This window comes from Pinus tabuliformis, chromosome 5_2, assembly GCF_031772625.1.
Source record: "Pinus tabuliformis cultivar Carrire ecotype Pingquan chromosome 5_2, CPIR1, whole genome shotgun sequence".
Classification (NCBI taxonomy): domain Eukaryota; kingdom Viridiplantae; phylum Streptophyta; class Pinopsida; order Pinales; family Pinaceae; genus Pinus; species Pinus tabuliformis.
This window is the reverse complement of record NC_142306.1, coordinates 661,471,361-661,615,539: the sequence shown is the minus strand read 5'-3', so window position 1 is coordinate 661,615,539 and position 144,179 is coordinate 661,471,361. Positions and strand designations below refer to the sequence as shown.

Below are 144,179 nucleotides of genomic sequence, written 5' to 3'. Positions count from 1 at the left end.
AAGCTCATTAAAAAATGAAACATATCCCCTCCAATTTGAGTCTTCTATTAGATATCGTAAAGTCCCAGTCAAGTCTTTCACTTGATCTCATAAATGAACCTTCATTCCATCCACCTGTTAGTAACCAATAGTCTACTTAGGTGAATGATATGAAGCTTAGGGGGCATGTACCTCGAATTGAGTCATTATGTTGGGGGCATGCAAACTTATTTGAAGCATATTTTGTCTCTGTTTCAAGATTTTGTAAAAATGAGACCAATTTCAAGCATAGTTTCCCATGTTTTAAGCTTGTGTAAAAATGAAACTATTCCCATTTCATCCCGTGTGATTGCCATTTCTTATCAGCCTATTTCTGAAATATGAACCTTGGTTTTCTCATTCCATCGTCACCATCTGCTTGACCAATCATATGCTTTCACTTGGTTGTTTTACCCTTTCGTGAGGAACCACTAGGATGAGTGGTCTTATTAGCCAACCTCTTAACCTCTATGTGTTTTAAGTAGTTCCATCATGACCATAACCAATTACTACCCTTTACCACTTGTTCCTCCAGGAGGAGTTCTCTTTCAACTCTTTTCCGACTCCCAAAATATGAAAATATTGTTGAGCACTTATCTTTTCAAGCTCGTTAAAGTAAATGAAAAGATATCTAGTTGGTATAAGTTTAACCCTTTTCCAGACTGAGCTAGGTTAATTATGAAGAAGGAATACCTTAGTTGAACATGGCTAAGAGGTTCTCCTGAGTATTATTTTCTACCTTTCGGACTCAAGGGACTATATACGAAAAGGAACCTTTGGAGTTTTCTTTTTCACCTCTTTTTCAAACTCTCTAAACATGAAAAAGATGTCAAGTTAGACCTTTGTTGGGCTCGCTAAAACCACTCCTTCTTAGGTTTCGTTAAATATACTTAGAGGGATTCATTTGAAGGATGAACTTATAGATCAAGCATATGTTATCCTCCTTAAGCTTGTTAAAAAATAAAGTGGTATTGACCAACAATGGTTGGGGAAATTGGAAAAACAAGGTACTCCACTTGTTAATGGCAGCGAGTCAATATTGAACACTACACTCTTCCACTTCATCTTCGTGGCTATTGGGTTGGGAAATCTTCTTGTATTTTGATTCATCATACCTTTTCAAAGCCTCCATTTTTGTTTTTGGGTCAATGCTTCCAATTCTATTCAGTGTCACAGGTGTGTTCAAGATGTCTATCTCAAATCATGATACCTGTTTCATGTCATTGATGGGGGATACATCAAGGCCCTCCTGTGACGAGTCGCTACTTATCGACATCAACTCATTATCCAAGAAGTTGACTTAGAAACTCACCCTTTCGTACCTTGGTGCTTGCATACATCAATGGAGAGTTTCCTCACTCTCGATGACATTTTTACATCATTGGGCTTCGACCAAAAGATTCTATGTGGTGTTCGAATTCAACTCATTCATTCACACCATATGAATTGTATTGTAGTACCTTGAGGGCCATTAACATCATCTGTGGTTTCTCTCGCGTCTGTTAACGACTTACGTCATTGGCCAGTAATCAAATGGTGTCTACCATGTTCGTCTCCAGCCTATTGATTCACATGGTTAGACTTGTACATTGGATGATTGTGTCAAAAAGATAGAAGACCCAGACCTAGTTCCATCCATCTCAGTTGCAATTTCAGGATTAATACGAGATCACAGTGTATAATGGCTATGATCATACAGACAATCATCTAGCCATTGTTCCACCTTTTATCATCAGTGGGTGTGTCTTTCGATTATTGTACATGTAATTTTAAGCTTATATGTTGAGCATGGGTATGCCTCCCTCAGTAGAGACATCATGATGCAAATTTATTGTAACAGATAAGGATCTCGACGGTTGTTCTTGATCCCGACTTGTCACAAGGTAAAGCACTTCAGTCATCAAATGCCATTTCTGAATTTGCGCTTTAGGAGGAAATCTATTATAGGCCATTTTGTCACATATGGTCAATGGGCCTATTAACTAGATCAGTCAACATCCTTTTACTCCTTTTCATCACCCTTGCACAAATCCCTAAGCATGACTCTCCCTAATCCCTAAATTTCTACCTTTAACTACTTCATTTCATTGCTTTTAAGGCCCAATGCACCCGCCACCATAGGAGACTACATTCACCAGTAGGTTGACCCTATCTGTGCTTACATTGATCACTAGTAAGTTGCCCCTTTTTTGGGGTGCACTGATTCTATAAATTCGGGAAAAATAAAAAGAATGCCAAAGCTTCCTCTTCCATAAGCTTCTAGAGGTTGTTTTAACCATTTACCTTGGATGAAAGTCTCAAATCCTATCCCATCCTACCTTGGAGATTTCACCCCTTATCCCTTGAGCTCATCCTCCCATCAAGAGTGGATCTCAAGCCTAGATTGGTAAATGGATAAGAATTCCTAAACTACAACCCTCTCCTATATATTTGTTCCCATCCACAAACCAGGGGTTGGATTTTGGAGATATATTCTACCCTCATGTTGTTGTTGTGAGAGTCATTATTCCATGCATTAGGGCGACATAGAGGTACAATTTGTGGCAAGGAAGGACAAGTCAACTTGGAGGAGATCTTCTACAAGATAAACTCCTATATTTGGTTGTAAATCCCTCCATTTCTATTAATACAAAGAGTTCATTGTTTTCCTATATGTGATGTTATGATTTCGTCTATTTCAATGCCATGTTGATCTATTGAATAAAGTGATTGGATGATACTACATAGATGTCATATATTGTTGTTTGATTGTGTAGGTTCTAATTATAGCAATCAGAGTTAGGATTGGAGCATACAAGCCAAGGGAGGAATGAAGCTTACAAAAAATTCCAGGTATGCTTCATCCAGTTGTCCATTTAATGTAAGGAAAACATTAGTTTCTTTTCTTTATGTTGTTCTAGATTGTACCATCAAGTCTATTGAAGATACTTATGTCCACAATCATATATTCCGTATAACAGGGGTAAGCAACATTTCCACATTGTCCCAGATGACTTTCTTAATAGTTTAATGGATGTCTTAATTTCCTTGGTGACCATGAATTCCTCTTCTTGCAAGGTCTCAAACTTTTATGATAACTATTCTTTCTCAATCCTGATATGATTAAGGTGTTTTAACATATGCTCTTTTTCCTTCATGGCATCTCGACGCTCATCATACTACAAGATGATTATGGTATTGTGGAGCTTCTAGGATTTTTCCTGTACAGTCTACCTTTTTTGTATTATGTCATTAATTTTTGTGGTTTCCAATGGTGTCGTCCATATTTGTTGTACCTTCTTAGTTAACTTGTGACATTTTTCATCCAATTTTGTAATTTCTCAACAAGTGTTGTGGTCATCTACTCCTTCTCTCGGTGCTCCTACTTATCTGGTGTGGCGGTGAGTTTCATATGTGACTTCATCTCTACATTATTTTCCTTTAGTTTTTTTTTGGTCTTTCCAATATTTATTTGTTTCCCTTCTATCGGTGTATCTACCTCCATGGGTTCCTACAGGAGATTACCATGGACCTCCTTGACTGTTTTCCTAAGTGTTTGTTCTCTATGTTCTGCTTGCTCTCTCTTAGCCATTAGCTGCATTTTTTGTTGTTGTTGTTATCTTTAATGAATCAGACGTAGGGATCAATTGTGTCAATTCCATCATTATTTTCATGATATGGAGTTGTATCTCTTGGAAAATACTATATTTTATCTGATGTAGGATGTCCCATGTTAGCCACGAAAAAATCAATCTATATGACTTAGTTATTCTACTTGCTTCTACACCACTTCAATTGGAAATTGCATCACCCTTGGTGATATACAAAGGATGTGGTGTTGCTTCGATGTTATGGATGGGGATGACTATGGTTTAATGATGTTAGGGGTGCTATTTTTTGTTTCCTTGTCCATCCCCCCATGACTACTCCGAACTTAGTTTGCTGGTCTTCAGTAGTTGTTATAGTTGTTCAAACTATTCTTGTGTCAACACTCCTTGAATGTTGTCCTTTACCTATTCCCCAATTATTTCTACATCGTTGTCAGTCAGTCACAGACCCTATGTGTTTGTTGGTTTAGTGGCCTTCCTCTTTGGTCATGCATGAGAGGTACCTTCTCCCCTTGTTTTCTTCTAATTCCACTTCTCTCCAACCTACACGGTATCCTCCTCTTATGCATCTGTGGTGCCATTTCTTGTGTTGCAAATACCATGGAACAATCATTTATATTAGAGATGTTAAATCCTTTCTTACCCTTGTGGGTGTCATACTGCATCTTAACTTCCTCGACATGTTTTTCTTCTTTGATTTTATCCATGAAATATGATTATACATATTCACCTATTGTAGGAAGTATTGTATTGCTACTAATCACCTATGTGTCGAGCATATTGATTGATCCGGCGATAGGAATCCTCCATGAATGCAACTGAATAAGTGTTTAACACATGTTAATTTTTGTGCTTCTTCCAAAATGTGGGATTTCGAACAAGTTTATAATATTTGATTTTTGTAGTCTATGACTTGGATTTAAAGTGAAACAACCAACAAAACTCCTCAAACACCAACCCTTTCAGCATCACCCATGAGCAAGTGAATTATCACGTGAGGCATTTTATGAGGGCCACAGGATCTTGGACAATTATGTAGTGGTGAAGGAGACATGGAGCATATGTTATCGCTATTATTCTCAATATAAAATAATTTTCAAGTATACCCCTAATTTTCATAGTGAGTCAAACATTAACATAGAATAATATTAGACAACATATAGATAAGATCATTCACAACATAATGCACAAAAATAACCAATGAACTCAATAGATATTTGTATTACTTCTAAAAATGCTTCATTACATTGCAAATGTTGCAACTCACCAACCTAATACATAAAGTTACAATGCAGAACATACATTCTATCTCTAAGTCTATTTTCATTTATGCCTCTCTATCCATGTATGTTGTGACAATTAGGCATTCGTTCATATGGTGTCCCTCCTTTTTGCATATGGTGCACTAAAATGCTTCGCGCTTCTCTTTGCCTTCTTTCATGTCCTGTAACTGTATTATCAACACTACTAGGTATGACTGGACTTATGCCTTTCCTGCGTTGTTTTCACTAACTAAATAGGGGATGCCACTAGCTTTATGGAAGACTCTAAGTGCTTCAGACTGCATGGAAAACTTCTGTTGAGTTAAATGAGTAAGCAATAGTACTTCAATAAACCACTCTTGTTGTTGTGCATTCAGGATCTGGAATGACAACTAGTCCAACAAAACTTTGAATTTCTTATCAAAGTCCCATACTTTCTCAGCAACATGTTGTTTAATTTCCGTATTCTATGTAATACATTGAGACTTTGATTTTGGCTTCTGAAACTCTTTTAACAATGCTTGCCTGATCTCTACAAATCCTCTATGTAGTGACTTACATGCCATTTCTTGTGTTACAAATATGATGGAATAATCAATTATACTAGGGATGTTAAATCTTTTCTTACCCTTATGTGTAATACTTCTTCTTCACTTCCTTGACAAGTTCTTTTTCTTTGATTTTATCCATGAAATACAGTTGTACATATTCGCCTATTGTAGGAAGTCTTGTAATGTTCCTAATCACGTTTGTGTCAATGCATAATGATTGATCTAGCCATAAGGATCCTCCATGAATGCAACTCAATAGGTGTTTAACACATATGTTAATTTTTGTGCTTCTTTCAAAATGTGGGATTTCGAACAATTTTAAAATATCTGATTGTTGTAGTGTATGACATGGATTTAAAGTGAAACAACCAACAAAACCCATCAAAAACCAGCCCTTTCAGCTGTTGGAATTTGATGCATGTGTTGTACTTGATGGAAACCCACTTGTAGTAGAACAAGTATATGGCAACTAGATGATACTACAAGACAGATCAGAGGTGACCAAATGATGGAAGAGAATAATGATCAAAGGTTTGATATAGGGAGATTGTTAGTGTGTGTTGTCCTTGATATTTGATTAATGAACTAATTGATAAAAGTATAAACAAGATGTGACAAAATGCAGGGCAGTTCAGGGATATCAATTCATAAGTGATGTATGATGGAAAATCACATTATAACAGGTCAATTCAAAGGTAACAGGGAAATGGCACAAAAGAACAGGATGTTGAAACAAAGGACTACAGATCAGAATCAATAAGTTGAAGAAAAAGGATTTTTTTAGGTATGTTAAGGCATATATGCGAGTTCATTGTAAAAAAAGAGCATATACACGTGGGTTCACTATACAAAAAGAGCGTATACGTATGCACACACTTTCACAAGAGGAAAAGCATGTATGGGATGAAAAATTAAGCAAATTACGGTGAAAGAATACCAAGGGTTAATACCATGGTATTAGCCCACACTATTGAGAAGAGTAACGGTTATTTGATCCCGTCTAAGAATACCACAGGTTCTAAGTTTTGTTTTGGTCCGAAGTATTGAGAAAGGCTAAAACTATATAAGGAGGAGATCAAAGGGCTAAGGGTACAAGTAATGAATCTCTTATGAAGTAATTATGCATGTTATGGTTTTCTGATCCTTTTCTTGATTTGGACTAAGTATGTAACTAAGTGTTTGATGATGGATGAGATGTATTGATGGATTAGGATCACAATGACTTATCATTATGAGATCTGATAATGGATAGGCTAGATCTGAGTGCTAACAAATGTTTCGTGCTTTAAATGCTATGATATGAGTATATCTGAAGATTGGAATAGCTACGAAGTTATAAGTTTTTATCTGTAGATCTGTACACGGGTTCGCCTTGGTGAAGGTGCGTATACACGCTAGTTCAACACCTCCAAGTAGCGTATGCAAAAGAAAAGCTTGTTGTTCAGTGATGACTGATCTATCTGATCAGTGTTGTTATTTCACTACTATCTGTCAAGGATGTCTTCTTAGATCTGAAAGTAGAACTGAATGTATAAGGAAATTGAATATGATTGATTGATTGATTAAGTGAGAAGGGTGATCTTTGTTATTGTCTATTTAGATCTCTGTAATTGATAATAGATCTTCAGAATGTTACTGGTTGGTACAATTTTTATTCAGAATTTTTATGATTCATTATTTTCAGAGGTATACGCAGGTTGGGTTAAAGGAAATAGCATATACACACAATATGGCTTCATTGAAGTAGCGTATACATTCTGACACATGATTTTTAAGGTTACAGTTGGTTCTGGTTGTTGATGCAATGTTCTAGGTTTAGATCTGTGTTCTGTTTACAGTGATCTGTCTGTTCTAGTTAATTGGTTGTATTTTGATTAAGTATCGATTGATTAGGTTCTGAATGAATGGTTGATTCAGTTGTGTCAGAGGTTCAGTAATTGTTTGATTTAGTTGTGGCTGACTCAGAAATTGATGATTAGGTGATTCAATTATGATAAAGGTTTCAGTGATTGATTGATTCAATTATGATTGAATCAGAGATTAATGATTGGGTTTCAGTTATATCAGAGATTGATGATTGGGTTTCAATGATTGGTCGATGCAGATGTATTTGATGGATGTATTGTAGTGGTGATTGATTTTGAGCTTCAATGTTACTGATGGGTCCAGTGTGAAAATTTGATGAAATGTGGCCTTCATATTGTGTTGTTGTGCACCAAGACCATCCAGTATGAAAATTTATGAAACGTGGTCCTTGGAGGATACTAAGGGTTGGAGCTTTCAGTGAGGAAGTTGAAGCTTCCTGCCAGTAGTGGCTGGTGATTTGATCAGGGGGTTGGAGCTCCCTTCCAGTAGTAGCTGGAGAACGAGTGAAGTTTGGAGCCTTCTATAGGCTGACACCTACGTACTGGTAAACATATCGGCTAGTACAAGAGCTAAGGGGTTGTAGCTCCCTTCCAGTAGGAGCTGGAGAACGAGAGAAGGTTGTAGCCTTCTACAGGTGGGTGCCTACATACTAGTATAAGTCTGCACCAGTACAATATTGTAAACATATTATTCTTTATATTAAAAGAAGATAGATACAACAATAGTAGGTGGTTTTTCTCCCACATTGGGTTTCCCCCTTAAATCTTGGTGTTCATGTGTGTTACTTATGTGTGATGGTTTATTATATTATTACTGCACATGGTTACTGTTTAATGTTTACTAAAGTAATGATGCACTGGTTAAAGAGAAACATATGATGAATTAACTTAATCATAAGTTCACTGGATATACGCTAGTTGCCTTAAGAACAGTTGTGTGCACACCCCTTCAATGAAGTAGCGTATATAAATTTGATTATGAAATGAAAAAGTTATTGATTTGTAATACTGATTCACTCCCCCCCCCCCCCCCCCCTCCCAGTATTATTCCTAACAATTGGTATCAGAGCAGGTCCTTTGGCAGAAGCTTGATTGCTTGAAGGAGATCTGTAGAAACAATGGGAAAGAAGCTAAAGAAGAAAGCACCTCATAAGAATAAGACATCTCAAAGGAACTGTGACAGTGGGAGAGACGATTGGCCATTATGTGGAAGCAACTCTTCAGATTCAAAATCACCTCAGAATGAAGATGAACAAGAAAAATAATTATCAGGTATGAATTTGTTGTCCTCTGGTGATACATTTCTCTATTCATTTGAAGATAATTAATGTGACCATGAAACAACTGAATTTTCTCTTGTGCGAGAAAGAGAAATAAATCAAATAGAGGAAGAATTTAAAATTCTCATAGACACAATTTGAGATCAAAAGGATCTAATTGATAAAAGGGAATGTGCCTACAAAGAAGAAGTTCCCAGGTTAAAAGCTCAGTTGGAGGAAGGAAACAAAGTAAGGAATCAATACAAGGAAAATGAAGATCAATGTCAAAGGTTGCAGGATGAAGTGACATTGTTAAGAAATGAAGTAAATGAAAAGGATACTAAAATCAAGAAACTTATAGAAATATCCAGTTACTATGAAAGTCTTGAAGCTGAGATCATCTCTCTAAAAGAAGATCTTGAAAATTCAAATAAGCAGAATGAAGAACTGCCTAAAGTACATGAAGAACAAGAAAATGAGATTCTCAAATTAAAACAACAAGTGGAAGAAGGAAGAAAAGATGAAGAAATCATGAAGAAGGAGTATCTAGAAAAGGAAGAGCAATATCCGGTTGAGGTAAATATCCTAAAAGGTAAATTAGAAGAAAAGGATAAACTTTTACGATTTCAAGATAGTACTAAGATTTTGGATGATATTCTTAGTAGTCAAAGGTTTCCTGCCATCAAATATGGTCTTGGTTTTCATGAAACTGTTAAAGGAGAATCTAGCTCACAAACTGAAGCAAGGAATTCTAATGAAAAATCTGAAATGCTCAACAAGGAGATAAAAGGTCAACCTCATCAACAACCAAGGAAAGAAAGTCTTCAAATAAAATAATTTACTCCTAACTATGGAAGTGATAATCGGTTCTTCCCTCTGATGAATAATGTTGAATGTTTTATATGTCATAATTTTGGACATGTTGCAGCTAGATGCAGAAGTAGAATGGTTCAAGCTAATAACTATTACACAGAAAGATCATCAGCTTCCAGGTACTTTAAGAGATAGTGTTTTTCTTGTAATATGTTTGGTCACAAAGACATTGATTGTTATAGAAGGAATAAGAAACATATAATATGTTATTCTTGTAACAAGTTTGGGCATATAGCAAAATAATGCAGGAGCAAATTTCGGCCAACATACCAAAAGGAGCAAACATCATCACACTCCAAGGTATGGAATAAGAAGGAATTATAGTCAAAAAGTTGTGGCATAGATCAATATACAGACATAACAGACTTAGGAGGAACTGAAAGTATGAAATTTCAGTATTCTAATTCTCATACGCAGTTATCATGAAGAGAAGTCGCGTTTATATGCGAGTTAGAAGCTGCACAGTCGCGTATATGTTGGTTTTATGTAGAAGCAGTGGGACAAACTTAGGAAAAGGGGTTTGAGATGGTTCAATCAATTATCAATTATCTTTTATGTTCTGATTGATGATGATTACAGTCTGTTGATGATATGTAGAAGTGTTGTTGGCCCTCATAAGTTGTTGATGACTTGATGTATAACTAGTTTATGATGATGCCTTAATGATTCTTACTGATATGATTAGATCTAACAGTGAACAATTGACATAGGTTCAGGGGGAGAATATGTTGTACTTCTAATAATGCATTGTTGGCATTATGTTTAGAAGTATTTGGTACATAATGATGGTAATGATGATTATGTTGATTGAAGTGTTTAAATGATGCATCATGCTATGCTGCAGCCATGGGTTGCTGGTATGGATGCCGTTGATAGATGCTTATGGTGCAGATCATATATGGTGTATGATAGTTGCTGATGACTATCATGGTCTTGTTTAGATCTTTGGTCTTTGTTATAAATGTCATGTATATCATTTGATGTAAAGGTCATATAAAGGCCCATGATGTAATAATATGTCTCTGTCTGTCATAGTCTTTTAATGAGTCCTTTTTGGTCATATGATGTAATTTGTACCCCCACTATGCATGGGAAGGATGATGTAATAATTGCTATATTTAAGTCATGTATAAACAATTGGTATATCCCCACTTGGTTGGGTGGATGAGTTAAATTTGGTATATCCCCACTTGGTTGGGTGGATGAATTAAATTTGGTATATCCCCACTTGGTTGGGAGATTGATGTATGTATGATTCATTGGTGATAAGAAGGTCATACTCACATAGTTGAGTTATAGAGTCATGTTATTCTTTTGGAAAATATTTTTGAAAAATCTGCATATGCTCAGGGGGAGCATGGACGGTATAGTGCATCTCAGCATGTACAAAGGGAGAGTTTCATCAAAGAATTCAGGATGTGCCTAGGGGGAGCATGATTAATGTTCATATTCAACAGTTCATATATGGAAGTCTTCATTTAACATTTTTTAGTCGACCCTTTGCCCTTGATGTCAAAGGGGGGGAATAGCTTGGTGTTTGGAAAGTTGTGTTTGGAGAGTAGCTTGATGTTTAGAAAAACTTGGTGCTTGTCTTGATGTTCTTTACAGGTTGTGGTGACCAAACAACAAAGTAGTTGCCATCAAGTCCAAAGGGGGAGATTGTTGGCATTATGATGCATGTGTTGTACTTGCTGGCAACCCACTTGTAGCAGAACAAGTATATAGCAACTAGATGATACTATAGGATATATTAGAGGTGACATAATGATGTAAGAGAATAATGGTCAAAGGTTGGATATAGGGAGATTGTTAGTGTGTGTTGTCCTTGATATTTGATGAATGAAATAATTGATAAAAGTATAAACAAGATGTGACAAAATGCAGGGAAGTTCAAAGAAATTAGTTTAGAAGTGATGTATGATGGAAATCCACATTATAACAGGTCAATTAAGAGGTAATAGGGCAATGGTACAGAAGAACAGGATGTTGGAACAAAGGACTACAGATCATAATAAAGAAGTTGAAGAATAAGGATGTTTTCAAGTATGTTAAGTTGTATACGCGGGTTCACTATACAAAAAGAGCATATACGTATGAATGCACTTTCACAAGAGGAAAAGCGCAGATGGGATGAAACATTAAGGAAATTAAGGTGAAAGAATACCAAGGGTCAATACCATGGTATTAGCCCACAAGATTGAGCAGAGTAACAGTTATTTGATCCTGTCTAAGAATACCACAGGTTCTAAGTGTTGTTTTGGTCCGAGGTATTGAGAAAGGCTAAAAATATATAAGGAGGATAAGATAAAAGAGCTAAGGGTACAAGTAATGAACATCATATGAAGTAATTATGCATGTTATGGGTTTCTGATCCTTTTCTTGATCTGGACTAAGTATGCACCTGAGTGTTTGATGATGGATGAGATCTAATGATGGATCAAGATCAGAATGACTTACCATTATGAGATCTGATAATGGATAGGCTAGATCTGAGTGCTAACAAATGTTTGTTCTTTAAATGCTATGATATGGGTATATCTGAAGACTAGAATCGCTGCGAAGTTATAAGTTTTTATCTACAGATCTGTATGTTGGTCCGCCTTGGTGAAGGCACGTATACACGTTGGTTCGGCACCTCCAAATAGCATATGCAAAAGAAAATCTTGATGTTCAGTGATGACTTATCTATCTGATCAGTGTTTTTGTTTTACTGTTGTTTGTCAATGATGTCTTCTTAGATCTAAAAGTAGAATTGAATGTACAAGGAAATTGAGTCTGATTGATTGATTGATTAAGTGAGAAGGGTGATCTTTGTTGTTGCTTATTTAGATCTCTGTAATTTGACAGTAGATCTTCAGAATGTTACTGGTTGGTACAGTTTTGATTCAGAATTTTTATGATTCATTATTTTTAGAGGTATACGCAGGTTGGGTTAAAGGAAGTAGTGTATACACGTAGGATGGCTTCATTAAAGTAGCATATACATTATGACACATGATTTTTAAGGTTATAGTTGGTTCTGGTTGTTGATGCAATGTTTTGGCTTTAGATCTATGTAATAGTTACATTGATCTATTTGTTCTAGTTAATTAGTTGTATTTTGATTAAGTATCGGTTGATTGGGTTCTGAATGAATGGTTGATTCAGTTGTGTCAGAGTTTCGGTAATTGTTTGATTTAGTTGTGGGTGACTCAGAAATTGATGATTAGGTGATTCAGTTATGAAAAAGGTTTTAGTGATTGATTGATTCAGTTATGATTGAATCAGAGATTGATGATTGGGTTTCAGTTATATCAGAGACTGATGATTGGGTTTCAGTGATTGATTGATGCAGATGTATTTGATGGATGTATTGCAGTGGTGATTGATTTTGAGCTTCAATGTTACTGATGGGTCCAGTGTGAAAATTTGATGAAACGTGGCCTTCATATTGTGTTGTTGTGTACCAAGAGTATCCAGTATGAAAATGAATGAAACGTGATCCCTAGAGGATACTGAGGGTTGGAGCCTTCAGTGAGGGAGTCAAAGCTTCCTTCCAGTAGTGGCTAGTGATTTGATCAGGGGGTTGGAGCTCCCTTCCGTTAGTAGATGGAGAACGAGTGAAGGTTGGGGCCTTTTGTAGGCCACACCTATGTACTGGTAAACATATCGGCTAGTACAAGAGCTAGGGGGTTGTAGCTCCCTTCCAATAGAAGCTGGAGAACGAGAGAAGGTTGTAGCCTTTTGCAGGTGGTTCCTGCGTACTGGTATAAGTCTGCACCAGTACAAGATTGTAAATAGATTATTCTTTATATTAAAAGAAGACAGAGAAAACAACAGCAGGTGCTTTTTCTCTCGCATTGGGTTTCCACCTTAAATCTTGGTGTTCATGTGTGTTACTTATGTGTGATGGTTTATTTTGTTATTACTGCACATGATTATTGTTTAATGTTTAATAAAGTACTGATGCATTGATTAAAGATCAACGTATGATGAATTAACATAATCAGAAGTTCACTGGATATACGTTGGTTGCCTTAAGAAGAGTTGTGTGCACATGCAAGTTCCCTTCACTGAAGTAGCATATATAAATCTGATTATGAAATGAAAAAGTTATTGATTTGTAATATTGATTCACACCCCCCCAGTAATGTTACTAATCACGTTTGTGTCGATGCATAATGGTTGATCTAGCCATAGGAATCCTCCATGAAAGCAACTCAATAGGTGTTTAACACATATGTTAATTTTTTTGCTTCTTTCAAAATGCGGGATTTTGAACAATTTTAAAATATATGATTGTTGTAGTGTATGACCTGGGTTTAAAGTGGAATAACCAACAAAACACATCAAACACTAGCCCTTTCAACATCACCCACAAGCAAGCGAAGTCTAACCTAAGGCATCTTATGAGGGACTGCAGGAACTTGGACAATTTTGTAGTGGTGAAGGAGACATGAAGCATATGCTATTGCTATTGTTCTCAATATAAAATAGATTTTAAGTATACCCCTAACTTGCATAGTAAGTCAATCATTAATAGAGAAAAATAGATATACAACACATAGATAAGATCCTTTATAGCATACTGCAAAAAAATAACTAATGAACCCAATATATATGTGTATTTCCTCTAAAAACCCTTCATTACATTGCAACTATCGCGTCTCACTAGCCTAATCCATAAAGTTACAACGTAGAACATACATTCTATCTCTAAGTCTATCTTCATTTATGCCTCTCTAGCCATGTATGTTGTGAAAATTGGGCATTCATTCCTATGGTGCCCCTCTTTTCTGCATATGGTGCACTAAAATTCTTCGCACTTCTCTTTTCCTTCTACGAGGTCTTGCAACTGTATTATCAACACTACTAGGTGTGACTAGACTTGTGCCTTTCATGCATTGTTTTCACTAACTTCAGGTGATGCCTATAGCTTTATGGTAGGCTCTAGTGCTTCAAACTACATGGAAAAATTATGTTGAGTTAAAGGAATAAGTATATGTGACAATAGTACTACAATAAACGAATATTGATGTTATGAATTTAGGATCAAGAATGACATCTGGTCCAACAAAACTTTGAAACTCTGATCAAAGTCCCATACTTCTCAACAACATGTTGTTTAATTTCTGAATCTCTGTAATATGTTGAGACTTCGATTTCGGTTTTTGGGACTCTTTTAACAATGCTTGATTGATCTGTACCACTCCTCTACATTGTCCTCATGGTGTAGTGTTTTTATATTTCATATACTAGGTTAACGTACGATCCTTGAAAGTGATCTTCGTCTACACCACCTTTGTCTATTCATCTTGTACTTACTTAACATTCAAAATTGCCACACACACAAAAATATTTTTCTTAGAATCCTCCAATTTAGTGCCATGGAAGACTAACATTCACATGGAAGGCTCAACATCCTTCGTCGTTCTCTACGCAGTTGTGCTATGTGATGCTTTTGACTAATTTCCTGGTACCTTAGGTCCTGTCTAACTACTTCCACTACATTGACTACTTTTATTGTTCTCTTCACTACCTGAATTTAATTGTAATAACTTACTAGGTGATCTTATTTCCCGACTAAGCGATGTGAGTGGGGTCATGGGTTCGATGCAGTGTATGCCCTAAGTAGGGTCACTAGGATACATTGGTTCCTCTTGCTCCAATTTGAGTTGATGATCTCAATCCTTTTCCTTTCTTTCTTCCTTCCAAGATCTCTCATTATTATCTAGGAGCGACACTCCATCAAATAGGTGATTTATGTGGATATTTCCATTGATGTGTTGCCTTATCATTCCTATTTGGCCCTTCTCGTTTCCCTTCCATTTGTCGCAAGTTCCAACACAAAAATTTCTCTCACTTCACTACTGTGTCAAAATTTCACTCCACTATGTAACACTCCAGTAACTTATTCTGTCGCATTCTCTTCCTATGTTGATTTACGTGCTTCAATCCTTTTTGTATCTTCTGCACTTTTACCCCTATGATGTCTCGACATCCTTAGTCCACCTCATTTTCTCTTCAGTATCCCTCATCTTTACTCCCTCAAGCCATCCATTGGTCATCCCCCAGTCTCCCCATCGTGGACAAAGATATTCAACCACTCATGGTATCAGATTCTAGTGACAATTACTCATTTTTCACACAACAATATGTTTATCTAAGTAAACAATGATTTGAAAAATGCCCCTTGTAGTTCTTTGAAAGATTTCTTCTTAACTTCACTATTGATTGAGTATCTTCAATAGAAAATTCAACAATATACCCCAATATGTTGTTCAACCACAAATCAACTGCATGTGAGACTTTAGTGTTTACCAAATTTATTCTTTGGATCAGTTCTGGATTCCAATTATATGGTATCACAGTGTGCCAGTTTCTGATGTTGCATGATAGCCTTGGCAACAACTTGGCTAGAATCACAGGAAACTCAACAAAGAAAATCTAATGCAATTTCGTAAGGAAATACCGTTGCATCCACTTCTCAAGATTGATTCACTAGTTTCTAGTTTATTCTCCTACAAATTCATGTTCTTTTATTTGTATCCATTGTTGTATCTCCTCCATAGTTAGCCTCCACATCCCCTTCACTCATAGATCCTGACCCTGGCAACAGAACCATTGGCACACAAAGGGAAAACTCAAGTTTAAAGTGAAACAACCAACAAAACCCCTCTGACACTGATCCTTTTGGTATCACCTACGACCAGGTGAAGTCTCATCTAAGGCATATTATGAGGGACTACAAGAACCTAGACAACTCTACAGTAGTGAAGGAGAGACAAATCCTATGCTATCACTACCATTCTCAATATAAAATAAATTGAACTATACCCTTAATTTGCAGAGTAATTCAATCATTAGCAACGGACAACAAATAGACAACAGATAGATCAAATCATTCACAACATAATGCACAACAATAACCAATGAACCCAACAAAGATTTGTATTCTTCTTAAAATCCTTCATGACATTGTAATTGCCGTGGCTCACTAGCCTAATACATCAAGTTATAGTGCAAAACATATATTATATCCCTAAGTCCATCTTCGTATATGCATAAAACATGACCCCTTATTACATCATGGCTTTATCTATTTATAGTTTTACACTAGGGTGGAAAGTCGATAAACAACCTACTTTTACCATTGGAAATTCCTATTACCATGTGAAAAAACCCAAAAACTAGCCTAAAGTCTTTCCTAAATTTTGTGCACTATCCCTTAACTAAATTTCCTACGTAGTGCTCCTTTGTGCTGATCCAAAAATAATTTCTCAAACTCCCGCTCCAGCAAACCACCATCAAATGCCCATCGAGAATGAAAATTGGCTAGCCATAACATGGGGCTAGAGCAAGGGGGGTAGAGGAGGAAACTAGGTGGTCTTCCACACCTCAAATGCCACCAACTAGCACCTAGAAGGATGACGAAACCCTCAAGCCCCTACTAGCATATCAGCTTCAAAACTCTTTATTGTTAACAAGAAGGGCGATATTAGGAACTTAGATATAACAAAGAAAATTAGCTAGGTTAAACCATAGTTCATGCACATAAAAATCCTATAATGTTAAACAAGACCAAAGAAACAAGTATAAGAGCTACCCATTTCGACCAGCCAAAGCATACTAAAAAACTTATGTTCTAAAAAAAAATAATATATGCTAATAGCTGCCCAGAACAGCACTTATAAAAAAATCTACGTCACCCACATTCACTTGTAAAAAAATCAGCATCACCTACATTCATCATCTTCCACTTACACGATCACTAAAAAATGTTCCTTCCATTCAAATCACCTACATTCATCATCTTCCACTTACACGATCACTAAAAAATGTTCCTTCCATTCAAATCACTGTACCAATGTTATCATCGAGACATCCCAATGAAATTTGCATACTTCAGACTAAAGTAATCCTCATCCCCATGAAATTTGCATCCCTCATACTCAAGTAATCCTCATTTCACATTTAATATCCATCAAACGCTCGTGAATTGCCATAATGGTCAAGGTACATTAAGGTGCCAGGTGAGAGAGTTAGAGATTAGGCCTTCACCCTTCACAGGATGAAGGCATCACTAACCACCATAGTCGCTAAACCTGAGGGTCAAGCATACCTTTTGATTTTACCCCAAAAAAACATTTTTTAAATAGCCATTTCTATTATCTTATACTATAGTAATAATTATTGTTTGAATAAAATTAATCTTTACAATCCCATTTTATATTATTACTTATATATTAAATAATTTAGTTCAGCCACCTTTTAATTATTTGTTAAAAATAATAGATTTATCTAATTGTATTTCTCTTCCGCTTTTTATTTTAATCTCATAACTTTAATATATTAAAACACTATAACATAACATTTAAAACATTCTATTAAAAAATGGAAACAAATACAAATACAGATATGGGGGCAATGTTTCAAGGAAATATAAAAAACTCACTAACGTATTATTAACTTTTAATTAAACTTAAAAAATTATATTGATTTTGTGAGTATAATCTTGAATCAGATATCATGTTATATTATATTTATTTGAGACATCTCTCCGAGACACTTTATCGGTGGAGAAATTACAAGTTACATGTTCAAATCAGATTTAATAAAATTATCAATCACAATTCATACATAATATATTTTGTATATTCCACAAAATATTCCTTTTATATGTAGGTTTTTTTTAAAGTAAGTTAAAGATTTCTCGTTTCTATATAGATATTTGTGGTTGTATTAAGTTAAAGTTAAACTATCATATATTCATTTTAAATATGGATTTAATATAAGTTAAAAAGTATCTAATTTTTCTACATACAATTGTTTATGAGTTGATATTATTTAAATATTTTGTATAATTATTTAATTTTTTTTTTATTTTTAAATTTTTAAATTTTTTATTTTGACAAATATGAATAAAAATTCAACTTTCATAACGACACTATTACACATCATACTGATTTATTCAACTTTCATGACAACACTATTACACATCATACTAACTTACTGACTAACTGTAAAATAAACTTCTCAACTCAATAAATATAATATTTTTAATATATTTATGGTTTTAAGATTCAACATATAATATTTAAATATTTAACCATTATAATATGGAATGGCCCTCTATTGTATTGATGTGAGTACACTGTTACTTGATATCGTTGTGCGTTGATCCCCGTTACATCTCTTTGTTTGATTTGGATTTTTCAATCTGCCGAACAATGTGCATCCATATCTTCTTTAATCAATCAACATCAAATTTAAATTTTATTATAAATTAAAATTTTTATTAAATAAAATAGTTAAGATATGTTAAATTTTAATTTTATATAAATATATAATAACTTTATTTCAATTTAAATTTACTTATAAATATAATAAAATGTGATATATATTTATATTTATTATATAAATCTATTTAAATTAATTATATGTCTAAATATTATAATGTTTAAACATTTTTTTATCATAATTATATTATTTGAGTTTATTGGTTGAACATAAATATATATGAATGAAAACTGTAATATAAAGGAATGTAGAATGTGCTTCGTCATATTAATTATAGAGAATTTGATATAAATTAAATGAGTTATGAACTTCAATTTTTGTATGTATTTAGGGTTAATTTTATTAATTTTATAAGTGTGTTTTTTTATCAAATTTTATGAGGTTTTAGGGTTCAATTTATGTATGTATTTAGGGTTAATTTTATTAATTTTATAAGTGTGTTTTTTTTATCAAATTTTATGAGGTTTTAGGGTTAATGTATTTAATTCTGTAAATATGTTTTGTGATATATTTTATGTAATTGAATATTATTTAGTTTTCAGAAAATGTTAAAAAGTTGGAAAGTTAAATTGAAATATTATAGTGTAGTTGTTTGAATAGAAATTAATTAGAGTAAATTTAAAAATAAAAATAGTAAATAAACGAAAAATAGTATACAAATTGATGTAGGAGTATTAGAGCGTCCAAGCCACTAAGTCATTGAAGTAACAAAATTTCAAGAAGGGGTTTTGATTTTTGATAAAAATTTATATAAGTAAATTGTATTTTCTAAGTTGAGATATTTTATGAGTTTTAGAACTACATGAGTTATAGTTTTAGAAAGCTATGGATATGTGAGATTTTGTCCATAAGGAAAAAGCAAATTTGCCTTGAAAAACAAGAGAGCTTTAGAGAATAAATCATGAGAGATTTAGGGAATAAATTAGGGAGTTATTTAAGGATCTAGGAATTTCTACTTTTCTTCTAAAGTTGTATTTAGTCAATGTAAGCCCAAGGGCAAAGCTAATGGCCAAATGAATGTAGAATCAGACTAAGAGATGAAGAGAGTTTCTGAGTATTTGTGTATGTATTGATTTTAAATTAATGGAATAGAGTTTCATACTTTCTGTCTATCAACTATCTACATGCATGATTGTTTGAAGAATTACAGTTTGTGTATGAAATATGGAATTAATATGAAATTTCGTCTTTGAATGGGTGTGTAATTAAAATACAATTGAGCAATAGAGTCAGGAAGAATTACCATCTAGAAATTCCAACTAAAATCAAGATAGAATTTGGGTGGAACCTATATAGGTTCCAAATTTTATAGTAGTCTCCATGACTTATAAGAATCTAGTGATGAATTATGGACATTAGTGAGTTCAAGGATTTGGTATCAAAGATTGAAATGGTTTGGCAAATGGTCAAACCACTACAGGAAATCATATTTGAAGCTATGTTTCGAAATATGGGATTTGGTTGAGAGAAGATGATTCCTTGAGGAAGAATAATCAATTGGTGTTTTTGATTCATTCATATAGTAAAGGATGCACTAAAGAGAACCAACACCATTGGATTGAATGGATGGATGAAGAAGTTGAGCTTGCTAGGAGTCTTGACAATCTTATGCACAAGGAAGATATACAACAACAAGTAAGAGGTGAAAGTAAGTTTGAGCAGTCACGGACCAATACTTGGAGAGAATGATGAGGATGCTATGAGGAGATATGAAAAATCCTAAAAGGAGTAGAGAAGCTCAAGAGGTTCTAGAGGAGAGAACCAATAATACCAAAAGGTCGGGATCATAGATAACGTGGTGAGGTATTGCAACAGGTTAAGGAGTAACTTGTTATTATAGAGGCTTGGATGCATTCTACAAGTGGACAAGGTAAAGTTCACAAAGAAAGAAGGAAGATGACTATTGATAGTCATGTCTTAAGATGAGGAGTTTATGCATGATGGACATAAGCAGAGAAGGATAAATTTACATTAAGGGAAGGCAAATTGGAAAATATGAAAAGTGAAATTGTGAGAAAGTTAAAATTTCCCAATGCAAAAAAAATCAACTTTTCCTACAAGCTCAACTTCTCCATCCATCCATTTAATCCAATGGTGTTGGTTCCCTCTCATGCATCCTTTACTTTGTGAATGAAACGAAATCACCAACTGATGATTCTTCCTCAAAGGATCATCTTCTTTCAACCAAATCCCATATCTCCAAACACAATTTCAAATATGATTTTCATGTAGTGATTTGACTAGTTGCCAAATCATTTCAATCTTTGATATTGAATCCTTAGACTCACTAATCTCCATAATATATCACCAAATTCTTCTATGTCATAGAGAAGCTTATAGAATATTGAACCTTTTGTAACATGCTTTATTTTTGATAAGTTAGTTTTTATTTTATAAAAGAGGGTATGAAAAAATAAAGAAAAAAATGGAAATATGAAAAAATAGAAAATAAAAAGAGATGAAATAAAACCCCATCAAAAGAAAATAAAAAAATTGTATAAGTGTCCCTGTTTAAATGCCACTTTATATAAATAAATTGCATTTGTAATAAATAAATGTTTTGTGTGCAGTTTGTTTTTATGCCACAACCTTTTCTTCTAATTTGGATCAAATTGTTTAATCTTGATCAAATCATTTAAATTTATGTTTTAGATTAGTGAATAAGTTCACCAAACTATTTAAACTTGGTCGAATATTAGAAGATAGGATATAATAGGATAAATTAATGGCCTAATATGCTCAAAATTTGACCAAAGTTGTATTAGATTAGGATTAATTAGTGAATTAGGAAAATAAGGGTTGCTAGTCTAAATGCACCAAAGTTAGATTAAATTTTAATTAGCATTTAATTACCTTTTTTAAATGGTGATTAATTTGTTGTAAATAAACATTTATATGTTTTATAGCCAAAGTCATATACGACAAAGGCGATTTTTCCTGAAGCGATAAAGTGCAATTACAAAGCGACGACGATCCGCTTCCCCCTAGATCAATGGCGAGGAAGCCACTTCACACCCCCTCACCATGATATTGGATAACGATAGGGGAGGGGGGTGCGAAAAGTTGTTTTTCCCATGCGAACCCCCTGCTAACGTGTCAACACCTCCGTGCTTCACACCCACCTCACTCCTTAGCACTTACTGTTATTGAGAAAACTAGAGTCTATTCAGAGCTGCTAGTCCCACTAAGACGGGTAGCTATCTTAGAAACAAACAAACTAAAGTCACTTGTGTTTTCCTTTACGAGAGATAGATGAGAAAGAAGCAGAGAGTACCAACTTCAGTCTTTCGCTTGGCTCCTTTCTTGTTTCCTTTCCCCTTTGACAGAATCTCGCCACTCCTTCCTTACTTATTTCGCTTCAAAGAGTTCCTGTAGAGTCAAAGCAACATAATACCATCAAAGCATAGAGATCTATCAATTTCAACATTATAGGATCAGATATATATTGACCATACAAATGCATATATCGACACAGTATTCAGAGATACACAAGAATATGGAGGAAAACTCAAATAGCTTTATTGATAGAAGCAGTAGAAGAGAGGATTACAACCACTTGGTCTGACCTAGCGCCATCCTCCCAGCATGAAAGCCCTCTTCACCTCATACAAAGCAAGATCACCCAACAATGTCTTCAAAGAGAAACCAACAGCACTTCCTTGCTAATTACAAAATTCCAGCCTCTAGCCTCTGGATCTCTGGGATGAGGGATCCATATATAGATGTTTGTAGGGGGGTGAGTCAGCTTCTGGGATTTTGATTAGTGTCATCTCTTTGATAGTTCTTGGTTCCACTTGGAGATTTCATGATCTCTTACTCATGCTTGGGCGAATTCAGAGAGGCAAGTGTCAAATGAGCAGCTTCTAGAAGATTCTCAGGGTCTCCACCTAGCAAACTGCTTGTGCCATTTGTTTGCTCTCGCTCATCGCACCCTATAGAAGGGCTTTCCAATATGCATCGCACTTTTTGCATGTGGTAGGTGAGATGCATCACACCCTTAGCACTGGGCAGTCTGTATGGTCCTGCTTTGACTAGTTATGAGTAGTTTTTCATGGAGAACTTCTGGGAGATGATGTAATCAGCTAACCTTGCTCCTTTAGGGTATGAAACAAAACTTTTAGGGACTTAGAAGCCCTTGGTTTATGGACATATATGATTGGGATTACAGTGCCCAAATATGTCTATAACAGTTTCCCCCTAAAACATGAGGTTTTAAATCTTTTGATGTCGGGTGAAATGCTTTATTATGAGAATCCGAGGTTTTTTGAACTGGAAGGTGACCTGTAATAAGATACAATACAATACATTATCTTCATAATATTTTCATGATCAAGCTGAGGCAGGCATTCCCATGCTCAGCTTTATAAATTCATTTTCATGTACAAAGGACAGACAACCGTCTTTGTGGCAGACTGATGATTCTGGTAGAGCCATCATCCCTTAGCTTGGATGATTATCTATGCAGCAATGATGTACATTTGATTTCTTTATTTTCCTGAATATATCGCAGCCCGGATGGATGAAACTAGATCTGAGGTCTTCAAAACTCATTCAATCTTCGCCCGAAGTACAAGTCGGTCCATGTGAAAAGATGTTCTCGCGTCGAACATGGAAAGACATCGCCTGATTACCAGTCAATGATGTAAGTTGTTAACAGGCGCGAGAGGAATCACCAATAATGATAATGACCCTCAAGGTACTGCAGTACAATTCATGTGGTGTGAATACATGAGTCGATGTCAAACACCACGCAAAATCTTTTGGTCGAAGGCCATTAATGTAAACCTGTCACTGGAAGTGAGAAACTTGCCATTGAGGCATGCAAGCTTCAAAGTACTGAAAGGTTTGTTCCTAGGTCGACTTCTTGGATAATGAGCTGATGTCGACAAGAAGTGACCTATCGTAGGAGGTCATTAATGAATCCCACATCTACGACACAGAACGGAGCAAATGATTTTGTGGAGGTGAAAACGATCTGATGATACAAGGTTCAGGGTGGCAGTCATGAAAGAATGAAGTGTGAAGGTATTGCAGTGGATGAGACACAAGCTGGGTTGGTGAATTCTCTGAGCGACTTTTCTTGAACATATTGGCGACACTAAAATGGATTGGTAGCGTTAACCCCAAAAGTGGATGGTACAGTGGACCAATGGTGATATGACCGGTGAATGGAATAACCCAACCCGACTCAATCATGGTGATGGAGTGAAAGTGTCATGTTCAAGAGCGACCTGCTACCAATAAATTTTCTTCAAGTTTTCTTCCCAATTTTCCCCAGTCATTTCTGACCAGTACCTCTTTATTTTTGTCAAGCTTGAGGAGGATAACATATGCTTTTTCTATAATTTTCCCTTCGGTCAAACCCGTCGCTATGTTTTACTGAGCCTAGCGACAGTGAGACTCGCTTTTGTCTGAATGGACAAGTTTGTCGCTATTGTTTTAACGAGTTTAACGACAAGGATAACTTGGTTATTTTCAATTTTAGAGAGTCTAAAAAGAGACGGAAAGGAAACTCCAATATTCCTTTTTCGTAATATAATCCCTTAAGTCCGAAAAAGTATAAAACATTGCGAAAGGGATGACTTTTCGATAGTTTTAATGAGCTGAACAAGACAAATGCTCGATATTTTTGTGTAATAATTCCTCGGGTCCAAAAATATTAAAATCTAGAGGAGGGATGGCACTTTCAATCACTTTAACGAGCTGGAGAGGCCAATTGCTCGGAAATCTTTTCATATTTTACGAGTCAGATGAAAAGAGCTTAAAGGAGACTCGTTTTTTAGGAACGAGTGATGTTTTCGGATAGCAGCTGGTTCCAGGTAATGTTTGGAACTTTTCAATCACAACAGTGTAAAGAAGGTGGCTAATGGGATCACTCGTCGCAGATGTTCCTCAAAAGGGGTAAATAATCAAATGGAGGCGTATGATCGGCTAAAAAGAGTGGAGGTGATGGTAAGAACATGACCAAGGTTCAAAAGTTGATATTTATGCGATCACAATGGTTATTTACCGAAGGTGGGGTTCATTTTTTAATGAGCTTGAACTCTATGGGAAAACTTGCTCATTGCTAGGTTTATTTTTTAACGAGCTTGAACTTCGCATAAAACTGCTCATGGCCTGGTTCATTTTTTAATGAGCTTGAACCATGCGACAACATATGCTCAGATTCGGTTTCATGTTTACACAAGCTTGAAACAAGAAACTATGCTTGTTATAAGTTCGCATGCCCCCAACATAGTAACGCAAATTGAGATGCATGCCCCCCAAGCTTCATTGTATTCAACGAGGTGGTTGGAATGAAGGTTTACCTTCGAGATCTTGGAAAGACTCGACTTGGATTTTACGAGATCGTAATCAAAGACTTGATTTGGAAATGGATTTGTTTCAATTTTTAATGAGGTTGACACAGTAAAAGAACTATCCTCATAATCCACCGTATTTACAGTATTTGATAGAAAATCAAAAACTGAAGGATGATTAAGGTTGTTGGAATAATCTTCGTGGTGATCCGGAAGATGGGAACGATGGTGGTAATCTTCCCATGGTGCCTCTCCTATCATCATTGACTGAATGATTCCTTCGTCTGTAGAATGTACATACGACAAAGGATCTGAAGAGGTGGAATATTCCTTAGACCTATCTATCCAAACACTCGATGAGCGTTGATTTGGGTTTGCCCCCCAGGCCAAGAAAATTGATTGCTACAATATTTCTAAAATGGCGATGATCCATGCTGACAAAATGTTCGGGAATCTTCTGAATCTTTTAGATATAGAAGATATCATATTGCAGGTTTCCATCGTGGCCACTTCTGCCAGATTACTCTAAGGCGGTAGGGAAAAAGTACCCATCAATGTAGGGTCTTTTAGCAGGCCTACTCCGATATTTTGAAGCGAATGAGAGCTTCCATGGATCATCGGGATGCTTCCCGTAACTTTTGAACTGTTGGGGAGAAAGGTTTGTTGGTCAACGACTGTAATTCCTCCTTGAAAAGGAAATGAAATCTTTCTAACGTACGTTGACACAACAGTAGCCATTGCATAAATCCAAGGCCTTCCCAGTAGGATGTTATAATCAATGTTTCCATCGATAACTTCAACATCAATTTCTATTGTTTTTCCCCTCAGTTCAACTTGTAAGTTACTCAAAATCCCATATGGAGTGTATGTTCGTCCATCGAATGCTTTTAACGTCGTTGATCATGAAAAGGGTGGTGAGCCTAAATTTTTCCAGCAACTCATTGACATAATACATGTAGATGCCCCCTCATCAATAATTTTTCGATGAATAGTTTTGTTGAGGGCTTTCACTTGAATGAGGAAAGCGAGTTGAGCTGGTAACTGAGGTTCATATCCTTTATGATTAAAGGCCACAAGATTGGAATCCACTGGGTCAATCCCACCTATTGCTGATAATAGAGCTTGCTTTTGGGAGGGGCAATTTTGCAGTACTTCAAGTGTCGACATAGCGGACGGCGATTGGGCCAGGTCCTCTACTATATTATAATTCTGTGCTGCTCTGGCACGAGGATTAAATGTCGATTTGTGTACTACTCCCTTTGGTGGCTTTATCGTTAGCTCAGGAATGATGGGTGGCACAACTTCGGTCGAAGTTGTTGTCGAACTACTAGGTTGATCAGTAGCCTTGTTGTTCGATAGTTGTGGATTCCCGTAATCTTTATTCCTTGTCGATATCAAAGCATCATTTTTCTGTTTTGAAATGGACAACATAAGCACTTGGGATGGGGAAGCATTGTCGCTAGCAACCAAATTGGTTCCTGGGTTTGGAAACGGATCAGTCAATACCACTGAAGTTTTTGAATTCTTAAACAATTTCTTAATTTCAGCTTTATGTGGACAATCTCTCGTCCAATGATCCTCATCGCATATATGACATCCTGAAGGAGGTTTCCTTTACCTAGAAGGGTTTGCAGAAGATTTTTCAGGTGACGAATTTTCCTGTTTCTTCTTATTATTTTTCCCTTTCTTCTTGCCCCCTGGTTGCTTTGGATTTTTGCCCTTGTTAGTCGACATGGCATTGACCTCTGAGGCGAGAGGTTCTTCATTTGCATTTTGACTAGAAACCGTATGGGCTTTCTTAGATGTAGCCTTTATCGATTTCGTGCTTGTGGTACCTATCACGCCATCGCCGGCATGAGAGTCTTTGTTTGATTTAGGAGGAAGAGGGACGGAAAATTCTGGTCTGGAAGCATCATGGATTTTGTCATAGAGCGTGCCAAACTGAGTATAGATCAAGTCTAGATATTGTGCACGAGCAATGACTTGCTCTTCAGTGACGATTCCTCCCTTTGCCACATCTTATGTAATAGAAGGTAACAATGACTTAATAAACCATTCAGCTAGTAGTTGATCAGGAACATATGTTTTTACCATTCTACGACGACGTCACCACTCATGAATATGATCAGATATGTGAGTGGCCGTCGTCTGCTTGAAATTGGTAAGAAGCTTTGTTCCTGTTTCGTACCTTATTGGTAACTAAAAATGGGTTAAAAAGGTGGTGGCAAGGGCGCCGAAATTATCAAATGAAGCTCTAGGCAATTCGATGTACCATTTTGTTGTTGGACCAGTTAACGTTCGCTAAAAAAGGCGAAACCTAATCGAATCATAATTTAGAGTGTTGGAGGAACACCATAGATGAAAGGTCATCACATGATTCGACGGATCTTCACCCGGATTTCCATTGAATTTAGGAATATCTTACGGAAGTTTATGAGGAATCGCTGGCCACCAAGGGGCATAAGCAATTGGATCATTTGTTAGCCGATTTAAATTTGGTAACTCTAAAGTCGCCACGAAGGGAAACTGTTGATTCAGGTTCGGCGAAGCATACCCAGGATAAGATGGGATTGCCTGAGCAGTGGGTCTTTGCATACCAGCATAATGCATTTGATGCTAATAACTTTGATAAGGTTGTTGGGCATAACCAATTTGGGATGATTGATGATAACCATTTTGAATATACGGCTGCCCATTACTTGCAAAGTTTTGTTGCTTAGGTCCTTGGTACACTTGCTGGAATTGCGGTTGTTGATGTTGCACTAGCCATGGTTGTGAAACCATTTGTTGTTGCCCAATACTGGATGTTTTACCAAGATGGGGGATAATAGTACTCGTTTGAGCCTGAGTCGCTCCAGTTAAGGAGCCACCAATTGGCGATTGCGGTTGTGTCGTGGAGACAAGAGGCTGTTGTATTACGACCTGAGAAACTTGAGGTTGGCATACAACAGGAAATGCTTGTACTTGTGACACCGTCACAATAGCTGGTGTAGTGGGGATATTCGACACAGGTAGACTTGGTTGCATTGAGTATACAACTCTTGGTTGTTGAGGCAGTATTGGCATCCAACCACTGGATGTGATTCCAATTTGACCCGAATTCGGTTGTGAACTCTCATATGGTTGTTCTCCCGGAGGGAACAATGAAAGGGCATACTGCCCCCCATATGGCGGCAATCCACTGTTAACAAGAAAGATTGGCCTTTGGAGACCAGATTGCCCAAATTGATACTGATGTGAAGGATCAATTTGTTGAGAGTCAACATAAGAAATTCCAGATATTATTCCGGACGAACAAATGGGAATAGACCATACTGTCGAAACAATCCCTGGGTGGACTCCCTCTAGCAATTGAGAGCTAGTTGGGACAGATGGTATGCTAGCGAACATCGTTGGAGTGGTGGCAGGAGGTTCTGCTACCGTTGTATCGGATGACACAGTCCTAGATGTCGATGGTTGTCCAGACATATCGAGTCTATCCAAAAGATTTCCTAGCGATTCTACAGGAACTTGCGATGAAGGGGTATTAACTTCTAAGGTAGAAGGATATAGGTGGATCCCAGTTCCAAAATACGATGGAGTACTGGATGGAAGATCCTCCATAATCTCTTCTATAGCAATCAATCCAGGTGGAAGAGGCAGACCGTCAGGTCTGTAAAATATTTCTGGTGCCGAAGAAGGTATAGATTCTGCAGCGACAGATGCTGGAGGGGTAACACCTTCTGAATCAACTCTAGATGGAGCTGGTTCAGGAATAGAAGTGTTTACTATTACACTAGGATCAGTTCCAATGTCCTCTTGTAACTGCGGAACTTCTTCTGTAGAGGCAGGGATACCAGAAATGGTTGGAGTAACTGGAGTCTCAGAGGATGTTGAAACACAAGTTTCAAACAAACCAGGAGACTTTGACCCAGTTAAACGAGTTTGCTTGGCCCAGAATGGTTTCATTTCCGGAGTCAAAGACGGCTGACTCGTCAGTCTCCGCGAACGACAGGGTTTTGATTGACTTTCTTCCACGATTGCGGATTATTTGATCAACTCAAAATAAGAGGGGAAAATGTTATTCCAAATTAAATGAATTTTAGACGCTTTGACACAACTTGCTTTTTCAATTTTTAAGAGTCGAGAAAAAGCTAAAGATGACTCTAGTCACCTTCGATTTTTAATGAGCTTGAAGTGACAAGTGCTCATATGGACCTTTTCCTTTAAGGAGTCTAAAAAGGAACGAAAGAGACTACTCTGGAAATCTAGATAGAGGGATTACCAAACCAATCGCAAAACTGTAGAATACTTTTTACGGTACGACAGTCAATCTTCCCGAATGTTGTGTTCAGTGCATTGCGATCGATAGGGTGGAAGACACGGCTTCCTAAGGATAAAGGATATAGCCTATTGTGGTCTCCCAATATATACTCGACGGTACGTGGGAGCACAAGTCCGTACTGGCACTTGTCGTCTCAAAGAGGAGGAATCACCCAACCTACGATGAAAGTGACAGTTACCAGGCTTTACAATGCCGGAATACATCTCTAGCCTAGACTTCTAGATGTTGTGCGTTAGGTTCCAAAGCGTTTTTATGTTCATTGAATTTATTTTACAGTTGATCTTTCTTAAGAAGTTTTCCTTTAAGGTTCACCACGTGATGTAGATATACAACACCTAAAATATGCAATCTAAGATGATAAACAGTCGTTTACTCTTCTTTTTACAATGAAAATCCTAGCTACTAAGGAAAGAGAAGCGAAATTCTTTCAACATAGAGCAGAGAGCACACACTGGATGCACTATCCTAAATCAAAATCAACAAGCAGTCTAAATGCAAATGCACATGCATGTATTTGTTTTCCGCTTTCTTAATGTGTTAATGACAAAAAGAATGCTAAATACAAATCTGAATTATTTCTTGTTTCAAAGCGACAGTACTAACGATTTTCTTTTCAAAAAAAAACGAAAGGAAGACAAGACGACACTTTGCAATTTTGAATTGAAAACTGCTTTCGATACTTGAAATACTATTAATGCAGATCAAATATAAGAGTAACAGTGTAATCGACTATCAAAAAGAGAAGGATTCTTTTCTTTGACTGAAAACGACACTTGCGACACTTTCAAATCAAAAGATGACAGTTCGATTAAGTTACTATTTTGTAAAGGAGAACTGTAAATGGCGAAAAATACATAAAAACATTCACAATTCTTTGTACAATGGAGGTTGAATAATGCAAAGGAAGGGGATTTCCACAGTGGTCTACTAATCACAGACATCAAAACTCCTAAATAAAGCTAAAGACAGTGAAGAAAAAACCAAAATCTAGAGGCAGAAACAGTCTTACCTGATCATCGCACCTGTAACACAGGGAAACAGGGATGCATCCCACCTACTGCACACGGGAGGTACGATGCATCTAGTCTGCCAAAAGGATACAGTGCGATGGTCCAAGAACAAGACTTTAACTTGGTTTTTAGTCACATTTTGCAGCTTAGTTCAGGGATTTAGGCCGAGCTAATGATAGTCAGTAAATACAAAGTATAGGGGCTGATCTAATGAGGTTACTTCAGCTACCTCTAGGGCACTTAGGATGTTTGCAAGTCAATTGTTCAGTTCATAAACAAACCCAGAGATTGATTGAAGCAACGTTGATCTACTTTGCACTTGCATAGAAAATGCAGTTTGAAGGCTAGCTAGCTTAACTTCAGGCTCCGTCTGTAGTTTATGAAGCAAATAAATAGAGACAAGCACTCAAACTATTCACTCCCTAGCGGAGTCGCCATTTTGTTATCAGGAAAACTAGTGTCTATTCAGAGCTGCTAGTCCCACTAAGATGGGTAGCTATCTTAGAAACAAACAAACTAAAGTCACTTGTGTTTTCCTTTATGAGAGATAGATGAGAAAGAAGCAGAGAGTACCAACCTCAGTCTTTCGCTTGGCTCCTTGCTTGTTTCCTTTCCCCTTTGACAGAATCTCGCCACTCCTTCCTTACTTATTTCGCTTCAAAGAGTTCTTGTAGAGTCAAAGCAGCATAATACCATCAAAGCATAGATATCTATCATTGTAAACAATATAGGATCAGATATATATTGACCATACAAATGGATATATCGACACAGTATTCAGAGATACACAAGAATATGGAGGAAAACTCACATAGCTTTATTGATAGAAGCAGTAGAAGAGAGGATTACAACCACTTGGTCTGACCCAACGCCATCCTCCAAGCATGAAAGCCCTCTTCACCTCATACAAAGCAAGATCACCCAACAATGTCTTCAAAGAGAAACCAATAGCACTTCCTTGCTAATTACAAAATTCCAGCCTCCAGCCTCTGGATCTCTGGAATGAGGGATCCATATATAGATGTTTGCAGGGAGGTGAGTCAGCTTATGGTATTTTGATTAGTGTCATCTCTTTGATAGTTCTTGGTTCCACTTGGAAATTTCATGATCTCTTACTCATCCTTGGGTGAATGCAGAGAGGCAAGTGTCAAATGAGCAGCTTCTAGAAGATTCTCAGGGTCTCCACCTAGCAAACTGCTTGTGCCATTTGTCTGCTCTCGCTCATCATACCCTATAGAAGGGCTTTCTAGTATGCATCACACTTTTTGCATGTGGCAAGTGAGATGCATCGCACCCTTAGCACTGGGCAGCCTGTATGGTCCTGATTTGACCAGTTCTGAGTAGTTTTTCATGGAGAACTTCCGAGAGATGATGTAATCAGCTGACCTTGCTCCTTTAGGGTATGAAACAACACTTTTAGGGACTTAGAAGCCCTTGGTTTATGGACATATATGATTGGGGTTACAGTGCCCAAATATGTCTATAACACTTATTGCCACCCCCCCCCCCCCCCCGAAATATGCCTATCTAACTTCCCGCTCTTCCTGATACCGCGCCAACAGTAACATCTTCCATGCCTTCCACCTCCAACCGCTCCACGCCACATGTCCCTATTCAATTCCGCTGATTTATTGCTTCTCGTTGATGATCTCCCTCCATTAAATGCCCAATTTTCCGATCAGTAAGGACTTTCCTTGTAACGGTAAATTAATCCTAGCATAAATAATTCCCTCGCCCAATAATGCCTGCTTTCCTAAACTGCTCTTTCACTGTTTCCCTCATTGTTCCTGTTTTTACAGATTTATGCTACTGTCGAAGCTGAGCCTACAAATAGTAGCATCATCTTAAAGTATCCCTGTTCCTTTTCTGTTATCCTACATTACAGTTCTGTTATCGTGACTCCTAAGAAGAAAGACAAGCCATCTTCCAGTTCTTCTATATTACAGGAAACCCCAAAGACCTCTGATGCCTTATACCTAGACCATATCCCATTAGCTGACAAATATTTTAAAATCACAGACACATAATGTGAATTCGACATGTCTGAATTGAAAAATTGGCTTAAACAGACCTATATTGACTCTGAAGATGACATAAACGTTGACTCTGAACATGACATAAACCTATGGGAATCCCTTTTGCCTCTATACATGTTTCCTCAAACCTATTCTTTTCTTGATCTAGTTATGTGGTGCCAAGATAAGTATAACCCTTTGCAGAGAACTATGGTAGCTCAAAATGGAGACATTCTGATATCTATCACCCCATAAATCATTAATAAAATGCTTATGATCCCTGAAAATTATTCCCTTAGCTTTTTCTCCATTGTAGTGTTAATGGACCTATATCAAAAGCTAACCTTCCCTTAAAGAGCTCAAATTTTTGAGATATTTCTCCCTGAAGATGTCGAGATCCCTAAAAAGAATCCTCCTTATCCAGTATCCATGTTCCCTAAGACAGATAAACACATCATTTCCCTAATTCTTTCTTGTTAGGCTACCAAACAGGTCAATGGGTAGATGAAACTATCCTAGGTTTTCTGTCCATTTTCTCTAAAGAAAACAAAGTTGCCTTCATGTATAATTACAGTCAATTCTTGGCTGAAGCTATGCATGTGAAATTGACGAATATCACTACTGAAGGAGTGTTTAAATACTCCTATGTGCTAGTACATATGTTTATTTTTTAGCAGGGAGACATGTTACCTATTGCTTTACAGAAGCAGGATGATCAGCAAGTGAATCAAGCAGTCACATAGTGGAACTCATTGATTAGGAAGAACTCAACTGAGTTCAGATTTTCAGACTTCATTGATTGTTTCATTCACCTAGTTTCACAGTTTCTCAGTAGCCAGAGTGAACCCAAGATCCAGTACTGAAATCAAAAGGATCTTGTATCTCAATGTTCAAGTTAGAACAAGAGACTGGTATCTTTACCAGAACTACACAAAGATCAGAGTATATGGCTGTGAATTAGCTCCATATAAGTTTCCCAAATATGTTCCAATAAGAATTTTCTCTCTGGAATATATTAGGCAGATGATTAATATGGATGAGCTTCATTTTATTTAAGGAAAGAGGAGATGTCAAATCAAGATAAAGGCATAAGTAGGATCATTCATTTGTAATACTAGATCAGTAGGTTTAGAAGAAAATGAAATACTCAAATAGATGGGTTTTCAACCGAGCTTCACCTAGTCTTATGACCAATTCAATATTATCTCAAACTTAAGGATGGAACTCAAAACCACACCTTACAATCATACACCAAGACCAAAGATTGAGAAGTATAGAAATCAAGAACAGTGGGAGGAGAATACACTTCAAGAAGCAGAAGAATAGGTTTTACCTCCTTCTACTCTTCAAACTCCTACTTCTCACACCAAGCAGGACAAGAGGCCCAGAGAAGGATCTTCATCATCAGCAGTTGGAGAAAAGGAATTCATTCACTATCAGAAGAAATCAAGGATTGACTCCAAAGGAACTACTACTACTTAGGGTCAGAAGGAGCCTATCATCATCAATTTGGATGATTCACAGCTTTCCATAGGAACAAAAGAACTTGTAATCACCACTCCATCTTCTTCTTCAGCTTCACATATTTTTTTAGAAATCACTTAATTTACAAGAGCAATTGAAACAGAGGAGCCAAACATATTCACTAATTTCGTTGAAATTAAGCAGAAGAATGAAGCTTTAAAGGAAAATGTTTGTGCATAGTTTTGGAAGCAGACTTCTACTTCACAGCACAGGTTGTTGACAACGAAAAGGGAAGAATGCAAATTGCTTTTCTGTAGGCTCAAGTGCCTTTTCCCAAGGCTTCTTATGATTAGAAGAAGATTGTATTTTCTTTTCATGCTAATTATATGCACCCAATTGATCAAATGGACATGCATAGGCAGTCTGATGAGATCTTTTTTTCTACCATGACCAATACCGTTGTGGCATTGTCAAAACTCAGGACTGCTTTGTCAAATGTGCAGTCACAATTGAATATTGAAAAGATATCATATTTAGCAAAGGATAACATGGTCAAGTCATTAGAAGACTTAGTGATTAAAATTGGATATTACCCTGCCAATGTTAAGTCTGCAGAAGATATTATCAAAAAGAAAAATAAAGATATTGTATCATTGAGGAAGCATCTCAAACTGCCTTCTACAAAGGACCGTCAGACCAAGGAGATAGCAGAAAGTGAGCAGCACAAGGAAGAAATGCTCAAAATGATCATTGAGCAAAATGTATAGATAAAGACCATGGAGGAGAAAATTGAGAAATTGCTTTAGGAAAAGTTGAAATTTACTCAGTCAACTATAGCTCCCATCACAACTATTCCTATTACAGTGTCCAGAACAGTAGGGGAATCTACATCAGCCAAAGCAGAATATACATCAACATCAGGGGGTTTGAATAAACTCTTACAGGAGCTGACTCACCAAAAACAAGAAAATGAAACTCTTCATAATAAATTTAAGAATCTGGAAGCTCAGGAGATAAAAAATGACACTCTATATGTTGAAGAAATGCAAAAGACCCACAAGTTAAACAGAAGAATAGAAGAGTTACAGAGTGATTCATTAATGGCTTGAACCTTGGCCCAAGCCAAGGAGATCATTTGTGAAGATATTAGTCAAGCCATAACTAAAGTATGGCCCTCCATTTAGATCATTTTTTAGCAAGAGGAACTTATAAACAGATGTTAGATAGTTATTGATGAAGTGAAGCAACTTCTTAAAGACAAACCAAGTGAAGCTACAGACATGATCAAATTCATTAATTCAAAAACTAGGGCCGAGTTGGAACAAATTAAGATTTTGGACATAACAGAAACCATTTTGGAGATCAAGAAGGTTTTGCAGAAAATGAACCTTATGACTCAGTGAAAAACTAAGTGCCAAACCTTGAAGATTTATGTCCAAAGATTTCATTTTAAGTTTAATTTACTCAATCATAGAGGATTGCCAGGATTAGCAGCCCCAAATGACAGGTTGATCAGCTTGGAGGAATATTGCCAAAAGATTTATACTATAGCAACTGATAAAGCAAATTTTGCAGGCATAAAGGGTCATATTACATGAAAACAAATGTTAGAAGATTTAGATTTTGACTTGCCTATTAAGCATGAGATTAAACACAATTTTGTAAATAAGCCCACTTTTGAGAAGTATACCGAGGTTGATGAAGTTTACAGAAATTGGTAAATCTTGTTATACCAAGTGAAGACAGATGGGCTCACTTGTGTAAATTTATTGAACTTTCATCAACAACTAAAAGACAACTGGGCATCACTTTTTGGGGACCACATCGTCAATAAATTCCTAAGGCATAGTGCCAACACTTAGCAATTTTGAAATTCCTACAATTTTGTACTATTTTTGTATTTTTGTTTTGAAAATATCTAGAATAATTTTTTGTATAAATAACTCCTCCTTCGAGTTATTGAGGGTTGAACCCTTGGATGAGCTTTGAGAACGGAATTGTAACCGAGTTGGAGATTTGTTTCAAGTTAATGAAAGGAATCTAAATTTGCCTTCTATAGTTTGTCTCCTAGTAAGTTTTTCATATGTGTTTATTTCATTATGTCTTTCTTCATATATTTAAGTATTTATGCAGAGATATGGGTAAGATCATACTGAGTATCAGTTAGTCTTAAATCCCCTGTGAAGTTATAAACAATAACTAGGGACTAGTTTATAAGACTATTTATTATTATAACTCCTCTATATCAATTAATTTTCACACCCATCTGCATTCGTTTAAATATATTTTGTTCTATAGGAAATGTTGTTTTCCTGTATTCTTTTCTTATAACCAATGAAATATTCTGTCTGAATATTTAGCAAGTTATATTTCAACATGATTCTGCTATTCACTCATTTTAAATCAATTAACTATAGCTAGACAAATAGCAGCCCTTTCATCCAACTTAGTAATTGTTAAAGCTTAAGCACCTGTTTTCAAATGATTCATAACATTGGTCATCCAAAAACATTAAAAACAAAATCAAAACATTTTAGATGCTCTGGCATGACTAACTGACCTAGATTCGTCTCAGAGGACAACAAAACCTATATAGGTTCTACCCAAATTCTATCTTGATTTTTATTGGAATTTCCAGATAGTAATTCTTCCCAACTTTGTTGTGCAATTGTATTTAAAAAACACACCCATTCAAAGACTAAATTTCATATTAATTCCAGATTTCATACATAACCAGAATTATTCAAACAATCATGCATGTAGATAATTCATACATAGAAAGTATGAAACTCTATTCCATTAGTTTAAAATCAATACATACAAAAATACGCAGAAACTCTCTTCCTCTCTTGGCCTGATTCTACATTCGTTTGTCCATTAGCTTTTCTCTTAGGCTTACATTGACTAAATACAACTTTAGAAGAAAAATAGATTTCCCTATATCCTTAAATCACTCCCTGATTTATTCCCTAAAGCTCTCATTCTTTTCAAGGCAACTTTGTTTTTTCCTTATGGACAAAGTCTCACCTACCCATAGCTTTTCTAAAACTATGACTCATCTAGATCTAAAACTCATAAAATATCTCAACTTGGAAAATTCACTTTATTTACGTAGAATATTATAAATTCTTCTAAAAAATGAAGACCCCTTCTTGAAGCTTTGTTACATCAATGACTTGGTGGCTTGGATGCTCTAATTCTCTTGCATTAGACTCCCAAGCTAAAAAAACTTCATGATCTCTGGTCATGTGTCATTAATGTTTGAATCCTCCGAGATTCGAAATGTTGACTTGCAATTGTCCATTCTTTATTTCATGTTGTTTTCCTACTGTTGATGTTTCCTTCGATTCTCCGAGCTTCCAAATTTTATGTTGTTCTCATCCACTTTCCTTGTTGGTATAAAGCTTCTCAGTTAGTTGTACTTTGTTGTTAGCTATCCTTTTCCTCTTTTTCTACCCTCTCCTGATCATCCTCTTCATCAACATACACAACCCATGAATTTCATCATCCAACTTTGTCCTTGAATGCTAAAACTTGCTAGCATATCTTACTTGCTATTGCACATCTTCTTTGTGCATAAGAGTTTCAAGACTATTATCAAATTCCAGTTTCTAAACCTGCTTCACTATCTGCTGCTCATGCCTTGCAGCTTCCTTTTTATTATTTTATTTCAAGAAAAATTCCCCTTATTCCAACTTCAATTTTTCATATTGAATATGCACCTTCTAACTTTCTAATTTCTCCTCTAAGAAATTCAATTCTTCAAACAAATCAGTAAAATTATATTGTACTGGATTTATAGTCATCATGTCATAATCAACATTTGTATCCTTTACCAACCATTCCTCTAAGATATTTTCTTCTTCCTCACAACCTATATCTCTTTCCTCTGGCATAAGACCTTCATCATCCCTTATGAGCATTGCATTTGTATGTTTTTCTTCATCATTGTCCTCCTTTTGGCTATCTTCCTGACTCAATTTTGTCAAGTTCACTATAGTAATAGGCTCCTACAAATGCATTTCTTTAAGTATTTGAACATACACCCCTTCTTCTTCTTCACGTGGAACATAATTCAAATTATACTTTTTCTCTATCTCTTTGACAATTGTAGATGATTTTCCATCTTCATCAAAACTTGCAACTATAAACAATTTGTTAGATTTAAAATTGTAATTCTATGTGGCCTCATTTGATGTTTCAAACATAAAATCCTCATACTGATATGAAATTTCATAGTAGTTCACGAGACTTGCAGTAAGTCTCTCATTCTCTTCATCCTGCTGTCCAAGGATGTCTCCTTGCTTTGGTATATAAAATTTGACCCATCAAGGTTCTTTGCCTTTGAAGAGAGAAACTAAAGAATATTTCTAGAATTTTTAAATCAAGTCTTGTGAAATGCATCATCAGAAAAACATTTAAGCTAAACATTACAAAATCAGAACCCTCGTTCTATGGTCAGACCAAGCCACTAAGAGACAAACCTTGAAGAGAAGAGAAAACATAAAAAAAATTGTTACATTGTTACACCAAAATACAAAAATTTGGCTTGTCCTCGAGTCACGCAGTCCTTATTCTAACCCCATGGATCTGGAACCTTCGTCCTTACTGAGCTTGTCTTCTTTCTCTTAGTACAGTAGGCGTAGGAGTAAATAGGGATCTTGGTTGCCTTATAACTTTTCAAACCGACTAGGAGGGGTTAGCCACATCCCCCTCCCCATAGCAGTGCTCTCCAAAAGAGAAACATGACCACCATTGTTTCTCTAGGTCCAGGTCCCATGCCTATCCCTCGCTATTGTCTTTTCTTCATGTTGTACCTGCTCCTTCCTTTCGCAGGTAGTGGAAAATATTTGTTCTTCCTTCCTTCTTCAAGATACTCTGAGGGTTAGTGGGGCAGGGTGGCTCATACTTTTTCAATGATCCATCCCATTTTCTCAAAGTGATTCCAGCTCCTTCTACCCGCCAGAACAAGGATTCTTCCTAATTTCAAGTAACAGTTAGGGGTAAGGTCCCCCTGTCCTACCATTAAGAAATAGGGAAGAATCCCTTCCTACTGCTACAACTTCTAAGGTGGGAACTGTCTTGACATAGTTTCACCATATGGACTCACAAATCTTCCATTAAGGGGTGTCAAACTACACCTACTATTGAGAATATAGCATCACTTGAGAACCATATATGTAAGTGGAGGGATCCCTCCCTAGTCCTGACCACCCATCCCAACTTAACCACTTTCCATGGAAAAATTATTCTTTTATGTATCTAGTGCTTCCAAATCTTCTGATGTAGCCTCTTCTTCCATAACCATGTCACCTCACCATGGCCACTCCTTGAGGCCCCTTCTCTCATCATTTCCTCAATATCTTTCAATTCTCCTTCAGCTCCCTCTATGATATCCCTCATACTCCTTTTCTTTTGGGCCACTCTTACAGTCCTTCTCCTGGTTCCAACTTAAACTACCCTCGTCTCCTCTAACCCTCTATTACTCAAAGAATTACTTTCAACAATTATTTCCTTAATCATCCCTTGGGTGGTATTTTATAGTGTTTCACACTTCCCACTCGTTCGTCATGGTTGCTTGTGACCTTGACTCTGCCATTATCCACCATTATGGTTTTATGATCATAATCACTCTGAGCCTACACAAACCTGATTTACAATCTTCCTTTGGATCAACTCGATACAATGGTTCACATGTGCTACCTCTCTCATCCCAACCAGTCTCAACTTATTTTATCTTTTTACCTTGGTATTAGCCTCATTAGTCTTCACCACCTTGGAATTCCAAGGTTTAATTTGAAAACTGGCATATCTTCTACAACAAAAAATTGATTTAGTAATCTTCACAACTTCTTTCATTCGCTTCAACGAATATTATGACGCATGGAATGAATGTTTTGGTGCAACTCCCATCACACAATCTTGTCATTCATATGATTTTTTGAGCCTTCACATGTTAAAGTATGTCGCCACGGGTGCAACTGGTCCAGAAGCTTGTGACTCCTTCCCTTAATTTTGTTGAATATTTTTCATTTAAATACTTAATTATCTTCTTGGCCTTGAGTGATTCTTTTCGTACTTTTTTCTTGCATAGATCAATGCTCACTTTGTATCCCTTGTCATAATCTTCTACTGTGAAATTATATGAATATATTCCCATATAGAATGAATTTCTTAAATAATGTCCTCCCAAAAAATTTATCTAGCCTCAATTAAAGAAATATTACCTTTCAACTTGGTTTTCAGCTCTCTAATTTCATCTTGACCTGCCTTATACTTATTGGTAAGTTGATTGTTATTTTCATTTGCTATGTTTAGCTGCTTCTCCTCTACATTCAACTACTCCCTTACAACAACCAAATAATATTGGGTTTTCTTTAGTTCAACTTATGAAATTCTAATCTCTGCCATAACCTTTGTCAATTTTTTGAGGGGTCATCTGATTTAGCTGGAACCACAATGGTGAAAACATGGTTTTTAATTGACTGTTGTAGGATCTACACTTTTTCATGTAGAATAGCAATCTCTTTGTTTCTGTCAACTAATTATCCTATCAATAGTTCTTCCTCTTTTTCAACTTGAGCCAACTAAGTTGTTTGAGCATTCTTAGTCCTGTTAGCTCTGCTACATAATCAGGATTTTCTAAAGCTGGGGGCCACTTTGTCCATGGTCATGCTAAAAAAGGGGGCTTATAATGGTTACCCTCACCTTCCCCTCTACCTCTCTCAACCTCCTTTTGTCTTAACTTCCCGTGCTTATGTTGAAAATCATATTAAAAATCTCTTTTCAAATCCCCAGGCATCAATACACAAAACCTTATAAAAACCCGCACCCGCATGACCACCCACCTTCACAAACGCCGCTCTCTGCTACCCCCGACCCAAACGTTTCCCGTCATATCAAGCGAAAACCGTGCGATCAAATCTACACCATCCAATCACCTCTGCCACGATTGGACAGTGATCGCTTTCCCCGCTCCCGCGAACCAACTGTACGTTAACTCGCGATAAAAAGTGGTTTCCATGTTTCCCTATCGCCACACATCATGCGATGAATGGGATCGCTCCCCCTCATATGATTACCGCCCGACCCTCGATAGCGGTGCGAGCAATACCGCTTACCGCTCAAGCCCGCTCTTCCCGCCCGATAAACTCCGTGCATTTTCAGCGCCCGACAACCGTTAGATCTTCCCGCCCGAGATCCAACGGCCTGCGATCATCTTCCGCCTCGCTTCCTAATAGTCCCCACCAAGTCGTATCCGCTGTCGATCCGCCCAATCCAACAGTCGATTATTCCCCTCGATCCACCCAATCCAACGGTTGATTATTCCCCTCGATCCGACCCGACTATCCACGTCCATAACCATTCCATACTCCCGAAAGGACGAAGGTGGCAAGCATCCAGTACTCGGCGCAATAGCTCCTCAACAACCGCATTCAACAGGAAGGATGGCTGAGAAGAAAAAGGACAAGCCTCGAGTAGTTAAATGCATTTATCAGTTGTGGAATTTCATCCATACGACACTCCACCTGCCCGAGAAGGACAGCAGAGCACCTGAGAACATCGGATTTGTTCACTAAAGCAGGCAAATTGCACCAGAAACTCCATCAGGCAGTTAAAGCAGTTGGTGGTCAATTATGACCCCTCCGCACCTAGAATGATAGAATGCCTTTGTAATGAAACTCTTTATATACCCAGAAAATAGATGTAATCAGGGTTGATGGTTGTTTTGATGTAAGGTTCAACTTCTGGAGATTGTAACTGCTTTGATACTTGCAGTGTCTCATCTTCATTTTCAGCTAATTCAAGCTTCTTTTGCTGTTAATTTCTCACTTTCCATTTCTATTATGTTCGTGCTTGATATGCATTTTTCCTGAACTCTTGATGTTTAGCATTAGAGGAGCTGTCATCCTACCCCTGTGTTTAAATCTTGCATGTATCAGTGAATGTGTTAATCATATTTCTTTTCACTTAGTGACAGAGAGCTGTCATCCTATCTGTACACGAGGGAATTAGATTTGTAGACCCTTTTACTGGTTGCAGCCGGCCATCACAGGGTCATGTGCATCTGCTAGTGTGGTCAGTATTCTCCATATTCACCCAATCCTTAAACTATGAGTAATTGGTGGTCTAAAGCCTTATAGTTTGGGGGTGTTCACGCATGTCTGGAGTCAAGCAAAGTAGTAGTGGTTATCTGGCTTGAACAAGCATCATTCCTTCCATTCATCCATTTCCAACATTGAGTTGACTTTGTAATGTTCCCGAGCATCTCCGAGCTACAACCTAGGAGAGTTTCTTGGGGTGACAACAAGTCCCAGGAAATTTCAACTTATTCCTTAATGATAGCACCTCATATTTTTTATTCTACAATAGTGTATTGACGTTGTGTTTCCATACTAATTCTCATTTTATAACTCATTTCCTTAATTTGTTGATAATTCTTCTGTAAATTTTCAAGTGAAGAAGGAGTCTCTTTTATTGTGAATGTTTCCAAATCAATGGAGATAGAACAAGAAGCGGTGTGCCCTAAATTTCTCACTGCATTTGAAAAATAGGCTCATTTGAAGGTCCTTCTGTTAGTTTGATTTATATGTCTTCTTCATCCTCTATTTGAATTTTAATCTTCTTCTGTGACTGGGAATCCTCCATCTCAACGTCTATCTATTTAGGAGCAGTCTTCTTCAAACTCTTCAATTTTACCATAGGGGTTTCAACATCCATTCTTTATTGCACCCTGTCACATGGCCAAGTTTCTTGATTTTCGATTTCTCAATTTCTGGTATGCTTTCATCAATATAACGTGCATAACTAATTTCCACCCTTTTATTAGAAATTATAGCATGAGGGTCATATTGTCACTTTTCCACTTTCTCAAAACCAAACTCCTTCATCATCACTTCCACCTGTGTAAGGGCTTGTCTAATGTTTACAATAAATGGTCCGACAATCCTCTCTAGCTTGAAAATATACCCTTTTCGTGTAGGAACAAAATGTGCCTGGTCAACATTGAGGCTTTACCTTATAAATTCAAGAGGAAATATCCTCATAGGAAAAAAGACTAGCCTTGAAATGAAGGTTGGGAATGCATTTTTGTGAAGCAAATCAAAATTGCCTTGATTCACTACAATGCACTCCCACTCTTCATTTATTGGCCAAAGGGATTGATTCAAATTGTAGAGTGTTTATTTAATTATTTTACACACTTTTGCATTGTTATATATTTACTTTGAGTTTAAATATTTATACTTCATATTTCCTACAACATTCTAAGTTTTGCTATGACTTGTCTTATGTGAAAGTTGTGTATAAGTGGGAAACATAGATATGTAGGATACTTTTCAGACATGATGCAAAGTTATATCCTAAGGTTAGGAATTTTCCAGTCATGTCCCATTTCAAATTTCATTACCAACAGTGTAATTGATTTGGCATGGGAGTGCATATATGTTCCGACTACGATCATTGGCAGATATGATCAATTGTTATTCCAACAGACTCGGATTTTAGTGTATAAAATTTCCTTTATGAAAATGACTATGTTATGTTTCATAAAATGGTTTTATATTTATGTTAGAATGATCATTATCGCATATTCAATTAAGTACAAGTCCTGGTGTACTTTTATTTGAGGCACACAAACCTTGACTTTAAACCTACGAAATTGATCCAATTTTCCATATTCTTGCACAATATAATTTTTAGTGTGAAAAAATATTGTTAATTATGAGTAAAAAATTACTCTCCACATTGAATCATTTGATTTGGCCTTGGAATGAAATTTGGGTATGCATTTTTTTGAAGCAGCCCAAAATTCCCTTGCTTCATTAAAATGCATGCTCGAGCTTCATTTATTGGCCAGTATGATTGATTAAAATTGTAGTGTTTATTTAATGATTTTACACACTTTTTCATTTTTATATCTTTACTTTGAGCTTAAATATTTCTACTTCATACAACATTCTAAGTTTTTCTTCAACTTGCCTTATATGAAAGTTGTGTATAAGTGGGAAACATAGTTATGTAGGATATTTGTTAGACATGATGTAAGGTTATATCCTAAGTTTAGGAATTGTCCAATCATGTGTCATTTCAAATTTCATTACTGAGATTGTAATTGGTTTGGTCTGGGAGTGCATATTTGTTCTGATTGTGATCATTGGAAGATATGATCAATTGTTATTTTGACATACTTGGATTTCAGTGTATAAAATTTCCTTGATGAAAAAGATTATGCTATGTTGCATAAAATGGTTTTATATTTAGGTTGGAATGATTATTGTTGCATAGTCAATTAAGTACAAGTCTTGGTGTGCATTTATTTGAGGCACACAGACCTTGACTTTAACCCTACGAAATCGATCCAATTTGGCATATTCTTGCACAACATAAATTTTCTTGTGCAAAATTATTGTTAATTATGAGTCAAGAAGTACTCTCCAAATTGAATCATTCAATTTTGCCTTGAAATGAAGGTTGGGCGTGCAGTTTTGTGAAGCGTCCCAAATTTTCCTTACTTCACTAAAATGCACACCTAGGATTCATTTATTGGCCAATCTGATTGATTAAAATTGTAGAGTATTTATTTAATTATTTTACACACTTTTGCATTGTTATATCTTTACTTTCAGCTTAAATATTTATACTTCAAATTTCATACAACATTCTAGGTTTCACTTTGATTTGCCTTATGTGAAAGTTGTGTATAAGTGGGAAATATAGTTATGTGGGATATTTGTCAGACATGATGCAAGGTTATATCATAAAGTTAGGAATTGTCCAATAATTACATTACATTACCAAGAGTGTAATTGCTTGGCCTGGGAGTGCATATTAATTTTTTCCAACTGTGATCATTGGCAGATATGATCAATTGTATTTCTAGAAGATTTTGATTTCAATGTATAACATTTCCTTTATTAAAATGAATATGTTATGTTGCATAAAATGGTCTTATATTTAGGTTGGAATGATTATTATCATGCAGTCAATCAAGTACAAGTCCCGATGTGCTTTTATTTGAGGCACACAAACCTTGACTTTAACCCTAAGCAATCGATCTAAATTGGAATATTCTTGCACAACAAAAGTTTCTATGTGAAAAAATAATGTTAATTATGAGTAAAAAACTACTCTCCAAGTTGAATCATTCGATTTTTCCTTGAAATGAACGTTAGGTGTGAATTTTGGAAAACAGACCAAAATTTCCTTGCTTCACTAAAATGCACACCCAAACTTCATTTATTGGCCAGTCTGATTAATTCAAATTGTAGAGTGTTTATTTAATTATTTTACAAACTTTTCAATTATTATATGTTTACTTTAACACTTAAATAATTATTCTTTAGATTTCATACAACATTCCAAGTTTTGCTTCAACTTGCATTATGTGAAAGTTGTGCATAGGTTTTTCTTCAACTTGTTGTTGGGTAGAACAATTGTCCTTTTAATTCAGAGCAATAGTTCCAACTCTTCACATTAATTGTCAATCCAGGTAGGTTTTGTTATTTCAAGGCTATTATGAAAAATATATGAAAGGGAAAATGATGACTATTGTTAATGAATCTCAAACTCAATCATTGTAATCACATTATCATCAATTCAACACTCTAGTTGTCACACTCTCAAACCTTGTTCACACTCTCAAGAAATAAACACATAATGAAGAATAAAACCACTATGTCATACTGCCACTCTTATTCATAAAACAAGAGCACTCCTGGAAACCATTCTCTCAACAAATGTTGAAACACACATTCAAATGAAATGAGCACACAATCAAACTGTAATGGGAATTAAATAACTATCACACTAACAAAGGGATCGGTCTAGGACCTATGCTATTACAAAATACAGAGGTTGGTATTCTACAATCATTAAAACATCAATAAGACTAATAATAATAGTAACAACAATCACACATGAATTAGAACTAAGAGAAAATAAATCAAACAACTATAGTACCTTCCTAACTAGTGATCCCTACTAAGAAGAAGTTCCTTTCCTTCCTAGTAGGGGCTGGTACACTACACAACACACAAGCTAGTTAACAGAAAGGTATGGTGCCATTCCACGCTCTACTAATGTTTGTTAGAATTGTTGCATGTTTTAGATCATTGGAATGACATCTTAGTTGTAACTTAATTGAAACTGTATTATGGTATATATGTGCACTTTGATATGATGTAATATCATTATGGTTTTCTTTCATGTATTGTAATTTAGAAATATGCCAGAAATATTAAATATTGCATGAAATAAATAATAACTTTTCATTCTGAATGTTTTCGTTTTGGTATAACACTTCTTTCAGAAGATCCAGTTGAACCTGAAATCGATCCAGATTATGTTAGGTCTGGTTCAGACACTCAAGACAAAGGAAATGAGGTAGATGGAGAAGACAATGAGGCAAATGATAACAATGATGAAAGTGATGATGATGATGATGATGAGAAATATTCTGGTAGTAGCCAGTGACATTGATCATATAGACTCCATCATGGCTTATTGTTGATAAATCATTGTGATGCCTCTTTTCATGTTTATTATCATATGTATCATTTTCACCTGCAGTATCATATTGAGTTGTATCATTTTGACATGTCTCATTTTGACTTATATCATTTGGTCATGTATTATCTAGGCATGCCTTATGTGTAGCTCATTATGGACCAACAATTTTATTTATTAATAATATAAAAATACAGGTTATAGTTAAAAATAAATAAATCATCTTGTTATTTTATTCCAATGTTGTGGTATGGTCTATAACTATAATAAACCTTAAAGATATATGCTCTAGAAATATCTATGATGTGGATTTGGGCTTGCATTATGTGTGGCTAGTCACCACGAGCAATTTTGTTGATTAATAATATAAACTTATTGGTTATAGCTAAAAAAATTGTTGTTAGTTTGTATGGATGTCCAAATCCCTAAAAATTCTTTATAAGTGGTATGCTATAAAATATTTCAAATGCATTATGACTTACTCTATAATCATAGAAGCTATTTGAGGTATGCCATACTTAACTAATTTAATTGAAATAAAAATTATTAAATTAATAAATGGAAGCTCTAAATGAAGCATCTTGAGTTGTTAAAATGGAAGCAGAATGTGGTTGTAAAATGGAAGTAAAATTCAACATTAAATTGGAAGCCATACTTGGAGCTATTATTGGCTCTAAATAGGAAGCTCAATTGATTACTTAATAGGAAGCTAATTCAGAAGCAAATCCCAACACTAAAAGGAAGAAAACCCTAGACCTTAAAAAGAAGCAAACCTAGGCACTAAAAAAAAGCAAACCATGAGGCTAACAGGGAAGGAATTCTAAAAGCAAAAAAGGAAGCAACAATGGAAGTCAAACTAGTAGCACACCAAAAGAAAAAATTGGAATTACCTAAGAATAAAAAAAAATCGACTTAGGTAGCAAACCAAGAAGTACTAATGGAAGCAATAATAGCAACCCAACTGGGCGTTACTTGAGAAGAAAAAACCTAAGCAATTCAGGTACGAAAAAAGGAAGTAATTATGGAAGCAAAACTTGGTGTTGCCTGAGAGGCAAAAACAAAAGCATTTCAAGTAGCAAACAAGGAAGTAATAATGGAAGCAACATTAGAAGCCAAACTTCACATTCCCAATAAAACAAACAAATAAACCATTTAGCTAGCAAACCAAGAAGCAATAATAGAAGAAATATTAGAAGCAATAAAAGACGCTATAATGGAAGCCATATTAGAAGCTAGAAGATGCCATAATGTTATGCAACCATATCAAAAAATAGAATAAAATATAGATCGACGACTTGAAAATTATCCTCTTCAAGGGGGAAACCTCCTTTACATCACATAAATGAACAATTCATGGATGATAAAAATGAAGAGACCTCCTTGGTATATATAGGAGTCTAAGGGGTCAAAATATAATAAGAGCCTACATAACAATAATAATGTAAGTGCACAAAAATAACAATAGTGGGATTCTATAGGGCACAATAATAACAATATGGGGGCTACATGGGCACAATAATAACAATAAGGGGGCTACACTAACAATAAAAATAAGGAGGCTACACTAGTATTATAGGGACCTAACATGCCCCTTTCCTTCAAAAAAAGTGTTGTCCTCAATGCTTGAGTAGTTCTAGATGTTTCTGTATAAAATTCTCATCCTCCCATGTGGAATCTTCAGCAGATAAGTTCTTCCACTTATTGAGATACTTTGAAATTGAACGATTTTGTAGTTATTGGGTTCTTGTTTCTGTGTCTGCTTCAAGCTCCAATATGATATTTCCTTCCTCGTCAAGTTCTAGGAATATTGTTTGAATTGGGAGCTTATCATTGATAACCTTCTTTAAGCATGAAACATGGAAAACTGGATATACTCAGGAAGATGCAAGAAACTCCAATTTGTATGTCATAGTACCAATATTTTGTAGCACCTTGTAAGTACCATAGTACTTTGGTGATGGTTTATTATCCTTCTTAGCTTGCTTGAGGTACATTTGTTTGTATAGCTTTAGCAGTAAAAATACCTAGTTGTCTATGTCAAAACTTCTTTCATTGCGATGTTGATATGCTTGTTGTTTCATTTGATTCTACACTAGAGTGAAGTTATCCTTTAAGAGTTGGAGAACTTTTTGTTGATGCTTGATGTGATATTCCACTTATTGAACCTCAGAATTTCCTCTTAATGATGATGTGATGGATGGTGGATGATATCCATAAAGTGTGATAAATGGGGTCATTTTTGTTGCGGTATGGAAGGAAGTGTTATACCACCATTCAACCAGAGGTAACCATTTGAACCATTGTGTTTGTTTATCAAATACAAAGCAATGATGATATCCTTCCATAAATTTGTTAACTATCTCATTTTACCCAACAAATTGAAGATGATAAGATTAGCTATGAGGTAATTGAGTACTAAGACAAGAAAATAATTCCGTCCAAAAAATTTCATTGAAAATGGGATCTTTGTCACTTATAATAATTATTGGGTTTACTTGTAGATTTTGAATTGTTTCCATAAATGCAATAGCAACTATATTAGCTTTAAAGGGATGATATAATTCATAAAAGTGTGCATACTTGGTAAGTCTATCAACTGCCACCATGATGACACTCTTTCTTTCGAACTTCGATAAACATAAGATAAAAATTCATTAAGACCTCCTGTAACAACCCTGGTTAAAAATCCACGTAAAAAAATATAAGATCAAGGTCATGGGCCACGTATTCCAAGTTGAATGGTGGGAAAGACATCCTACTGTGGGTGTTCATTGGTTTATTATTGGTAAAGTAATTTGGCAAAGGCAATGACAAAGGCTTTGGAAAGGAAAAATGGAATTTTTGGCACATTTATTTATGAAATAATGGAAATTAGGTGAAAAGGAAGGTGGAAAGTCATAGGTTGCATGTGAGGATGAAATTGAAGGAAAATAATGAAAAATGAATAAAATAGAGGCCTCATTGATAAAAAGGCTTCTGAGGATCAGTTGGCAAGCTTTTGCTCAAGCTTGGCCAATGTAGCTTTTTTTCAATTCAATTTGGAGCTCTCATTCTATTCTCTCTCTTTCATACTCTTGGACACGTAGAGTTTTCTTGGAGTGCTCTTGGAGAGTGTGGCATACTTGGATGATTGTAGCAAGAAGGAAAAGGAAGGGAAAGAAAGCGCAAAAGGACATTAGGATCAACAGCTACAACAGGTTTTGCTTGTAGGTACCGAGTTGCATGTATATTTTCTTCACTAATTTTGGCATGCATGACATATGCATGTGGTTTCTTGGTTATGATCTTTCATTGGCAAGGAGGATTTCCTGGATTGATATTGGATTTTCCTAGCCTTTCCATTTTCTAGATAGCCATGGTGTTTTGGGTTCATTTTCCTTTTGTTTTTTGGTTGGTTCTCATGTTCCTTTAGTTGTGGGTTGAGTTACTACTTCCTGGAGCCTTGGTTGGGAAAACGCTCTAGAGCCCTATAACAACTTGGGTTGAGTTACTAGTCCTGGAGCCTTGGTTGGACAAACGCTTTAGGGCCCTTGGTGGGTTGAGTTACTAGTCATGGAGCATTGGTTGGACAAATGCTCTAGATTTCGATGAAAACTGTGGGTTGAGTTACTAGTCCTAAAAGCCTTGGTTGGAACAAACACTCTAGAGCCCTAGAAGGCTTGGGTAAAGACAATTCTGGTGATGGTTTGTGATGTCCAACCATGAGGTGGAATCGCTATTTGATGGTTTCAGGTGGTTTGGCCTTTCGAATCTCTGGTTCGGTTTTGATGGATTTTTCCATGAGATCCCACATTCATGCTTGGAATATGGTATGAGGGTGATTGGCTAAAGAGAGATTTGGCTCAGCCATGTCTATGGTTGGGTGGTTCATGGAAGTCCCAAATCTAGTTGGCCTTTACATCATGAATATCAGGTTATTTCTCCTTGTTAATTCATGAGTATTATACTGGTTTATATGTGGATTATGTGGTTGTTGTTTCCTTGGTATTTATGTTGTTATTATGTTGGTTATGAACATGTATTATAACAGTGGCTATGTATGGATCTCCTCATGTTTTTACTTGTAAATGAATTAACAATGTATCTATGGCCTAATAGATGAAATTGTAGCTAATGTGTTGAGGCACCAATGCTTCTTAGCAATTCTCAGATAAGTCTGAGACCCTTATGATCAATTCTACTGTTAAGACCTGTAGCTTTCATGTTGGTGACATGTTTGATGAAATACTTGTCATGGCTAGTAGGGGTCCAGTCTAGTCCTTGTTGATGTTTTGCAAATGCATCTTTGTTCCACTATGAAATTTCATTTTTTTAGGTGCCATTGAGTTCTAGGAAGTGACCTAGGCTCTGGGACTGAAAAAGTGGCACAAATCTCAGAGACGTGGGCACAACATTAGGGAAAAAAATCCCTAGAAGCTCCCTTTCCCTTGTTGTGGGGGCTTCTGGAGTCTCCCAGACACACCCTTTTGCATGTCAAGGGAGCATCCATGGGTTTGATGCACTAAAACTTCAATTGGTCTCAAGGGTTGGTTACCTGAGTGGTTGGGATGGCTCTTGGGAGTTATGTTGCTGATGTGGAAGTTCTGTGTGATGTGTTCCAATGGTTCCACTTCCTTAAATGAAACATAGGGAGTCGAATCATATCATAGTAACTTCTCATCACATGTTTACCCCGATTGGCCGATTACTTGGGTAGATGTGGGAGGAGGGTGTTACAAAGTGGTATCATAGTGGGTTGCACTCTCTTTGGGTCATATATGATACCACAGAGTGGTATCAAAGCAGATTTTTTTCTCTTTGGGTGGTGTCTAGTTTCATTTCTTTTTGTGTGATATCTGATACCACAGAGTGGTATCAGAGCATGGTTCACCCCTCGGACTCGATGGATGGTGTGTTATCCATGTATTCATGTCGATTGCATATGTGTTCCTTATGATCGTAGTCCATGTTCTTGTTGCATTTGCATGGTGTTGATCATGGTTGTAGTGATGTCACCATGTGAAGGTTGATGGTGTTGTTGTGGGATGTGTCGTCATGAGTGTATGGTTGTATATGCATTTGTTATGCATGTCAGTGTCTATATGTTGTTATGCATGCATTTTCATGGTGAAGGTTGTTGTGCATAACGTCATTGTATGCAATTAGGTCATCATGATGATATTGGAATGTTATGATGCTAATGTGTTGGATGAAATAAAGCAAGAGATGCAGATCATTAAATTGAAGTTGCAATAATGGACTTTAGGATAAGAGAAGATCATCATACATGTTTGTATGGTGGGCATGCAGGTATGTTGGTTAATGTTTGTTATAAGCATTAGGGTTACTGATATGCTTGTCATTCTATTATTATTATGGTTACATGTATGATAAATGCTAGTTAATTAGTGTAGTCATATGCACATGTGTCGGATAGTCATGAATGATAGTAACCTGTGGTTGTATGCATTGCTATTGTTTTTTTAGGATAGTTAACTTGATGATTACGTTATATGTTGTTGATGAAAATTTTATATGTTAACTTGTTATTTTTATATGTCAGTTAATGATTATGGTTATTGCATTAAGATCTTGATGCTATATGTATCATGCTGAATTGGATTGGCCTATGCAGATGGTTAGTGTTGGCTTAGTGGGTCCTGACCCAGGTTCAGACTTAATTGTGCCAAATAAAACCCTACACTACTTGCCCTTTCGGCATCAACCCGCATAGCGCAGGCTGAAGTCTCACCCAAAGTAGTATGGGGGGATGTTGGAACCAAGTTTCTGCATCCAAAGATCAGTGTGATATCTTTTATTGCCCTAGATCTGCCTTCGCGTAGACCTATAAGCCCCTAAGGCCTGGTATTGCAACTTCAATTAAAAGACCCTTAGACCTTTGCGAAGGTTTATGATAGGGTTTTGCGGACCCTTAACAGATAAAACATCCACTTACGCGCACCATAACACAACCCTAGATCTGAGTTCGCACAGATCTCCTTAATTATTTAATAAACACAACAACAAGTATTATAACGTTCGCGTAAATACTTCACATGCACTATGTACAATTAGCAAGACTTATCCAACAGAATCACGCATCAATACATCGATATTTCATAAATACATTTATTCCATCACAACATATATCGAAACATAAATAACAGAAGTAAACATATAAACACATGAATTTCTCCAATAGTCTTCTTTATTGATATTCAATACGATGTTACAGACTCAAAATTGCCCTACACACTCAGCTGTAGGGGTTTGCGCACTCAGTTGCAGACTCTACTCTAGGCCTCTATGCACTCAGCTGCAGAGCCTTTTCTTCCCCTACGACTCACTTCTCTGTGCTATCTTCTATTGACCCCTTACATCCATCATTTGTTACTTCTCTTAGACTCTCTAAGACACACCTATTTATAGATTTTCTTCATACAATCCCATGGTCCGCGGACCATGGCTAGATCTCAAAACCGAATTGACTTTACATAAACAAAAGGCTAAACCCCTTTTGACTTCTAACTCTCTACATGCTCCGCATCCACAATTTGCGGAGACTTTACATCTTTTTACCAAAATTTACATTAAAACTTGGGCTTTTAACCCCAAAACTGACCCAGAGGATCCCATCCCAATAGGCCCCCAACATAAATGTCGTGACTCACCCTCGAGTCACTCAGCTGGCGTGGTGATATTGCTGCGAAGACCCCTTAGCTCCACCTACACAACTGCTACCTCAGCAGCGCTCTGTGTCGCTGCCTGCTTGACTTCTTCAACGAGCTGCTCTGTATATGGTCCTTCTGCGCTCAGCTTGATCTTTTACTTTGTTTGCTGCAAGCCTGTCAACTTCTCCTGAATGTTAGTTTTTACTTGGTAATCTTCGTCTAACCAAGGTCCCAACCAGGCCTTAAGCACGACCTCCTTCTGTTGGGATGCTTCTACCTGTGCGTGGAGCTGCTTCCCCTCCTGCAACTTGGCGAGGCATTGTGCTGGAGCAATTGAGCGTGTCGTCGCCCAAACCTCATCATACTGCTTCTATAGCTCATGAACTTCTGTGTTCAGCATCTGTAGGGTTGGTTCTTTCTGCAAAGTTATTACTAATTGCATCGCCTATTCAAATAAGGCCAAGAAGTTAGTGACTGCGGCATCCAAAGTGGTCATTCCTTCTTTTATAGCGGCTCCGCGCTGCTCCCTGACCTCAGGTAGAGTCAAAGGCTGTGATTTGAGCTGCAGCTCTATGATTTTCATGTTGAGTTCAAATTGAACTCTCCCAACCTCTACCTTTGCCTCATGAATGCCTACAGCTAATTTTCAGATTTTGGCCTCTAGTTGTGTGTCCTCAGGTATGTGAAACTCTGACACTATTCTACATGCTTCTGCTACTGCAGCCGCCAGCTTGGAATCTTGTGCCTGGATAGTATCTCTCTCCTTCAGGGCCTATGTCTTCTTGGCGAATATTTGTTCATTGTTCACCCGGTGCTTGCTGATTAAACTGTGAGCGCGTTATTCCTGAGCTCTCAATTGCACTGTTACTCCTGTCTGTAGCGCATGAAGAAATTCATTTGGGAGCACTACAATGTTCAGTACGATGTCCTTAAGGGTGCTCAAAATAATGTGGTCATCGACCAATTCTGCTCGTAGGGACCCTTCTGGTAGCGCAACTAATCGAAGGTCCACTATCCTTACCAGTTCTGCAGCCTGACTTGTCCCCGGTGCTAGGCTCGTCTGTGTTGCGCTCGCTTGACCTGCGCCCACCTGTATTCTGCTAGTTTGGATCTGAAATTCACACAGATCCTTTTGGATGCTCCCCAACATCTGCATGTACTGTTGGTCGAATTGTTGTAGCAGCTCAGTTGTAGTATCCCATACTTTGTTGCCAATCTCATCGAGATTGCCCTCCATGAAGGTCATGGGATCCACATGCGTTTTATCCGACTTCTTCTTCTTGCGGGCACCCTCTTGCTGCTACTCTCTATGCTTCCTCAACCGAAATGGGGTGCTCTACCCCTCATCTCATCCATCGCCCTATTCTGATTGTTCTTCCTCCTTTGTCGCAGGCGAAGGGGACTTACCACTTCTCTGTGATTCGCGTTGCTCTTTCTCGGCCTACTCTTTTGCAACGCACTCCTTCTCATTCTGATCCTTTTCTGCAGCTTCCTTTTTCCACTGTGTGACCAACTTTTGCACAGCCTATTTTGTTGCATCCTTCCTCTTCTGCTCAGTCGACCTTCCCGCACCCTTACTAGTTACTGCATCCAAATCTAATGGGGCGCGCTAATCTGTTGGCCAGCGCTTGATCACCTCTTGTATGCCGTGATCTATAACTAGGTATGGTAAATCATGGCATTTCTGTTGCGGGTCTTTTTACACCTGAATGTAGATGCAGTGGAAGTTGGCTTTGAACGTGGCATACGACAACAACTTCTCATACAAGGTTGTGGACAACCTTGGCCGCTGATTGATGTCCATGCAGAAACTCATTTCCATCAAGACCCAAAAAATCTTTGTTTCTGTGACTCACGCGGGGTTCTTCATGGCCCAAAGGGAGGCGAACTGCACAGCCTCCGGCAATCCTTCCTTCACCGAAGGAAACTGGTTGTTCTCCGGTGGCTCCAATGCAACCAACATGATGGAGAGAAGAAAGCACACATAGTGGAAGGTTTTTCTCTCATCCTGGACCTCGCGAAAATTCTCAAGGAATTCACTACATAAGTACCACGACCAGTTAAACTACATGTGCTTTGTACATTGTGCAGCTAACAATACCACAGGCGTCGAAACCTCATCCGCATGACACTTCCTCATAACCTTTTTGACCAGTATTTGGGTAGCAGTTTTCACTGCGGGATCGTTGATAGACGTGATGGAATAGCCGCGCGACTTTTTCACAAGCTCAAAATCCTTTTTCATTTTATCCGCTAAGTTTTTTTCTCCTGCCTTTCCACCAAACTCCTTGGCAGGATTCAAGCCTTCATGTGCCAGGTGCGTGATCCTATGGATGACCATGTCCGTGATGGGTATAGGCACTCCTAGCCATAAGCACCCATTGTGCACAAGAGAGTAATTTTCGCACACAGGTGGTATTAATTGTAGTGTGGTGATAGTGGGGCACCCACAACAGGTTCAATAACCATGAATTTTCCACTCCGCGGATCCATTTCACCGTCTCCAACTCTGTGACACCTAAATTGCGGTAGTAAACACGCTTCATATGATTTCCAGTTGCTAGGTGTGGGAACCTCTCATTGTTTTCTAGGTCCCAATCCTCCATCTTTAGTAGGGAAATCCACGCGAGGTGCGGACCTTCAAAGGGAACCTGCTCTGGCAGCAGGGGCATAGAGATGACGAACTTGTCAGAATCCAGGTCCTTGGTGACCTTTGCCTTCCCTTTGCGTGGAGGGATGTAATTAGGTAACTTGGTAAAGGGCTCCACTCCCTGAGCATCAATGTCCTCGGTGCCCTATCCCTCCTCAGCCTCCAAATCAACAACCCTCTTGGGCTGCTTGTCCTTCTTCTACTTTTGAGTAGCAAAATGTTTTCTGGGTGACTTGCACACCGACAATGGATTCTTCTGCTTATCCTTCTTTGGCTTCTGGGTTTCTTTAACAGGTGTAGGCTTCAGCCTCGGTGACCTTGGCGTCGTAGGCACAGGTGCCAAAGCTTCCACACTCACAACCTCTGGAGCAGCTCCTTCCGATGCGACCTCTCCCCTAGTGCTCATAGTCTCAGCAGGGCTTGGTCCTAACATGGTTTCAAGGATAAACTTCTGGTTCAACTCTGGTAGATTGGCAAACGTAGGGCTCACGACCAAATCCTCAAAGAACGAGCGGCTCATAAGCAACAGACAACTCAGCTAAAAAATTCTAAGTGTGCAAAGTGTTCTCTGTTGGACCGGCACGCGTAATTTATAGGGTTTTTGAATTCAAATCCGACCATTCCCCCCAAAATTCAATCATTAATGTTGTTTTGGTGGAAGATATTCAAATATTTTAGCCTTAAATTCTGTCAGCCCACTCCTCTTAACCGTCTCTTGGCAGTCAAATCGTGAACAATGACTCCAATGGCCACTTTCCTGTTGTGCTGCACAACACCTCCCTTCGTAGCACAGCTCCCTGTGCGCAGCTTCTTATACTGAAACTTCATCATATTCCACGCAACCCATTTGTCGCATAGTCCTCTAATCCTGGAAGTGTAGTTTATAGTCCCGCACTCCCTTGCAACTGCCTGGAGCACTAAGACTGTCCTGTTGTCATATAGTCATTGAGTCGGATCCCCTGTATATGGTTTCAATCAGCTGCCATTCACCCTTCCCAGAAAAGGTTCTCCATTTAGCTTCGTGAGCTAAACTACGCCTCCATCTATAATCTTTTTGATAACATATGGCCCAAGCCACTGCATCTGAAATTTCCTCGGAAACTTAGTGAACTTGCTATCATAGAATAACACCAAATAATTTACCTTGAGCGTGCGCAACTTGATGTGTTCATCGTGTCATGCTTTTTCGTGCACCTTCTGTACTTGCTGATGGAATCCAACTAAGAATCTATCTTCCTCAAGCTCCATTAGTTGCACAAGCCCTCCTTCCAAGGCTTCGCGATCTACCATACCTGTGAAAACTGCTATACGTAGACTAGGCACAATATATTCCAGCGGCATCAGAACTTCTATGCCATAGATCAATTGAAAAGGTGTTTGACTTGTTAGTGTTTTTCAAGCAGTCCTATACGCCCATAACACTGCAGGTGCGCGCACATCCCAATCATTTCGTTGCGTGTTACAAATCTTCATCAGCGCGTCTCTAGGATCTTATTAAAGGCCTCAACTGTTCCATTAGCCTGAGGATGATACGATGTGCTTTTCTGATGATAAACCTGGAATTCTTCAGTCAATGCGCTGATCGTTTCATTTAGGAAGTGCGTACCACAGTCACTCATCAACAATTTTGGGCAGCCAAATCTTGTCAACACATACTCGAACAAGAATTTTGATGTTGTAGCCCCTGTACAATCCTTCACCGAATGTGCCTCCGCCCATCTGGTTAGATACTCCGCCGTAGTGATGATATAGCATGCACCTATCTTCTTTCCAGGGGGCTGAATTGGTCTAATGAAATCAACTGCCCGTTTTTCAAATGAATGCAATGATACTTAAGGATTCAGTGGCAACTCGTCCCTTCACGATGGTCTACCCATTCATTGACATGCATCACATGCCCTACAATATGAGTTTGAATCTTTATGCAGCGTAGCACACCACAGTCTCGCGCACAAAATCTTTTGTGTTGTCTCTTTTCCTGCATAATTTCCTCCCGCAACTCCTCCATGAGCTTCAGTGAGGATGCTATTTCGTTCAAAATTTGGCACATACCGTCGCAATATCTCGTCTGCACCCATCTTATATAAATGTTCTGCAATTATTGAGAAATCTTCCACGCGCACTACTAACTCTTTCTTTTGTTGACTGGTGTATCCTTCCAATACCGTTCATGTGGTCAAAAAGTGTATAATATCAGCAAAGTGGTTATCAGCTATGTGCAACGCGAAGAGTTGTGCATCAGGTAATCCTTCCTCCATATTAGTAGGCGCCTCGCCTATCTCGATCCATGAGAGATGGTCAAGTACTACATTCAACCTATCGGGCTTCACATTCACCTCAAAGTCATACTCCTAGAATAACAACAACCATCAGCAGATCTTCCCCCACAACACAGGCTTATTGACCAGGTATTTTAAGGCAGAATGATTTGTGTACATTTTGAAATGTCTGCCCAGAAAGTAGTGCCTGAACTTTTGAAGTGTGTACACCATAGCCAACCCTTCGCGCTCCGTTATTGAGTAATTCTTTTCAACTTTTGATCATTTTCTGCTTGCGAAGGCTATAGGGTGATCCATTTCTCCCTTCACCAGCCTGGGTTAGTACTGCTCCCAACGCAATGCACAAGGCATCAACATGTACATGAAATTCCTTTTTCCAATCCGGAAGACAAAAATCGGCATGGTGACCATCTTCTCCTTCAATACATCTAAACTGCGCTAACATTCTTCATCCCAACAGAATGTGGCGTTCTTCTTCAGTGGTTTCTCCATGGGTGCAGTAATCTGAGCATAAGCCTTGATGAGTTTCCTGTAATATCCTGTATGCCCAAGCGTTGCGTGCAACTACTTGACACTTCTCGGGGCCTCCAAATTTACTATCACCGCGATCTTGGCAGGGTCCACCATAAGTCCTTGCTTTCACACCACGTGACCCAGCAAAATCCCAAAGGGGACATAGAGTAGACACTTCTTCAAGTTCAGTGCGATCTGGTATCTGCGGCACATATCCAACATCAGGCACAAACTTGCTACATGGCGCTTCACTAAGCCAAACACCGTCGAGTCATCAAAAAACACTTCCAAGAACTTATGGATGAACTCTTTAAACGCTGCTATAACTACACGGGAGAATATCGCGGGCTCATTTTTTAGTCCAAATGAAATGACAGTGTACTGAAAACAACCCCATTCAGTCGCGAAGGTTGGTTTGCTCCTATCCTCTGGTGCAATCATGATCTGATGGTACCTTAAAAATCCATTAGTGAATGAGTATGCCTCATGTCCTCTAATGTTATCGAATACCTCATCAGTAAACGGTGTTGGAAAAGGATCATGGATGTAGGCATCATTAATTTTCCTAAGATCTATGCAAATCCTTATTTCCCCCTTCTATTTCTTTTCTTGAACCATCATCGGGCTCACCCAGTCAGATTCCTCCACATGTTCGATAATGCCTGCCTCTAGCATATTACCCAACTCCAAGTGGTCCATTTCCTTGTACTTTGGATTAAGGCGATACGACCTCTTCTTAATAGGCTTTGCGTCTGGTTTCAAAGTAATTTTCATCACACCCGTCATCTATGATGCCTTTCAGGTCCGAGAACTTGGTAGGAAATAGATCCTGGAAGTTGCAGAGTAACTCAACAACTTTATCCACTATGGCATCATCCCAATAGTCCCTAATCTTCGCAAATTTTGGCTCTTCTTTAGTACCAATGTTCACTTGCTTGGTTTTCAGTAGCACGGAGATGTCTAGGTTTTCTATTTGTGGACCTTCAACTTCCCGATGGCCTTCAACCTCTGGAATATTGATATTCCTTGGATCTTCATCCTCCCCCTTAGTGGTCACATTATAACATTCCAGTGCATGGCGCAGCTGGGTGCTCCAATATGGTTGAACCAAATCCAAAGGATCTTGTGGTATTCTGAAGATCACTGCCTTAACCTCCTGCAGAGCTTCATCAATTCTTTCGAACCCATCTTCAAAACTGAAGGTCATTAAGAATCCTTCCCTTAATATATCCCACTCTATGGTTCCATGGCGGAGCTCTGTTTCCAGGTACCAATTCATAGGGATTATATCCAAAGTATGACAAAATAAGTGCACCCACAAAGGCTGCGGCTCCGTTCCATAAACTTTAGTCCACTTCACTAAATGATCGCACGGATCATTTCTCCCATCGTACTTCTCAGTCAGTCAAATTTTGGGTCACCCAAATCACAACCTCATCATCCTTCTGTAATCTCGCCATTCCACGAAGCTATCCTTGTACATACCCCACCACCATGCGGCGTAGTGCACAGTGCTAAATCCAGTGCTTGGAAGCGATGATCCTTAGGGACCTCTCGTTCAAAGGCATCCAAAAACGTATCTACGTCAATTAAACCATCATAATAGGGTAAATTTCTTACCTCCAATGACACACAGCGCAGCAATTTAGTCATCATGTTGCAGTGCAGTGTAGATACTTCATGTAGCCTATTCTACCAATGCTCCAGTTCTTTATCTGAATCCAAGGTACAGGAAATTTCTCGATCCCATACAATCCGTCCATCAGTTGTTGGATTAATCCAGTCTTAATCTCGCGCAGTTATTTTGTAAATCTCATCCAAGTCATCATCACTTTCTTCATAGTCGAGGAACGGTTCATTATAACGCGGTCCTTCTACAGGGTCCAATGGTACTACAACCCGAAGCGATTTCCTTTCCAATGAAATTGTTCTTTTCTCCAAATTGATGACTCCATTCATATCAATGGCCCAGTCAATTCCAAGAAGCACGGGGTATGGATTGTTGTCATCGACAATTTCTATTTCTTCAAAATCAGCCAGCATGCTCGCGCCTTCTATATCTATGGTGACTCCATGTAGTCGTCCCATAGGGATGATCTTCTGTGGGTTTTCCATTCTCAGCTAGATCGGAGACCACTACAGCGCAGGTCTCCCATGTCTGTTTAGGCAAAATGTTTGTGTCAAACCCCAGATCCAGAATAACCTGGTCCATCTCATAATCTCCTATTTGCACGGTGAGCCTCATCTCGCGCCCTATTCTTTCCTTATGTTTTTTGATTTTTCGTACTATGCGGTGTCCATCAGGAGCATTTTCTTTACCAGCACACTTGTTTATCAACTCCTGTAGACCCTTCACATCCTTGCTATCGCACAAAAGTTTCATGCAAGTTTCCAGGAATGTGGTAAGTATAGAGCGATCAACCTCTGTAGGCACGTTAGTTTATGGTGCTTTGTTCTAACTTCCTGAAGTAGATGCCTCAGCAAAGATTTTCTTAGCTTCCATAAATGTTTCCTTCATGCGCACTAGATCAAAGCCAACTTCCTTTTCTAGGGCCTTGTGAACCCATCCGTCTTCTTTAGGCTATTTTCCCTTATCATCCTCGGTTGTTACTCTGCTTCTTAGCACGATATTCACATTAGGATCTTCCTCGCGGAGCTCAACTCTCATCATTTGTAAGTTCTACGTAGGGTGCTGAGGTTGTGCCCTCTTCTCCTATATCTTAGCTATTAGAACAGGGCATTCTTCAATAGTGTGGTCAAACTAGCTGCAGTATTAACAAGATAGGTGTGTCTAATTCTGACACTCTTGTGCGTAGTGCCCTGGTGTCCCAGAGTTATAGAAAATAACCTGACCGTGACCTCTACCAGGTCCTCCTCATCCTCGCTCCTGATATCCTTCACACACTCCCCAGCGCCTTGATACGAAGGCCTTGTTTTTACTTGCATTCGATAGGTAGGCGTTCTTTCCATCATCAATTCATAGCTACGACAGTGACGCTCATCGTGGCCCACCGATTTGCAAAAATCGTAGAACAACTGTTGTGGTGTCTGAATGAAATTTTGCAACAAATGATAATTATCTGTTATGTGTTTTCCAGCTACCTAACAAATAGTGCACCATATCGCGGGCCCCGCACTCAATCCTGTTGGAGCTTCCTGCCTCAGGTGAATCAGTCCCCCTCCTATAATATAATTTGTGAAGACAGGGAAATGGTCTTTATCATGCCCCTGGCTCTTACATTTGAGGCACCATACTTCCTCGTGCACCTCTGGCCTAGCCTCTTTCTCTTCTTTCAAGCTCTGCAATTCCAAGCAGAGGTTCTACAACTACGAGTGAATCTGTTGGAATCCCAAAGTCGCGTCCTAAATAAGTGCCTTGTGCAATCTCATCACGATTTCCAAGGATTCTACCTGAGTTCCTATCTTCTGTTGTGACAAGGAAATCCGCATGTGAGGCAGAAACGAGGCTATAAACCACTCGTGGTTCTAACCATCTGTGAGTTTCATATTAGCTTCACGAATCACACATTTCAGACTTTGATCTAACTCCCAAGGCCTCTCACCAGCCCTCATTGTGATTTCCTTAAATCCAACAACTGATTACGAGTCATACTTAGGCTTACTAAACTCCTTTTTTAAAGCATCCTTAGTATCTTCTGGCATTGCTAAAGGATGATCAGTACAATACTTAATATACAGCATCAGCGCGCGATCCTGCAGAGTGGTAACTAAGTGCGCCTTCTTTATGCTGTCATCAGTGGTCTGTTGCACGGTCCACACAACATTCGCAACAAACCAAAATTGATTTGTATCTTTGCTCCCTATACCCTTGAAAATTAGCAGCTTTACTGAGTTCGACATGTTGAACGGCGGTGGTGGCGGTGGTGGTGTGGGCAAAGGTGTATGTTGTGGAGGTGAAGGTGGAGGTGGGGTGGGTGGATGATGTATCCACAGGAAAACCTATCTTATCAGCTGGACCGCACTCCGCGGTGAGGCTTGTGCCATTTCCTCGTCATCACTCGAAGGAGGTCCAATCGATGGGTTATATTCAGGGTTTTCTTTCTCTCGATTTCTGAAGATCCGTCCACTTCACGTAGATCCGAACATCAAGGCAACCGCATAACTCGTTTTTCACACAAGAGCATCTTAATCCAGGTATTCAAAGATCTCAGATACTTACCTTGCGGTCACTTGGAGAAGCATTTCTTTGCTTTGTTGTAGCTGACTGAGGTATCAACCGCGAACTCTGTAACAAATCCTCCTATAATTCAATCGATCCAGTGGTCAACAACGCGCATGATCTTGTCTTCAGAGGCTTCTAACCTTCACACTAGCTCCAGAGTCCACACTATTGGACTATCAAGCCTCCACCTTCCTTGGTCGTCTACCAACTTAGCTATCCACTCATATAGTTCGATCGGGAAGGTGTAGAAGAAAACTTCATGTATTTATATGTACAAATATTTTTCCAACCACTACTCCTTTGATAGGCACGGATTCCTATTCTCTTGCACCGCGAATTCGTGAATCTTCCTATCCAACCACTTCTCAATTTCCTTCTTGGTCGGATTCCAGTGATGCGACATCACACATATCTTTATGTAGATCTTGGTCCCAACAATGGAACCATTTGTTGGCTTAGTGGGTCCTGACCCAGGTTTAGAGTTAATTGCACCAAACAAAAGCCTACACTACTAGCCCTTTCGGCATCAACCTGTGTAACGTAACCTGAAGTCTCACCCGAAGTAGTATGGGGTGATGCTAGAACCAAGTTTCTGCATCCAGAGATCAGTGTGATGTCTTTTATTGCCCTAGATTTGCCTTCACATAGACCTATAAGCCCCTAAGGCTTAGTACTGCAATTTCACTTATACAACCCTTAGACCTTCGAGGAGGTCTACGATAGGGTTTTGCAAGCCCTTAACAGATAAAAAATCCACTTATGCGCACCATAACACAACCCTAGATCTAAGTTCACACGGATCTCCTTAATTATTTAATAAACACAACAAAAAGTATTATAATCTTCACATAAATACTTCACATGCATTGTGTACAGTTAGCAAGACTTATCCAACAAAATCGTGCATCAATACATCGATATTTCATAAAGACATTTATTCCATCACAGCATATATCACAAACATAAATAACATAAGTAAACAGATAAACACGTGAATTTCTCCAATATTCTTCTTTATTGATATTCAATACGATGTTACAGACTCAAAACTGCCCTACACACTCAGCTGCAGGGGTTCGCACATTCAGCTACAGACTCCACTCTAGGCCTTTGCGCACTCAGCAGCAGAGCCTTTTCTTCCTCTACGACTCACTTCTCTACGCTATCTTCTATGGACCCCTTAAATCCATCATTCGTTACTTCTCTTAGACTCTCTAAGACACACCTTTTTATAGCATTTCTTCATCCAATCCCACAGTCCGCAGACCATGGTTAGATCTCAAAACCGACTTGACTTTACATAAACAAGAGGCTAAACCCCTTTTGAATTCTAACACTCTACGTGCTCTGCATCCACAATTTGTCAAGACTTTACATCTTTTTACCAAAATTTACATCGAAACTTGGGTTTTCAACCCCAAAACTGACCCAGGGGACCCCATCCCAATAATTAGGGTTATGACTTTAAGGTATGAGTTTGACTATGTCATCTATTTTATGTTTGAGTGTTTGATTGTGTCATCTAGTTGATTTATTTAACATGGAATGTTTGCAAGATGGTTGACAACTTGATGAATTGCATAATATGACTACGTGTATGTAATATTTCTCGAAGGAATGATCTTGTTTTAAGATGGTTTTACTCACACTTATGTGTTGAGATAGTTTATATGTACTTGAGTGTAATTAGGTGATATTTGTAGCATTATGTCTAATGACTATGAGTTGAATATGGATTATGACATGATTATTTGTCTTGGTAAAGGTTGATTTCAAATTAGTAGATATGTTGTCTTGATATTTGGAACATGTGGCTGACATGTGTGTTCAGTTACAAGGCATCGTGATTGACACAACAAAGTAAGATAATTTGTATATTGTTACATTGATTTATGCACTGATAGTTATGTGTTATGGCAGTATGATACCGAGAATCGCATGGCAAAGAGATTTCCATGAAATATTAAAGAAGGCTCGAGTTGAGATTTCACTTGGAGGCACTAGGAACTGTGGCGATGGATTCATGGTGTCTGTTGCTAGTTTTTTTCTTTCAGTATTTGTGATTTGGTTGCGCTTGATTTCATCTTTTTCATGTCTGGTGCAAGGCCTTGCCACTTTGTTTGCGGTGTCTTATTGTTATTGATTTTCATGGTTTTCTTCTTGTTTGTTTCTTGTCTTGCCTTTTATGTTTTGAGTCTTGGGAATTGGTTTGGGAAAGAGAAAATTTAATGGAGTTCGGGGAGAGTTGTTTGGTACCCAACAGGTGATGCAAGGCCTGGATGAAGCTTAGTGCATGTATAAGGACAGTTGAAGGCAAATGTATGATAGCTAGTTGGATTGGTTGGGTCCATTGAGGTAAATGGCAGTGATAGGACAATCATGAGAAAGGTAACAGAAAGGGTAAAGTAAATGGATTTGAGGTTTCAGATGCCTTGGCTATGTTGGGAACTGTTGTTCTCAATATTGTGCATGTTGTGCATGAATAAAGGAAGTTATCTTAACCTTGGACTTATGCTATCTAGTAATTATGTTGTGAAATGTTTATGCTAATGTTTATATATATGCGTGTATGTATGTATGTCATTGTCTGACAAGATCATGATTGTTTTATGTTGATGTTTATATATATATATATATATATATATATATATATATATATATATATATATATATATATATATATATATATATATATATATATCGTTGTCTGACAAGGTCATTAGGAATCATTATTGTGGTGGAGGAATTATTGCTTATGCAAGTGAATGACATGAAGAGGTTCCTGGTTTATGAGGAATCAATTGAGAGAGTAGTCCTAACAAATCTACGAGGTCAGTATCATGTGGTTATGAGTTGATATTATGTGATTATATTATGTCTATGTTATGGACAAGCTATACCGAGGGATAGATCAACGTAATGAAAGTAGTATTGTCTGTGGCATGTTGGGACAAGCATGGATAAGACACTGGAAACAAGGTTGTTTGGTAGAGACAGTGTGGTTTTGGATGTGTGGTACTACTATTGTACATATGTTGTATATGTTGCATCTGTGATGTTGTGTGCATGCGGTGTTTTGTATGTATAGTGAGTGTACGTGTTGTTTATGCAATGTTATGCACAGGGTGGTACAGATAGTGTTGTGTGAATATTTCATATGCAGTGCTAGGTATAGATGGTGTTATGTACATGTTGGATATGCGGTGCTCTGTACATATTATACCATGTACATGATGGATATGTGATGTTGTGTGCATATAGTACTATGCACATGTTGGATATGTGATGTTGTGTACATATGGTGCTATGTACATGTTGTATATGTAGTGATATGTACATATGGTGTTGTGTGCATGTTGTGCATGTGATGTCATGTACATATGGTGTTGTGTGTGTGATTGTACATGTCATGTTGTGTGCATGTGGTGTTGTGTACACGTTGTACATGTAGTGTTGTGTGAAGGTGGTGTTGTTTACATGTTGTGCATGTGGCACCCTATACATGTGGTGTCGTGTACATGTCATGCATGTTGTGCTATGTACATATGGTATTGTGTACACGTTGTACATGTGGCATTGTGTACACATTGTGCAGGTGTTGTCATGTACATGTGATGTTGTGCACACTTTGTGCAGGTGGTGTTGTGTATAAGTGGCACTGTGTACATGTTTTACATATGGTACTCATGTACATGTGGTATTGTGTGAATGTCATACATGCTATGTTGTGAGCATGTGATACTATGTATGCGCATTGTGTAGTCGTGGTATTGTGACATGTGTATTCGTTGTGTTGTACTTTATGTATGTATATGTATTGTGTTATACATCGGGTGTAGGTGTATGTATTGTGTTGTGGTGTACACCAGATGTAGGAGTATGTATTGTGTTGTATTCTACAATGGGTGTAGGTGTATGTTATGTATGTCAGGTGCAGATGCATGTATTGCATGGAATTGTATGTCGTGTGTGGTTATATGTGTGTGATTTACACTATGTGTATGTGTACATGGTTGAAGAGAAGGAATTGGGTGTTTGTCGGGTGTAAAAACTGATCCGGTGTGCATGTGGAATAAGGACAAAGGTAGAAGAAAAGGACCAAGTGAAGGATAAGTATCAATATGTCATTCGATTTTATTATGCATGTGATTTATGATTCGGGTCTATGATGATTACATGTGCTCTATGATTCTAGTTTATGATGGTTACATGTGATTTATGATTTTGATCTTTGATGGTTGTGTTTTGAGCTAACCTGATGTGATATGTTTATAAATGATTATTTGTTCAAAGATGCTAGTTTGACTTGTTGTGACAGGAAGCGAACAAAATTGCAAGTGTACCTTATTAATAGGCCACCAATGAGGTCTGATTTGAAGTTATTCAATTTATTTTGAATCTAATGGAAATTATGTGCCTAGTATAGGAAAGCATGAAATGTCTGGTTGGGTGGTTGAAATTGACTGCAAGAATTAGTAGCAACAACAAAAAGGAATTGGAACAGGCAACAGTATGCCGGTAAAGTATGCAGGAGCAAGGCCATTGTGGGACACTAGTACCCAATAGTGTCCATTGATTTCCATGAGCATGCTATGACCGGTATGATGGTGTGAGAAAGGGATATGCCTTGGTTTCTGGACCTGTTGATGTGAGGAAACCTTGTCGAGGGATGGACTGCCCAGGATGGGGGTGCCAGCGGAACTTAGAAGGTGTGTGACTACATGGAAGGGGGTGACCGGATTGCCCGAGGGATTGTTTAGCAGAGAAGGGAAAGTCGGAGATGGATTTGTTTTGGTCATTAGCATGACCAGATGGAATCAGATGCACATTGGGAGTGTGCCTTGGAACAATGATCCAGTAACTGTTCACTGAGAGGACAAGTGGTGCTGGATTGTAGCGCTGAACATTGGATGCAACTTTGAATTTGACAGGGGATTCTGGACTTCCTAGGAAGGAGGTGAATCTTGGTACTACTTTTGAGGGTGGAAATTAGGGGAATTTTGAGATCTCAAATGGGCCTCCTAAGGAAATTATAAAATAATAGTGGAAATAATAAAATAATATTAGATTACATCATCAAATTTTAGAGGAAAAAAAAAAAAGAAAAAACTATTTTTTCAGCTTGTATTTTCAACTTATCTCTCTATGGGTTTACTCAAATTTTGAACGGGAACACTTGTTGGATGCAAAATTTTATTCCTCATCCAAGGAGTACCCATGTTGCATACTTTCAATGGACTCTGCTATATGAAAAATGAGAAATACATGAAAAACATGAGTGCAATCATATTTTCCATGTATTTCTCACTTTTCGTGTAGTAGGGTCCATCAAAAGTATGCAACATGGGTACTCCTTGGATGAGGAATTAAATTTTGCATCTAATGAGTACTCCTGCATGAAATTTGAGTAAAACCTTAGGGAGATAAGTTGAAAATACAAGTTGAAAAAGTAGTTTTATTACTTATTATTTTTTATTTTATTTTTACCTTTTTATCCAAAAAATGGTGAATCATCCCCCATGGTTGAGATCATCATCTTGAATCCTATTAGTTGTTATTATGTTTATTTTGGTTGTACATTTTTCTTAGGAGACCCATTTTAGACCTCAAAAGTTCTCTAATCGGTGTGAGCCTCTTGTTTCCCTTGTTGATTGATACATGCATCATATCCTTTTATTTGTTGGATGAGAAAATGTGCATATGTGTATATGTGTATATCATTGTAAACACTGTATCGAGCTGGATTTATAAATCTACATAGACAGTATGGTTATTTGCTAGTTGACGAAAATGTGTATAAGTATATATGGTTATTGTAAATGACATAATGAGCTATGTTATAAAGCTCCAGTAAATAGTATGTTGGTCATGTTTCAATGGTGGTCATTGCAAATATTTCAATGAGCTAAGTTATAAAGCTCCATGGGCAGTATGTTCGGTTGTAGTGGTCTTACTGGTTATAGGTGATCGAACACCGAGGACAATGTTCCCCTAAGGGGGAGGGTTCTGTAACAACCCTGGTTAAAAATCCATGTAAAAAAAATATAAGACCAAGGTCATGGGACACATATTCCAAGTTGAATGGTGGGAAAGACATCCTAGTGTGGGTGTTCATTGGTTTCTTATGGCTAAAGGAATTTTGCAAAGACAATGAAAAATGATTTAGAAAGGAAAAATGGAATTTTTAGCAAATTTATTTATGAAAATAATGGAAATTAGGAGAAAAGGAAGGTGAAAGGTCACAGGTTACATGTGAGGAGGAAATTGAGGAAAATAATGAAAAATGAAGAAAATAGAAGCCTCATTGATAAAAGGGATTTTGAGGATCAGTTCAATTTGGAGCTCTCATTCTATTCTCTCTCTCTCTCATACTCTTGGACACTTAGAGTTTTCTTGGAGAGTGTGACATACTTGGATGCTTGGAGCAAGAAGGCAAAGGGAGAGTAGGAAAGTGCAAGGGGGCATCGGGATCAAAAACTACATATCATAGTAACTTCCTTAATTGAAACTTAGGGAGTCAAATCATACCATAGTAACTTCTCGTCACATGTTTACCCTGGTTGGCCGATTACTTAGTTAGATGTGGGAGGAGGGTGATACACTTTCTCCCAATGTTGACTTGGAACGGCTAAAGGTTGTAACAAACCTAGGGTCTTAATTATCTCAACTTTTTTTTGTTGGAAAACCAAATTTTCTGCCACAAACTTTTGAATGTCAGATTTATGGTCATCCTAAAAAAAAAATCTTCTTAACCTTGTGGTAAGTTTTTAAAAATATTGAGTGCCCTCCTAAGGGGGAGGTATACAATTCCAAAATAATCTTGTGTTTGCGTTGGGATTTATTACATAGAAATAAGTGATCTTTATACCATAATGAATCATTTTTCCACATAAATGTATCAGATGTAATGGTATCTTGCTGCAAATTTTCTCAACCATAGTGTCCAAGATAGACATACTATCTTGAGACAAACTTCCTCATGTATTTATGTGTATCATAAACATTATTAATTACATTACATTGAGAGTGTGAGGAATATAATACAGTGAGGCTTTCAGGCCTTTTCCGCCATGTCTGATTTGCGTATATATTTGTTGTTTATTTTGTTAATGTTTTATTAGTTGATTGAATTCCCTTCATGTGGTATCAAAGCCAATGGAGATTCTAGATGTATGTGAAGGATCATGTGGAGAGAATGGATCTAGAATTTGAGTGTCTTGTGAAAAGTATTAAATGGGACATGGCATAAAAGCGGTGTTGGCACGCAAGGCTGAGTTCCAGCGTAGGTTCAACTCTGGTTTTAAATATAAAGACGCGATGTGTATCTTTTGTGAGTGTTGTACATCATGTAGATCAAAATATTGCTCCATCTGTGTATCCATGATACTGAATCTTTTCCATCAAACTTCCTCGTATCGATATTTGGAATGTGGTTGGTCTTAAACCAAATTTAGAGTCTCTAAAATCATAGTTAACATTCATTTTGTTCTCATCATGAGTTTCATGGAATACCTTGTCACCATTAGGAAACATTTCTTGCAGCAAATTTGCCAAACCTTCTATGTTTGCTTTTAAAACATCATGTCTCCTTTTATTTATGATTTTAAATAATCCATGTCACCTTTTATTTTTTATTTTAAACCATCCATGTCCCCTTTAATCCAACCATGTCCCCTTTTAGTTCAACTTTTGTTTCTCTTTGTGAGAGCGAAACTTGTTGCACTTGGTCCCGTAATTTTGATATATCATGTTGTAATTCTTCCTCTTCATGCGTCATAATAGATCTTTCTGAGGAATTAATGGGTGTAGAATTATTTTGTTTTGGGGGTATTTTAGAACCAAATGCTGATATATATGATTCAATATGCCCTTGGAATCACTTCAAACTAATTTTTCAAATAAACGTTATCCAATTTTTTTAAAACATACACACATTTTTCTGTCTTTTAGGAGTTCGATCTTGAAATAGTCGTATCTCTATAATTTAAGCTCTTGAAGGTCTGAAATTTTGTCCTGTGGTATCCCTCTAAGTATTCTTTCCAACACCAAAGGTCAAAATGAGAATAGATTCCTAAAGAGAAAGTTATGCCTAATCTCCCATGATGACCTGGTTATGGATTTGTTCAATAGAGAAAACTTGTACGGAATGCCACATGTAGAAATTCTGCTCTCTACACATCTTGTAGAGAAACTGTAGATTAAACTGATTATGCAATGTACTAAAGCAAAATACTTAATCTACTTCCACAATCAAACTTGCGGAAGCTTAATCGATTTTGAGCAAGATCAAATAGAACACATATAACAGAGAAGAAAAATCAATCACACATGAAACACAGAAGAGTACTCTGGAAAAATCCTCAGCTAAAAACCTCGCTATATGTATTATCATACAAGTGGAAATATATCAGGATTACACAAATCTTTAGCTCTCAAGCTATCCAGCGCTTAGTACAATCCCTCACTGCTGCTCATAGACAGAATAGACAACACATATGCCTTCCTTCAGTCCTCCAAGCCTCCTATTTCCTTGCGCAGTTTCTCTTGGGTCCTCAAGCTGGCACCTGTGTGATTCTCACCTCACACACTGCTCTGACCTCTGTAATAACTGCGCAATCCTAAAGGAGTTGAATTCCTTCTGCATGGATGAGTTTCCTTTATAGGAAAATTCCTCCAACTGATAGTACAATGTCCCTATCTTTAATCTCAACTGAGACTCTATCTGAACTGACATGCATAAGTTATTTATGAGAGAATATTCAGTTATCTGGAGAACACTAGTTGCATGCATGCATGCATTAACTGACTAAACTCACAATCAGTTCCACAAACTATTTGGAACTAATCTAACTGGACTCAACTCAGTTAACTGAGCTAACTATTTACAACTCAAATACAACTCATCCTTATCTCCTTAATTAAGGGATAACTTCCTCAATCAAAGGGATAACTGTTGCATGTCTTCACAAAGACTTCATGTTATTTTTCAAATAGCTAGTGAGACTAAATTCGAATTTTAATTCTCAATTTTAATTCAAGGACAAATTAAAATTGGAATATATCCTGAAATGCTATCTATAGAAATGTTATTTTTAGCATTCCTTGTTGCTATTTTCAACACTGGTACCTGAAATGCTATCTAAGCAATGCTATTTATAGCATTTCTGTTTTTAGCATTTCCTGTTTCTATTTTCAACACCACATGTCACTATTTCAATCTTCGGTCCTAAAAAAAATAGAAAAAAAACTAAAGTCTATTCAATTTTATTCACATTTTACAAAATTCAAATCCAATGCTCGTAGAGAAAGTTATGATGATTTTCCCTAGGCCACCTGTTTGAGACTGAATTCTGGAACATGCAAAAAGCCTAACTTCTTCGGACCATATCTCGGAAATATAGCGAACCAAGATCTGAAATGTTTACACGAAGTTCACCAAGACTTTTTTTCCATGTGGTAAAAATTTAAACATCTAAAATTGCAGCAAAAATCCCAAGATGACCTGTTTGAAGCAGAAAAACCATAGAATACAAAGCTTTGATATCAAATGTTATGCAACCATATCACAAAATAGAACTATAGATCGAGAGCCTCTTTGAGGGAGAAAAATCCATTACATCACATAAATGAACAATTATTGGATGATACAAATGAAAATATCTCCTTGGTATATATATAGGAGTCGAAGGGGTCATAATATAATCAAAGCCTACACAACAATAATAATGTAAGGGCCTCCAGCTGCGCAATTTGGCTGCCCAAACCCTTGCTTTGGGATCCAAGATTCTATGGAATTTAGTCTCTGGAAATTCTAGCTAGAGTAAAAGAGTCATTTGGAAGAAATACTTCCAAGGGCAGCGTTTGAGATGCCTGGATAAGCCTCCAAGAACTCTAAAAGGTTCACCAATATTTAATCTTTGCAATGCTGCTAGGGAGCAATTCAGCCAACACCTATATTGGATCCCTGGTAATGGAAGGAAAATCAATATCTGGGATGATTCGATCTTGGGGGACCAACCAATGAAGCATGTGGATGGTCTTGCAAACATCAAAGATTGGCTCCAGTCTTGCAATCTGCACACATTGTGGGACATCTCGAACTGGAAAGAAGCTCCTGATAGAACCTGGGATGGGTGGAATCTGGGGGAGGTCCCCATAATGCTGCAGGAGGAAGCATCTTTACTTCTAGATATGCTCCAAGGTAAATCTCCTTCAAAGGCCACTGCTAAAGACAAAAGAGGCTGGGGGTTCATCTCTGGCCATTATACTGTTTCCGAAGGTTATAAGAGAATTATGGTTGTTCCTTATGCTCCACCAAACCCGGCCCAATGGAAATTTATATGGGATTTCCCAGCTCTCCCTAAAATAGACTTCTTCTGTTGGACCGTGGCACACCAAAGCATCCTCACCAGAGATAACTTGAGAAGAAGAGGGATGGAAGGACCTTCCAGATGTCCTCTCTGTAGGTCTGATGAAGAAACTACCAATCACCTGTTGTTGCTTTGCCCCTTTGCTCAAGAAGTCTGGAGGGGAGTGCTGTTGTTAGAGCCCTCTAACCTTGCTCTTCCAGACAACATTCCTGCCATGTTCAGAACTTGGGCCAACTTATCTCCCTTCTGCCTTAAAAATAAAAGTCTTCTTAAAACCAGTTGGATGTGGATCCCTAAATTTATTTGCTGGAAACTATGGTTGGAAAGGAACAACAGAATTTTTCGAGAAGAAAGTTGCACTACAATAAGAGTTATCTCTAAAATAAAAGCATTGTTGGGCGAGGCACTGGAAGCCAATACTTCATCAAGGAACGAAACGAGTCTGCTCATAGAAGAGGAGAATTGGTTCAAAGAATTGGTTCCAAATCTGAAGGAAAGGCCCTCTCATCCTATTCTCGTTCATGCCAGTTGGGAGATTAGGCTGGAAGAACAAGAGTTCATCAAGTGGAGATCGGCCTTGGAAGATCACTGTTTATTCTTCGATGGGGCCTCTAAAGGAAACCCTGGAGTTGCTGGCAGCGGGGGAGTTCTATTGAGCCCTGGAGGTTTTCCGGAACTAAGATTTCATTGGGGTCTGGGAACTGAAACAAACAACAGAGCGGAGGCTATGGCATTGTGGCAAGGGCTGACACAGGCGATTAAAAGAAATATCCTTTCTCTCTCAGTCTTTGGAGACTCAAGACTCATCATCCAGGCCATGCTTCGTCCTAAGAACTCTCACCAGGTTCAGTTATCCACCATCATCAGGAAAATCAGACTATTGCTGCCCAAATTCAATAAAATATCTTTCTTTCATATCTTAAGGAACCTCAACTCCCTAGCTGATACTGAGGCCAACCTTGGTGTCCTCTGTTCTCGGAGATCCCTGGTAATTAACTCAACAGAATCCTCTTGTTCCATTCCTTAAATCTCCAGCTCGACCCTCCTTTCCTTCCTGAAATAAGGGCTCCCTTTTCCCTTCTCTCCCCTGCTCCTCGGGACCTCTGTTCAATCAATTTTTGTATTCTGGCAATTCAAGACTGATCTCAGACTCCGAGTTTGATCATTGTTTTTTGATTTGTTCCTGTTTCCCAAGCGACTTTAAAGGATCCTCAAGGGCGCATCCCAGTTCAGTTTCGCTTTTCTCCAATCTCTCTATTCTGAAGGTTTGGTTCAGAAAACTCAGAGCCGATCTTCTCCGGGAAGCAGCATTTGCGGCTACTCCCAAATCTTGCGATGGTGCTTCTAGTTGATGAAGACTCCTCCTCATTCTGCGGTCATTCAGTTTCCTATGCCAATGATGTCCTTTGGAACAGCACTTCAAAGATCCGCAGGCAGTCCATTTGAAGCGAAGTTCTGAGGCACAGTAAGCTCAAGCTCCGCTTGAGGCCCTTTGCATTGTGCGTCGTTGCATCTACAGCCATCACTATGCCGAAGTAGATTATTTCTCTATTTCAGAACATCGATTTGATCAGCATTTCTCTTGGATTTGATCAGAAATCCTATGCATTCCCCTGTTCTCTGTTTTGGATTCTTCAGAATTGTAAAGCATGCGGTAGCTGGTTTACCGCCCATTTTAATCTAACCGTTATTGTCCAAAAAAAAAAAAAAAAATGTAAGGGCACAACAATAACAATAGTGGGATTCTATGGGGCACAATAATAACAATATGGGGGACTACATGGGAACAACAATAACAATAAGGTAGCTACACTAAAAATAAAAATAAGGAGGCTACACTAGTATTATAGGGACCTAACACATAATGGAAGCAAAGCTAAATGCAACAAGCGATGCATTATTGGAAGCAAAAATTGGTGTTACGGTGGAAGCATAACTTGGCATTAATTAGGAAGTCATTTTTATTTTTATCTTTGATGCCATGCCAGAATCAAAACATGAAGCACAACTGGGAGAAAAACTAGAAGTACAAATGGACGTAATAGTGAAAGAAAGAAATAAGGAGGCTACACTAGTATTATAGGGACCTAACACATAATGGAAGCAAATCTAGATGCAACAAGCGACGCCATATTGCAAGCAAAAATTGGTGTTACAGTGGAAGCATAACTTGGCATTAATTAGGAAGCCATTTTTATTTTTATTTTGATGCCATGCCAAAATCAAAACATGAAGCACAACTGGGAGAAAAACTAGAAGTACAAATGGACGTAACAGTGAAAGAAAGAATGGAAGAAATTGTTTTTGGCGTTATTCCTGGCACTATTCCAAGCGCGAATAAAGGTTCCAATGTGAACATGACCTTTTATTCGGATATAGCACTATCGCTTGACAACAATTCGCGTGCTGGGAAACACTAGATTACAACGCTATTTGTGGTGCTGATGACCTGTTTTATTGTAGTGATATGGGAAAGTTCTTGGATAAGCCCATTCAACATTGGAAGGGCTAAAGTCACATGTATGTCACAATTAGCGAATCTTTCCTCATCACTCAGATGTTTAAGGATCATGTGAAGTCTCCCAGCTAACATTCTCAATATGATATAATCCTCATATGGTTATCTCCCTCGTCTGGAGATATGGATTGCATTCCCATCAAGTTTGGTGAAAAATTAAACTATGGCTCCTCTTTATATCTCTCATCCTCACTCATACCCAAGAAAGATGTGGATCGTCACGTACCATAGGTAATGGAATGGAGAATGATCTATAAAGGATGTGAGATCTTACGCCCCAAGAAATATTATAAGTTCACTGAGCTTAGGCTGATGACATTCCACCAGTCTGTCAAGGTTAAAGGTATGGATCAATCCAACAATAAGAATAGTTATTCAGAATGCATTCTGGATTAATCACATCATCATATTTTTCAATGTTTCGAACCATCTACTATGGTTCATCCTTAGGACAAGGATGAAAAACCAGATCAAACATTAGAAATACATAGCGGAGATGCATCAGGTCCCAGAACTTGCCGTTGGAAATATTTTATTTAATAAAAGTTATAAGATGAACATTAGAGAGGAGAATGCCAAAATATTATTAAAAATAAGTTTATAGTTAAATGAATATATAAATAAAAATTAATATAAATATAAATATATATAAATATATATATATATATATATATATATATATATATATATATATATATATATATATATATCATTTTTTTTATAAATGATTAAAATAAGACTAGAATTGAGAAGGCTCAACAAAAAAAAACAAAAACAAAAAAATAAATAAACCCAGAAATCAAGAAGAAAGGGTAGGAACCCAACTCTTACTCAATTTCTACCCATCATCCCTATTGAGATTCGTCGCATGCTTCTCAATTTCGATGGCGTTGCGCCACTTCCTATGATGGAAGATTCTAGCGATGACTTGGTAATCCTCAATGCAAGCATGGTTCTTAGTTTTCTATGCATGCTCAGCAATAGCTAAGGAGCGAGAACGCCTGTGTCGAATGTCTACAACGTGATCCTGAATCCTAAGCTTAATGGAACGCCCAGTTTCCCCAATGTAAGGGATCCCACAAGAGCACTGGATTGAATAAACCCCTTTCATCTCCTTAGGGTCAATTGGGTCTTTGTTGAGCCTTCTTAGTTCTGGTCTTATTTTAATCATTTTCTAAAAAAAGTTATTTATTGATTTTTTTATTTTTTTTAACTTATCTAGGTCTTTGTGATGTTTCCCTTTTGGTTTTTATTTATATTTTGTTATTATGGTTTGTTAATAGAAATATGGGATTTAGTTTCCTTTTTTTCTATTTGGTCAAACTTTTATGTTTCTTACCGTTATATATATATATATATATATATATATATATATATATATATATATATATATATATATATATATATATATATATATATATATATATATATATATCTATATATATTCATTTAACTAGAAACTTCTTTTAATAATATTTTGAGATTCTCCTCTCTAACATTCATCTTATAAATTTTATTAAATAAAATATTTCCAACGACTAGTTCTGGGACCTGATGCATCTCAACTATTTATTTCTAATGTTTGATCTGGTTTTTCATCCTTGTCCTGAGGATGAACCAGAGTAGATGGTTCAAAATCTTGGCTCAAAAATCTGATGATGTGATTAATTCGGAATGCATTCTGAATAACAATATGGATCACAGAAGTCTCAAATCAATAATAAGAATAGTGATTGGACTCTCCTGACACCAGTCTGTTATGAAACCAGCTCACAAAAAGATAGAAAAGAGAGATCCACGCCTTAGAATTCAGCCTCTTCGAGGGGGCAACCTCCTTTACATTACATAAATGAACAATTCTTGGATGATACAAATGACAAAACCTCCTTTCTATATATAGGAGTCTAATGAGTCACAATATAATCCAGCCGACCTAACAATAATAATATAAAGCCACAAAAATAACAATAGAGGGATTCTATGGGGCACAGCAATAACAATATGGGGGTAATAGGGGCACAACAATATAAATAAGGGGTATAACTACAATAGTAATGGGGTAATCACTAGTATTATAGGGACCCAACATGCCCCTCTCCTTCAAAAAAGTGTTGTCCTCAACGCTTGAGTAGTTCTGGATACTTCTGGATAAAATTCTCATCCTCCCATGTGGAATCTTCAGCGGATAAGTTCTTCCACTTGATAAGATACTCTGAAATTGATCGATTTCGTAGCTGTCGAATTCTTGTTTCTGTGACTGCTTCCGGTTCCAATATAATTTTTCCTTCCTCGTCAAGTTCTGGCAATATGGTTTGAACTGGGAGCTTGTCGCCTATAACCTTATTTAAACATGAAACATGGAAAACTGGGTGCAATCGAGAAGCTACAGGAAGCTCCAATTTGTATGCCATAGTACCAATCTTTTGCAACACCTTGTACGGACCATAATACTTTGGTGATAATTTATTATCCTTCTTAGCTTGCTTTAGGGACATTTGCTTATATGGTTGTAGCCGTAGGAATACCCAATCACCTACATCAAAACTTCTTTCACTGTGATGTTGATCTGCCTGTTGTTTCATTCTATTTTGTGCCAACACGAGGTTATCCTTTAAGAGTTGGAGGACTTGTTGTTGATGTTCGATGTGATGTTCCACTGCCTGGACCTTAGAATTTTCTCTTAAATATGATGTGATGGATGGTGGTTGATACCCATAAAGTGCCATAAATAGGGTCATTTTTGTTGCTGTATGGAAGGAAGTGTTATACCACCATTCAGCCAGAGGCAACCATTTGACCCATTGTGTCTGTTTATCAGATACAAAGCAACGAAGATATCCTTCCAAACATTTGTTTACTATCTCAGTTTGCTCATCAGATTGAGGATGATAAGATGAGCTGTGAGCTAACTGAGTACCAAGACAAGAAAATAATTCTGTCCAAAAATTTCCCGTGAAAATGGGATCTCTATCACTTACAATAATCTTTGGGTTTCCATGTAGCTTTTGAATTGTTTCCATAAATGCAGTAGAAACTGTACTGGCTTTAAATGGATGTGATAATGCACAAAAGTGTGCATACTTGGTAAGTCTGTCAACTACCACCATGATGACACTCTTTCCCTCAGACTTGGGTAAACCTGTGATAAAATCCATTGAAACCTCCTCCCAACGTTGGCTTGGAATGGATAAAGGTTGTAATAGACCTGGTGTCTTAATTGTTTCAACTTTATTTTGTTGGCAAACCAAACATTCCGCCACAAACTTTTGAATATCTGATTTAAGGCCATCCCAAAAAAATTCCTTCTTAACCCTGTGGTAAGTTTTTAAAAATCCTGAGTGCCCTCCTAAGGGAGAAGTGTGCAATTCCATAAGAATCTTTTGTTTTAGCTGGGAATTCTTACAGAGGTATAAGCGATCTTTGTACCATAACGAATCATTTTGCCAGCTAAATGTATCAGAAGTACTGGAATCTTGTTGTAGCTTTCGAATAATTGCCCACACTTCTTTGTCATTCTTCCATTCCTCCCTTGCTTCGTTTATCCAATCTGGTTGGATAATAGAAATGGCACACAACAATGCTTCCACATCCTCATCCTTTCTTGAGAGTGCATCTGCCACCACATTTTGCTTACCTTTTTTGTAGATGATTTCAAAGTCATAACCCAACATCTTTGTGACCCACTTTTGTTGCTCTTCAGAGAATAATCTTTGTTCTAAAAAGTATTTAAGGCTATCATGATCCGTTTTTACCTTGAAGTGTCTTCCCATTAGGTAGGGTCGACATTTCTTAAGTGCATGGAGTATTGCCAACATTTCCTTCTCATAAATAGCTTTGCTTAAAAACTTTCCCTTGATTGGACGACTTTCAAAAGCAATGGGTCTTTCATCTTGCATTAGAACAGCACCAATTCCATTTCCTGAAGCATCACATTCCACAATAAAGGTTTTTGTGAAGTCCGGTGTAGCTAAGACCGGTGCTTGGCACATTGCCTCTTTAAGATGTTCAAAGGCCTTTGTTGCTTCCGGAGTCCATGAAAATGAATCTTTCTTCAATAATGTTGTTAGAGGTGCTGCTATTCTCCCATAATTCTTAACGAACTTGCGATAATACCTGTCAACCCAAGAAATCCTCGCAGATGCTTTATGGATGTGGGGATTTTCCATTCCTTAATGGCTTTAATTTTTCTAGGGTCTACCTTAACTCCTTCATGAGATACAATATGACCCAAATATTCCACCTCCTGGACTCCAAAGAAACATTTGGATCTTTTTGCATATAATTGTTTCTCCTCCAATAGTTGTAGCACCTTGTCAACATGTTCAACATGATCCTTCCAAGACTTGCTGTAGATTAGTATATCATCAAAAAATACTAACACAAATTTTCTAAGGAATGGTTTGAAAATTGAATTCATCAAACCTTGAAATGTTAAAGGTGCATTGGTAAGGCCAAAAGGCATGACCAAAAATTCATAATGACCCTCATGAGTTCTAAATGCCGTTTTCGGAATGTCTTCAACCTTCATTCTGATTTGATGATATCCCGAACGAAGATCCAACTTGGTGAAGTAAATTGATCCATGCAATTCATCCAGTAATTCATCAATGACAGGAATGGGGAACTTATCTTTAATAGTGAGCTTGTTGAGCTCCCTATAATCTGGACACATGCGCCATGATCCATCCTTCTTGTGCACCAATACTACTGGAGCTGAGAAAGAACTTTGACTCGGTTGAATTATACCAGCCTCTAGCATTTCTGCAACCATACGTTCAATTTCACTTTTTTGGACATAGGGATATCTGTATGGCCTGATGTTTGGAGGAACACTTCCTGGAATCAGATGAATAGCATGATCATGATCACGCATAGGTGGGAGACCTTTGGGAGTCTCAAATACCTTGGAATGATTGTCCAGGACTTTTTGGAGATCTGGAGAAATAGATGATTCCAATGTGGAAACATCTAGTGAACATAATTGTGCAATTACACCTCTTTGCTCCTTTTTTAGAAGCTTTGTCATGCCATTAGAGCTGATTATCTTTCCTGGTTTCCCTGCAATACCCCTTAATTCAACTTCCTTTCCTTCCACAGAAAATTTCATGAAAAGTTCTTGAAAATTAAAAGCTATTGTACCCAAGGATTGTAGCCATTGGACTCCTAGTACAACATCAGCACCTCCCATTGGAATGGAAAGCATTGGGCTAGTCAATACATATTCTCCCATGGATAGCTTGATATTATGGCACTTTCCAGAGCAATTTATTGTTCCTCCATTTGCAATCATCACTTGACACTCTGGTGCTGGATATAGGAAGCAATTCAATTCTTTTGCTACCCTACAATGAATAAAATTGTGGGTGCTTCCTGAATCAATCAACACTATTACCTTTTTCTTCTTGATTTGTCCTTCTATCTTGATGGTTTGAGGAGTGGTAATTCCCACCAATGCATTACAAGATATGGTCGGATTTATTTGTTCTTCATCTAGGCTTTGTTCCTGGAGTATATCCTCTTCTTTTGACCTTTCTTGCTCCTTTTCTTCTTCCTCTTCACAATCTATGTAGAATAATTTCTTCTCAGCACACTTATGACCTCTTGTGTATTTGCTATCACAATTGTAACAAAGCCCTTTTGCTCTTTTTTCTTCCAATTGTTGTGGTGTCAACCTTGTAGGTTGTGGAAGACTATGGGAAACAACACTTCCGTCTTTATAGTTGTGAATGGTATGCTTCCTAGTTGCCATAATTTTGCTTTCCATTTTTCTTGCTAACCTGAATGCCTTCTCTAATGAATCAGGTTCCCAAAGGCGAACATCATGTTGGATATTATCCTTTAAAGACCCTATGAACACATCAATCCTATGCTCCTCTGGAATATCTTTTACCCTTATGTTCAATTTTTGGAACTCCTCAATGTGCTCCATTACTGAACCCTTTTGTTTGAGACTTATCAATTAGCTAAAAAAAGTGTTGCTTTTTGTATCTTCATAATGTGCTATCAATTCTTCCGTAAAAATTGCCCAAGTGATAATTTTTTTACGAGATACCATACAAACTGATTTGGTTCCAAATATACAGTTGCCATACGTACCTTTTGTGTGTTTTGCACATTATTGAGATCGAAGAACTGCTCCATCTGTAATATCCATGTGGCGGGATCCTTGCCATCAAACTTCCTCATATCGATTTTTGGAATATGGTGGGTCTTCGATCCAAAATTAGCGTCTATGGAATCATGATTAACATTACTTTTGTTCACATCATGAGTTTCCTTTACAACCTTTTCACCATTAGTAAGTATTTCTTGTAGAAAATTTGTCAAATCTGTCTTCAAATCTGCCATGTCTCTCTTCAAATCTATCTTCGAATCATCCATCTTAGCTTCCATGCCCTTTATCTTAGATTCCACGCCACTTATCTTAGCTTCTGTTAGCTTTTGTGAGCGTGACATTTGTTGCACTTGTTCTTGTAATTTTGATATATCATGTAGCATTTCTTCTTCTTCTTCATGAGTCATGCTAGAGATTTCAGGTTCCTTACTAGGTGCTTGCATTTTCTTTCCTCAGGGCATCAGTTACCGATAATAATGCTTTACTATGCCCTTTGAATTCCGTTAAACCAAGCTTACACAAAAAAATAAAAATAAAAAACTACACACCTTTTTTCACTTTATAGAAGCCTGATATTGAATCTGATGTATCTCTGTAATTTCAGATCATCCAGTTCTGAAATTGCTACCTGTAGTAGCCTTCTGCGTCCTCTTTCCAATGCCACAAGTCTGAGCCAAATTGGGTTCTCCAAGGAAGATTTATGTGAAATCTCCCACAGTGACTTTCTTTTAGACTGGTTCAGTAGAGCGAACTTGTACGACGTGCCACGAGTCACTGTTTCAACCTTTGAATCTGAAACACACACACAAGAAACTACAGTCCGTCCTCTTTCTGTACCCTTTTACGAAATTTCAATCCGATCCTCAGAGAGAGAGTTATGACGATTTTCCCCAGGTCACCTGTTTTGAATGTAATTCAGGAGTCTGCAAAAAGGCCAACTTCCTCAGATCATATCTCCAAAAATATCGCGCGAAAAGTTCTGAAATTCGGACCCAAGGTTCAGCGCCAATTCTTCTCAAATGGGTTTTGTTTGCTACTTCTGAAACGTCACAGAAAAAGAGTTATAGCGAAAATGCCATGATGACCTGTTTGGAGCAGCGAAACCCTAGAATCCAAAGCTCTGATACCAAATGTTATGAAACCAGCTCACAAAAAGATAGAAAAGAGAGATCCACGCCTTAGAATTCAGCCTCTTCGAGGGGGCAACCTCCTTTACATTACATAAATGAACAATTCTTGGATGATACAAATGACAAAACCTCCTTTCTATATATAGGAGTCTAAGGAGTCACAATATAATCCAACCGACCTAACAATAATAATATAAAGCCACAAAAATAAAAATTGAGGGATTCTATGGGGCACAGAAATAACAATATGGGGGTAATAGGGGCACAACAATATAAATAAGGGGTATAACTACAATAGTAATGGGGTAATCACTAGTATTATAGGGACCCAACACAGTCTCTGTATTTCCTTTAACTTGGTGTATTTTCCTTTCGGACCTTCTCCTCTTCCTCAAATAACCTCCATGTCGAGTATCCTCCTATGTCTAAAGTCACTTCTCAAGAGAAGTATTATAGGGCAGTCAGTAGAGGCATGTTCAAATCCTCGCCTACAATTGTCTTGGTAATCTTTGTTGCCACTAGCCATATCCTTTCCAGATCCCATAACATGAACAATCATAGGGTCCACATCTTAGCTAATAAGACAACTTTGAGTTTTAATTCTTGGGTCTTCTCTAGCATCAGGTGGTCTCACGACACAAGAAGACATTCAGGATTGATCACTACAATTTTTGGTACACTAAGGATCACTCTCGATAGCAGGAAAGGTTCTCTTATCAAATGGATCATCAATGTCACTTATGCCATCATTTGCCTCTTTACTAGTATGTTGAAGTCTCAGTGCTTCACCAGCAAATTCTGGCTCTGGCAAAGACTATGCAAAACCAACAGGTTACATTTCACTATATGAAAGGCAAAATGGATGGAATGTGCCTTCAAATAGAATAATTGAAAGCTCAAAGAAATAATTAAGACCCGAGAAGAAGCGTAAACAATGCTCCAACAGATCAAAGTTCATAGATCCAACATAGTAAGTTATGACATTACCATGCAAATGTGTTTTGGTTAATGGCCAATCTTGTAGAATTTACACTAGCAGAAGTATAAGTTATGGAGAAAGAAAGGGATTGTAGAAAAAAACAGCTAGATTTAGTATAGAAACCCCCTTATTTCCTCTTAAATCCTCTAATCATTTTGAATATGATGTAAATTTCCCAATTATTTTGTTGTGACGGGCGCAAAGTTAATTCCAAAAATGTTTTTATTTGTGTAAAAAAAATTAATTATGTTCATGAGTTTTAATTTTCCTTTGAATGGAATTCACTTGATAATACGACAAAAATATTCAAGAAATAGAAGAAAGCTCGATCATAGAGAAATATTTGAATGCCATAACAATATAATTTACCTTGGAAACCCAAATGGAAAACTAGTCATCAATAGATTTTGTTTATGCTTAGGAATTATTACAAATGGAGCCATACAATTTCAACTAAAGAATTTGTGTATTCTTACTCTTTGGTTGTGTTTTATTGATTGCATTTTTTGGCTCAAAGATAATATTTTCTCTCCATGAACAAACTCAAAGTTCTCTTTGTCCTATTATCTCTAAATATATTCATTCACTTTGAGTTGTCAATCCTTTTGTTACCACGCCATTCTTCCCAAGCTTCAATTTTGTCAACTATTGGGTTTCTTCCTCCATCAAGCAAGGTGTACCTTGATTAAAGAGGCTCCATAGAATGCCAATTGATATATATTATTATGGGTAGGATGAGACCTTTTTCCTTTGTTCTTCAACATGATTGTTAATAGAATTCAGTTCAAAATTTTCCAAGAATTTTCCTTATTACAAAGGTTGGAGGAGAGGCTATTTTAAGTCCATTTTACATCATTAAATCCTTAATATATTTTTGCAAGGGGGTTGTTTTCTAATTTTATATATTCTTCCTACTTTCAATCATTCACTATAATATATACAATTTTTCCTCAGGTTGTCTAATTAGCTTACTATATTATTCCACATATAAAACCGCCAATATCTATCAACTAAAAAACAAAATTTACAAGGCATGGTTGTCACAAATATTAATCATGAGAAGAAGGTTCATAAATTTTGCTTTTGAATTTAGGCTTCAGGCTTGTCCTTGTCCCATGAGAACAACACCTCCTCTAGTTGATATAAAAAATAGGCCATCTCATCCTCCATTCACTGTACTTGGGTCTAAAGCATTTGCATGCTTTCCATTAGCTCAAGTATTTCTTAATGTATGGTGCATAAGGTAGAGCCGACCCAACTACTTCTCCCCCTTGAACCCATAATCTCATGAACTCCAACTTTCAAATGTAGACTATCATCTAAGTATAGACATAGACTAAATTCCCATTGCACTTCACCTTCAAAGGTTTTAATATGAAATCCCAAGGAAAGGTGTTTCACATTCGCTCTACCAACAATACTAGTTCCAATAGATAGAATCAGATACAAGATAGATACCATAAAACGATAGGTACTAACGTGAATGGTATGCATGTATACAACCTCAAAATCTCTAATAGAACTATGTAGTCCCAAAAATTGCTTGTTCCTCATAGTGTTATAAATAACATCGTATGAAATTGTTAAACACACAATTGTTCTCTCATGATCATAATACATCCACAAGAGATTGAAAACTTGAAGATTTTGGATCCCCTAAGAAGATGTTGATAATAAATTGTTGGGATAGCTAATAGAAATATTCACCACCCCCAACCCCTAGAAGAATTCTAAGAAAGGGAGGAAGGGAGAAGCTAAAAGGTTGAACTCAAATAAAGGTTCAAAACCAACACCCAACCTAAATCCACAGAGACTACCACTGGCCTAGTAAACTCCCCTCTAATATCTACTAATATCTACCGCTGGCCTAGAAATTGTTAAACACACAATTGTTCTCTCATCATCATAATACATCCACAAGAGATTGAAAACATGAAGATTTTGGATCCCCCTAAGAAGACGCTGATAATAAATGGTTGGGATAGCTAATAGAAATATTCACCACCCCCAACCCCTGGACGAATTCTAAGAAAGAGAGGAATGGAGAAGCTGAAAGGTTGAAATCAAATAAAGGTTAAAAACCAACACCCAACCTAAATCCACAGAAGCTACTGCTGGCCTAGAAAACTCCACTCTAACATCTACTAATATAACCATAGGCCCAAAAGTTCCCACAGTGAATGTAATCACCACAATAAACCATACTTAATAATCCCCATAGATACAGAACAAGGGGAACAAAATTCTTATTAGATTCCAAAATAAAGAGCAAGACTCCAAAGGGATGTCGTTTTCATGTCTAGACACACTGGATACCTCCCATACAATTTCGAATTTTAAGAGAAGTTGAACAAAGATAACACATGCCAACAAGGGCCTAAAAACTATAAATTTGAAATCTATGAAATTCTTCCAAAATAATACAACATATAAGGAGTGATGCCCCCAAAGTATGCCTCTAGTATGGAACCAACAACCAAAAAACATAAAGATACCATCACTGAGACTAGGAAAGAAGGCAATCAAACATAGAAACCAGAGCTTATAACATAGCTTGAATTCAAGCTTACCTCTGTCCTAGGGCCACATACAAAGAAACAACATCCCATATTCTTCAAATAGCCCCAAATGAGTGCGCATAAATACCATTGTCCAAATTTGGCCTCCAATCCACATTTCCAGATGCTTTAAACACAAGGAAAATCACACAAAACACCCAATTTCATCAATGTCACCAGTACCATTTCCTTCGAGCTAATCATGAAAATGTCAACCAAGATACTTAGGGTACCTCTTCCCTGATATGGGACAATAAACTCAGCATGTGGGCATGACAAACTCACTTCTTTCTCTTGCAATAACACCCCCAGATCTTCCATTTTTAATAGTACCCAGGCACTAAGTGCAAATCTCACATGCATTGTGTGCCATCACACACCACCCCTATAAATAATGTATTATGTATTTCCATGAGATACTTTTTCTCAAGTATATATTATGCATGGGGGTTTGCACATGTCTTCCTTGAGTCCTTCACACTGGATCCAAAGGAGGGGCCCCATCTCCCCATATCAAATTATGATTATTATTATTTTGGAAAATAAATTCATTTGATACCATGTGGTAGGAGTGCCATCATTTTTTCCTGTTGCCATATCAGATCTCCTTTGGAGAGTGTTGATCCCAAATTAGCCATTGTATCTGCATTAACAATATCAGTCCTTAAAACATGAAGACATTGCATCTTAGTAATAAGATGAAATTAATGGTGAATCATTTTGAACATTTATGCAAGTTTATAATCAAAAGGGAGAGATCCATTAATTAATTGAGAGAGAATGTGATCCACGTGGATATTGGTGGCCACCCGCCAATTCCACTTGGACCCCCACCATTGTTTCTTTCAGTTTTTCAGTTTCTATAATTAGCACAATTTACTATTTTTAGCAGTTTTTCGGGTCCTAAACTTCTGGAGCCGTTTTGAGGCTTTAAACAACATGTTTTTGGCAATCTACACCAGCGAATTTTATGGAAAATCATATTTTCTGTCATATTCCTTGAAGAGATCTTTCCAACAGGATATCATGCACGTCAAATGGAAATAATATGACCAAGTCACGACCCCTAGAAGTTGGTTGTCCAACTAACCCCAACGGGGCCCATAAACTCTTGGTGTTACATCTCCTCGGGTTAGGGTTTTGGTTATTTAGGGTTTGCTCTTATTGTTCAATAATTAAAAATCCCTTGAGCCTCATTGTAACGCAGTTCAAAGGTATGTAGCCACCACATCTCTTCTCGGAGATAAGCTACCATCGCCTGTGATAGCCTTATTTCCATTTCTGTTTGTAAGCATATTTCAGTATTTTACATTAATGAAATGAAGTATTATTTATGTTGCATCGCTGTATTTATGGTTATATCTGTAATTTGTTGTGTTCATGTTTAAATCCGGATCAGTGGTATTAGAGTGGTATGCTCCTTCTCTATTTTTCTTTGTGTGTCCCCAACGAGGTCGGGATATAAGGAGTTAGGGCTTGAACTGGTCGAACCTTTGCAAGACTAGCCTCGCAAATCCCAACGGTCTCCCATGGTGGATGAAAAGAAAGACGAGGGGGTAGGAGATCCTATCAAAATCTTGCTCGAAGAGGCCCTTGAGCGACAAAGGAACGCGATGATGGACAACTTTGCCCAGATCCTTCAACGGCTACCCAAGGGCGACACATCTACTTCTAGCAACTACTATGGAAGCACCACACCCTTTAAGGTACAAGTTAACTTTGACATTCCCATATTTGAGGGTCAGATAGATGCAGACGTTGTAGATAAATGGTTAAATCTATTAAAAGGGTATTTTTCTATTCATGATTTTTTTGACCAGGAAAATATTACTTTCACTCTTCTCAAATCTGCCCCCCACGTCAAGGACTGGTGGAAAACCTACTGCGAGCAGAAGGATGAAACTACGGCCTCATTGTTTTCAACTGCACCCACTTGGAATTCATTTCAGGATGCCATCAAGGAGTAGTACTACCCTATCAAAAGCTATAAGGATAAATACATAATGTGGACCACGCTGCAGCATGGAAGGGACCAAGACGTGCCAGAGTTTACCAATATTTTTCATACCCTTCACACAAATTTGGGTATCAAGGATTCTTAGCGACATTTGGTACTCAAATACCGCGGTTGCCTACATAGGTACATCCAGGATGAGATGGAGTTCCTGGACATCTCCTCGCTCGGCACATCGTACAGATACGTTGTCAAGATCGAGCAAAAGTTTAAACAGAAGAAGCGAGACTTTGGATCTGCGAATCCAAAGCAAGGAAAAGGTGCCCCCAAACCGCAGAACAAAGAACAAAGCGAAGGCGGGGTGGCCCAGGAAAACCCACCAAAGATGCAAGACAAGAACAACACTGCGAAGCCGAAGAAGGACACGGGAAAGTGGTGTGAGTTCCATAAGATCTCCACTCACAACACAAGTGAGTGTCGGGCCAAGTAGTCACTAGTGGCCAAGCTAAAGCCTTCGGAATCAGATGCATATTCTGACTCTGAGTCAAAACCCGACAAGGGGAATGACAAAGGGAAGCAGATTATCGATGTGAATCCCAACGCCACCGTTGCCACCATGAAGATCCAGAAGGAGGAACCTGAAGATACAGAGGAGGAGGAGCACCTCTTCCACTCCCAGACGTGGGTAAAGGGTTCTCCACTATAGTTCATTATCGACAGTGGGATCGAAAAGAAAGCAGTCTTTCAGATTAATCACATTGTAAGGATTGGGTTGATGTTTCGAACCAACTAATGTGGTTCATCCTCGAGACAAGGTGATAAATCGATCGATCCGAGCTGGGAATAAATAGTATGGATGCATCATAGTACAATGTTAGCCATTCAGAATTAGCGTTGGTGAGGTGAGATTATTTAGGAGAGCTTAACTAACAATTAGTTAGAAACTAGCTATTATGTAATATTTAATTATTTATTATCGAATTTGTCACAATTTATTGATTTAAATAATAATATAATCAACTAGAATAATAATATAAGCTAGGGTTGACTTAGACAATCTAAATAAGGAATGAAACTAGTTGTTTTTTTTTTTTTGACAAATTCGGTTGCTATATTAATGGCTGAAAAAAGAGGAGTCAATTCTCCTGGAGTACAATATGCTTTTGGTGATTTGGATCAAAGGAATTACAAAATGGAATCTTTCCTTGATCCTTGTTCTGTTGGTTTTACCTCTAAAGCTTCCTGAGCTGCTATAGATTCTTACATAGTGAAATAACCAAAATTTACATTTGCATAACATCTTTAATCTATTTCTATGTGGCTTATCTGCCTTGCCGTGGACTCCTCCGGATTTGGGTCCGGTTCTGCCTGCTTGGCACTAGAAGAACTAGTTGTTGCCTTGTTCTTTTTGTCAATCATATACTGCAGTATTGTTATGGATTCCTCAGCATGGCTACAACGGTTCGACAGATTTCTAAATTTCTCGTGGAGAGAGGCTACCCTATGCAGAAAGAGATCTATCTCTGTTCTGTATTTATCGTTGATGGTGCGATATTGATCCTCCATTCTGGTCTCCAGGTTCCTGACCTAATTCTCCAAGGTGCGTTGTTGTGCCCTTACTTCCTCCAGTTCAGCTTGTAGGTCCACACAATGGAAGCAGTCCTCGGAGCGAGCCATGCTTGCTTCAGGGTTGTTGCTGTCCAAAATCCCTGCAATAATAAAAGAAACAAAAAACAGGGGAACACGAGCTTGCTTGATGGCGTTGATGGTCAAACGGGAGCAAGGAGGAGTTGTCCAGAGGTTCTGATAGGTGCGAAATGAGTAGGGATAGTTTCTGAGGGAAACGCAACAAATCGTTGAAGAAGACAAGGCAGAGGGGACATTAGAGAACTGTTGCTCGTGGAGGTAACAAAGCATGGAGTGAGGAAGATAGCGATATGAGGAACAATAAATAGGAGGAGAGTGCGTAGAGCGAAGGCGAAAAGGGAGCATGCTTATCGCGTTGGAGAGATAGTGTATCTGCAGAAAGGACTGGAGAAAATCCTGCAAGGCTCGAGGATCGGGTCCGAGAAGACGTTTACCGGCTGAGATATTGATACTTTCAGTGCCTTTGAGTGTTTTACGAACTTCATATCTATTCCAAATCTTTATACCATAAGTTGTTCTGTTGTCGGCCCAGATCGCATGATTCATCTCAGTGATTCTGTCAGTGATGCAATGCTTGCTGCTAAGGAGATGTGACTGAGTCATGGCAAGGGCTGGAAGGACTCACTGGACTTACAGCTCAGGACGCCGATGGGTCTTTCACATGCTTTGTTGGCACGCTCATCCGCTTTTTTATTCAATTTACGGAGAATATGATAGTATTTGATATCTTCCATTGCCTGATGAAGGATCTGGTTGCGTCTGTTAATTTGCTGAAGGAGATTATTTGGTGTGTTCTGCTGATGCACCATGAGGCGAATAACGACTGAGGAGTCCCCAAATACCTTCGCCTTTTTTATTCCTAGCATGCTTAACTGGGTTAGGCCCTGGAACAGAGCTAATGCTTCAGCTCTGTTGTTAGAGTTCTTCCCGAGACCCCATTCATAATGGAGAATACATTCTCCATTGGCATTACAAATTAGCCCTCCTGCTCCGGCTAGACCCGGATTTGACTTGGATGCCCCGTCGAAAAATAAGTGGAAGATGTTACAGTTGCATATCCAGTTAGCAAATTCTTCTTCTTTTAGTCTCATTTTCCATGTACTGGCTTCTCCTTTTGCCTGAGTCTCCCTCCTGCGGGCTTCCTGAGCATTGGGATTGTTCTCCAAGATGTAACTGATTAAGTTTCGCTCCTCTATGTTATAGTTTGCTGCATCAATCTTACCGGTGGTGTTACTTGAGATTGTCTCTAGAGCGAGAGTTTTAGCTTTGTGGCAAATTTTGCGAATGCTTGAGCCTTTATCCTGGAAGACTTTATGGTTTCGAGCTAGCCAGATGCGCCAGAGTAGAGTGAGTGGGAGGGTGTTCCATACTCTCTTCACCAAACTACTTCTTTTTTCTTTCCAGGGGCAATCTTTCCTCCATTTATATATTGTCTCTGCTATAGTGGGCTGGGGCTCCCAATTTATATTTCCTATTGAGGCCATTTTCCCCCAACAGCCAACAGCAACTGGACACTCTATGAATAAGTGGTGCATCGTTTCCTCTGATTTGCAACAGTTCGGACATCTGGATGGACCAATAATGCCTCTTCTTCTTAGATTTTCAGCTGTTAGAATTTTACCTTTCAGTAAGAGCCAGATGAAGAATTTTATTTTTGGAGGAGCCTCTGCTCTCCATACTATTTTCCAATGATTCCAAAGGCTTATTTGATAGATGCTATTACAGAGGTATTGATGACCGGCTTTAACTGTATAATTTGTTCCAGATGCATCCCATCGAAACCCATCCATTTCACCTTCTTGAATGGGAGCCTTGCTGTGAAGGAGCATCTTCAGAGAGTTGAAGCTAGATTCTAATGCATTGGGAAGCTCAGGAAAATTCCAGCCAATCCAAACTTGGGAGAGGGAGTCCCAACTTGAGATTTGAGACAAATGGTATAATCCTTTATTGTTAAGCCAGTTTATAACAGGAGTTGCCTCTACGTTCATGACCAGAGGTTGCTGCCCCAGAATTTTGTCTGTTCCAAACTTAATGTTGGTTCCCCCGCCAGGGACTTTCGAGATGTTTTGATGCATAAATGGAAGAACCTTCTTGCAAAGTTTCCAGATTTTTGTGGATTCTCTGTTAGGAATGTTGGTGTCTAAAAGTTGTTGTCTTGAATAGCTCAAGTATTTTACCTCCAGTACCTTTTTCCACCACATTGTAGGTCCTGTGATCAGTCTCCATATAATTTTTGTGCCAAAGGCCAGATTTAGGAGCTTTGGTGATCTGATGCCAAGCCCGCCTCTATCTTGGGTTTGGATTACATGTTTCCAGCTAACTAAGTTGAACTTATTCTTATCAGTTTTCCCCCCTTGCCAGAGGAAATGTCTAAGAGCAACTTCCATTTTATGGTGGAAAATAGCTGGAGCTTGATATAAAGAAAAGCGATAGATAGGAAGTGAAGCAATACCTGATTTAAGGAGAATAAGCCTGCTTGCCGGATTAAGCCACATTGTGCCCCATTGTTGCACTTTCCTCTTAATCTTGTCAAGGATTCCATTCCAGGTTTCGGCCTTCAAGGGTCCCATGCTCACAGGCATACCTAAATAGGAAAATTGGGTCCATTCTAGGTTGCATGTGACTCCAAATATGCTTGCAATGCTGTGTATAACATGATTTGCAGTGTTCCATCCATAGATGTAGCTTTTGAGCTGATTGACCTTGCCTCTGGAATACTCCATGAATTGGTCCAGGAGTTTCTTGAATTGCCTTGCTATTGTGGTAAATGCTCCCCCAATTAGCAAGGTGTCATCAGAAAACTGAGAGTGGTTAATGTTCTTTGCTCCATTCCCAAATTTGACGCCAGTTATGAGCCCTACTCTGCGATTGTAATCTAAGGCTTGACTGAAGGATTCAACCATGAGGATGAGCAGGTAAGGAGATAGGGGGCAGCCCTGTCTTAGCCCCCGAGAGGATTGGAAAGCTTCACAGGGCCTCCCATTGATCAGGGGGGATATGCAGGGCCCAGAAATGCAGGCTGCAATCATGGTGATGAAGGATGGCTCGAAGCCCATTTTGTTTAAGACAGCGAAAAGGAAGGAGTGCCTTACTCTGTCGAAGGCATTTGCAAGATCCAGTTTTAAGACAAATCTTTTTTCTTTCCTAGTTAAGCTTGAATGGATGGCTTCTTGGACAAGAAGAATGGAGTCGGTGATATCCCTGTTGGGGTGGAAGCCTCCTTGACTTTCAGAAATCAAGGAGGGAAGAAGAGGTTTGAGCCTGGTTGCTAAGATTTTGGATATAATTTTATAGGACGAGTTACATAAAGAAATGGGTCGGAACCTAGAAAAGGAGGAGGGGCGGTTTTCTTTAGGTATGAGAGCAAGATAAGTGGAGTTAGTGAATCCTCCTATCTTTCCTTTTTTTAGCACCCAACGGATCATCTTTATCAGGTCTTTTTTTATCATTGTCCAATACTCCCTAAAGAAGTAGATGGGGAATCCATCCAGTCCTGGAGCCTTGTCAGGATGCAAGCTCCAAATAGCTGCCTTGACCTCCTCTTCCTCTATTTCTTTGTTGAGCTTGTTGTTCATTTCTTGAGTAACCCCTTTGGGCAGATGCTGGAGCAAATCTGAATAGTCTTCTTCCTCTTTATTTTCTGTTAGTAGATCCCTGTGATGTTTAGTAGCATCTTTCTTTATAGTTTCCTGAGTGTTGTACCGATTTCCTTCATTATCTGTGATTATGCTTACTGTATTCCTGAGCTTTCTAACAGTAGCTTGTTTGTGGAAGTATGTTGTGTTTTTATCTCCTGCTTGAAGCCAAAGTTGCCTAGATTTTAGTCGCCATTTTATCTCTTCCTCCCTGTTAATTTGGCTTAGTTGTGCATATAAGTTGCCTTTGTGATCTTTGTTTTGCTGAGATAGTCCTTGATCTTCTATTTTTTGTTGAACATCTTCTAACTCTCTTTTGACTTTCTTTTTGTTTTCTTCAGGTTCTTGATAGTTGTTCCTAGCCCACTCTTTTAGTGCCTACTTGACTCTTTTTAGCTTTGATTCCCAAATAAAGATTGGCAAGCCTTCGACATGCTGGATCCATGTCATTTGGACCACTTCTCTGGCTACTGGAATCCGGTTCCAAAGAGGGTTGTATTTAAAGGGGATGGGACCAAGAGGGCAGTGGTTTTGTAGAGTCAACGTAATGGGGTAATAATCAGAGGCCGATGTATTGAGAATATTAGCGTATCCCACTGAGAAGGAAGAGAGGAAGGCTATATTGATTAGGAATCTGTCTAATCGTTCCATTATGTTACCAGCACCGATCCTTCGATTGCTCCAGGTGTATCTGCGATTTTTGGGAATAACATCAACTAAATCGTGCTCCTGGATGATGGTTTCTAGCCGGCCTCTGGAGGGATCTGGAGTGAAAGTTCCTCCTCTTTTTTCATTGGCGTGAATGATCAGATTGAAATCTCCTGCAACTATAAGATTGTTGTTTTGTTTCCCTTCTATGCTTACCTTCAGATTGTCCCAACAGATTTCTTTTTCTCTGTAGTGGTTGGGAGCATAAACGTTGTAAATGGTTACTGTTTGGCTGCCTGTTCTGCTGTCGAGAGTGGTTTTGATCCAGTTTTGATGAATGTTTGTAGAGCTGCAAACCCATTTGTTGTTGTCCCATATGGTTACAATGCCACCGGAGGCTCCTCTGGCTTCGCTAATCCTTCCATAAAACTGTCTCTGCTGACTTATGATTTTTTTCATCTCGTGCTGATCTTGTTTTGTTTCCTGAATTAGCATGATTTCTGGTTTTTTATTGTGAATTAGTTCTCTGAGGGCAGCTAGCTTGGAGGGGTGCCCTAAACCCCTGCTGTTCCAAGAAAGGATTTTCATCATGGGACTTTGGGCGTGCGTAAAGGTGCTCGCCTCTCTTGGTCTTTACTACTTGTTTCTTTTTCTTGGTGCCCAAGAATGAAAGACTCTATTGGGGTTTGCGTGCCCATGGCTATATCTTTTTGGGCGCTCTCATCCCTCTGTTGCTTAGCTGATTTTCTGCCCGGTCCTTGTTTTTTTAAGATATCACTAGCTGCTCCATGATCCTTGGAAGAACTTCTGGTAATTCTAGATGAAAGGGGATCAGGAGAGGGCTGAGAGGAGATGGAGGGAGGTTGCTGGGAGATTGGGGGTTCAAAGGAAGGGTTGTCGGGGGCAGATTCTATTGCAGAGAGGATAGCGAAGGGATTGGAAGAGGGAGGAAGGGGCGGTTCGGGAGGATCTGAGGATAAAGGGGGAGAGGAGGAAGGGCACGGATTGGATGGTCCAGGGATTTCAGGATCCAAAGAATGCTTGGAGGGGGGGTTGGTTTCTTCTTTTTGACGGTTTCCCAGTGGCCATCCTGCTCTTCATTGTCTATATTAACAACTTTTGTGCATCTATTAGCAAAATGTCTATATTCGTGACATACATTGCATTTAAAAGGAATCTGCTCGTAGTCCAGCTGCTGGATATGGCTCCAATCGTCCACTTTCAGCTTTATCGCTTCCGGCAGTCCTCGACCTAGATCCACTTCAACACAAATCCTTGCGCATGCTTGCATGTTGTCCTTGGGCTCACTGCGATCGATGTACTTGCCAACATCATTCCCTATGGCCTTAACCGAATCATCCCCCCAGCAATGTAGAGGAAGATGAGGTAGGCGGACCCAGACTGGAACAACACTTGGGATGTCCAGTTCCGGGTCAAAATCCGGGGTCCATTTGTTGAGATAGAGTCCCCTTGAGTCCATGAAGTATTGGCCGTTCCTGAATATCAGATCTTTGTCCTCCTTTGATTCAAAATGAAATGTATAATACCCTTTGCCACAAAATCTGATGGATATTTTTCCTTGGATCTTGTCGGACCAGTTTCGCTCGACCCATCTTTGAACTGTTCTGGGCGATGGCCAGAGCCCTGTAAATTGTCCTATTAATCCTTTCTCGGCAAGGGAAAGGGCTGCCATGTGGGGAATAGTTGGCAGCAGATGAACTTCCTGTAGCACATCAAGTTTCTTGACAAATTTCGTGGTTACAGGTCTGGGTCGTTGCGGGGAAAGGGACTTCACCAGTTCAGAGAACGCTTTTTGTAGATCAGGATCCTCGTGGGACGGATCCGGAGAACCCATGGCTGGGCCAAGGCCCAGGCCGATGCAGGTCAGAGCTCAGAGGTCGCGCGGTTCAGGGACACGCGCAGCAGCAATTTCTCCCCTATACCCTGAACTTCGATGTAAGGAATGAAACTAGTTGTTATCTTGATATAATAATATTAATTCGTTTATTTATGTAATTGGTGAGGGTTAACCTATTAGGTGGAAAATTAGCCATTAAGAATAATTAATTATTAATTCATAAAATAATATATGGTTAAAAGTTATTTGTTAAGTAATGAATAAACTGGTAATAATGTTAAATTTTTTTTAATATATTAAATGTTTCAAGAATAGAATTATTAGTTGGGGTAGACCTATTAATGCTAGTGGTTATGATAAAATAAAATGGTTACTAATATTCAAAATAATTAATTTATGTAATAGTTGAAGGTAATAAAATAGTATGACCTAGGGTAATTATTTAAAAAAAAATTAGGGATAATTGGTTGAAACCAAATTTAATTTTGATATATTTTATTTTGTAACCATATATTTTAGAATCTTTTAAAAATATTCACCACGACCTTAATAAGGACAACTTAAGGAGTCCTATAATAAAGGATATCAAAGGTTTGAGGAAAGAACACTCCAATGAAAGGGGGGGGAACAAAGAAAGGAATGACAAACAGTAGGAGGAAAGCTTTAAATTAGAAAACACTAGGGGTCAAAAAAGGAAAGGGGGAGAGGAGAGGGCGGAGGAGTTAAGAGGTGAGGGATGGAATCCATCTTTTACTTAATTTCCAGCCATCATCCCTACTAAGGTTTTTGGCGTGCCTTTCAATCTCAATCACTTCCCTAAGTTTTTTGTGGTGGAAATGACCGATTTTAGCTATGACCTTAGATTCCTCAATGCAAACATGGTGTTTTGATTTCTCATCATGTTCTGCCAGGGCAGAGGTGCGGGAGCAATTGTGTTTGATGTTAGCGGCATGTTCACTGATCCTCTGCTTGATAGACCTCCCAGTTTCTCCAATGTAGGGGATACCACAGGAGTAGGGAACGAGGTAGACCCCTTTCGAGTCTTTTGGGTCAATGGGGTCCTTAACCGATCTAAGAGAACTCTTAATGGTATTGAGAGGTTTGAAGGAGGAAGAGACATTAGCCTTTTGTTGTGGTAAAAACACAACCCCCCCATTATTGGTTTTTTCACTTCAAATAATGGGGACCCTTTCTATAAAAATTTTGGCTAAACACCTTTTAGGATTTTTATTTAGTTGATTATCTTACGCTTTTGTTAATTTTTCATTTTCTTTGGATTCTTGTTTTGATTGCTTTGTTAAAATCAATTTTTTATAAGCTTCTCATTGATACTTGTTTCGCCTCATTTGGACAACTAGTTTATAAATGGCACTCCTTTGAAGACTAATCATTTATGTCGCCTAAGTTAAAAATGCATAAAATATACAATATTCCATTTTTGTAAATAAATTAGTTCAATAATGTATTTATTCTAAATATTAATCCCTAGTTAATTCTTACTAACATTTTTCATTTTTACTTATACAGCGAAATCATGAAGCATCGGGATTTTAGAAATTTACTCTAATTTCCAAATTAATTATTAATTTCCAAAACCTAGAACATCGAAGTGGTTGTAGTTTATTTTTATTTTTATTTTCAAAGTGGCTGTAGTTTAGAAACTTAAATTCATAAAAATAAAATCAAAATAAAAATTGATATTTAATATTAAATTTTAAATTAATTAAATTATAAAAGATAATTAATTAAGTTAAATTAAAATTTAATACATAAAATATATATAAAAAATTCTTAATCACATCGAGAGATCGAATCAGAGATGGTAATCTCATCAGGGCTTTTTTAAATGACACATTTTTTAAAACCCGAACACCTCTCGATGCCGATCACCGATTAAACAAAAGGCAAAGGGGCATAAGGCATTAACCAAAGTCTTATTAAATCTTGTGTTTTGTTTTGTTTCAACTCATTCATACGAATGAGTTAAAAGGTAGGGTTAATGAGTTAAAAGGTAGGGGTAGGATAATGTTAAAATAGTTTAAATTTTTAATAATAAATTAAAATTAATTAATATATAGAATTTAATTAATATAATTAAATTTAAATTTAAATTTAAATATTATGTAGATTAATTTTAATTAGTTATAAATAGTTAATTATATTAATTAGTTAAATTAAGATTAACTAATAACAATTTATTAATTAATTAGTTTAGTTCATAATTAACAATTAAATTAGAATTAATTATTAGATAATTAGAGTTTAATTTAGGATTGGATTTTTAATTAAAATTTTGATTTTTAGCACACCAACAGAAATTCCATAATTATGCCAGATTTGACTTATCAACTTTGGAGGCTCATAGATTGAGTTATACTTGACCAAATGAGGTCTAGGAGAGCACATTGGAAAGATAAAATCAAGGAGAACATTTCTGAGGAAATTTCACTAATAGATTTGATCATTTATTGGGTCAAAAATCAAGCAGAAGATCAAGCTACGAATTTTTAAAACAAAATCAATTTTCTGAGTTTTATTTTCTGCATTTTCATTTGTCCAAGCCTCTTGTGAATGCAAATCCATTCGTCAATAATATCCTTGGCCAATTAAACCATCCCAAGCATCAATAGAAAGCTTATATTTTATTTTCAATTATTTATTTAAATTGAATTTGATTGGATTTGTTTTAATGCCAGAAATCATATTTTGATTTTATTGTTTCATCTTAATTTATTTTGATTTCTTTTTGCAGGAAAACGGTGGAAGAAATATGGAGAAAATGATCTCAATCAATGAGAATGCTCCAGCAATTGAAAATTGGAATTTTTGAGCAAATAAAATTGGATTGGACAGATTTTTCTTCAATAAACTTTCATCTCAAAATACTTTTGGAAATATTATAAATGGCAGATTGCAGAATGTAATTAAGGGTTGCTCTCCTCTGCAATTTTGGGATTTCTAAAAGCATTTCTGTAATAGGAATTTAGAATTGTGGGAGGCAGTAGAGAAAATCTTATGTCTAAGGATTATTGAGAATTTTTCTTTTGTACCTTGAATTATGTATAAGGGGCATAGTTTTCACTATTGTGACTCTAGTTTTGAAAGCAGAAGTTCAAGAAATGTAAAGGATTGTTGGAGATCGAGGTCAGAAAAATGGATGCAATAAATTGGTATTTCTAATACTATTGTTTTAAATATCAGTTTCATTTTTATGATAACAGGAATGTATCATTTTATTCATGTTTGTGCACTTTTGTCAATATGGATGATTTGTCTCAATGTTGTTATTATGTATCTCTGTTCTTATGGATTAAAATCTGATTTCTGAGTAACTACTTACTCAGAAATTTGTCTTATAAAACTGATTTATTGAATGGTAATGCGTTGTGAACTATTTCTGCATATTATTGTTTAATTATTGGATTTACTGATTTAACAATCAATAACATTTTTGTCAATTTCTTTCTGAGTGTTATTGATTGATTATTTCAGTTAAGAGGTCTCAATAGGATGTGTTTTGGTGTCCATAATGTCAATTAATGGAATTACTTCATTAATTTGATATTCATTATAAACAAGACATATTTAAATCCCAATACTTTAATTATCTTGCTCTTAGTTGGGTTAGATCTATATCTGTCTAATTAAGATAGGATTCAGATTAGTTTCTTTTTGCTTGCATTATAGAATAAGCTTGCATTTAGATTAAGTTCTACATTCTTTAAGCCCTCTTCTCAAAGAGGCAAAAATTTTAGTTGTGGCTTGACTGAACCGAAATCAGCTTAAGGGTCATTCTCTTGCCTGATCAGCAAGGAGAAGTGATCTGATATCCCTGTCTATTGGTAGTTAAAGATACATCACAAACCAATAGCGATAGGGAGAAGGTAACTAGACATAGTTAAACCATTTAGAGCAACCACACCAAACTGAAAAGGAGCTGCTTTAAGGTCCGGAGCGGGTGGTTATCCCCCATTGTTGTTGTAGCGATTTTCGAAGCATCAACATTTTTGGCGCTAGAAGGAGGGCCTGAAACTTGTTTTCTATTGGAATCTTTTCAATTTTAAACATTTTATTTAAATCACGATGGCTCCTCTTAAAATTCCAATTTGAAGTTGTATCCATGGACGCGCATCTTCCAATACTCCACCCGAAGTAGTAAGACTCTTGTCTCAGGTAAAGTTCAATGGTAAGAAAAATTCTTCTGCTTTTAATCATGTCTTTCAATTTATTCAAAATGTTACAAATTATGATTTTCAAGGAATTGATGAAGGCATTTTATGCAGAATTTTTACTCTCATATTTGCGGTGAAAGCCAAAAACGGGTGTAGAACTCTTCTGATTGCCTCAATTCACAGTTGGGATCAATTTGTTATAATTTTCATTTATAACTTTGACGGCTATGATTATGATCAGGTATGTGATGAAATTGAATATCTACGAAAAGAAAATGAGTCTGTTATAGATTTTAATATTCGATTTCATTTGAATTGTTTAAGATTTAAAGTCGAAGATAAACTTACGAAAGAGGAATCACTAGATTGGTTTGAACATATTTGTTCTCTTCCTCCCATTCCCAATCCATATGAAATTAGTTCAAGCTTTGTCCCATCCCTTTCCAATATAAATGAGAATCCCAATTTGGATGTGCAAATAAATTGTGATGAAGTGGTTTCACAAAGCCTGAAAAATATTTCTATTCAAATGCAAGAAGACAACAGCAGCAATTTTGGAGAAACCGCTGCATTGGAATTTGAAAATTACTTTGCGATAAATTCAAAAAATAAAATCCAAAATCATCAAATACAAGCAGCAATCAAAGTAAATAATAACATGCAAACTGTTGTACAAATTTTTGAATTTTTCCATGATGAGCAAATGCCGAAATCAGAATAGCAAAGCAATCTTCTTCAAAAAAGCATGAGTACACAAAGGAATGATCTGCAATCTAAAATTTACGATGATCATAATGCACAAAAGTTCTCAAATAGAGACAGTTTTAAATACATTATTTCAGGTTCACATTTTTCCCTTTATCCTGATATTTTTAATGATGGTAATTTTTCCCCTCTTGCTATTAAAGATATTTTAGAAGATAAAGAGGATGATCTAAATGAATTACCAATAAGTTTTTATCAAGATAGAGAAACAATTATTGATCATTCTTTTTCCATTAATGAACATGAAATTTTTATTCCTCCTTGTTTTAATATATTGGACGAGATTGAAGGTAATTCTAGAGAATATTGTGAAGTTATTTATGATAATTACTCTAACATTGAGGATGCTGATTTCTATTTTTCTCAAGAGAATCTTCATGATAAAATTCAAATAACATCTAAGAATGAGGAACGTTTCAATTTAGAAATTATCCCAAACAATCATCACTTTAGAGCAGCAAATTATCTTCATGATTTCACCATTCAAGAAAACATTCCAATTTATGATTCATATCATGATCAAGCTCTCATTCCTACTCATAATCATAATTATCTTTCTAATTCACAAGTTGGAATTGGAAATTATTCAAATTCCATAATTCTCGCCAATCCTTATGAAAAAAAATTATTTCAAAACAATCCCAATTGTGTTGTAACATTAGTTGTACCAATAGTGATTTCATTTTATTTTTGTTTCCTCACTTATTTTGTTTAAATTTAGATTTATTTTCTGATTTTATTTTTCAGATTTTTGATATTTTACGCTGGCATATTGAGCACTTTGCTATCAAACACTCAATTGATGCATTGCCCTATTGGGAAATTGAAGTTTCATATTATAACCATGAACATCAAAAGCTATTAATATTTCAATTTCAATCGATGTTCATCTCTTATCAAAAGCTTCTATCTTCTCAAAGGCAGTGTCAACAAGAGAATGTATTTTTACAATCTGGCCAGCAATCCAATTCAATTAATAATCTTCCATTATATCTAACAGACTTCCATCCATTTTTCATTAACTCATTTGAAAAATATTTGGAAAGTTTTCCTTCATGGAAGATTGTTAAAAATTTAACATCTGTAAATAACACTAACAATTTTTTCCAAGCCTTTGAATTTAAAAGTTCATCTTCACAATCTGGCCTATCATCTCCTCTTTTGAACATTTCTCAATCCTTAATGAAAACTCATCAAGATTTTAATGATCCAATTGGTATTCAATTGGAAAGGAAATTTCAAGAGAAAGAGATTTTAATTAAGTTTCTAACAATAACTATGTATTCTATTTACAAATTTATCTTCCTTAGTTTAGTTAGATTTGTATTTTTATTACTAACATTTGAATTGTACATACATGCAGGAATTAAAATGAGAAAATGGTTACATTGGAAATATGACTATACCTAGTCATTTTCATGTATATGGTTAGAATAGCAGTAGAATTAATTTAGTTTGTTTATTTTTATTTCAACAGTTTTGCAGATTAAAAAATAAAACAAAGCAATCAGCCCTTCTCATACATGTTCAGTGAAACATTTTCTTCCTATCAGAAAGTTTTAATTCTTGTTTTCCTTTTTAAAATTTCTTGCAGCAATACCTCTACCCATGAATACATCTCTACCTATTTCGAATAATGTATTGACAGAATTTAATTGAGTATGCACCTGGCACACATTTAAATCTGTGTTGATATTCTTCCACAATTAGTGGTTTTATCCCATTCAAATCTTTATTTTATTATCTAATGTTGCAATACGCATCATATTCATTTACTAAAGGCATTATTGAACAATCACTATAACAATACAGATTCTTCTCAAGTTATTCAGAATAAGCAGAGGTAATAAATTGTTGTTTCAATTCAAAAGAGAAGACTATTTTCATATTTATTTCTGGTAAATTTTATATTTCCTGAACATGAATAAGAAGATTTTATTTAGGCTAATTGCTCACTTAGATTTAGAATAAATAATGAGATAATTTTGAACAAAGATAACATTTTGATAAATCGAAAGAAGAATTTGAAAATTAAGGAGGTAAAAACTACAGAGAATTTCCTTCCAGGTACGCATTCACAAGTTCATTCTCATCTATTATTAGTTTCTCTTTTCCTTAGTTTATTTTTATTTTTGTTTTGTTTTATTTGCAGGTTTTCATTTGTTTTCAAAACTTGAAGTAAGCAGCAAACCCATTTCAAATTTGCAACAAGTTCAGGGAAATTTTATTTGTGATTCATTAGAATTTGAGCATTTTTAACTTTGCTTTCAACCATCAGAAAACCCAATTGAAATTTCAAGCAATATCATAGGATTCAACTTGATTTTCATATTGCTGATACTTCAGTGAAAATATTTGCAATATTCTCATCCCGCTCATCTTCGTCAATCATTTCATTCCGATATCACATCATCCATATCACAACCATTTGTATCATAAGATTTCATCGGAAGTAGCTCTTAGCATTTTTGATAACAAATTATTCATAAAATATCTCCGATGTATTACCTCACTCATATGCCATATCACATTTCACATATCAGAGGTTCGCAGTTGAAGTATACTTCCATTATCGTGAATCGTTGATCTCTGATAATCAACTTTACCAATATTGCGACGACCACATAATTCCAGACTCGATATGAAATTCAAATCAAATTCATAAAAAATATCGCGTCTGCTCAATCGCAATAATGGTAGGAGCATAACTTTAAAAGGGTTGATGTCTCAGATCCGATATGTTATTAAATTTTCATCATATAGTTATTGGGTCCACTCTTCATCGCATATCGGCATATCAAGAATTGTTACCTCATGTGATCGTCGATCGCCGATTATTGTAAAATTATTAACAATAATGGAATATTGTACATTTTATGCAATCTTCCATGAAGGAAAACTTCCATAGAAAATTGTTAATAATTTAAGATTCTTTAAGTCATCTTCTCAAAGAGGCAAAAATTTTAATTGTGGCTTGGTTGAACCCAAATCAGCTTAAGGGTCATTCTCTTGCCTGATCAACAAGAAGAAGTGATCTGATATCCCTGTCTATTAGTAGTTAAAGATACATCACAAACTAATAGCGATAGGGAGAAGGTAACTGGACCTAGTTAAACCAGTCGGAGCCACCACACCAAACGGAAAAGGAGTTGCTTTAAGGTCCGGACCGTGTGGTTATCCCCCATTGTTGTTGCAGCGATTTTCGAGGCATCAACACCTTCTTAAGAATATGGGCAATTCTATCAAAGGTTCCTTGGATATATGAGAGATAAACCTTAGAGAAAGGATCAACAAGGGAGGGTTTAATTTTTGGTTTGATATTAAAAAAAATTAACATTATTACCGGCTTATTCATTACTTAACAACTAACTTTTAACCATATATTATTTTATGAATTAATAATTAATTATTCTTAACGGCTAATTTTCCACCTAAAAGGTTAACCCTTACCAATTACATAAATAAACAAATTAATATTATTATATCAAGATAACAGTTAGTTTCATTCCTTATTTAGATTGTCTAAGTCAACCCTAGCTTATATTATTATTCTACTTGATTATATTATTATTTAAATTAATAAAGTGTGACAAATTCAATAATAAATAATTAAATATTACATAACAGCTAGTTTCTAACTAATTGGTAGTTAAGCTCTCCTAAATAATCTCACCTCAACAACGGTTAATTCTGAATGGCTAACATTGTACTATGATGCATCCATACTATTTATTCCCGGCTCAGATCGATTGATTTTTCACCTTGTCCTGAGGATGAACCACATTAGTTGGTTCGAAATGTCGACTCAATCTTTACAATGTCCTTCTATCTTGAGAGTTTAAAGAGTGGTAATTCTTGCCAATGCATTACAAGATATGGTCGGATTCATTTCTTCTTTCTCTATGGTTGGTTCCTGGTGTATATCCCCTTATTTTGATGTTTCTTGTTCATTTTCTTCCTCCTCTTCACAATCTATGTAAAATAATTTTGTCTCAAGTGTATTTTCTATCACAACTGTAACAAAGCCCTTTTGCACTTTTTTCTTCCAATTGTTTTGGTGTCAACCTTGTAGGTTGTGAAAGGCTAGGAAAAACAACACTTCCATCTTTATGGTCGTGAGTGATAGGCTTCCTTGTTGCCATAATTTTGCTTTCAATTTTTCTTGGTAACCTGAATTCCTTTCCCAGAGGTGAACCTCATGTTGGATCTTATCCTTTAAAGTCCCTATGAACACATCAATCCTATGCTCCTCAAGAATATCATTTACTCTTATATTCAATTTTTGGAAGTCCTCAATGTGCTACACCATTGAACCCTTTTGTTTGAGATTTACTAATTGGCTAAATAAGGTGTTGCTCTTCATATCCTCATAATGTGCCATCATTTCCTTCGTAGAAATTGACCAAGTGAAAATTGTTTATGAAAGAAAAGCCATCAAAACCATACAAACTGATTCGGTTCCAAATATAAAGTTGAAATATGTACTTTTTGCGTGTTTTTCACATTATGGAGATCGAAATATTGCTCCATCTGTAGTATCTATGTTATGAGATCTTTGCCATCAAACTTCCTCATATCGATCTTTGGAATTTGGTGGTTTTTCAATCAGATGTTAAGAGCCTATGAAATCATGATTAATATTTCTTTTGTTCTCATCATGAGTCTCCTCTACTACCTTTTCGCCATTATGAAGCGTTTCTTGTAGCAACTTTGTCAAACCTTCCTTCAAAACTTCCATGTCTTTTTTCAAATGTTTAATGTTGTGTTTCTTCAAATCATGATTAACATTTCTTTTGTTATCATCATGAGTTTTCTCTACTACCTTTTCGCCATTAGGAAGCCTTTCTTGTAGCAACTTTGTCAAACCTTCTATTTATTTCTTCAAATATTCAATGTTGCCTTTAATTTTTTTCTATACCATTGATGCCATTCTTCAAACCATCCATCTTAGCTTCTGTTACTTTTTGTGAGAGTGAAATTTGTTGCGCTTGGTCTTGTAATTTTGATATATCATGTTGCATTTCTTCCTCTTCCTCATGTGTCATAGTAGAGATTTTGGGTTTCTTACTAGGTGTTTCCATTTTATTTCTTTGGGTCATAAATTAATGATAATTATGCTTTAAAATTCCCTTTGAATCACTTCAAACTACTTTCTCAAACAAAACTTATGCAAATTTTAATAACTACACACCTTTTTTTTCTCTTTATAGGAGCTCGATATTGAATCTAATTGTAATTTCGGATCTCCAGGGTCTGAAATTTCTTCCTGTGGTAGCCCGCTGAATCCAATATCCAACCCCACAAGTCTGATCATGATTGGATTCTCCAACGAGGAGTTATGCCCAATCCCCTATGATGACCTGATTATAAACTTGTTCAGTAGAGCAAAATTGTACGAAGTGCCACATGTCACTATTTCAACCTCTGGCTCTCAAAACAATACCCAACAAAGTAAAATCCATCATATTTCTATCACATCTTACGAAATTTGAATTCGAAGCCCAGAGAGAAAGTTATGATGATTTTCCCAAGGTCACCTGTTTGAGATCGAATTCTTGAGCCTGCAAAAACCCTAAATTCCTCGGATCATATCTCCGAAAATATAGTGAATCAAGATCTGAAATTCGTATACGAGGTTCACCAAGATTTTGGTTCAAATTTATTTTAATTTCCACTTCTGAAGCTTCTTAGAAAAAAATTATAGAAAAAATTCCACGATGGCATGTTTGAAGCAATGAAACCCTAGAATCCAAAGCTCTGATACCAAATATTATGCAACCAGCTCTCAAAATGGAAAAAGAGATAGATCAACAACTTCAAAATTAGCCTCTTCGAGGGGGAAACCTCCTTTAAATTACACAAATGAACAATTCTTGGATGATACAAATGACAAAACCTCCTTTCTATATATAGGAGTCTAAGGGGTCACAATATAATCAAAGCCGACATAACAATAATAATGTAAGGGCACAACAATAACAATAGTGGGCTTCTATAGGGCACAATAATAACAATATGGGGACAACAGGGGCACAACAATAACAATAAGGGGCTATAATGACAATAATAATGGGGGAATACACTAGTATAATAGGGACCTAACATGAGCTATGTTATAAAGCTCCAATAAATGGTATGGTTGTCATGTTTTTAGCAAAATATCATTGTAAATACTGCAACGATATGTGTTATAAAGCTCCATGGGTAATATGTTTTGTTTTTAGAATTTTGTTGGTTATAGGTGTCATTAAACACTAAGGACGGTGTTCCCCCAAGAGGGAGGGTTCTGTAACAGTCCTGGTCAAAATCATCCATGCAAAATATATCGACACACAGTCATGGGACACTTATTCCAAGCTGAATGTTGGGCAAAACATCCTAGTGGGTGTTCATTTCGGTTATTTTGGCTAAAGTAAAATGGAAAATGCAATGGAAAAAGTGTTAGAAAGGCAAAATGGCATTAATTGGCATTTTGTTTATGAAAATAATGGAATTTAGGCAAAAAGGATCGTGAAAGGTCACAGGTTGCATGTGAGGAGTAAAATGAAGGAAAATAATGGAAAATGAAGAAAATAGAGGCCTCATTGATAAAAAGGATTTTAAGGATTGGTTCATACGCTTTTAGTCAGTTCAGTTTTGGAGTTCTCTCTCTATTCTCTCTCTCTCACCCTTGGACACTTAGAGTTTTATTCGAGAATTTCAACACTGGATCAAGAAAGGCAAAGAAGGAAAAGAGGAAGAAAAATATGAAGCAAGACAGAGCGAGATCAAGCAACTACAACGGGTTTACTTATAGGTATCGATTTGCATGTGTGATTTCCTTGCGATATTTGGCATGTATGGTTATGTATGCGTTCTTGGTTCTCTTGTTGTCATGGGCATGGGTTTTTCAAGGTGTGACAGTTTTCATTAGCCTTACCTTGCCATTTCCAGATAGCCATGGTGTGATGGGGTTTTCATGTTTTGGTTGAGCTAGATTTCTGGATGGATTCGAAATTGAGTGAGGTGGATCTCTGAATGAAATAACACATGGCCTAGTGATCCTTGAACCAAACTATGGATTAAGGTAAATCCATTGGCCTAGTGACCCTTGAAACAGACTGTGGATTGCAGTAAAGTCAGGTATTATGTCCCTCGGTGGGCCCAGGAATCCTCGGCTGGTGAATGGCGGGATATAAGATAAATCCTAGAGGTGCTTGCCCTTGATCGGGCCTAGCAATTCCTATGATTGAATAGTGAGATATACAGTAAATCCTAGAGGGTGTTGACTTGATTATGGCCTAGTGATCCCTGGTTTAGACTATGGATTTTGGTAAATCCTAGAGACTAGGAGATAGGAAAATTCCTCACGGTGTAGGTGGAGAAATATGGTGGCATCCATGCTTGTTTATGGCCTAGTGATTTGATGGGGATTACAGTAAATCCTGGTATTGTATGTTTTTTTTTTCCTAGTGATCCAATGAGGATTGTGGTAAATCATGATTCTATTGATGAGGGTGAGGTGGTGTAGCCTTGGGAAGCGCTGGTTGAGTTTTGGTTATGAATCCTACATTCATGCTTGGAATATGGCACAAGGGTGATTGATTAAAGAAGGATTTGGTTAAGCCAATCTATGGTCGGGTGGTATGTGGAAGTCCCATACCCGGTTGGCTATTACATTCATTAATATGAGCTCATTTCCTTGCTAGCTTATGATAAAATGTATTGGTTCATATGTGGCATTATGGCTGATGTATCCTTATTACTTCTATTGTTTATATATTGGTTATGAGTATGTTTTATGACAGTGATGATGTATGGCTCTCATCATGTTTTGATTGTAAATGGATGAATAATGAATATGTGACCTAATAGATTATCATTCATCTAATGTGATAAGGCATTAATGCTTCTTAGCAATTCTCAGATAAGTATGAGACCCATATGCTTAGATATATTATTATGACCTGTAGATTACCTATGCACAATGTGTAGGATGAAATTCATGTCATGGCTAGTAGGAGTCCAATCAAGTATTTGTTCAATAATTTGCATTGGCATCATTGTCTCTATGTTTCTTTTCATTTCTATGAATTCCATGAAGTTCTGGGCAGTGACTGGGCCCTAGCCCTGGAATTTAGCCTTAACTCTCACAGACATTGGCATAGCATTGGAAGAAAAGGGCTACAATTGCACTTAGACAGTCTCATGGGAGCTACTGGGACCCTGATTGGCTTGAAGGGCTTGGCAAGAGAGTGATTAGGGCTCTAGGTCCTTGAACTGCTGAGTTTCCTCAGGTGTTGATCATCTAGAAAGGTGGGGTAGCTATTGGAGGTTCTATAGGATATGTGGATGGTCAGTTTGAGTGTTTTGTCAGTTCCACTTCCTTAAGGTGATCTATGATCTATGTGGTTGAATCAGATCATAGTAGCCTCTTGTCACATGTTTACCCGGTTTGCTAGTCACTTGGGTAGATGTGGGAGGAGGGGGTTACAGATCGGGTGCTTAAAATTTATAAAAGGTAGGGTCCAAAGATGAAAATTAACATTGATGAAGGTAGGTCCGTTAAACATTGTGAACATTTCTCATCCCAGAGTTCAAAGCAATGAATAAATTCAAAACGCTAGCATAAAAATAAAACACCGAGATAGAATTTTGGCATGTGGCATTTGACGAAAATATTCTTGTTTCAGAGGAAACCACCCCATAAATAAAAAAAGTCGGGACTCATTACAAAATCATTGAGATTAATTAACCAAAAACATCGATATTGTTGACTACTGGATACATAGAAGCTAGAAGTTAAGTGGTGTGAAAGTTCTCATCCCAAACTCTCACCTTAGAATTTTTTGAGGCAGGAAAGTCATAACTGGGTACAAAAATTCAAGGGTCCGAGATCCAAGGTTGTAGCCATTAGTCGCGGTCACAAGTGCTAGTGTAAGGGATCTTAGATAAAAGAAAAGGGGGCTACAAATAAAGAATGTGACCCACGTTTGTTTAAAGGAATGGTAAGAGTATTCTCGTTCTATTATATGAGCATTATTGTTCCACATTCACGATTTGAGGTATATAGAGAGAGACTTATGCTCCCTTGCTAGGTTAATAAAAGGGGGATTTACACAGATTAATATTGGTTACAATAGTTCTGCTTAAATCTTGGGCATGCGCATTATAAATGAAGGCTTGAATCTAGTGGTATGTTTTAAAAGGGATTTATTTCCCATAAAAGATTGAGAGAAATGTCAACCTGATTAATCAATTAAAATCAACCATATAAAAAAGAGTGGGGATTGTTGATCAGCCTTGCTACCCTACATTTATAGGCACCCCCTAGGATAGAGTCCACTCTGATTTGATGGGGCATGATGTCCCAACTTTTGCTAAGTCATAAGCAATGAGGTCAGGATGTCTCCTCTCTTGTTAAGTCATAAGTTATTAATTTATCCCATTTAAACATTATTATATATAGCAATGTTGTAATATCAATCAAAAAGTTTAATCCTAAACCTTATCCAAATTTCCATAACAAGTTACTGATTAGCTATTCTTTAAACCTTTAGCCTTATTCCAAACCGTATAAGACATCATACTTCAATTTAATAACACTTAACTCTTTCACCTTTTCATCAGCCACTTGGAAAAAATCCTATACCATAAAATCTCATTACTTAACATATATTCCTTAATTATCACCTTAACGAAATTTTAACGTAAAGAATACTTAACCTTTACTCATAATATATAACATTTAACCTTACACTTTATTATTGACTTTAGACACATAACCTTTTATACTTTACCTTCACCCTCGCCCATCATCATTAACCCATATTGTTAACTTGTATTACATATAACTTATAACATGTAAACATAAATCCATGAACTTGATAAAATCACATAACATAAAATTTTAATAAGAACTTTTTCAAATATGAAGAATTTATTTAAAATTACAAATTCTGTTTTTTAAGTTTAGAATTATCTCAATTAGTGATTGTCTTAATAATGCAATGTTATATTTCATGAAATCCTGTGATAAGTCAATTAACTAAAAAATAACAAATTCTAACATTTAACTTCTAATACTTCATTTTTTTATCATAATTCCTTATTATAAATTTCTAATTTATTATTTAATTTAAATCTTATAAATCATTGTAATATGAGATTGTTGTAATAAAATGTTAAATAAAAAAATAATAATAAATAAACATATTATGTTTTTCTTCACATAAAAGAGTCTATCCTAAGACCATGAGTGTTCACTGTGGAAGAAATCAATCAACATATTCTATGGGCCTACATTGATGGGACGTCTGACAAGCTGAGATCTGATCTTGTTTAAAAAAGAACAATATTTCTTCAAATAAAAAAATCGAGCTAGGCAGAGTAACAAACAATTTTATGGAACTCAGTTGTGGTGGAGTGAAAAAATTCCACTCGGTAGGCGATCTGACGTGCAGACACATTAGGTCTAGTCTCCTCTGTGCTCTTCTGGCGGATCCCCTCAGAGCACCACAGTGCTCGGCCGCCAGGGCATAACCCTAGCGTCTCCTACTTCCATGGAGGAATCAGATGATGGCCCTGAGGCCCCCTCCTTTTGTGATAGGGTTGTTGGTCGACCGAAGGATCAGGAGTCATCTTTTTTCACCAAGCTAGCTTCATGCACAACTTTCACTCCTCCAAAACGAGTCATGAAGCAAGGGCAAAATAGAAGGAGAAAGGAAAAAACGTAGAGTCTCAAACAACCATAGGAACCACCTCTACAAATGCTTCAGCATCGTTGGAGGCAGAAACCACAGAAGAAGAACTGCAAAAAGAAAGAACAAAACAAAGAAGCAACTACAACCCAAAAGCCAAAAAAATCTCGGAGTTGTTAAATTCAAGACCCGAGGGTAGCTGTATACAAAGACTATAAGCAAGAACATGCGGTAATATGTAAATTCATGGGCATTTGGACCACAGAGAAAGCACTAAATTGGTGGATTCAATCCAAATGGAAACCAAAGGGAGAAATCAAACTACAACTAGGCTCAAAGGGGTTTTTTACAGTCATCTTTGATCTCTTGGAAGACAGAGACAGGATATTTGAGGGAGGACCCTACTTCTTCAACTCTGCAGGACTTTATATGAGATTCTGGAAAGAAAACTTCACTTTGGAGAAAGAGGACTTCACTAGGGTCTTGGTTTGGGTTCACCTCTACTCCTTGCCAAATGATTATTGGGCTCCATCAGTCCTCAAAGGCATTGGAGACCAACTAGGTGAATACATAAAAATGTCTGAGGGCACACGAAATGGACATTATGTTTCATATGCCAGAATATGTGTTTACATCGATGTCTCAAGAGCCCTTCCAGAGGCCATAAAACTGATATTCAAGGATGAGGTCTAGCTCCAGAGCATTGACTATGAACACATCCCATTCCGGTGTAGAAAATTCCATGAGCATGGACACCTCTTCAGGGACTACCCACAAAATAAAAAGGCCTCAAAGCAGTGAGAAGGTCAGCAAGAAAAAGGATGAACAGGGTTTCACCATAAAAAGAAAAAGGAATAAAAATAACAATAAACCAAACAAAAAGAAAGAGTAGCACTAGGTAGCCAGCCTAAATAAATTTGAAGCTCTGAACAAATTGCAAGAACAACTGCTCTCAAACAATGCAAATGACGAGGAGGCCAAAGAAGATTAAAAAAATGCAAAAAACCAGAGGCAAGAGGATCAATGCTTGGAACACAACAACATCTTGAAGCTCTGAACAAATTGCAAGAACAACTGCTCTCAAACAGTTCAAATGACGAGGAGGCCAAAGAAGATTTTTAAAATGAAAAAAACTAGAGGCAAGATGATCAACGCTTGGAACACAACAACACAGAAGATGGGAATATACAGGAAGGCATAGAAATGGAACAAGTTCTGGTGGACTTCGCTCCAGAGGAAAACAAAATAAAAGAGGCATTGGAAGGAGTTGACCTCATATCAGACGCAAAGGAATGGAATACAAATGGTCTTGCTACGATTCCAGAAGACCAAATCAAAAAAGTTGAAGGAGCCTACCTCCTTCAGGAGGAATTAAAACAAAGCTCAAGTCAAACACCACCTGGAAATAACGCAGTCAATGGCATTCTAGCAAATATGGCAGCACAAAAATACAACCCAAAAGGCCCAAGCTGGAAAAGAGGAAGGAAAACAACCAGTCAGCTTCTTCAGGAACTTGGCGCCAGACTCATTAATGAAGGAAAGGTAAAGGCCCTAACCCTAACTCCCAATCTTTACCAATGAATTACATATCTTGGAATATTAGAGGACTCAATGGTCCTGGAAAGAAGAGAGTCTTGAAAAACAGACTCATAACTGATAAACCAGATATCCTATTAATTCAAGAAACCAAACTTGACATGGTTAATCTCACCCTCCTTCAAAAAAATTGTTTCAAGCATTACAACTATACAACAAAATCGGCAACAGGATCAGCTGGGGGAATCATGACTATGTGGAAAAGCTCTCAGTATGATCTAACCTCCTCAGTTTCCACAAAACATTCCATCACAACTATTTTGAAAATCATTGGCACCAACAACAACATTTGTGTCACCAACATCTATGCTCCACACAGAGCGGTTGAAAGAATCAAGATGTTGCAAAGCATAAGTAAACTCCTTGATTCTATCCACCTGCCTTTCAAAATTGTTGTGGGTGACTTCAACATGGTGATAAACCTCGAGGAAAAGAAAGGAGGCATTATAAAACTAGAAAAGGACTTTGAAGCCTTCCAGCCCACCATTGAGGGCCTTAGTCTAATTGACATCCCTACGAACAATAGAATCTTCACATGGAATAACAGACGAGGGGGAGACAGGAAAATTGCTTCCAGTCTTGACTGTTTCCTTCTTTCATAAGAGATCTACCTCACCTCCTAGGAAACGGAGGCCAGAATGCTTCCTCAATCAGGATCCAACCATTGGCCAATATCCTTGAAGGTTCACATTTCCTCTGTTCCGAATAATATACCCTTCAGGTTCGAATCCTTTTGGATGGAGCACTCGAATTTCATGGAAAAAATGAAAGAATGGTGGAGTAAAACGATGCCCCAAACTAGAAAAAAGATGTATAAATTCCAGTTGAAACTGAAATTCATAAAAAATGAGATCAAACTCTAGAAAAAGAAAACTTTTGGCAACATCATCACCGACAAAAGGAACTTGGAACCTAAAATGGAAATCCTTCAACAACAAATCATTAGCAAAGACATCCCTGAACAAAGGAAAAAAGAAGATCTTAATCTTCAAAAAAATTCGGAGGAAAGGGTCTCCCAAGAAGAGAAACTTTGGCATCAGAAACCCCACATTATTTGGCTAAAGTGCGGGGAAAGAAATTCATCTTTCTTTCATCATTCAATGATACAACATATAAGACACAGTAGAGTCCTGGCCCTAAAAAATAGAGAGGGAAACCTTATCCACTCTCATGAGGACATGGTTGCCGAACTAAATTAGTACTTCAACAATCTCCTAACTGAGCCTAGAATAGACAGGGCAAGGGCTATTCAGGAAATAACCAACAACATTCTGGTTATCCTCACCGAGGATCACAATAAAATGCTATTGAGAAAAGTCTCAATGCAAGAGGTGGAGGAAGTAGTAATGACTATGTCCAATGGAAAAGTGCCAAGTCTGGATGGGTTTACCATAGACTTCTACAAAGCCTATTGGCCCCTGATAAAAAATGAGGTTCACGCCTTAGTGGAGGAGTCTAGAATACAAAAATTTGTTCTAAAAGCTCTAAATGCCACCTTTCTAACCTTAATTCCCAAGGATGAAGGCGCTGACTCCCTGAAAAAATTTCGTCCTATTTCCCTCTACAACGTCATATACAAGATCATCTCAAAAGTCTTGGCCAATAGAATAAAAACCATCCTGCCTCTATTGATTTCCCAACACCAATCAGGTTATGTGGAAGGAAGGCAAATCCTGGATAACATCATCCTTTCCCATGAATTGATTCATTCACTTAAAGTTCAGAGAAAGCCTGGAATGATGATGCAGTTGGACATGTCCAAAGCATTCGATAAAATCAGTTGGGAGTACATGAAAGATGTCCTAGCAGCTTTTGGTTTTCACAAGGACTACATTAAATGGATAATGGCAATGGTTTCTGGGGCTTTCTTCTCAATTCTCCTGAATGGCTCCCCATCTCAACCCTTCTGCCCCTCCAGAGGTATCCGTCAGGGGGATCCTATTTCTCCCTTCCTTTTTGTCATTATGGCCGAGGACCTCAACAGATCCATCACAGCTGCATCTTCCATCAATGCCCTATCTGGCATCGAGCATCATGCCTCTGCTCCTCCCTCCACACATCAACAATTCATTGATGATACCTTGTTAATGGGCCTCCCCACTATTAAAGAAGCCTTATCCTTCAAAGCCATCCTCTCTAGTTTTTCATATGCTTCTGGCACCTCCATAAACTAAGAGAAGTCCAAATTGTTTTTCTTTAACACCCCTCTAGCCATCCAAAGGAACATTTCCAGAATAATGGAATTTTAGAGATGCAACCTCCCTTCAAAATACCTAGGAGTCCCTCTTACAAACAAGCCCCTAGCTTGTTCAATATGGGAATATCTTATCACCAAAATGGAAAAAAGACTAGCTAACTGGACCTTCAGATCTCTCAATTTGGCAAGTCGTCTGGTTTTAGTCAAGTCTGTGTTGCAAGCCATTCCCCAATACTTGTACTCCACCCTTGCAGCCCCCAAATCCATCTCCAACATTCTTAGAAACCTCCAGAGAAATTTCCTTTGGAGGGGCTCAGAAAAAAAAAGCAGAAGTGGGCGCTGGTGGCTTGGGACAAGTTGTGCAAACCTAAAAAAGCAAGAGGTCTTGGTTTGAGGGACCCTGAGCTCTTAGGGCAAACCCTTGGAGCCAAAACGTGGTGGAGATGGATTGCAAACCCAAACTCCCCCTGGGGCATCATTTGGAAAGTGAAATATGTTCTTACCCACTCGCATGAGCATCTCATCAGGCTCAATGGGACCATCAAGGGCTCTGCCATTTGGAACCAAGCTTGGGACAATAGAGCAGTCATACAGAATCACAGTTTTTGGGAGGTTGGAAACGGGGATAAAGATCTCTTTTGGGAAGATGCCTGGAAACAAAGGCTGGATCTTAACAAAGATAAATTTAGATAGATCCGGATAAACATGCAAAACAAGGGCAAGAACAGGGTCAACCACTACTAGAAGCCTAGCAATGGTAGGGAAAAATGGAGGGAATGGCTAGATGAAAAAGACTGGGAACCCCTGCCTAACCCTCTGGAGTGGAAAGAGATCTTGAGCAAACTCTAGGAAAGACAAATTCAAATTGAAACCGATGAGGATAAGATCATATGGGGGAAGAATCCGACCGAACACTTCAACTTAAAGGAGGCTTACAACTACATTGCGCTCCACGACCAATATCAATCGGAGTGAAAATGGCAGACTCTGTGGGAGAGGAAACACTGGCCAAAAATCACCCTATTTTTATGGCTCATCATGCATAAAAAAATTCTAACCTGGGACAACTTAAGGAAGAAAGGGTTCACTAGCCCCTCCAGATGCAATCTTTGTGAGCAAAGTGAAGAAACTGTTGACTATTTGTTGAACGATTTCCCCTTTGCAACCCAGTTGTGGAACTGGGTCTACTTAGTTTTCAAAGCTTGACATAGGGATATCTCCTCCATCCTTAATACCATTGAGAATTGGAGATCCTCCTTATCCCCTAATCCTTTGGTGAATAGAGCCTGGAACCTTATACCAAGTATCATTTGTTGGGCTCTGTGGAAGGAGAGGAATGCAAGAATTTTCAGGGGAATCCACAATCTGGAAGAGGTTGTTCTGTCCATAGTCAAGTATATTATCAGTGACGTTGTGGCTTCTGCCACTCTTGACAGCCCCAGCGACCCTCCCATTTGTTTGGAACAACGTATTCTTACCCTCCTGGATCTTCATCTCACCCATTACTCCAAGGCCTCAAGGATTTCGAGTAATCAGGGAACTGCAGACCACTGGTCTCCCCCGGAGACAAGTACTCTCAAATTAAACTATGACAGGGCAGCGAAAGGAAACTCAAGCAGAGCAGGGTTTTGGGGTGTTTTCTGGAACTCGCAAGGGGAAATAAAATGGATCTATGCGAGCAATCTTGGAAACACTGCCAACAACGCAGCGAAATTGTAGGCCCTAGAACATGGGTTGGCCATGGCCAAACTCCAAAACTTTGGGACTCCGATCATCGTAGGGGACTCAACACTGGAAACTTAGGCAAACCACAAATTACAGCAAGGCATGGAAGCTGCTCGGGTGTCAGACAACTAGCGCCTAAATAGAATCCTCCAAAGGATAAAAGGCCACATAGAGAGAGTAAGTGGGCTTCACTTCCAAGTTGCTAGGAGTAAAGGGAATGGCCTAGATGATAGGCTAGAAAATGAGGGTACGGTGGGCAACTATCATCTATGATCGCTGGCTTGGACTGACCTTGAGAACGGTAGGCTACGTCAGGAATGTGAGACCATCAATGAAAAGGAAAATCAGAATAACGGGCTCCAACTACTTTGATATCTCTAGTCTCAACAATTATGAGAGAAATTGCTCGGCCAGAGGCAGTACTAAAGGAAATCTACCCCATGCTGCAATCCTAATGCTAGCCTTGCTAAAGGAGAAAATAGAAGCTTTGTGCCCCCTATGGGGCGCCGTCTATCCATCCTATCATCCCTCTCTAGTATAGCCTCCCCCACCATCCTTTCGTACCTCCCACGACTTGCATTCATTCCCCGCATCGATACACCATACCCCTCGATGCTCTTTGGCCCCTATGTATACCCCCTCCCACTTGCTCCTCCTCGTCACCCTGCCTGCTCCTGTGTCTTGTTTCTCCTAAATCCCTTTTTTGTCTCCCTGTTGATCCCCTCTCCCCCTTTCATGGCACCAGGGCGTGGTTCTAGCCCGACTTCCCATCGTGGTAGAGGTTGCGGTCGTGACCCCTCCTGTTAGAACGACCTGAGTACTCTGCCCACCACTAGAGCCGAATATTCTTCCAAGAAAGTGGCCCTGAATTATGCCATTGTTGTTAACCCTGAGACACATGAACAGATTGCTAATCTGGAAGATCAAGCGAGGGTCCTTAGAAGAGGGGTGTCCTTAGAGGAGGTGGCAGCGGAATTTAAGTGGATCCCTTACCCAAGTCTTACCAAGGCCAGGGAGAATCTGTACACTCGTGCAATTGACCTCTCCTGGCAGCTTAAGATGATCCTCGACCTAGCAATGTAGAAGCAGGCATAAATTGTTGGAAATAATACTAAGGAGGGGTGGGGGTGAATCAGTATTATCAAATCAAACACTTTTTCATTTTCATACTCATATTCATATACGCTACTTCAGTGAAGGGAACCTGCGTGTACACGCAACTGTGTCTAATGCAACTAGCGTATATCCAGTAAACTTATGATTTAGTTAATCCATTAAATGTTGATCTTTAGTTAGTGCATCAGAACTTTTATTAACCATATGAACAGTAAATAGGTGCAGTAAAACAGAATAGATCATCACACACAAGAAGCACACATGAACACCCTGATGTAAGGTGGAAACCCAGTGTGAGTGAAAACCACCTGCTGCAAGTCGTCTCTATCTTCTTTTAATAAGAAACTTCTTTTTGCAATATTTATGTACTGGTGCAGTCTTATACCAGCACACAGGCTTCAACCTGCAGAAGGCTACAACCTTCTCTCGTTCTCCAGCATCTCCTGGAAGGGAGCTGCAACCCCCTTAGCTCTTGTACTAGCCGATCCTTTTACTAGTACGTAGGTGTCGGCCTACTAAATGCTCCAACCTTCACTCGTTTTCCAACTGCTACTGGAAGGGAGCTACCACCCGCTTAGCTCTTGTACTAGCTGATGTACTAGTACGTAGGTGCCGACCTGCAGAAGGCTACAACCTTCTCTTTCTTCCTCCAGGTACCACGTTTCATAAATTTTCAGACTGGATACTCATGGAATATATCATCATAATCTGAAGGCCACGTTTCATCTAATTTTCATATTGGACCCATCAATATCATTGAAGAACATAATCAATCAACACTAGCATCATCAATCTCTAAATCACCCAATACTGAATCACTAAAACCCAGTCAACAAACTACAATCACCAGAACACAAAGAAGAACACAGAACTCTGCAACAATGTTCAGATTTAACTGTATCATCAAAAATCATGTATTAGAGTGCATATGCTACTTGGAAGAGCCGAACCAGTGTGTATACGCAACTTCACCAAAGCGAACCAGCGTATATGTCATTAATTACTTACTTATAACTTCGTTGCACTTCCTGACTCCAGACAAACCCAGATCATTACATATACAAGGATAATACGTATGTTAGCAACCAAATCTAGTCCATCAGATCACATAAAGATAAGTCATTATGATCCTGATCCATTATAGATCTCATCCATCAACACTGAAGCTAAACACAATCAACCAAACTGAATATGCAGAATACTGACACCAGTAAACAGTCATCAGAACTCATCAACAACCAGAACCACCTGTAACTTCAAACATCATAGTTCATATGGTATACGCTACTTAGATGTATCTAACCTGTGTATGTACGCGCTTTTATCATAGTCAACCAGCGTATACATCTGTAAATATTCATTCATGATTTGCAGCTATTCCAAAACTTGAGTTATACCCAGATCATAATATTTACAGAACATTACATGCGTCAGTATACAGATCTAGAATAAGCGTGATCAAACCATATAGAGATGATTCATTCCAAGCCATTAGATCCCAATCTATCCTTAGATCTTGTTCTCCATCAGCCGCTGAGATTCCTCCTTAGCAAAGCATTATGAACCCATAACCTGCATACTAGATCTCATACTTCATCAGATATTCAAGACTTTCTCAATACCTTTGCCTAATGATCTTCTTCTCCTTTTATAGTCTTAGGCCTTACTCAATACCATGGTCCAAAACAATTTAGAACCAATACTTGGGACCCAATACCTGGGTTCAACACTTCGGATGCAATAGCATGGTGCACAACCATAGGTCCAAATATCAAGGACCAAATACCATGGACTAAAAATGAGTTTTCCCACATGTACGCGCTTTTCATTGCATGAAAGTGTGTGTGTACGATATACGCGCCTTTGTATATAGTGAACCTGCGTGTATACACTACTTGGTATATAGCGAACCTGCGTATATACGCGACTTGGTATATAGTGAACCTGCGTATATACGCGACTTGGTATATAGTGAACCTGCATGTGTACACGACTTGGTATATAGTGAACCTGTGTATATACTTTTCTTTCTTCATTCTTTGTAGTCTGATCATCAATTCTTTGCTACTGACTTGCTGCACTATGATCTGTCATCTGTGTGAGTTGCCATCAAGGACAACACTTGTATCATAATGCCAACAATCTCCCCCTTTGGACTTGATGGCAAAGCTAACTTGCCATACTGAGAACTGTCATCTTAACGAGTTGTCATTTTTCATTACATCTGAACTGATTCCTTTGAGTTGTCCTGCATCCCATGTATTTTGTCACATCTGATATCTCTTCTGTAGATTCATCTAGTTATATATAAGTGAGTTGTTCTTCTACAAGTGGGTTGCCATCAAGTACAACACATGCATCATAATTCCAACATAAATGTCCAAGGTTGTTAAGGAAAAAATTGATATGCTTACAGACAAGTTTGTCGTCTATGTGGAATCAGTGCACCACTGTCGCTTTGTTACTAGGGAATCTCCGCACTACACAATGTTGAAGAAACGTGCTACCACGGGGGTCTGCTCGCCAGTCGAAGGCTCTCCCAGCATCAAAAAGGAGGCAGCAAGTGCTTCCTCTAGTCATCTGATGGCCCCAATTGCGCAGGAAGGAAACACTCAAGAGTTGCCCATCAACCTGGATGATGACCCTGCAGAGGGCATTCGTTAACACTCGAGGGACTTACTTTTGTGATATGTTACTCTCTGTGGCTCTCAGTCATCGAAGAGCTCTCATCGACATGCAAAGTATATGCAATAAGGAATTTTGGGACAGTTGTACCTTCATCAGTGTCACCCCTCCCTTCTGCTTCACAGGAGATATTATCAGCATGACTCTTTGTAATTTTTCTCAAAAAATCTAAGAATTCTTTTTTGTAAGCTTTAATGTAAAATTTCTTCATCTGAAGCCAGGAAGGCCTGTGTTGTTGACTCTTGTGCTGGAGCGTTTTGCTCGTACAACCAATTTTTTTGTAAATACAACTTTTGTGCAATGATATAATCTATCTTATTCACAAAAAAAAAAAAAAAAAAAAAACAATTTTATGGAACTCTTTTCACTAAATAAATCTTATATCTTATGCACTAGAATTGGGATGTCGCTCACTCCAAATCGTTGGGACTCCCTCAATGTTATAAATTGATTCAATGTAGTTTAGAAGTGTCAAAATCATATTCTGCTATTTATTTTAGAAGAAATCTAACACTTGAAACTTTTTTTTTAATTTTATATCATGTTACCCGTTAAAACTTTCTTTTAATTTTATATCATGTTACCATATTTATATAGAGCGGAACATAATGGTAGACTTTCTATCTAAAGAGGGTGCAAGAGGCAGAGTTTCTATCTGAGGGTGCAATCTATTTTTATCTGCATTTACATATCAGTTTCATGGACAATGATTCCTCACTCGCTTTTTATATGTATCTTTTTGTTTCTGCATATTGTGTAGTATGTATAAATCTACCCTCAACATTTAGATACTGACATGTATTATTATTTTTTGGGACTTGATGGGCTAGATGGTTTGGATTTTTGTTTGTTTTTTGCTCATGATGGAAGGATATCAGAATGCTTTATGCATGTATTTATGCAGGTTTTTTATATCTTAATAAAAGATTATGATTTTTTTGGAAAAAAACGTATTATTGATTTAATTAAAAAACAATAATAATAAAATTATAAGGAGATATTGTTTCAAAAATATTATATTTTAAAAATAATAAAATAATACTTACCGTAAATATTAAATTAAATCAAAAATTTTAATAAAATTATATTTTCATATGTAATTACTTTTTACCATACAAAAGGTATAATCATGTAATATCTAAAAATAATATTCATATTTTAATAAAAAAGAAATGTTTTTCATTTTGTATTATCAATTACCAATACAATATTTCAACCGTAAATATTAAATTAAATCAAAAATAAAAGAAATTATATTTTCATATGTAATTACTTTTTACCATTAAAAAAAAAGTATAATTCCATTGGAATTGATATGTAATATCTAAAATTAACATTCATATTTTAATAAAAAAGAAATGTTTTTCATTTTGTATTATCAATTACCAATACCATATTTCAATGTTTATATTTAATTTTATGTCAACTTTATATAAAGATAAAATAATTGAAAGTAAAAAATCATAATTTCATATATAATTTTTTTATTTTTTTTACTATAAAAATTATGTGTAATTCCATACTATTTAATATGGAAGCTGATATCTAAAAATAATATTTATATTTCAAATAAAATATTTCAACGTTTATATTATATATAGAGAAAAAAAGGTAATTGAAATATATTTCCACTTTCTATTATGAGTTAATTTATAATTTATTAATAAACTATATGTGTGTGTGCAAAGACAGATATTTATGAGAGCTATACAACCCTCTCCACTACCATTAACAATTTCTCTAGGGAGTGTTGGCTTGTTGGGGCCTAACCCAGGTTCAGAGATGATTTAGCCATACAAATCCTGGTACTACTGGCCCTTCGGCAAAAGTCCACCGAGAGCGGACTGAGGTCTCACCCGAAGTATTATGGGAGGGTGCTAAATCTAGGTTTCCGCACCTTGGAGATCTCTGATGAGTTCAAGTGGTCCGGGATTCGACCCTGCACGCACGTCGCTACGCGCACTTACCCATACCTCGCAGCCTGAGACGCTGCCTACGCGCAGCCCTACTCGGGGACCAAACGATGTTATTACCTAAGCCTTTACTACTATTCTACTATTAGTTGATTAACTTAGCTTACTTGCATGCGTAAAGTATACTTAGCAATATAAATCATTCATACAGGTGCGCGAAGTAAATAAATAGGATATTTGCAATTTATATCAAACATGTAATAACCCAAAAAAAGATACACAGAATTAAGATAAAACTTCTCTTTATTACTTTCTTCCTCAGTTACAGACTCGACTCCACCCTGCGCACTCAGCTGCAGGGGTCCGCGCACTTAGCTGCGGACAACTAGGCCTCTGCGCACTCAACTATAGAGCCTTCTCCTATTCTACGACCCAAGACACACTTAGACACTTAAACTCAATCCCTTAGACTTGTTCTTCTTTTACACTTAGAGTCTCGCTCTACCGACATTACATTACAAAACTAGGGCGGACAACCATATGACTCTAACATACTTCTGTGCCCATAATTTGCTGGGCTTTACAACATCATTTGGTCAAAACATGGGCTTTGAGCCCCAAAACATGCCTCGGGGGGATTCCATGCCCAACAGGCCCCCAACACAAACATTGTGACTCGCCCTCGAGTCACTCTATCAGCACGGCGATCTTGGCACGGAGTCCCTCCAACTATTCTCGAACCGTACTGAGATCCATAGTGTACTGAGTTATTGCTTGCCGTATCGACTGCATCCGTTGTTCTGAGACCTTTGCGTCTGAATTGTTTCCATACATCTGTACCGGTATCTGCTACATATTTTTATAGTCCCGCTCCTTTGTCCAGCGCCTTGGAGCACGTAGACTGTGCTTTAGCCAGCTAGTCAGATAGTCGGCCCACCCGTGTAGGGCTTCAAGCGGTTTCCATTCACTTTGCCAGGGAAGGGTTCTCCATTTAGTTTGACTAGCTCGACCACGCCTTCGTCTGTGACCTCCTTAACCACGTATGGTCCCAGCCAATGCATTCTGAATTTTCCCGAAAATTTTTCAAACTTACTGTCATATAGCAGCATAATTCGTTTACCTTGAAGGTGCGCAACTTAATATGGCAATCGTGCCAAGCCTTTTCACGCCGCTTTTGTACCTGCTGATGAAAACCAGCCAAGAACCGTTCCTCCTCAAGTTCTTCTAATTGCGGGAGCCTTTCATCCATAGCTTTGCTATACGTCATCCCTGTAAGCACTACTATGCGCAGACTAGCTACGATATATTCCATCGGCGTGACAGCTTCCACGCCATAAACTAACCGTAAAGGTGTTTGTCCCGTCAGTTTCTTGCACGTTGTCCTGTAAGCCCATAGTATTGCACATACACGCAGGTCCCAATCACTTCGCTGCGCGTTGCACACTTTGGTCAGTGCAGTCTCCAGTATTTTGTTGAATGCTTCTATAGTCACGTTGGCTTGTGGGTGATACGGTGTACTTTTTTTATGATACACTTGGAACTCTTCTTTGAGCGCGCTGATGGTTTCGTTCAGAAAATGTGTTCCGCGATCACTCATTAAGATTTTTGGACAGCCAAATCGGGTCAACATGTTTTCAAACAAAAACTTCGCAGCCGTAGCAGTGGTGTAATGTTTAACCGGCTGTGCTTCCACCCATCATGTCAGGTACTCCGTCGTGGTGATGATGTAGCGTGCGCCCATCTTTCCCTGAGATTTGATAGGTCCCACAAAGTCAATTGCCCATTTCTCGAACAACTGCAGTGTCATTTGTGGATTTAACAACATCTCGTCCCTCCGCAATGGTTTCCCAGTTCTTTAACATATATCACAGGCCTTACAATGTGCTTTTGAATCCTGGTGAAGGGTTGGCCACCACAACCCTACGCGAAGAATATTTTGTGTGGTTGTGCATCCTACATAGTGTCCTCTTGCAGCGCCCCCATGTGCTTCCGCGAGGATCTGACTTCTTTCAAATTCAAGTATGTATCTTCACAATATCTCATCATTTCCCATTTTGTATAAGTGCCCTGCGATGACAGAAAAATCCACCGCGCGCACTACCAATTCCTCTTCTATTAGACAGAGTATTCCTTCGACGTAGTCCCTGTTGTCAAAAAGTGGATTATATCTTCGAAGTGCCTGTCTGCGACGCGCACCGCAAAGAGCTATGCATCAAGTAATCCTTCCTCCAAACTAGTAGGTTCCTCGCCTGTCTCAATATGCGACAAGTAATCTGGTCCTATGTTCAGGCGTCCAGGCTTGACCACAACCTCAAAGTCATATTCTTGGAACAATAAGAGCCACCTACATATGTGCCCTCCTAACATAGGCTTATTGACCAAATACTTTAGCGCGGAATGGTCTATATACATCTTGAAATGTCCTCCTAACAAATAATGCTGATATTTTTGGAGCACGTAGACCATCGCCAACCCCTCGCACTCGGTTGTGGAATAGTTCTTCTCGGCTTTGGACAATCTCCGACTTGAAAACACGATAGGGTGATCCAAGCCTTCTCCACCCTCCTGTGTGAGCACTACTCCCAGCGCGATACACGACGCATCAACATGGACATGAAACTCCACATCCCCTTTTGGGAAGCCCAGGATTGGAGCGGAGGCCAATTTCCCCTTTAGGACATCCAGGCTCTTCATGCAATCATAATTCCAGCGAAATGTGACATCCTTTTTCAGTAATTTCTCCATCGGGGCGGTGATTTGGGCATAGCTTTTGATGAATTTCCTGTAGTACCTTGTGTGTCCCAAAGTAGCACGCAGCTTCTTAACACTTCGCGGTGGTGCTCAAGCGTAATCTTGCTACGTGGTGCTTAACCAATCCAAAGACAGTCAAATCATCCAGATAGACCTCCACGAACTTGTGGATGTATTCTTTGAATGTGGTAACAACGATGCGCGAAAAGATGGCTGGCGCATTCTTCAACCCAAACGGCATAACGGTGTATTGAAAACAACCCCATTCCATTGTGAAGGTCATCTTGCTCCTGTCTTCCAGCACGGTTTTGATCTGGTGATACCCTGAGAACCCGTCCGTGAACAAGTATGCTTCTTGTTCGCCAACATTTTCCAATACTTCATCTATGAACGGTGTCGAGAATGGGTCATGTACACAAGCGTCATTCAACTTCTTGAGGTCCACGCATATTCTTATCTCAGCCTTCTGCTTTTTCTCCTGTACTACCATAAGGCTCACCCAGTCGGATTCTTCCACTGGCTCAATAATTCATGCTACGAGCATCTTTTCTAGTTCTATGCGGACCTTTTCCTTATACTTCGGATTCAAGCGGTAAGGCCTGTGCTTAACTAGCTTCACGTCAGGTTTTAGGGTGATCTTCATCATCCCTAAGTTGCCAACAATCCCTTTTAAATCCGTAATTTTTGTTGGGAATAAGTCTTGGTATTCGCGGAGTAACTCAACGACCTTATCCACTGTGGCATCATCCCAATAATCACCGAGCGTTGCATACTTTGGTTCAACCTCCGTCCCAATGTTTACCTGCTTTGTTTTTAGTGGCGCAGTGATGTCAAGATCTTCAATCAATGGTCCTCGCACCTCGCGACAGCCTTCAGTTTCTGGAATGTTAATTTTCCATGGATCCTCATCATCCTCCTCAATATTTACATTGTAACACTCCAGCACACAACTCAGCTGGGTCACCCATTCCGGCTGAAGCACTTCCATTGGTTCCTGGGGTATTTTGAAGATAGCTACTTTTACTGCTTGTAGCGCATCATCAACAGTATCCCACCAATGATCTTCAAATGTGAAGGTTAACAGGAATCCTTCGCGCAAGATATCCCATTCGCTCGTGCCATGGCGGAGCTCTATCTCAGTATACCAATTCATGGGTATGACATCCAAGGTATGACAAAACAAATGCACCCATTCAGGTTGTGGCTCTTCCCCGTAGACCTTGGTCCATTTCGTGAGGTGTGCACATGGATCATCGCGTCTATCATACTTGTCTGTTAGCCACATCTGCAGTTTCCCAAATCGTAGGTGCATCATCCTTCTGCATCACCGCCAGTCCTTAAAATTCCGCTGAAGCATACCCCGCCACCTTGTGGGCGTAGCGCGCACTGCCCATTTCAGAGCGTCAAAACGCTGTTGTTCCGGCACCTCTCTTTCAAATTTGTTCAGGAAATCATCCACTTCGCTCAACCCGTCATACATAGGCAGATCTCTTACCTCTATTGTCACGTAGCGCAGTGATCTTACCATCATGTTGCAATTGAGTGTGGTTACCTCGTGTAACCGGTTCTGCCATCGTTCTATTTCCTCATCTGAATCTGAGGTGCAGGAGCTTTCGCGCTCCCACGAAATCCTGCCATCCGCTATTGGATTCACCCAGTCCTGTTCCCAAGTGGTTATCTTGTAGATACATTTTAGATCGTCATCACTCTCATCGTCGCGCACTGGCTTTGTGTAGCGCGATCCTTCCGTAGGGTCTAAAGGTACCACTACGCGTAGTGACTTTTTCTCAAAAAACATCTTGCACTCCTTTAGATTTATCAGTCCATTCATATCAGTGGCCCAATTTATTCCTAGTAGCGCAAGATAGGGATTGTTGTCATCGACAATCTCTATCACTTCAAAATCTGCAAGCACACTCGCACCTTTGATATCTACCGTTATTCCCTGCAATCTTCCCATCGGTAGGATCTTTTTTTGGTTCGCCATTCTCAATTGAATAGGAGACCATTGCAACGCGGGCCTACCCATGCGCTCCCATGTCTTCTTTGGCAGGACGTTCGCATCCAATCCTAGATCCAGAATCACTTGATCCATTTCATATTCCCCAATTTGCGCAGTCAATCTCATCTCCCTTCCTATTCGTGGTGTGTGCTTCCCAAGCTTTCAGATCACGCGTGGTTCTCCTAACCCAGCGCACCTAGTGATGAGTTCTTGCAATCCCTTCATAGCCTTGCTGTCGCGCAGCAGCTTCATGCATGTCTCCAAAAAGGTAGTAAACATTGATGGGTTCATCTCCGGTTCTAGTTTGTCTTTACTACCTGAAGTGGAGGCCTTCGTGAAGCTCTTCTTAGCTTCCATAAATGTCTCCTTCGCGCATTCCAAATCAAACTCTGGTTCCTTTTTTGAAGCCTTGCGAACCCAGGCACTCTCTTCGAGCTGCTTGCGCTTGTCATCCCCTGTCGTGATACCGCTTGGGAGCACGATGTTTACATTCGGGTCCTCTTCGCACGGCTCAGACCTCATCATTTGCAGATTTTGATTCGGCGGAGGTTGGAGTGTTCCTTTATCGCGCAACCTCGCGATCAGTGTGGGGCAATCCTCCGTCTCATGATCAAACTGGGTACAATATAAACATGATGCTCTCGTTGAATTTGTAAAATCGCGGGCATAATGCCCTAGCTCTCCGCAATTGTAACAAATTAGCTATCTGCGACCCCTTCCTGGTCCCATTCCACCTCGACCGCGGTCGCGCCCCTGAAATCCAGTGCGCGCCATCCCTGCATTTTGATCGAGGGCTCACGTTTCGGTCTGAACTCTGTATGTAGGGGTTCGATCCATCATTAGTTCATAACTTCTACAAGTGCGCTCATCATGGCCTACTGATCTGCAGAAGTTACATAACAACTGTTGGGACATCTGTGTATACTTCTGTAATAGGTAGAAATTATCTGTAGCATGCTTCCCTCTTATTTGACAAATCGCGCACTATAGTGCAGGCGCTGCGCTCAGTCCTGCTTGTGCCTTTGGTCTCAATGGCATTGGCCCTCCTCCCGCCAGGTAGTTCGCGAAGACTGAACAATGGTCCTTGTCATGTCCCTGGCATTACACTTTATGCACCATACCTCCTCACGTGCTTCTGGGCCAGTTGTCATGTCTTGCTTCAAAATCTGCATCTCCAGACACAAGTTTTTCAACTGCGGGTGGATCTGTTCGACTCCCAGGCTAGGATCTTGTATTGGGGTCTCGTATAGTCTCATTGCAATCTCCAAAGCTCGGTCTGAGTGGATAGCTTCTGCTGTGACAGCGCGGTCCTTAAATGCAGTGTTAGTGACGCTACAAACCATGTGCGATGCTGCCCATCCATCAAGGTCATGTTGGCTTCGCGAATCATACCCTTCAGTCTCTAATCCAGCTCCCAGGGGGTCTCGCCTGGAAGCATCATGATTTCCTTAAACTTGATAATCGACTGTGTTTCTGATTTTGGTCTGCTAAATTCCCTGTTTAGCGCAGCTTGGATATCCGTGATCCCGGCGTTTGGATTGTCATTGGAATGCTTAATGTACCATGTTAGTGCGCAATCCTGCAACGCACTTACGAGCGTTTCCTTCTTTATGTTGTCATCCATGACTCCTTGTGCTTCCCATATAGCCTTTACTATGAACCAAAATTAGTCTGGATCTTTGTTCCCTACTCCTTTGAACACCGAACATTTTATCGTGCTCGCCATATTGAACTGTGGTTGTGGCGGAGGTGGTGTGGGTGGAGATAGGGGTGAAGATGGTGAAACTGGTGGTGGTGTAGGTGGAGGTGGTATGCGCAGAATTCGCTGCCTTATCAAACTGATCGCACTTCTTGCTGAAACTTTTGCGAGCTCTTCCTCGCTTTCTCGCGGAGGTGAAATCAAGGGACTAGTCTCTAGTTCTTCGCTACTTTCATTTTTGTAGATCCTCCCACTTCGCGTAGCCCCAAACATCAATTTATTCGCATAACCCGCTTTTCACACAGTAGCATTTTAATCCAAGTGTTCAAAGATTTAATGAACTTACCCTGCAATCCTTTGAGGAAGGGTCATTCTGCCTCGATGTAGCTGACTGACGTGTCTACCGCGAATTCGGTGATAAACCCTCCTATAATTCGATCGAACCAATGGTCCACAACACGCGCGATCTTATCTTCCAATGCTTCTAGTCTGCGCACCAACTCTGGAGTCCACACAATAGGTTTGTCGAGCCTACACCTTCCTTGATTGTCTGCTAGCTTCGTGATCCACTCGTACAACTCAGAGGGGAAGGATGCAAAGAAAATTTCGTGGATTTCCATATATAAGTAGCGCTCTAACCACTGTTCCTTCGATACTCGCGGATTCTTGTTTTCCTGCGTCGCAAACTCGTGAATCTTTTTGTCCAGCCACTCTTCAATTTCTTTCTTTGTCAGATTCCAGTGACACAACATCAGACATCTCTTATGCAGATCCTGATCCCAGAAACGAAACCATTTGTTGGCTTGTTGGGGCCTGACCCAAGTTCAGAGGTGATTTAGCCAAACAAATCCCGGTACTACTGACCCTTTCGGCAACAGTCTGCGGAGCGCGGACTGAGGTCTCACCTGAAGTAGTATGGGAGGGTGCTAGAACCAAGTTTCCACACCCTGGAGATGTCTTATGAGTTCAAGTGGTCCGTGATTCGACCCTGCGGGCACGTCGCTACGCACACTTACCCGTATCTCGCAGCCTGAGATGCTGCCTCCGCGCATCCCTACTCGGGGGCCGAACAATGTTATTCCAAGCCTTTACTAGTATTTCGCTATTAGTTGATTAACTTAGCTTACTTGCATGCGTAAAGTATACTTAGCAATATAAATCATTCATACAGGTGCGCGAAATAAATAAACAGGATATTTGCAATTTATCAAACATGTAATAACCTAAGAACAGATACACAGAATTAAGATAAAACTTCTCTTTATTACTTTCTTCCTCGGTTACAAACTCGACTCCACCCTGCGCACTCAGCTATGGACAACTAGGCCTCTACGCACTCAGTTGTGGACAACTAGGCCTCTGCACACGCAGCTGCAGAACCTTCTCCTATTCTAAGACCCAAGACACACTTAGACACTTAGAATCAATCCCTTAGACTTGTTCTTCTTTTACACTTAGAGCCTCGCTCTATTTATACAATCCCATGGTCCGCGGACCATGAGTAGGCCAACATTACATTACAAAACTAGGGCGGACAACCCTATGACTCTAACATACTTCCGCGCCGGCAATTCGCGGGGTTTTACAACATCATTTGGTCAAATGGGCTTTGAGCCCCAAAACATGCCTCGGAGGGATTCCATGACCAACAGGGAGATATCCTATAAAAAGAACAATAGAACTTCCAACCTTTGGTATGATAAGAATTGTAAGCTTCACGGGAAAGTGATTAGAGATTACTCTGATCAAAAGGAAGAAAATGTATTATATAAATAAGAGGCAAAAGCGTCTTCGTCACCTCTCTTAAGTTGATCATAGATAGTTTTGGAGAAATATTATTTTTTGTAAAACAAAAGAAGATAATTTGATCCCCGTAAAGAATTAGGATATTTATCTTAAGAATATTTATCACTCCACAAACACCATGGGCAGCATTGTAAACACTCCTATAGAGGAATATATTCTTTCTTTGGAAGATGTGGCGTTCAGGATTAAAAAGTTTTCTAATGGGAAAGCTAGAGATATTGAAGGTTATCAAGTTAAAATTTTCAAAATGGATCGGTCTATCCTCATCCCTCACATACACAAACTCCATTTGGCTGTGAAACATGGCTTCCCAAAGCCTTGGATGCAAAGCCTTATAGTGCCTATCTTAAAAATTAGGAATAAAAATGTTCCCTCTAAATATAGGACTATCATGATTAGTCACATTTTAGCCAAATTATATGGGATCATTTTGGAAAAGAAGATTAATGTTTCGCTTGAAACTCATGGTAAAAGAGCTAAAAGGCAAGCTGAAAGGGAAATTGGGTTTTAGGAGGCATCACTCAACTATTCACCACCTTATCACTCTTAGGACCATTGTCGAGTAGTGTCGCAATAGTAAAACTAATCTCTTATATTGTTTTGTTGACTTTAGAAAAGATTTCAACACTAGCCCTTGGGCGAAGTTATGGCAAAGCTTGAAGAGATAATGGTTCCTCTCAAGTTGAGATTTGATATATATAGGTTATACGAGAATGTTATTTCTAATCTTACGACCATCGAGGGTTGGTCTGGTGAGATTAAATGCAATATCAGAGTTAAGCAAGAATTTCCCCTATCCCATACCCTTTTTGGAATTTACATTGATAAGATAGAAGAATGTTTAGAAGAGGCAGGATGCGATGGACCCCAACTCACTGGTATAGTCATTTATCTTCTCCTTTATGTTGATGATATTGTTCTTCTCGCTAGAAGCCCTGATGATCTTGACAAACAACTTAGAATCCTCCATGATTATTGCTCCAAGATGGGCATGATTTTTAATACCGACAACATTAAAGTTGTGGCAATTAAATCCAAAAAGAACAACTATAATAATCTCATTTATGATAACAAGTAATCGAAGAAGGTTTCCTCATATAAATATTTAGATATTGACATTCATCATCAGCTCAACTGGAACTATAGCATTGAGAAAGGATTATAGGAGACTGGAAAGATTACTATGAGCTTGAAAACAATTGTAAGTCTACTGATTTTTGGCTTTGGAGTAAAAAAAATCCTCTTCGAGGCTCTTGTCACCCTTGTTATTTTATATGGGTATCAGGTTTGGAGCTGCAATATATCTAGAGAATTGTGGAGAAAGATTAAGATGATCTAAAAGAAATTTATAACCTACAACCTCAAGATTAAAGTAAATACTCCCTACCATATTCTCTTGATTGAAGCTAGCCTCTCCTCCATTGAAAGCATGAATATGTTTAGGTATCTGATATACAACAAGAGTCTGTACAACATGGATGCCAAAAGGCTCCCTAAAATTGCTTCCAACTCTATTCAAAATCCCCACCTCTGACTCAAGCGAGGTTGGTATAAATATGCCAAGTATTGGCTAGGCCATTGGGGGATAAAGGAGGAGATCATCTTGATGAATAAGGATGAAATTAAAAACACCATTACTTCCAAATTTAAGGATAAGTTATGGGATGATAAGGAGTTAGAGGAAAAAGGAAGCTAAGATATTATAAGGAGGTGATCAACCCCACTCTTGCTAACCAGAATTATATTTTTGTCTTGTCCAATGCTAAGAAGAAAATGAATATTGCAAAGATAAGAATTAATTCTTATGCTCTTTGGAGTGAAACAAGGTGTTGTTCTATTCCCAAAACACGTTGGAACGAAATAATCTTCCCCCTTTACTATACTAAGAGAATTGAAGATGAAAAAAACTTTCTCATGGAGTGTTCGTCCCGTACTCACCACTGTGCTCCTTTTCAAAACACTTGTCACACTACCAACCTTCATGACTTATTAAGTCAACAAAACTGTAGTGATCTCGGAACATAGAAATAAAATATTAAAAAACCTTAGTTAACCACTTACCTTTTTAAGGTTTGATAGACCATATTGGTCTTTGTGGACATTAACCATCATCATCATCATTAATATATTACTCAAAATAAAAATAAAAAGTGTAATATATATATACTCTTTTTTCTTAAGTGTGGTTCACGAACGCTAAGTGATAGCTACATCCACGAGAAAATCCATGTAGATTGACCCGAAGGGATCTACCCACCGACCAAACTAGCAAGGTCTAACCCCAAGGGTGTCAAAGAGATTTGACCCTGTGACCTCCCGATAAGAGAAATACTTAACTCAACCACTTTGACCAACTAAATTGTCCCTTTATATATATATATATATATATATATATATATATATATATATATATATATATATATATATACTCTAGCAATTAATAAATCCAAAATTAATATAAATTATTTTAATTAACATTACAAACATAATATTATATATTTAACATTTTATCTAAAATCTTACTCCTCTATTCTTAATTCTATACCGTTCTTTTTAATTTTAATCTTCAAAACTTTAATTAACCTTTTACTGTGAATATTTTATACTAAACATTATTATTTAATCATTAGTTTTTAACCTTAAACCTTTACTCTTGTCCCATAATAATCCTTCCGATGGGAATCTTTTTCCAGCCGTTCTATCTTATAAGTTTCCAAATTAATTTTGGTATATTCAAACAACAACAAGAGGCATTTAAAAACAACGCTTAACTAATCGGTGATCAGTTTTTCCTCACAGCTTGGGGCAGCTTTAAAAGAGTTTGATTGGTAAAGTTTAGCACATTTTTCAAAACAATAGTCTATAATATAAATAAATTTGTCATTTATATATAATAGACTTATTTATCTTTTTCATAATAAAAAAGTTTTTCATTAATATATTAATGTCTATTTCAATTTAACAAAAAATAAATAGTTTTTTAAATTAATAGTAATTTATAATTTGTTAATTGAGCTTATTTTTGTTGATTGAAGTAAGAATGGAATTCTCCCTATCCATGTTTAATTTTTGCAAGCGATATGATGGATGTTTATAGTATTGATAGTATTTAATATTTCCTATATGAAATATATATTTCTCACATGGAATATATAAAATTGTACTTGTAATACAATTTAAAACAAAATTGTGATTTTTTATTGTTTAAAATACACTTTTGAATATATAAATAGATCTAGCAGCGCAAAATATCCCTTACACATTCAAATTTTGCTAATTAAACAAAATAAACTTATAATTATAAACAATCTATCAAAATTTAAATACAACCCCGTAAAAACAATTTATTTAATTTATTAATAAAACTATAAAATATAATTTATATTTATATTAAATTTTTATGTAAAACTTATTTATTTATGAAATTAAATTTATCATGTATTCATCCCTACCAACCTCACAAAAATTTGCAAATGATACTGCCAAGATAAGAGAAACAAAACTAACAACCGCAAGGAAGTTGCAGAAACAAAGCTATCAACAGTAAGGCAAATTAGGCACTTCCCATTATATTGACATAATTGAGATGAGAACACAAGTGAATAATTGACCAGGGGAGTAGTTGTGCATGTGGTGGAACTATAGAGGTCTGATCAAAGGACTAGTTGTGGATATGGTGGAACTATTGAAGTCAGATCATCGTTGAATAATTAACCAAAGGACGAATTTATCCATCCATATCGTCATTCACCACGTCGATATCAAAAATGTGGAAGAAAGATGGCCAATGATTCCAAGGTTGCGGTTCTGCAAGGCTGGACTGAACTGACAATAGACAAACGCATTATATCTTGCACGCATTTAAAAACCAAAAATTATAAAGATCGGAGCAGTCAGATCATCAAAATCTTTTATCTTTCTTATTATGCTTCTGTTATAGCTAAACGATCCTTGTCAATCAAAATGTGTAGTGGACCATGAATGTATTAAGGAGTTAATTTCTTGGTTGTTATAGCTAAACGATCCTGGTCAATCAAAATGTGTAGTGGAGCATGAATGTATTGAGTTAATTTCTTGGTTTTATATTTAGTAAGGTGTCAATTTCTAGGTTTTATATTTTGTTCATAATATTTATATATGTTTAAAGATAGAAAAGGTGTTTAATATGTTATATGGGGTTGGAGACATGATTTATCAAATCAGTTCTTTCTTTTGGTTTGATGTTAACTATATATTCCATATAATCTTTTTGTTATTAATAAAAAAAAATTATACTAATTTAAAAAATGAAATATTTTTAACTACAAGATTCTACAAAAATAAAATACTTAAAATATGTACATCATAAAACTCAAACTTATCATTAAAAAAACCAAATAAAATTAAAATAAAATCACAACTGCACGAAAAAAACAAAAAAAGACTAAGACAATACATCCCAGATAATTTCATCAGCTTGCTTATTCCACGGGTCCACACAATTCATTGAAGTTTCCTTCACCCCTCTTTTGTTTCTCTCCACTCTTCTAAAATTGTACAATGGGCCAAAAAAAAAAAATCCCTTGATTTGTGTACAGTGTTTTTATATAAATAATGAAAAAAATTGTTTCACATTCAATTGATTACAACATTCAATTGATTTTTTGTTAAGACAACAATAAATTTTCTCGTGTTTTTGTCGATTTAAGAAAAGAATAACAATTCACTTTTTTATGAGAAATTAATGAACATGGTTAGTTGTGATATTTTTCATATTTTAAGCAAAATTTTAAGAGTTTAGAGAGCTTCTTGCATGTTGTTTTCCTAAATTTGATTGGAAGAAACGTTGAATTAAGAAAATATAGTATCAGTTTAAAAAAAATGTACCGCTAAAATATAATTTTACAAATTTTTGAATTCAATTTCAAAATTTTAAAGAAATATAGTACCAGTTTCAAAAAAAATGTGCAACTAGAATATAATTTTACAAATTCCTAAATTTAATTTTAAATTAAAAAAAAAAAAAAACAAAACAAAAAACAAAACAAAACAAAACAAAAAAAAAAAAAAAAAAAATATATATATATATATATATATATTGTTACTGTTAACAAGTGATTAAATGCGGAAAAACCACCCGACCTGCCGACTACCCGATTAGTCATCCTAAAAACAAAAGTTGACAATGGTATAGTCAGAGTTGAGAAAAAATAAATCAATCATAAAAGAAAAAGTGCTCGATCCCCTAACCTACCGACCCCAACCGTATGATCATCCGAATAAAACACTACTTTTGTTGATTTATGTGCAAAAGGTTTTCAAAATTTCTCATTTAACATTCAATTGATTATTTTTTAAATCAATAATAAATTTTCTAATGTTTTCTCGATTCCCAAAAACAAAAACAGTGAGCATGTTTACAGGAAATTAATGAACACGTTCAATTGCGATTTCGCATTTTTCTAAACAAAATTTTAGGATTTTAGACTTTTTTTTCGTGCATGCTCTTTTCTTAATGAACACGTTTAATTGCGATTTTCTAAACAAAATTTTAAGATTTTTAGACTTTTTTCAGTGCATGATCTTTTCTTAAGTCACGTTGGAAGAAAAATTGAATTAAAGAAACACACTACCAATCTCAAAAAACCCTATGTAAACATAATATTAGTTTTTTAAAAATTCCTATTCAATTTCAAATTTTAAGCAAAACTTATATATGCTCATAGGTCATAAAATCGCAAAAAAAAAAACGAGGAAACTCGCCAACAAAAAATTCAATATTTTAAGGTCTTTTGTCTACATGCTATTTTCTTAACTCTTGCTCAAAGAAGAACTGAATTAACAAAACAAAGTGCTAGTGTCAAAAAAATTTGTGTCAGCAAAATGTTATTTTTTTCCAAAAATTCCTGAATTCAATTTCAAATTTTGAATAATCAAAACTTAAATATGCTATCTTAGTGTTTAGGGTGCATAAAATGCCAAAAAACAAAAAATCTCCAATGGAAAATTTAAGGTTTTAGAGTGTTCTGGTTGCATGCTCTTTTCTTAAGTCTTGTTCAAAGAAAAACTGAATTAAGGAAACACAATATGAGTTTCAAAAAAAATGTGTAAGCATAATGAGATTTATTTTTTAAAAATCTTGAATTCAATTTCAAATTTTCAATAAACAAAAGTTATATACTGTTTACAGGTTATAAAATGGGAAAAAAAGGAAAATCAAAAAGGGAAAATCTACAGCGGCAAAGCAACAAATGGAGCAAATTAGAGAAAACATTAAGGGGATGGATGATCCACCAACATAGCAACTCAACTTCAACGCATTACTCATCTCAGATTCAACCTACAAAACACAAAAAGCAAGTACGATGCACTGGGAGGAGATATTTGAATTCTTTGAACAAAGAAAATGGTTAAAAAACACAAAAACTACTAAAACAAAGAATAATTGGTTTGAAGTGATAAGAGCAACAGAGTTACATAAAGTAGCAACTAGGGCCAAAAAAATTCCCTATTATGACATGGTTTCATGGCTTCTCTGTCGTGCTGATATTAAAACCCGAACAATATCAAACCATCAAGAAATTGTCATAGCCTCCTCAAAAGCTGAAGTCTTATTGCCCATATACGAACTCAGTTCCTCGGAATTCCACTTTAATACTGAGTTCTTTATAAGTTTCGAAGTACAGTGTTGAAGAAATGTCAAGAGAATTATGATATGGTAATTGAACACTGGTTGAGAAAAGAATTAGAAGGTTTCAAGCTCAAAGGGAAAAAGGAGTATCTGATAGATATTTTTAAAAACTCTGTTAGATAATTTATTAAAATGCTAACGAAATTATATGGGGAACAAGATCCTGAGCACTGTAAAATTAAATGGATTCCAATAATCCATGGCATTTTGAATGAGGGAAAACACCTAAACTCGGCTGACATCTTGTCCCATAATATCACAAATTCAGTAAATTGTCATTATCACATCCCCGGGTTCAAATATATTTTATGTATGTCTTCTTATTTGATAAATGTTATTATTGTCACAGTTCCATTTCCACTCATGAAATGGAATTACCCGTCTGACCAGCAACTACCGATTCAAAATTCTGCCCCTATTCTATGGGAGTCTAATTTTAAATACCAATGTTATTATATTTTCCATTATGTTTTGATTCATTAAATCGTGTTTGGAACAATACCTCCCAGAATAAGTGATAATTTGAAAGAAGACTTGGAATCAATAGGTCACTAGTTTGTTGAAAAATTATTTTCCTACGTTAGAGGTTTTGGAAGTGAAGTTATTCCCCATATTCTGCCCCGATATATCTCAGAAAGACTTTCTTTGAGAGAAGTGGTTAATCAAATTGTTTTTAATGGGCAAACCAAAAATTTGAGTAAGCTGCAAAAGAAACTTTAACCTAATTTTCCAATTAATTTTGGTGACATCAATATCTGAGACAAAAGGCACTAAATCATAGAAGCTGGAGAACTTGAGAAAAAATTGTTTTTTCCTTTACCTCATTTTAACTATGATCCTCAAGGTGTCATTGTTAGTCATTATATAACAATCAGTTATATAAAAAAATGTATTCATCAGAAACCCTCTTTTGATAATATTTTTATAAACATCGATGATTTCCAGCAAGCTGTTCAAAGAGCCAAACTCTTAGATAGTCAAACAAGACAACAATTGCAAAAATTTCGGGAGGAATTGTTCGAAAATTTCCCAAAGGAAAAGGCTCTCCACGTTAACATTTCATTCAAACAATTAATTCTACTGATTTTTTAACGAACTCACTTTAGAACTTCTATTGTTTCTCAAAAGGAAAAGGGGGTAGAAATTGAAAAAAAAAAAAGGTTTTGTTGTCATAGGCAAAAAAATTGAAGTCACAAAAATAAAAAAAAATATGAAAGAGTGGCAGGAAAGTACAGGAAGAGAAAAAACTCCAAAAAAAAAAAATCAGTTGAACAAGAGATTATTTTCGTTAATTCTCTTGAGAATACAGAGCAAAAGAAACTAGAAACAATAGAATTCAAACAAATACAAGTAGATAAGGAGAAAGAAAAATAGGTATCTTCTTAAACCAACACCGAAGAAAATGAAGGAAAATGTAATCATATAACAATTTGGATACTATATCTGGTGTATCTCCTCAAGCATCAGTGACACTGATTTGTATCAAAATTCCTTGGGAACCATTCTTGTTTAAATCGGCCTCTGAGTTAGAGCCAATTGCATATATTACCCCTTCTTTGACAAATTATTATTTTAATACTCAAACAAAATCAGTTGTTAGAAGAACAAAGAAAATGAAACATGATACTCTAGACACTGTACCTGAATTCAGTTGGCAAGCCCAGGTAGACATAAAAGAAAAATCTCAAGAATCTTCTCGAGCTTTGGGAGTTTTTTTAATTACAACCAATATCATTTGAATGAACTTGCAGCTTCATATGATGGCAGTTGATCCAAAATGGATCCAAAACACCCTCTAAGTCTTCAAATATTCAAGACTATCGCATGAAAAGAATTTTTGGAAAAGGCAGATAACACTATCGGGAGGCAAAAACATAGAGAAAACATTGAAAAACAGAGTATCAGGGTTTAAAACTATTTTGCATAAGAGTCGTCGGATCTGGCCAATCAACGGTTCAGATCCGATTGGCATCTCGCAATCGGCGAAGGCTATCGAAGGCTACCACATAGATATTGTGATAGTGATCAGCGTGATCAACAAGGACCGTCGATCAAGCGCGCAAATCGACGGCCCAAGTTGAATCGTGATATCGCAATCGGCGATTACAGAGGAGCGCTTGCAGAGGATCGGGGCCGATAATAACTATGACTGCAATAGCCAGACCAGATAAAATTATGAACGATATTTGATATATTTTGAGATCCGGAAAACAGGGTTTTCCTTTGTATTTCGTGTTTTCGTTAAATAAACAAAAATACAAATAATAAAGCATCGATGCGATAAAACCGGACCCAAAAGGTTTTGTTAATGCTGGTGTATATTATTTCAAATCCGAGATAAACCATTTTTGCGAGATTTTCAATGTTTTAATGTATTTTTAAATATAAAAGGAAACCACAAAACAAGCGGGATTTCAGGAGGACCGAAGGCGGTAAGAGGTTTTGGCCGGGCTCTGCCCGAGCCCATACAATCGCTACCACGTATCCAGGCCCTGAAGAGAGAAAACCACTCTTTTCGGGCAGTTAACTCTCGTACGCATGGGTCGCCCGAAATGAATCTCAACCGTTGGATCAAGAGATCTCAGATCTACGGTGGAGATGCGATAAGCAATATAAAGGCGAACCCGATAGTAGTTATAAGGCGGAATCTATAATAATTCAAATTCGATAAGTAGCAGTTTGGGGAATTTTCACAGTTTTTAGTGTGTTTCTCTGTGTAAACAGAGAACGTTGTTTCTGGGAATTTCAAAGCCCGATGACCCATTCCGTTACAGAACAGGGGTCCACCATCCCTGAAAGCGTTTAGCAATTGTTGCTAACGCTCAGAGGGGAATCTGAGCGGATAGAGGCCGGGAAGCCAGAGAGCCCGAGAAGGAGAAACAAACAGACAGCGCCAATTGGCTTTAGAGCCACAGACTGACAGAGACAGAGGCAAGAAGTGTTGAGACAGAGAGCAAACAGAGACAGAGAGTCAGTGAAGAGAGTCTGTGTACCAGAAAAACTTGGGGGACCCAAGTGAAGCCTCGTTGTTTTGTATCTGTTGTGTGAGACTCAAATTGAGCTCACTTTTGTAAAAACTCTGCTTCTGAAGACATAATAGAGAGGTCACCATTGAATGCTGGACCAGGAGACGTAGCCCAAGAGTGTTGGGTGAACTCCTTATTAAACTTGTTGTGTTTATGTGTGTGTGTATTATGTTCTTTAACTACTTCATTGTCTATGTATTTCGCAATCTTATCGATCCATTGCACAAAGTAACATAGGCAAATCCATGCACATGAGTCTGTAATACCTTAATAATTGTCTAAGATCTCATTATCAGATCAAGTGGTATCAGAGCTTCAGGTTTGCTAAGGTTAGACAAGCTTGTGCTAGATTGTTGAATGCTAATTAGGTCAAAGCTCAAATCAGGAGAAGGAGCACTGGTTGAAGCTAACCCAGAAATTGGAAGAGTCTATCCTAGGAGGAAAATGGCAGAAGAAATCCCCTTTGAATCAGACTCTCAGTTCATTGACAGTTTCATGACCATGAGAGCCATGGTAGAAAAGATGTATCAAGAATTTAAGAAAGGTCGAGGTGAAAATACTTCAACCTCTAAACAAGACAAAGGGACAAAGGAACCTCTTCTAGATGGCCATTCAAAAGGCAAAGGGAAAGGGAAAGAGCCTCCTCCATCAACACCTCCTTCTAACCCTGAAAATAAAAAGAAGAAAACATCTTTGATTAAATTAGATGTAAATTTTGATTTGCCAATATATGATGGAGAATTAAATGCAGAAAAGCTAGATAACTGGATTAAACAGATTGATGTATATTGTAGGGTGCCGAACATCGATTCAAAAAGGAGAAAGATTCAGCTAGCCAGCCTTTGCCTTGGAGGAACTGCCCTAGTGTGGTGGGAAGGCAGGACACAAACTGATTTGAAGAAGCATGGTAAAATTATTTCTACCTGGAGTGAATTTGTTTCTACCATTAAGAAACAATTCTATCCACTAGCTTATATGCAGCAAGCAATGATGAGTTGGCAAACTCTTCGCCAATTAAAGAGGCAAAGTGTACAAAGTTATACCTAGGAATTTAAAAAAAGAGCTTTAATTCTAGGCATTTCTCTAGACTCACCAGAAACTTTGTTGAAGTATATAGGTGGTTTGCATAACTATTTGAGACACATCATTCTCATGTTTAACCCTACTAGCATAGATGAGGTATCAGTGCAGAGTACACATCTAAAGGCTAAGGCAAGAATGTGAACCCAGAGATTGGGGGATCATCAAAACCCACTACAAGCAAGAACAAGGAAAAGAAGAAGCAAAAATGGAAGGAGAGGAAGACAAACACTGTACAAAAAGACAAACCTTCATGCCCTCACTGCAACCCAAAAAGTTCGGTGGTAAGAAGAAGAACATTGTTGCTGCTATTCAGAAAGATTTGGGGTCAGACTCAGGTGATGAAACAACAGTCACAGCCACAAGTATTAAAGGTAAAAATTCTGAAGCATCTACTAGTAATTCTGCACAATCCATTGATAATGAGAAAAATGAGAGGAAAAGGCACAAGTTTTTTCATATTAGAGTTATTTCCAAGCATCAAAAGATTGATACTTTATTTGATAGTGGTTCACAAGTAAACTTGATTTCTGAAACAATTGTAAAGAAGTTGGGACTACTAACCACACCTCACAAGAAGCCATATCCATTAGGTTGGGTATGTGATAAAGCAAAGCTACAAGTGACTAGACAATGTAAACTTAGGTTTGCTTTTGGGTCAACATTTGTATATGAGGTTGACTTTGATATAGTTCCTTTAGATATATGTGGTATTGTTTTAGGAAGTCCTTACTTATATGATAGAAAAGCCATTTTCTATAGAACTGAAAATAAGTATCAACTCACAAAAGATGGAATAAAATATTATGTAAGAGCTCATCAGCTCAAAAATAACTACTCTCATAAACACAGGGCAGATGAAAAGAATTGTAAATTCATGCAAGAAATTTTTACTAATGGTTGTCAAGAAAAAGAACCCTAATAAAACCAATGTACTTGAAAGTTGTGATGCTAAACAGAGAACTGATTTAGAAAAAGTTGTTTCAAAATATGATATCCTATTTCAAGAACCTAAAGGTCTGCCACCGAAAATGGGAATAGTAAATGATATTCATTTGCAGCGAGATGTTCCATTGCCTCACATCGGAATGTACAGGTTATCCGCTTTAGAGAACGCGGAGATCAAGAAGCAAGTACAGGAGCTGCTCGATAAAGGGTTCATAAGACCAAGCACATCACCATGCAGATCTCCAATTGTGTTGGTGAGAAAGAAAGATGGTTCGTGGAGGATGTGCATTGATTACAGAGCACTGAATAAAATAACGATCAAGAATCATTATCCTCTTCCTCGCATTGATGATCTATTAGATCAGCTGAAAGAAGCTGTTTACTTTTCCAAGTTAGACTTGCGTAGTGGCTACGATCAGGTCAGAGTTGCAGAACAAGATGCATGGAACACTGCTTTCAAAACAAAGCAAGGGTTGTATGAATGGTTGGTTATGCCTTTTAGCTTAACTAATGCTCCTGCCACTTTCATGAGAGTTATGAATGATGTACTCTGACCTTTTATTGATGATTTTGTAATTGTATATTTAGATGATATTCTTGTTTTCAGTAAAACATGGGAAGAACATTTGAAACATATAAAGCAGACTCTATATGTTCTGAAAATAGAAAATCTCTATGTTAAATTATCAAAATGTGAATTTGGCAAAACATCTTTAAATTATTTGGGTCATATAGTAGGAGGTGGTGAATTGAAGATAGATCCCTCTAAGGTTGAAGTCATTGTGAACTGGCCTAAACTCAAATTTGCTATAGAAGTTAGAAGCTTCCTAGGAGCAGCACAATATTGGAGAAATGTTATTGTTAACTTTCCCTTGATTGCAGTTCCCTTATATGCTTTAACATGATTGAACAAGGTGTTTCAATGGGGAGGCAAACCACAGAAAGCCTTCGACACTTTGAAAGAAAAATTAGTACAGCACCAGTACTAGCATTGTCAGATATTTAAAGACCATTCGAGATTAAAACAGATGCGAGTGACTATGCCATGGGAGCAGTGTTGATGCAACATGATAAACCCATATGTTATCACTCTGATACATTTAATTCTGCAGTAGTTAATTATCCCACATATGATAAAGAATTGTATGCATTAGTGCAGAGTGTGAAAAAGTGGAAACATTAACTATTGGGCAAAAAAACAATTATACATACAGATCATCAACCACTTCAATATTTGCACTTACAAACTAAATTGCAGCAATCAAGACACTATAGGTGGATGGGTTTTCTACAACAATTTCATCTTGTCATCAGATATAAGAAATGCATACACAATAGGTTGTAGATAT

The 144,179-nt window shown here is 37.6% G+C and overlaps 1 protein-coding gene across 1 annotated transcript; it reads right to left on the bottom strand.

Annotated features, from left to right (window-relative positions):
* Window positions 1–37,531: 37,531 nt before the first annotated feature.
* LOC149160816 (uncharacterized) lies at window positions 37,532–95,997 on the bottom strand. The gene is made up of 4 exons (XM_089434713.1): window positions 95,302–95,997; window positions 90,494–93,872; window positions 89,833–89,921; window positions 37,532–37,816 (listed from the first exon to the last, which is right to left on the bottom strand). The coding sequence occupies exons 1-4, from the start codon at window positions 95,995–95,997 to the stop codon at window positions 37,532–37,534; spliced, it is 4,449 nt and encodes a 1,482-aa protein (XP_089290839.1).
* Window positions 95,998–144,179: the final 48,182 nt, after the last annotated feature.

Coding starts and splice junctions, on each gene's coding strand:
- LOC149160816 (XM_089434713.1), bottom strand. CDS start 95,997: ATGGGTTCTCCGGATCCGTCCCACGAGGATCCTGATCTACAAAAAGCG. Junction 93,873..95,301: donor AGATTCCTTTTAAATGCAAT/GTATGTCACGAA, acceptor AGAGTCAAGTAG/GCACTAAAAGAGTGGGCTAG. Junction 37,817..89,832: donor TACAAGCTGAACTGGAGGAA/GTAAGGGCACAA, acceptor ATGCATTTGTAG/GAGCCTATTACTATAGTGAA.